Genomic DNA, 144,179 nt, shown 5'->3' with positions numbered 1-144,179 from the left:
CTTATATTTTTCAATGCACAATTTTAGATCGTTTATTGCAATGCAAAAACACATATGTCATCTCTTTAATGCACATAGGAATTAGTTAGTTCTGGTATGCAATTACAATATGTTATTTTTCAATGCACAAAGTTTGATTGTTTGTGCAATTGAAATGCAACAAACATATGTCATCTCTTTAATGCACACGGGAATGAGTTAGTTCTGGTATGCAATGCAATGCAATGCAATAAAATGCAATGCAATGCAATGCAATAAAATGCAATGCAATGCAATGCAATGCAATGCAATAAAATGCAATGCAATGCAATGCAATAAAATGCAATGCAATAAAATGCAATGCAATGCAATGCAATGCAATAAAATGCAATGCAATGCAATGCAATGCAATAAAATGCAATGCAATGCAATGCAATAAAATGCAATAAAATGCAATGCAATGCAATGCAATGCAATAAAATGCAATGCAATAAAATGCAATGCAATGCAATAAAATGCAATGCAATGCAATGCAATGCAATGCAATGAAATGCAATGCAATGCAATAAAATGCAATGCAATGCAATGCAATGCAATAAAATGCAATGCAATGCAATGCAATGCAATGCAATGCAATGCAATGCAATAAAATGCAATGCAATAAAATGCAATGCAATGCAATGCAATGCAATGCAATGCAATGCAATAAAATGCAATGCAATGCAATGCAATGCAATGCAATGCAATAAAATGCAATGCAATAAAATGCAATGCAATGCAATGCAATGCAATGCAATGCAATGCAATGCAATGCAATGCAATGCAATAAAATGCAATGCAATGCAATGCAATGCAATAAAATGCAATGCAATGCAATGCAATGCAATAAAATGCAATGCAATGCAATGCAATAAAATGCAATGCAATGCAATGAAATGCAAGTGCATAACTTATATTTTTCAATTCACAATTTTAGATCGTTTATTGCAATGCAAAAACACATATGTCATTTCTTTAATGCACATGGGAATGAGTTAGTTCTGGTATGCAATGCTATGCAATGCAATAAAATGCAATGCAATGCAATGCAATGCAATGCAATGCAATGCAATGCAATGCAATGCAATGAAATGCAAGTGCATAACTTATATTTTTCAATTCACAATTTTAGATCGTTTATTGCAATGCAAAAACACATATGTCATCTCTTTAATGCACATGGGAATGAGTTAGTTCTGGTATGCAATGCTATGCAATGCTATGCAATGCTATGCAATGCTATGCAATGCTATGCAATGCTATGCAATGCTATGCAATGCTATGCAATGCTATGCAATGCTATGCAATGCTATGCAATGCTATGCAATGCTATGCAATGCTATGCAATGCTATGCAATGCTATGCAATGCTATGCAATGCTATGCAATGCTATGCAATGCAATAAAATGCAATGCAATGCAATGCAATGCAATGCAATGCAATGCAATAAAATGCAATGCAATGCAATGCAATGCAATGCAATGCAATAAAATGCAATGCAATAAAATGCAATGCAATGCAATAAAATGCAATTCAATGCAATGCAATGCAATGCAATGCAATGCAATGCAATAAAATGCAATGCAATGCAATGCAATGCAATGCAATAAAATACAATGCAATGCAATGAAATGCAAGTGCATAACTTATATTTTTCAATTCACAATTTTAGATCGTTTATTGCAATGCAAAAACACATATGTCATATCTTTAATGCACATGGGAATGAGTTAGTTCTGGTATGCAATGCTATGCAATGCAATAAAATGCAATGCAATGCAATGCAATGCAATGCAATGCAATGCAATGCAATAAAATGCAATAAAATGCAATGCAATGCAATGCAATGCAATGCAATGAAATGCAAGTGCATAACTTATATTTTTCAATTCACAATTTTAGATCGTTTATTGCAATGCAAAAACACATATGTCATCTCTTTAATGCACATGGGAATGAGTTAGTTCTGGTATGCAATGCTATGCAATGCTATGCAATGCTATGCAATGCTTTGCAATGCTATGCAATGCTATGCAATGCTATGCAATGCTATGCATTGCTATGCAATGCTATGCAATGCTATGCAATGCTATGCAATGCTATGCAATGCTATGCAATGCTATGCAATGCAATGCAATGCAATGCAATGCAATGCAATAAAATGCAATAAAATGCAATGCAATGCAATGCAATAAAATGCAATGCAATGCAATGCAATGCAATGCAATGCAATGCAATGCAATGCAATGCAATAAAATGCAATGCAATGCAATGCAATGCAATAAAATGCAATAAAATGCAATGCAATGCAATGCAATGCAATGCAATAAAATGCAATGCAATGCAATGCAATGCAATGCAATGCAATGCAATGCAATGCAATGCAATGAAATGCAAGTGCATAACTTATATTTTTCAATTCACAATTTTAGATCGTTTATTGCAATGCAAAAACACATATGTCATCCCTCTTTAATGCACATGGGAATGAGTTAGTTCTGGTATGCAATGCTATGCAATGCTATGCAATGCTATGCAATGCTATGCAATGCTATGCAATGCTATGCAATGCTATGCAATGCTATGCAATGCTATGCAATGCTATGCAATGCTATGCAATGCTATGCAATGCTATGCAATGCTATGCAATGCTATGCAATGCTATGCAATGCTATGCAATGCTATGCAATGCAATGCAATGCAATAAAATGCAATGCAATGCAATGCAATGCAATGCAATGCAATGCAATAAAATGCAATAAAATGCAATGCAATGCAATGCAATGCAATAAAATGCAATGCAATAAAATGCAATGCAATGCAATGCAATGCAATAAAATGCAATGCAATGCAATGCAATGCAATGCAATAAAATGCAATGCAATGCAATGAAATGCAAGTGCATAACTTATATTTTTCAATTCACAATTTTAGATCGTTTATTGCAATGCAAAAACACATATGTCATCTCTTTAATGCACATGGGAATGAGTTAGTTCTGGTATGCAATGCTATGCAATGCAATAAAATGCAATACAATGCAATGCAATGCAATGCAATGCAATGCAATGCAATAAAATGCAATAAAATGCAATGCAATGCAATGCAATGCAATGCAATGCAATGAAATGCAAGTGCATAACTTATATTTTTCAATTCACAATTTTAGATCGTTTATTGCAATGCAAAAACACATTCGTCATCTCTTTAATGCACATGGGAATGAGTTCTGGTATGCAATGCTATGCAATGCTATGCAATGCTATGCAATGCTATGCAATGCTATGCAATGCTATGCAATGCTATGCAATGCTATGCAATGCTATGCAATGCTATGCAATGCTATGCAATGCAATGCTATGCAATGCAATGCAATGCAATGCAATAAAATGCAATGCAATGCAATGCAATGCAATGCAATGCAATGCAATGCAATAAAATGCAATGCAATGCAATGCAATGCAATGCAATGCAATAAAATGCAATGCAATAAAATGCAATGCAATGCAATAAAATGCAATGCAATGCAATGCAATGCAATGCAATGCAATAAAATGCAATAAAATGCAATGCAATGCAATGCAATGCAATGCAATGCAATGCAATGCAATGCAATAAAATGCAATGCAATGCAATGAAATGCAAGTGCATAACTTATATTTTTCAATTCACAATTTTAGATCGTTTATTGCAATGCAAAAACACATATGTCATCTCTTTAATGCACATGGGAATGAGTTAGTTCTGGTATGCAATGCTATGCAATGCAATAAAATGCAATGCAATGCAATGCAATGCAATGCAATGCAATGCAATGCAATGCAATGAAATGCAAGTGCATAACTTATATTTTTCAATTCACAATTTTAGATCGTTTATTGCAATGCAAAAACACATATGTCATCTCTTTAATGCACATGGGAATGAGTTAGTTCTGGTATGCAATGCTATGCAATGCTATGCAATGCTATGCAATGCTATGCAATGCTATGCAATGCTATGCAATGCTATGCAATGCTATGCAATGCTATGCTATGCTATGCTATGCTATGCAATGCTATGCAATGCTATGCAATGCTATGCAATGCAATGCAATGCAATAAAATGCAATGCAATGCAATGCAATGCAATGCAATAAAATGCAATAAAATGCAATGCAATGCAATGCAATGCAATAAAATGCAATGCAATAAAATGCAATGCAATGCAATGCAATAAAATGCAATGCAATGCAATCCAATGCAATAAAATGCAATGCAATGCAATGCAATGAAATGCAAGTGCATAACTTATATTTTTCAATTCACAATTTTAGATCGTTTATTGCAATGCAAAAACACATATGTCATCTCTTTAATGCACATGGGAATGAGTTAGTTCTGGTATGCAATGCTATGCAATGCAATAAAATGCAATGCAATGCAATGCAATGCAATGCAATGCAATGCAATAAAATGCAATAAAATGCAATAAAATGCAATAAAATGCAATGCAATGCAATGCAATGCAATGAAATGCAAGTGCATAACTTATATTTTTCAATTCACAATTTTAGATCGTTTATTGCAATGCAAAAACACATTCGTCATCTCTTTAATGCACATGGGAATGAGTTAGTTCTGGTATGCAATGCTATGCAATGCTATGCAATGCTATGCAATGCTATGCAATGCTATGCAATGCTATGCAATGCTATGCAATGCTATGCAATGCTATGCAATGCAATGCAATGCAATGCAATGCAATGCAATGCAATGCAATGCTATGCTATGCAATAAAATGCAATAAAATGCAATGCAATGCAATGCAATGCAATAAAATGCAATGCAATGCAATGCAATGCAATAAAATGAAATGCAATGCAATGCAATGCAATGCAATGCAATGCAATGCAATAAAATGCAATGCAATAAAATGCAATGCAATGCAAGTGCATAACTTATATTTTTCAATTCACAATTTTAGATCGTTTATTGCAATGCAAAAACACATATGTCATCTCTTTAATGCACATGGGAATGAGTTAGTTCTGGTATGCAATGCTATGCAATGCTATGCAATGCTATGCAATGCTATGCAATGCTATGCAATGCTATGCAATGCTATGCAATGCTATGCAATGCTATGCAATGCTATGCAATGCTATGCAATGCTATGCTATGCAATGCAATGCAATGCAATGCAATGCAATGCAATGCAATGCAATGCTATGCAATGCAATACAATGCAATGCAATGCAATGCAATGCAAGTGCATAGCTTATATTTTTCAATGCACAATTTTAGATCGTTTATTGCAATGCAAAAACACAAATGTAATCTCTTTAATGCACATGGGAATGAGTTAGTTCTGGTATGCAATGAAACAAGTGCATAGTTAATATGATATCTTTCAATACACAAAATTAGATCGTTTGTGCAATTGCAATGCAACAAACATATGTTATCCTTTAATGTACATGGGAATGAGTTAGTTCTCCTATGCAATGCAACAACATATGTTATCTCTTTAATGCACATGGGATTGAGTTAGTTCTGGTATGCAATGCAATGCAAGTGCATAGCTTATATTTTTAAATGCACAATTTTAGATCGTTTATTGCAATGCAAATGCAACAAACATATGTTATCCTTTAATGCACATGGGAACGAGTTAGTTCTGTTATGCAATGCAATGCAATGCAATGCAATGCAATGCAATAAAATGCAATGCAATGCAATGCAATGCAATGCAAGTGCATAGCTTATATTTTTCAATGCACAATTTTAGATCGTTTATTGCAATGCAAAAACACAAATGTCATCTCTTTAATGCACATGGGAATGAGTTAGTTCTGGTATGCAATGCAATGCAATGCAATAAAATGCAATGCAATGCAATGCAATGCAATGCAATGCAATGCAATGCAATGCAATGCAATACAATGCAAGAGCATAGCATATTTTTCAATGCACAATTTTAGATCATTTATTGCAATGCAAAAACACATATGTCATCTCTTTAATGCACATGGGAATGAGTTATTTCTGGTATGCAATGAAACAAGTGCATAGTTAATATGATATCTTTCAATACACAAAATTAGATCGTCTGTGCAATTGCAATGCAACAAACATATGTTATCTCTTTAATGCACATGGGAATGAGTTAGTTCTCCTATGCAATGAAACAAGTGCATAGCTTATATGTTATTTTTCAATGCACAAAGTTAGATCGTTTGTGCAATTGCAATTGCAATTGCAATTGCAATGCAACAAACATATGTTATCCTTTAATGCACATGGGAACGTGTTAGTTCTGGTATGCAATGCAACAACATATGTTATCTCTTTAATGCACATGGGAATAAGTTAGTTCTGGTATGCAATGAAACAAGTGCATAGCTTTATATGTTATTTTTCAATGCACAAAGTTAGATCGTTTGTGCAATTGAAATGCAACAAACATATGTTATCCTTTAATGCACATGGGAACGAGTTAGATCTGTGCAATGCAACAAAATATGTTATCTCTTTAATGCACATGGGAATGAGTTAGTTCTGGTATGCAATGCAATGCAATGCTATGCAAAACAATGCAATGCAATGCAATGCAATGCAATGCAATGCAATGCAATGCAATGCAATGCTATGCTATGCAATGCTATGCAATGCAATGCAATGCAATGCTATGCAATGCAATGCAATGCAATGCAATAAAATGCAATGATATGCAATGCAATGCAAGTGCATAGCTTACATTTTTCAATGCACAATTTTAGATCGTTTATTGCAATGCAAAAACACATATGTCATCTCTTTAATGCACATGGGAATGAGTTAGTTCTGATGCAATGCAATGCAATGCAATGCAATGCAATAAAATGCAATGCAATGCAAGTGCATAGCTTATATTTTTCAATGCACAATTTTAGATCGTTTATTGCAATGCAAAAACACAAATGTCATCTCTTTAATGCACATGGGAATGAGTTAGTTCTGGTATGCAATGCAATGCAATAAAATGCAATGCAATGCAATGCAATGCAATGCAATAAAATGCAATGCAATGCAATGCAATGCAATGCAATGCAATGCAATGCAATGAAATGCAAGTGCATAACTTATATTTTTCAATTCACAATTTTAGATCGTTTATTGCAATGCAATGCAATGCAATAAAATGCAATGCAATGCAATAAAATGCAATGCAATGCAATGCAATGCAATGCAATAAAATGCAATGCAATGCAATGCAATGCAATGCAATGCAATAAAATGCAATGCAATGCAATGCAATGCAATGCAATGCAATGCAATGCAATGCAATGAAATGCAAGTGCATAACTTATATTTTTCAATTCACAATTTTAGATCGTTTATTGCAATGCAAAAACACATATGTCATCTCTTTAATGCACATGGGAATGAGTTAGTTCTGGTATGCAATGCTATGCAATGCTATGCAATGCTATGCAATGCTATGCAATGCTATGCTATGCAATGCTATGCAATGCTATGCAATGCTATGCAATGCAATGCAATGCAATGCAATAAAATTCAATGCAATGCAATGCAATGCAATGCAATGCAATAAAATGCAATGCAATGCAATGCAATGCAATAAAATGCAATGCAATAAAATGCAATGCAATGCAATAAAATGCAATGCAATGCAATGCAATGCAATAAAATGCAATGCAATGCAATGCAATGCAATGCAATGCAATAAAATGCAATGCAATGCAATAAAATGCAATGCAATGCAATGAAATGCAAGTGCATAACTTATATTTTTCAATTCACAATTTTAGATCGTTTATTGCAATGCAAAAACACATATGTCATCTCTTTAATGCACATGGGAATGAGTTAGTTCTGGTATGCAATGCTATGCAATGCAATAAAATGCAATGCAATGCAATGCAATGCAATGCAATGCAATAAAATGCAATAAAATGCAATGCAATGCAATGCAATGCAATGCAATGAAATGCAAGTGCATAACTTATATTTTTCAATTCACAATTTTAGATCGTTTATTGCAATGCAAAAACACATGTCATCTCTTTAATGCACATGGGAATGAGTTAGTTCTGGTATGCAATGCTATGCAATGCAATAAAATGCAATGCAATGCAATGCAATGCAATGCAATGCAATGCAATAAAATGCAATAAAATGCAATAAAATGCAATAAAATGCAATGCAATGCAATGCAATGAAATGCAAGTGCATAACTTATATTTTTCAATTCACAATTTTAGATCGTTTATTGCAATGCAAAAACACATATGTCATCTCTTTAATGCACATGGGAATGAGTTAGTTCTGGTATGCAATGCTATGCAATGCTATGCAATGCAATGCAATGCTATGCAATGCAATGCAATGCAATAATATGCAATGCAATGCAATGCAATGCAATGCAATAAAATGCAATGCAATGCAAGTGCATAGCTTATATTTTTCAATGCACAATTTTAGATCGTTCATTGCAATGCAAAACACATATGTCATCTCTTTAATGCACATGGGAATGAGTTAGTTCTGGTATGCAATGCATTGCAATGCAAGTCCATAGCTTATATTTTTCAATGCACAATTTTAGATCGTTTATTGCAATGCAAAAACACATATGTCATCTATTTAATGCACATGGGAATGAGTTAGTTCTGGTAATCAATGCAATGCAATAAAATGCAATGCAATGCAATGCAATGCAAGTGCATAGCTTAAATTTTTCAATGCACAATTTTAGATCGTTTATTGCAATGCAAAAACACATATGTCATCTCTTTAATGCACATAGGAATTAGTTAGTTCTGGTATGCAATTACAATATGTTATTTTTCAATGCACAAAGTTTGATTGTTTGTGCAATTGAAATGCAACAAACATATGTCATCTCTTTAATGCACACGGGAATGAGTTAGTTCTGGTATGCAATGCAATGCAATGCAATAAAATGCAATGCAATAAAATGCAATGCAATGCAATGCAATAAAATGCAATGCAATGCAATGCAATGCAATGCAATGCAATGCAATAAAATGCAATGCAATGCAATAAATTGCAATGCAATGCAATGCAATGCAATGCAATGCAATGCAATGCAATGCAATAAAATGCAATGCAATGCAATGCAATGCAATGCAATGAAATGCAAGTGCATAACTTATATTTTTCAATTCACAATTTTAGATCGTTTATTGCAATGCAAAAACACATATGTCATCTCTTTAATGCACATGGGAATGAGTTAGTTCTGGTATGCAATGCTATGCAATGCAATAAAATGCAATGCTATGCAATGCAATGCAATGCAATGCAATGCAATGCAATGCAATGCAATGCAATGCAATGCAATGCAATAGCATAACTTATATTTTTCAATTCACAATTTTAGATCGTTTATTGCAATGCAAAAACACATATGTCATCTCTTTAATGCACATGGGAATGAGTTAGTTCTGGTAAGCAATCCTATGCAATGCTATGCAATGCAATGCAATGCTATGCAATGCTATGCAATGCAATGCAATGCAATGCAATGCAATGCAATGCAATGCAATGCTATGCAAAAAAATGCAATGCAATGCAATGCAATGCAATAAAATGCAATGCAATGCAATGCAATGCAATGCAATGCAATGCAATGCAATGCAATGCAATAAAATGCAATGCAATGCAATGCAATAAAATGCAATGCAATGCAATAAAATGCAATGCAATGCAAGTGCATAACTTATATTTTTCAATTCACAATTTTAGATCGTTTATTGCAATGCAAAAACACATATGTCATCTCTTTAATGCACATGGGAATGAGTTAGTTCTGGTATGCAATGCTATGCAATGCTATGCAATGCTATGCAATGCTATGCAATGCTATGCAATGCTATGCAATGCTATGCAATGCTATGCAATGCTATGCAATGCTATGCAATGCTATGCAATGCTATGCAATGCAATGCTATGCAATGCTATGCTATGCTATGCAATGCAATGCAATGCTATGCAATGCAATACAATGCAATGCAATGCAATGCAATGCAAGTGCATAGCTTATATTTTTCAATGCACAATTTTAGATCGTTTATTGCAATGCAAAAACACATATGTCATCTCTTTAATGCACATGGGAATGAGTTAGTTTTGATGCAATGCAATGCAATGCAATGCAATAAAATGCAATGCAATGCAAGTGCATAGCTTATATTTTTCAATGCACAATTTTAGATCGTTTATTGCAATGCAAAAACACAAATGTCATCTCTTTAATGCACATGGGAATGAGTTAGTTCTGGTATGCAATGCAATGCAATAAAATGCAATGCAATGCAATGCAATGCAATGCAATGCAATGCAATGCAATGCAATGCAATGCAATGCAATACAATGCAAGAGCATAGCATATTTTTCAATGCACAATTTTAGATCATTTATTGCAATGCAAAAACACATATGTCATCTCTTTAATGCACATGGGAATGAGTTATTTCTGGTATGCAATGAAACAAGTGCATAGTTAATATGATATCTTTCAATACACAAAATTAGATCGTTTATGCAATGCAACAAACATATGTTATCTCTTTAATGCACATGGGAATGAGTTAGTTCTCCTATGCAATGAAACAAGTGCATAGCTTATATGTTATTTTTCAATGCACAAAGTTAGATCGTTTGTGCAATTGCAATTGCAATTGCAATGCAACAAACATATGTTATCCTTTAATGCACAATGGGAACGTGTTAGTTCTGGTATGCAATGCAACAACATATGTTATCTCTTTAATGCACATGGGAATAAGTTAGTTCTGGTATTCAATGAAACAAGTGCATAGCTTTATATGTTATTTTTCAATGCACAAAGTAAGATCGTTTGTGCAATTGAAATGCAACAAACATATGTTATCCTTTAATGCACATGGGAACGAGTTAGATCTGTGCAATGCAACAAAATATGTTATCTCTTTAATGCACATGGGAATGAGTTAGTTCTGGTATGCAATGCAATGCAATGCTATGCAAAACAATGCAATGCAATGCAATGCAATGCAATGCAATGCTATGCAATGCAATGCTATGCAATGCTATGCAATGCTATGCAATGCTATGCAATGCTATGCAATGCAATGCTATGCTATGCTATGCTATGCAATGCAATGCAATGCAATAAAATGCAATGATATGCAATGCAATGCAAGTGCATAGCTTATATTTTTCAATGCACAATTTTAGATCGTTTATTGCAATGCAAAAACACATATGTCATCTCTTTAATGCACATGGGAATGAGTTAGTTCTGATGCAATGCAATGCAATGCAATGCAATGCAATAAAATGCAATGCAATGCAATGCATGTGCATAGCTTATATTTTTCAATGCACAATTTTAGATCGTTTATTGCAATGCAAAAACACAAATGTCATCCCTTTAATGCACATGGGAATGAGTTAGTTCTGGTATGCAATGCAATAAAATGCAATGCAATGCAATGCAATGCAATACAATGCAATGCAATGCAATGCAATGAAATGCAATGCAATGAAATGCAAATGCTTAACTTATATTTTTCAATTCACAATTTTAGATCGTTTATTGCAATGCAAAAACACATATGTCATCTCTTTAATGCACATGGGAATGAGTTAGTTCTGGTATGCAATGCTATGCAATGCTATGCAATGCTATGCAATGCTATGCAATGCTATGCAATGCTATGCAATGCTATGCAATGCTATGCAATGCTATGCAATGCTATGCAATGCTATGCAATGCTATGCAATGCTATGCAATGCTATGCTATGCAATGCTATGCAATGCAATGCAATGCAATGCAATGCAATAAAATTCAATGCAATGCAATGCAATGCAATGCAATAAAATGCAATGCAATAAAATGCAATGCAATGCAATGCAATGCAATAAAATGCAATGCAATGCAATGCAATGCAATGCAATAAAATGCAATGCAATGCAATGCAATGCAATAAAATGCAATGCAATGCAATGCAATGCAATGCAATGCAATAAAATGCAATGCAATGCAATGAAATGCAAGTGCATAACTTATATTTTTCAATTCACAATTTTAGATCGTTTATTGCAATGCAAAAACACATATGTCATCTCTTTAATGCACATGGGAATGAGTTAGTTCTGGTAGCAATGCTATGCAATGCAATAAAATGCAATGCAATGCAATGCAATGCAATGCAATGCAATGCAATAAAATGCAATAAAATGCAATGCAATGCAATGCAATGCAATGCAATGAAATGCAAGTGCATAACTTATATTTTTCAATTCACAATTTTAGATCGTTTATTGCAATGCAAAAACACATATGTCATCTCTTTAATGCACATGGGAATGAGTTAGTTCTGGTATGCAATGCTATGCAATGCTATGCAATGCTATGCAATGCTATGCAATGCTATGCAATGCTATGCAATGCTATGCAATGCTATGCAATGCTATGCAATGCTATGCAATGCTATGCAATGCTATGCAATGCAATGCAATGCAATGCTATGCAATAAAATGCAATGCAATGCAATGCAATGCAATGCAATGCAATGCAATAAAATGCAATGCAATGCAATACAATGCAATGCAATGCAATAAAATGCAATGCAATGCAATGCAATGCAATAAAATGCAATGCAATGCAATGCAATGCAATAAAATGCAATGCAATGCAAGTGCATAACTTATATTTTTCAATTCACAATTTTAGATCGTTTATTGCAATGCAAAAACACATATGTCATCTCTTTAATGCACATGGGAATGAGTTAGTTCTGGTATGCAATGCTATGCAATGCTATGCAATGCTATGCAATGCAATGCAATGCTATGCAATAATATGCAATGCAATGCAATGCAATGCAATGCAATGCAATGCAATGCAATGCAATAAAATGCAATGCAATGCAAGTGCATAGCTTATATTTTTCAATGCACAATTTTAGATCGTTCATTGCAATGCAAAAACACATATGTCATCTCTTTAATGCACATGGGAATGAGTTAGTTCTGGTATGCAATGCATTGCAATGCAAGTCCATAGCTTATATTTTTCAATGCACAATTTTAGATCGTTTATTGCAATGCAAAAACACATATGTCATCTCTTTAATGCACATGGGAATGAGTTAGTTCTGGTATGCAATGCTATGCAATGCTATGCAATGCTATGCAATGCTATGCAATGCTATGCAATGCTATGCAATGCTATGCAATGCTATGCAATGCTATGCAATGCTATGCAATGCTATGCAATGCTATGCAATGCAATGCAATGCTAAGCAATGCAATGCAATAATATGCAATGCAATGCAATGCAATGCAATGCAATGCAATAAAATGCAATGCAATGCAAGTGCATAGCTTATATTTTTCAATGCACAATTTTAGATCGTTCATTGCAATGTAAAAACACATATGTCATCTCTTTAATGCACATGGGAATGAGTTAGTTCTGGTATGCAATGCTATGCAATGCAATAAAATGCAATGCAATGCAATGCAATGCAATGCAATGCAATGCAATGCAATGCAATAAAATGCAATAAAATGCAATAAAATGCAATAAAATGCAATGCAATGCAATGCAATGAAATGCAAGTGCATAACTTATATTTTTCAATTCACAATTTTAGATCGTTTATTGCAATGCAAAAACACATATGTCATCTCTTTAATGCACATGGGAATGAGTTAGTTCTGGTATGCAATGCAATGCAATAAAATGCAATGCAATGCAATGCAATGCAAGTGCATAGCTTATATTTTTCAATGCACAATTTTAGATCGTTTATTGCAATGCAAAACACATATGTCATCTCTTTAATGCACATAGGAATTAGTTAGTTCTGGTATGCAATTACAATATGTTATTTTTCAATGCACAAAGTTTGATTGTTTGTGCAATTGAAATGCAACAAACATATGTCATCTCTTTAATGCACACGAGAATGAGTTAGTTCTGGTATGCAATGCAATGCAATGCAATAAAATGCAATGCAATAAAATGCAATGCAATGCAATGCAATGCAATGCAATGCAATGAAATGCAAGTGCATAACTTATATTTTTCAATTCACAATTTTAGATCGTTTATTGCAATGCAAAAACACATATGTCATCTCTTTAATGCACATGGGAATGAGTTAGTTCTGGTATGCAATGCTATGCAATGCAATAAAATGCAATGCTATGCAATGCAATGCAATGCAATGCAATGCAATGCAATGCAATAGCATAACTTATATTTTTCAATTCACAATTTTAGATCGTTTATTGCAATGCAAAAACACATATGTCATCTCTTTAATGCACATGGGAATGAGTTAGTTCTGGTATGCAATGCTATGCAATGCTATGCAATGCTATGCAATGCTATGCAATGCTATGCAATGCTATGCAATGCAATGCAATGCAATGCAATGCAATGCAATGCAATGCAATGCTATGCAATGCAATGCAATGCAATAAAATGCAATGCAATGCAATGCAATGCAATGCAATAAAATGCAATGCAATGCAATGCAATAAAATGCAATGCAATGCAAGTGCATAACTTATATTTTTCAATTCACAATTTTAGATCGTTTATTGCAATGCAAAAACACATATGTCATCTCTTTAATGCACATGGGAATGAGTTAATTCTGGTATGCAATGCTATGCAATGCTATGCAATGCAATGCTATGCAATGCTATGCAATGCTATGCAATGCTATGCAATGCTATGCAATGCTATGCAATGCTATGCTATGCAATGCTATGCAATGCTATGCAATGCTATGCAATGCAATGCTATGCAATGCTATGCAATGCTATGCTATGCAATGCAATGCTATGCAATGCTATGCTATGCAATGCAATGCAATGCAATGCTATGCAATGCAATACAATGCAATGCAATGCAATGCAATGCAATGCAATGCAAGTGCATAGCTTATATTTTTCAATGCACAATTTTAGATCGTTTATTACAATGCAAAAACACATATGTCATCTCTTTAATGCACATGGGAATGAGTTAGTTCTGATGCAATGCAATGCAATGCAATGCAATGCAATAAAATGCAATGCAATGCAAGTGCATAGCTTATATTTTTCAATGCACAATTTTAGATCGTTTATTGCAATGCAAAAACACAAATGTCATCTCTTTAATGCACATGGGAATGAGTTAGTTCTGGTATGCAATGCAATAAAATGCAATGCAATGCAATACAATGCAAGTGCATAGCATATTTTTCAATGCACAATTTTAGATCATTTATTGCAATGCAAAACCACATATGTCATCTCTTTAATGCACATGGGAATGAGTTAGTTCTGGTATGCAATGAAACAAGTGCATAGTTAATATGATATCTTTCAATACACAAAATTAGATCGTTTGTGCAATTGCAATGCAACAAACATATGTTATCCATTAATGTACATGGGAATGAGTTAGTTCTCCTATGCAATGCAACAACATATGTTATCTCTTTAATGCACATGGGATTGAGTTAGTTCTGGTATGCAATGCAATGCAAGTGCATAGCTTATATTTTTAAATGCACAATTTTAGATCGTTTATTGCAATGCAAATGCAACAAACATGTTATCCTTTAATGCACATGGGAACGAGTTAGTTCTGGTATGCAATGCAATGCAATGCAATGCAATAAAATGCAATGCAATGCAAGTGCATAGCTTATATTTTTCAATGCACAATTTTAGATCGTTTATTGCAATGCAAAAACACATGTCATCTCTTTAATGCACATGGGAATGAGTTAGTTCTGGTATGCAATGCAATGCAATAAAATGCAATGCAATGCAAGTCCACAGCTTATATTTTTCAATGCACAATTTTAGATCGTTAATTGCAATGCAAATACACATATGTCATCTCTTGAATGCACATGGGAATGAGTTAGTTCTGGTATGCAATGCAATGAAACAAGTGCATAACATATGTTATTTTTCAATGCACAAAGTTAGATCGTTTGTGCAATTGCAATGCAACAAACATATGTTATCCTTTAATGCACATGTGAATGAGTTAGTTCTGGTATGTAATGCAAAAAATGGATAGCTTGTATGTAATTTTTTAATGCACAAAGTTAGATCGTTTGTGCAATGCAATGCAACAACACATGTTATCTATTTAATGAACATGGGAATGAGTTAGTTCTGGTATGCAATGCAATTTAACAAGTTTATAGCGTATAAGTAATTTTTCAAGGCACAACGTTAGATCGTCTGTGAAATGCAATGCAACAGCGTACAGTTTATCTCCTCAGAGCACAACGCAATGAGTATGTTATCTCTTTAATGCACATGGGAATGAGTTAGTTTGGTATGCAAGGCAATGCAACAAGTGCAAAGCTTATACGTCAGCCATACAGATGTCCATATTTGACCCAAGGAAAATCTTTCTTGCCAAAGAGTCCTCGATAGACTCCTTTTAATGTTAAATCAGCCATGCAGAAGTCCATATTTGACCTACTGGACATATTGCTGGAAAAAGCCTCCTCAATCTTGAACCTTCTCTACATACTCATAGACTACTACTACTTATTTCTGGTCAAAGTTTCTACAAAAGTTCTTAAACTAAATAAACGAATAGACTCTTTCTGATGTTAAATCAGCTTTACAGAGCTTCCTTTATGAACTGCTGAAAATTTTGTTGACCAAAGTGTCTTTGAACTTTCTCCACAATATAACTTTCTATACATGTTGACTCCTTTTGATGTTCAATCTTGAACATTAGCCATACAATAGTCCATATTTGACCTACTGAACATATTTCTGACCAGAGACCTTGAACATTAACTTACTATGAATACTTCTCGTACTATAAAGACTTCTCGTGATGTTTTACCAGCCAGACAGTAGTCCATATTTGATCAATTGAACATATGTTTGGCCAAAGACTCCTCAAAATGTTTTTTACTATTGTCCATATTTGACATTCTGAATTTTTTTCTGGCCAAAGGTACTCGATCTTGGACTAATCTATACATACTCATAGACTCCTTCTGATGCTTCATAAGCCATTTAGATGTCAATATCTGAACTATTGAACTTATTTCTGCTCAAAGGGTTCTCAAAAGTTTATAAACTATATAAAGTTATAGACTCATTCTGATGATAAATCATCAGGTCCCCTTTTTGACCTAATGAACATCTGGCCAAAGAGTTCTTGAACATTATCTTGCTATACATACAGATTGACTTCTTGTTATGTTATATTAACCAGCCAGTAGTCCATATTTGACCCAAGGAAAATATTTCTGGTAAAACAGTCCTCAATCTTGGACTTTCTATACATATTCATAGACTCCTTCTGATGCTTCATAAGCCATATAGATGTCAATATCTGACCTATCGAATTTATTTCTGGTCAAAGGGTCCTCAAGAGGTTTTAAACTAAATAAACTTATAGACTCCTTCTGATGATAAATCAGCTATACAGTGGTCCCTTTTTGACATAATGAACATATTTCTGGCCAAAGAGTTCTTGAACATTATCTTACTATACATACAGATTGACTTTTTGCGATGTTATATTAACCATCCAGTAGTCCATTTTTGACCTACTCAACTTATTTCTGGCCCTAGAGTACTCAATTATTGAAATTTGTATACATTCTTGCAGACTCCTTTTGATGTTACATCCGCCATACAAAAGTAATTTTTTGACCAACTTAACATATTTCTTGCCAGAGTCCTTGAACATTATCTCACTATACATACAGACTGACTTCTCGTAATGTTATATCAGGCATAGAGTAGTCCCAAATTTGACCGATTGAAACATTTTTAGTCCAAAGAATTTTCTTTACTATTATAAACTTATCAACTCCTTCTAATGTTACATTTTTAACATTAACTTTCTATACTTATAGACTCCTTTTGACCTGCTGAACACATTTCTGGCCAAAGATTAACTTACCATAAATTCAGATCAGCCAGACGCCAGTCAAAATTTTAACTACTAAAAATATTTCTGGCCAAGGAGTACTCGAAACTTTAACTTTCTATACATACTTGTTGACTCCTGATGTAAAGCCATACTGAAGTTCATATTTGACCCAACAAACATTTTTCTGGCCAATGAATCCTCGATCTCAAACTTTCTATACAAGACCCCTTTTGATGCTTTATAAGCCATATAGATGTTCTTATTGAAGTCCATATCTGACTGATTAAACATATTTCTGGTCAAAGGGTCCTCAAATGCTTTTAAATTATATACGCTTTGAGACTCCTTCTGATGATAAATCAGGCAGACAGAATTCCATATTTGACCTACTGCAGATTTGACCTAATTTGATATTACTGAGATTTTTATTGTGTTTACAGGGGCAATGCACATTAATAAACATAAATGTAAATGTGCCAGAATTAGCCTAAAAGGCTATTTTACATCTGTAGACCCTTGACAGAATGTTAAGAAAAAGTCACCCTAAAAACAGAGACAAAACATCACACATATACACATCATATGACCATATATACATATACACATAAATACACACATATATACGCATATACATATATCAGCCTGAAAAATTTAATATTTGGCCTACTTAACATTTTTCTGGCCAAAGAATACTCGAAACTTGAAATTTCTATACATACTCATTGACTTCTTCTTATGTTATATCAGCCATACAGAAGTCCACTGTTGGCCCAAAGAACATATTTCTGGCCAGAGTTCTCAATCTTGAACTTTCTCAATCTGAACTTTCATAGACTCTTTCTGATTCGTCATAAGCCATATAGGTGTCCATATCTGGCGAATTGAAAATGTTTTTGGCAAAAAGGGTCCTCACAAGTTAGCTAACTGAATACTGATAGACTTATTCTGATGATAAATCACTTAAATCACTATGTGACCCTCTGAATGTATTTTTAGCCAAAGAACCATAGAACATTAACTTCATATACATATTGATTCAAGAGTCAAAATTTGACCTCTGTATGGCTGATTTATTATCAGAAGGAGTCTATGATTTTACATAGTTTAAAAACGTTTAAGGAACCTTTGACCAGAAATAATAATAGGCCATTTATGGACATATATATGGCTTATGAAAAATCAGAAGGAGACTATGAGTATGTATAGAAAGTTCAAGATTGAGGACACTTTGGCCAGAAAAATGTTCCTTGGGTCAATTATGGACTTCTGTATAGCTGACCTAACATCAGATGGAGTCACAGAGTATGTATAAAAAAGGTCAAGTTTCGAGTACTCTTTGGCAAGAAACATTTTCAGTAGGTCAAATATGAATATGTAGTAAGTTAATGTTCAAAAAATCTTAGGCCAGAAATATGTCCAGTAGTTCAAAAAGGGGCCTCTGTCTGGCTGATTTAACATCAGAAGGAGTCTATGAGTTTAAATAGTTTAAAACCATTTGAGGACCCATTGACCAGAAATGACTCTTTGGCCAGTAATATTGTCAGTAGGTCGATTCTGGTATGGAAAGGACAAGTTCATGGACTCTTGGACCAGAAATATGTTCAATAGTGAAATATGGACAATTGTCTGGCTGATGTACTACTAACTGAAAGAGTCTATAATCATTAATAGAGAGTTCAAGATCAATCACGCTTCAGTCAGAAATATGTTCAATATGTCAAATCTGAAATACTGCATAGCAATGTCAATGAGTATGTATAGAAAGTTCAAAATCGAGGACTGTTTTACCAGAAATATTTTCAGTTATGGACTCCTGTCTGGCTAATATAACATCGCAAGAAGTCAATCTGTATATATTATAGTAAGTTAAAGTTCAAGAACTCTTAGGTCTGAAATATGTTCATCAGTTCAAAAAGGGGCCTCTGTATAACCGATTTAACCTCAGAATGAGTCTATAAGTTTATCTCGCTTAAAACCTTTTGAGGAACCTTTGACCAGAAATAAATTCAATAGGTCAGATATGGACTTCTATATGCCTTATGGAGCATCAGGAGGAGTCTATATATAAAGTTCAAGATTGAGGACTCTTTGGCCAGAAATATATTCCTTGGGTCAAATATGGACTTCTTTATGGCTGACATAACCTTAAAAGGAGTCAACGAGTATGTATAGAAAGTTCAAGTTCAAGATCTCTTGGCCAATAATATTTTCAGTAGGTCGATTCTGGTATGGAAAGTTCAAGTTCATGGACTCTTGGACCAGAAATATATTCCTTGGGTCAAATATGGACTTCTTTATTAACCTCAAAAGGAGTCAACGAGTATGTATAGAAAGTTCAAGTTCATAGACTCTTAGGCCAGAAATATGTTCAGTAGTTCAAAAAGGGGCCTCTGTATTACTGATTTAACATCAGAATAAGTCTATGAGTTTATATCGCTTAAAACCTTTTGAGGACCCATTGACCAGAAATAAGTTCAATAGGTCAGATTTGGACTTTTAAAGGGCTTATGAAGCATCAGAAGGAGTCTATAAGTAGAAAGTTCAAGATCAAGGACTCTTTGGCCAGTAATATTTTCAGAAGGTCGATTCTGGTATGGAAAGTACAAGTTCATGGACTCTTGGACCAGAAATATGTTCAATAGTGAAATATGGACAATTGTCTGGCTGATGTACTACTACCTGAAAAAGTCTATAATCATTAATAGAGAGTTCAAGATCAATGACGCTTCAGTCAGAAATATGTTCAATAAGTCAAATCTGAAATACTGCATGGCTGAAGAAACATCAGATTCTAGAGTCTATGAGTGTGTTTTGATTGTTCAAGATCGAGGACTCTTTTGCCAGAAAAATTTTCAGTAGGTAATTTATGGGCTGCTGTGTGGCTGATGAATCATCATAAGGAGTCTATGAGCATGTATAAAAAGTTCAAAATCGAGAACTGTTTTACCAGAAATATTTTCAGCAGGTCAATTATAGCCTGTCTTGCTACTATAACATCGCAAGAAGTCAATCTGGATATATGGAAGTTAAAGTTCAAGAACTCTTAAGTCAGAAATATGTTCATCTGTTCAAAAAGGGACCTCTGTAGTACCGATTTAACATCAAATTGATCGCAAGTTTATATCGCTTAAAACCTTTTGAGGACCCTTTGACCAGAAATAAGTTCAATAGGTCAGATATGAACTTCTATACGGCTTATGGAGCATCAGGAGGAGTCTATATAGAAAGTTCAAGATTGAGGACTCTTTGGCCAGAAATATATTCCTTGGGTCAATTATGGACTTCTTTATGGGTGACATAACCTTAAAAGGAGTCAACGAGTATGTATAGAAAGTTCAAGTTCAAGATCTCTTTGGCCAATAATATTTTCAGTAGGTCGATTCTGGAATGGAAAGTTCAAGTTCATGGACTCTTGGACCAGAAATATATTCCTTGGGTCAAATATGAAGAGTTTCGTTGCAAAATGAGATATATCCATTTTGAGAAATGTTGGTTATTTGACATTATTATTTAAGACATCAACAGTCAAGTTCATTCACAATTTTTTGTACATTAAACTATTACTTGAGCTCAGTGAAGGCCAGGGACACAATATTCTTCAAATCCAGGATATTTTTTATTTAATTTTATGTCCATAAATAAGTCAAAAACCATGCCAAAATGCAACCTATTTATCTTAACATTGTCAAACATCTTAAATTGGTTAAAAAAACAATACATCATAAATATATGGAATAGTATATACAAAGATTGATTAATAATAATAAGATTCTGAGTTAGTTTTGGCCAGAACATAGGCTACACAACATAATTTTTTTTTTTTTTTTTTTTTTTTTTTTGCAAAACGCTATATATCCACCTTAGGCTATATTCTACTACTGTAATGCCATTAAGAAAAGCTAGTGAATCAATGTTTTGTGTGTGCGTGCGCGCGTGCGTGCGTGTGTGTGTCGCACGATGACCACAATTAATCTTTGGATGTTTTCCCTCCCCTGAATGCCTTGCCCGTTTGGTCTTCTCCCTTTGATGATTTTCTTTAAATTATGCCTTCCTCTTTCTCCCAACAGCAGCTGGAATGACCGGCTCCAATCGAAATCCATAACGTTAGCTTGACTCTGAAGCTTTGATTCTCTGACTGACAGGCAGCTGTTGATCAGTGACGTAGCCTACGTGACTGACAGCTCGCCTACAGTATAAACAATTAAATGGTAAACGTTTCTTAGTTAGCCTATTAAATCCTCTTTTTAAAAATATGTTTTTGTTTAGATATTATCGTTAAATCACTGAGCAAACTCGGAGCACTTCACCGGCGGTGACTCTCTCCTCGCGTGACAGCCTGAGGTCGCGCAGCAGCCTAACTGCCTATATCGCACTTTGTAAAGAAACTGGGCTGGCGGATATCGCGTTTTGTGAAAAAATAAATTTTGTAGTAGCCTTAAAATGTACATTTTTAAATCGTATTAATGGCAGCAATTCACACATAGGTTAAGGTACATCTGAACAGTGATTTCCAATAATAAAATCCAAATGTCAAAAAATGGCGTTTATCGCGTTTTGCAACCAAACTCTTCATATGGACTTCTTTATGGCTGACATAACCTCAAAAGGAGTCAACGAGTATGTATAGAAAGTTCAAGTTCATTGACTCTTATGCCAGAAATATGTTCAGTAGTTCAAAAAGGGGCCTCTGTATTACTGATTTAACATCAGAATAAGTCTATGAGTTTATATCGCTTAAAACATTTTGAGGACCCATTGACCACAAATAAGTTCAATAGGTCAGATTTGGACTTTTAAAGGGCTTATGAAGCATCAGAAGGAGTCTATAAGTAGAAAGTTCAAGATCGAGGACTCTTTGGCCTAAATATTTTCAGTAGGTCGATTCTGGTATGGAAAGTTCAAGTTCATGGACTCTTGGACCAGAAATATGTTCAATAGTGAAATATGGACAATTGTCTGGCTGATGTACTACTACCTGAAAGAGTCTATAATCATTAATAGAGAGTTCAAGATCAATCACGCTTCAGTCAGAAATATGTTCAATAAGTCAAATCTGAAATACTGCATGGCTGAAGAAACATCAGATTCTAGAGTCTATGAGTGTGTTTTGATTGTTCAAGATCGAGGACTCTTTTGCTAGAAAAATGTTCAGTAGATAATTTATGGGCTGCTGTGTGGCTGATGAATCATCATAAGGAGTCTATGAGCATGTATAAAAAGTTCAAAATCGAGGACTGTTTTACCAGAAATTTTTTCAGCGGGTAAATTATAGCTTGTCTGGCTACTATAACATCGCAAGAAGTCAATCTGTATATATGGAAGTTAAAGTTCAAGAACTCTTAAGTCAGAAATATGTTCATCTGTTCAAAAAGGGACCTCTGTATTACCGATTTAACATCAGAATGATCGCAAGCTTATATCAGTTAAAACCTTTTGAGGACCCTTTGATCAGAAATAAGTTCAATATGGACTTCTATACGGCTTATGGAGCATCAGGAGGAGTCTATATAGTAAAATCAAGATTGAGGACTCTTTGGCCAGAAATATATTCCTTTTGGTCAATTATGGACTTCTTTATGGCTAACAAAACCTCAAAAGGAGTCAACGAGTATGTATAGAAAGTTCAAGAACTCTTAGGCCAGAAATATGTTCAGTAGTTAGAAAAGGGGCCTCTGTATTACTGATTTAACATCAGAATAAGTCTATGAGTTTATATCGCTTAAAACCTTTTGAGGACCCATTGACCAGAAATAAGTTCAATGGGTCAGATTTGGAATTTTAAAGAGCTTATGAAGCATCAGAAGGAGTCTATAAGTAGAAAGTTCAAGATCAAGGACTCTTTGGCCAGTAATATTTTCATAAGGTCGATTCTGGTATGGAAAGTTCAAGTTCATGGACTCTTGGACCAGAAATATGTTCAATAGTGAAATATGGACAATTGTCTGGCTAATGTACTACTACCTGAAAAAGTCTATAATCATTAATAGAGAGTTCAAGATCAATCACACTTCAGTCAGAAATATGTTCAATAAGTCAAATCTGAAATACTGCATGGCTGAAGAAACATCGGATTCTAGAGTCTATGAGTGTGTTTTGATTGTTCAAGATCGAGGACTCTTTTTTCAGAAAAATGTTCAGTAGGTAATTTATGGGCTGCTGTGTGGCTGATGAATCATCATAGGAGTCTATGAGCATGTATAAAAAGTTCAAAATCGAGAACTGTTTTACCAGAAATATTTTCAGCGGGTCAATTATAGCCTGTCTGGCTACTATAACATCGCAAGAAGTCAATCTGTATATATGGAAGTTAAAGTTCAAGAACTCTTAAGTCAGAAATATGTTCATCTGTTCAAAAAGGGACCTCTGTAGTACCAATTTAACATCAGAATGATCGCAAGTTTATATCGCTTAAAACCTTTTGAGGACCCTTTGACCAGAAATAAGTTCAATATGGACTTCTATACAGCTTATGGAGCATCAGGAGGAGTCTATATAGAAAGTTCAAGATTGAGGACTCTTTGGCCAGAAATATATTCCTTGGGTCAAATATGGACTTCTTTATGGCTGACGTAACCTCAAAAGGAGTCAACGAGTATGTATAGAAAGTTCAAGTTCAAGAACTCTTAGGCCAGAAATATGTTCAGTAGTTTAAAAAGGGGCCTCTGTATTACTGATTTAACATCAGAATAAGTCTATGAGTTTATATCGCTTAAAACCTTTTGAGGACCCATTGACCAGATGTACTACTTCCTGAAAAAGTCTATAATCAATAATAGAGAGTTCAAGATCAATCACGCTTCTATAAGTTCAATAGGTCAGATTTGGACTTTTAAAGTGCTTTTGAAGCATCAGAAGGAGTCTATAAGTAGAAAGTTCAAGATCGAGGACTCTTTGGCCAGTAATATTTTCAGTAGGTCGATTCTGGTATGGAAAGTTCAAGTTCATGGACTCTTGGACCTGTCTTGCTACTATAACATCGCAAGAAGTCAATCTGGATATATGGAAGTTAAAGTTCAAGAACTCTTAAGTCAGAAATATGTTCATCTGTTCAAAAAGGGACCTCTGTAGTACCGATTTAACATCAAATTGATCGCAAGTTTATATCGCTTAAAACCTTTTGAGGACCCTTTGACCAGAAATAAGTTCAATAGGTCAGATATGAACTTCTATACGGCTTATGGAGCATCAGGAGGAGTCTATATAGAAAGTTCAAGATTGAGGACTCTTTGGCCAGAAATATATTCCTTGGGTCAATTATGGACTTCTTTATGGGTGACATAACCTTAAAAGGAGTCAACGAGTATGTATAGAAAGTTCAAGTTCAAGATCTCTTTGGCCAATAATATTTTCAGTAGGTCGATTCTGGTGTGGAAAGTTCAAGTTCATGGACTCTTGGACCAGAAATATATTGCTTGGGTCAAATATGGACTTCTTTATGGCTGACATAACCTCAAAAGGAGTCAACGAGTATGTATAGAAAGTTCAAGTTCATAGACTCTAATGCCAGAAATATGTTCAGTAGTTCAAAAAGGGGCCTCTGTATTACTGATTTAACATCAGAATAAGTCTATGAGTTTATATCGCTTAAAACCTTTTGAGGACCCATTGACCACAAATAAGTTCAATAGGTCAGATTTGGACTTTTAAAGGGCTTATGAAGCATCAGAAGGAGTCTATTAGTAGAAAGTTCAAGATCGAGGACTCTTTGGCCAGTAATATTTTCAGTAGGATGATTCTGGTATGGAAAGTTCAAGTTCATGGACTCTTGGACCAGAAATATGTTCAACAGTGAAATATGGACAATTGTCTGGCTGATGTACTACTACCTGAAAGAGTCGATAATCATTAATAGAGAGTTCAAGATCAATCACGCTTCAGTCAGAAATATGTTCAATAAGTCAAATCTGAAATACTGCATGGCTGAAGAAACATCAGAATCTAGAGTCTATGAGTGTGTTTTGATTGTTCAAGATCGAGGACTCTTTTGCCAGAAAAATGTTCAGTAGGTAATTTATGGGCTGCTGTGTGGCTGATGAATCATCATAAGGAGTCTATGAGCATGTATAAAAAGTTCAAAATCGAGAACTGTTTTACCAGAAATATTTTCAGCGGGTCAATTATAGCCTGTCTTGCTACTATAACATCGCAAGAAGTCAATCTGGATATATGGAAGTTAAAGTTCAAGAACTCTTAAGTCAGAAATATGTTCATCTGTTCAAAAAGGGACCTCTGTAGTACCGATTTAACATCAAATTGATCGCAAGTTTATATCGCTTAAAACCTTTTGAGGACCCTTTGACCAGAAATAAGTTCAATAGGTCAGATATGAACTTCTATACGGCTTATGGAGCATCAGGAGGAGTCTATATAGAAAGTTCAAGATTGAGGACTCTTTGGCCAGAAATATATTCCTTGGGTCAATTATGGACTTCTTTATGGGTGACATAACCTTAAAAGGAGTCAACGAGTATGTATAGAAAGTTCAAGTTCAAGATCTCTTTGGCCAATAATATTTTCAGTAGGTCGATTCTGGTATGGAAAGTTCAAGTTCATGGACTCTTGGACCAGAAATATATTCCTTGGGTCAAATATGAAGAGTTTCGTTGCAAAATGAGATATATCCATTTTGAGAAATGTTGGTTATTTGACATTATTATTTAAGACATCAACAGTCAAGTTCATTCACAATTTTTTGTACATTAAACTATTACTTGAGCTCAGTGAAGGCCAGGGACACAATATTCTTCAAATCCAGGATATTTTTTATTTAATTTTATGTCCATAAATAAGTCAAAAACCATGCCAAAATGCAACCTATTTATCTTAACATTGTCAAACATCTTAAATTGGTTAAAAAAACAATACATCATAAATATATGGAATAGTATATACAAAGATTGATTAATAATAATAAGATTCTGAGTTAGTTTTGGCCAGAACATAGGCTACACAACATAATTTTTTTTTTTTTTTTTTTTTTTTTTTTGCAAAACGCTATATATCCACCTTAGGCTATATTCTACTACTGTAATGCCATTAAGAAAAGCTAGTGAATCAATGTTTTGTGTGTGCGTGCGCGCGTGCGTGCGTGTGTGTGTCGCACGATGACCACAATTAATCTTTGGATGTTTTCCCTCCCCTGAATGCCTTGCCCGTTTGGTCTTCTCCCTTTGATGATTTTCTTTAAATTATGCCTTCCTCTTTCTCCCAACAGCAGCTGGAATGACCGGCTCCAATCGAAATCCATAACGTTAGCTTGACTCTGAAGCTTTGATTCTCTGACTGACAGGCAGCTGTTGATCAGTGACGTAGCCTACGTGACTGACAGCTCGCCTACAGTATAAACAATTAAATGGTAAACGTTTCTTAGTTAGCCTATTAAATCCTCTTTTTAAAAATATGTTTTTGTTTAGATATTATCGTTAAATCACTGAGCAAACTCGGAGCACTTCACCGGCGGTGACTCTCTCCTCGCGTGACAGCCTGAGGTCGCGCAGCAGCCTAACTGCCTATATCGCACTTTGTAAAGAAACTGGGCTGGCGGATATCGCGTTTTGTGAAAAAATAAATTTTGTAGTAGCCTTAAAATGTACATTTTTAAATCGTATTAATGGCAGCAATTCACACATAGGTTAAGGTACATCTGAACAGTGATTTCCAATAATAAAATCCAAATGTCAAAAAATGGCGTTTATCGCGTTTTGCAACCAAACTCTTCATATGGACTTCTTTATGGCTGACATAACCTCAAAAGGAGTCAACGAGTATGTATAGAAAGTTCAAGTTCATTGACTCTTATGCCAGAAATATGTTCAGTAGTTCAAAAAGGGGCCTCTGTATTACTGATTTAACATCAGAATAAGTCTATGAGTTTATATCGCTTAAAACATTTTGAGGACCCATTGACCACAAATAAGTTCAATAGGTCAGATTTGGACTTTTAAAGGGCTTATGAAGCATCAGAAGGAGTCTATAAGTAGAAAGTTCAAGATCGAGGACTCTTTGGCCTAAATATTTTCAGTAGGTCGATTCTGGTATGGAAAGTTCAAGTTCATGGACTCTTGGACCAGAAATATGTTCAATAGTGAAATATGGACAATTGTCTGGCTGATGTACTACTACCTGAAAGAGTCTATAATCATTAATAGAGAGTTCAAGATCAATCACGCTTCAGTCAGAAATATGTTCAATAAGTCAAATCTGAAATACTGCATGGCTGAAGAAACATCAGATTCTAGAGTCTATGAGTGTGTTTTGATTGTTCAAGATCGAGGACTCTTTTGCTAGAAAAATGTTCAGTAGATAATTTATGGGCTGCTGTGTGGCTGATGAATCATCATAAGGAGTCTATGAGCATGTATAAAAAGTTCAAAATCGAGGACTGTTTTACCAGAAATTTTTTCAGCGGGTAAATTATAGCTTGTCTGGCTACTATAACATCGCAAGAAGTCAATCTGTATATATGGAAGTTAAAGTTCAAGAACTCTTAAGTCAGAAATATGTTCATCTGTTCAAAAAGGGACCTCTGTATTACCGATTTAACATCAGAATGATCGCAAGCTTATATCAGTTAAAACCTTTTGAGGACCCTTTGACCAGAAATAAGTTCAATATGGACTTCTATACGGCTTATGGAGCATCAGGAGGAGTCTATATAGTAAAATCAAGATTGAGGACTCTTTGGCCAGAAATATATTCCTTGGGTCAATTATGGACTTCTTTATGGCTAACAAAACCTCAAAAGGAGTCAACGAGTATGTATAGAAAGTTCAAGAACTCTTAGGCCAGAAATATGTTCAGTAGTTAGAAAAGGGGCCTCTGTATTACTGATTTAACATCAGAATAAGTCTATGAGTTTATATCGCTTAAAACCTTTTGAGGACCCATTGACCAGAAATAAGTTCAATGGGTCAGATTTGGAATTTTAAAGAGCTTATGAAGCATCAGAAGGAGTCTATAAGTAGAAAGTTCAAGATCAAGGACTCTTTGGCCAGTAATATTTTCATAAGGTCGATTCTGGTATGGAAAGTTCAAGTTCATGGACTCTTGGACCAGAAATATGTTCAATAGTGAAATATGGACAATTGTCTGGCTAATGTACTACTACCTGAAAAAGTCTATAATCATTAATAGAGAGTTCAAGATCAATCACACTTCAGTCAGAAATATGTTCAATAAGTCAAATCTGAAATACTGCATGGCTGAAGAAACATCGGATTCTAGAGTCTATGAGTGTGTTTTGATTGTTCAAGATCGAGGACTCTTTTTTCAGAAAAATGTTCAGTAGGTAATTTATGGGCTGCTGTGTGGCTGATGAATCATCATAGGAGTCTATGAGCATGTATAAAAAGTTCAAAATCGAGAACTGTTTTACCAGAAATATTTTCAGCGGGTAAATTATAGCCTGTCTGGCTACTATAACATCGCAAGAAGTCAATCTGTATATATGGAAGTTAAAGTTCAAGAACTCTTAAGTCAGAAATATGTTCATCTGTTCAAAAAGGGACCTCTGTAGTACCAATTTAACATCAGAATGATCGCAAGTTTATATCGCTTAAAACCTTTTGAGGACCCTTTGACCAGAAATAAGTTCAATATGGACTTCTATACAGCTTATGGAGCATCAGGAGGAGTCTATATAGAAAGTTCAATATTGAGGACTCTTTGGCCAGAAATATATTCCTTGGGTCAAATATGGACTTCTTTATGGCTGACGTAACCTCAAAAGGAGTCAACGAGTATGTATAGAAAGTTCAAGTTCAAGAACTCTTAGGCCAGAAATATGTTCAGTAGTTTAAAAAGGGGCCTCTGTATTACTGATTTAACATCAGAATAAGTCTATGAGTTTATATCGCTTAAAACCTTTTGAGGACCCATTGACCAGATGTACTACTTCCTGAAAAAGTCTATAATCAATAATAGAGAGTTCAAGATCAATCACGCTTCTATAAGTTCAATAGGTCAGATTTGGACTTTTAAAGTGCTTTTGAAGCATCAGAAGGAGTCTATAAGTAGAAAGTTCAAGATCGAGGACTCTTTGGCCAGTAATATTTTCAGTAGGTCGATTCTGGTATGGAAAGTTCAAGTTCATGGACTCTTGGACCTGTCTTGCTACTATAACATCGCAAGAAGTCAATCTGGATATATGGAAGTTAAAGTTCAAGAACTCTTAAGTCAGAAATATGTTCATCTGTTCAAAAAGGGACCTCTGTAGTACCGATTTAACATCAAATTGATCGCAAGTTTATATCGCTTAAAACCTTTTGAGGACCCTTTGACCAGAAATAAGTTCAATAGGTCAGATATGAACTTCTATACGGCTTATGGAGCATCAGGAGGAGTCTATATAGAAAGTTCAAGATTGAGGACTCTTTGGCCAGAAATATATTCCTTGGGTCAATTATGGACTTCTTTATGGGTGACATAACCTTAAAAGGAGTCAACGAGTATGTATAGAAAGTTCAAGTTCAAGATCTCTTTGGCCAATAATATTTTCAGTAGGTCGATTCTGGTATGGAAAGTTCAAGTTCATGGACTCTTGGACCAGAAATATATTCCTTGGGTCAAATATGAAGAGTTTCGTTGCAAAATGAGATATATCCATTTTGAGAAATGTTGGTTATTTGACATTATTATTTAAGACATCAACAGTCAAGTTCATTCACAATTTTTTGTACATTAAACTATTACTTGAGCTCAGTGAAGGCCAGGGACACAATATTCTTCAAATCCAGGATATTTTTTATTTAATTTTATGTCCATAAATAAGTCAAAAACCATGCCAAAATGCAACCTATTTATCTTAACATTGTCAAACATCTTAAATTGGTTAAAAAAACAATACATCATAAATATATGGAATAGTATATACAAAGATTGATTAATAATAATAAGATTCTGAGTTAGTTTTGGCCAGAACATAGGCTACACAACATAATTTTTTTTTTTTTTTTTTTTTTTTTTTTGCAAAACGCTATATATCCACCTTAGGCTATATTCTACTACTGTAATGCCATTAAGAAAAGCTAGTGAATCAATGTTTTGTGTGTGCGTGCGCGCGTGCGTGCGTGTGTGTGTCGCACGATGACCACAATTAATCTTTGGATGTTTTCCCTCCCCTGAATGCCTTGCCCGTTTGGTCTTCTCCCTTTGATGATTTTCTTTAAATTATGCCTTCCTCTTTCTCCCAACAGCAGCTGGAATGACCGGCTCCAATCGAAATCCATAACGTTAGCTTGACTCTGAAGCTTTGATTCTCTGACTGACAGGCAGCTGTTGATCAGTGACGTAGCCTACGTGACTGACAGCTCGCCTACAGTATAAACAATTAAATGGTAAACGTTTCTTAGTTAGCCTATTAAATCCTCTTTTTAAAAATATGTTTTTGTTTAGATATTATCGTTAAATCACTGAGCAAACTCGGAGCACTTCACCGGCGGTGACTCTCTCCTCGCGTGACAGCCTGAGGTCGCGCAGCAGCCTAACTGCCTATATCGCACTTTGTAAAGAAACTGGGCTGGCGGATATCGCGTTTTGTGAAAAAATAAATTTTGTAGTAGCCTTAAAATGTACATTTTTAAATCGTATTAATGGCAGCAATTCACACATAGGTTAAGGTACATCTGAACAGTGATTTCCAATAATAAAATCCAAATGTCAAAAAATGGCGTTTATCGCGTTTTGCAACCAAACTCTTCATATGGACTTCTTTATGGCTGACATAACCTCAAAAGGAGTCAACGAGTATGTATAGAAAGTTCAAGTTCATTGACTCTTATGCCAGAAATATGTTCAGTAGTTCAAAAAGGGGCCTCTGTATTACTGATTTAACATCAGAATAAGTCTATGAGTTTATATCGCTTAAAACATTTTGAGGACCCATTGACCACAAATAAGTTCAATAGGTCAGATTTGGACTTTTAAAGGGCTTATGAAGCATCAGAAGGAGTCTATAAGTAGAAAGTTCAAGATCGAGGACTCTTTGGCCTAAATATTTTCAGTAGGTCGATTCTGGTATGGAAAGTTCAAGTTCATGGACTCTTGGACCAGAAATATGTTCAATAGTGAAATATGGACAATTGTCTGGCTGATGTACTACTACCTGAAAGAGTCTATAATCATTAATAGAGAGTTCAAGATCAATCACGCTTCAGTCAGAAATATGTTCAATAAGTCAAATCTGAAATACTGCATGGCTGAAGAAACATCAGATTCTAGAGTCTATGAGTGTGTTTTGATTGTTCAAGATCGAGGACTCTTTTGCTAGAAAAATGTTCAGTAGATAATTTATGGGCTGCTGTGTGGCTGATGAATCATCATAAGGAGTCTATGAGCATGTATAAAAAGTTAAAAATCGAGGACTGTTTTACCAGAAATTTTTTCAGCGGGTAAATTATAGCTTGTCTGGCTACTATAACATCGCAAGAAGTCAATCTGTATATATGGAAGTTAAAGTTCAAGAACTCTTAAGTCAGAAATATGTTCATCTGTTCAAAAAGGGACCTCTGTATTACCGATTTAACATCAGAATGATCGCAAGCTTATATCAGTTAAAACCTTTTGAGGACCCTTTGATCAGAAATAAGTTCAATATGGACTTCTATACGGCTTATGGAGCATCAGGAGGAGTCTATATAGTAAAATCAAGATTGAGGACTCTTTGGCCAGAAATATATTCCTTGGGTCAATTATGGACTTCTTTATGGCTAACAAAACCTCAAAAGGAGTCAACGAGTATGTATAGAAAGTTCAAGAACTCTTAGGCCAGAAATATGTTCAGTAGTTAGAAAAGGGGCCTCTGTATTACTGATTTAACATCAGAATAAGTCTATGAGTTTATATCGCTTAAAACCTTTTGAGGACCCATTGACCAGAAATAAGTTCAATGGGTCAGATTTGGAATTTTAAAGAGCTTATGAAGCATCAGAAGGAGTCTATAAGTAGAAAGTTCAAGATCAAGGACTCTTTGGCCAGTAATATTTTCATAAGGTCGATTCTGGTATGGAAAGTTCAAGTTCATGGACTCTTGGACCAGAAATATGTTCAATAGTGAAATATGGACAATTGTCTGGCTAATGTACTACTACCTGAAAAAGTCTATAATCATTAATAGAGAGTTCAAGATCAATCACACTTCAGTCAGAAATATGTTCAATAAGTCAAATCTGAAATACTGCATGGCTGAAGAAACATCGGATTCTAGAGTCTATGAGTGTGTTTTGATTGTTCAAGATCGAGGACTCTTTTTTCAGAAAAATGTTCAGTAGGTAATTTATGGGCTGCTGTGTGGCTGATGAATCATCATAGGAGTCTATGAGCATGTATAAAAAGTTCAAAATCGAGAACTGTTTTACCAGAAATATTTTCAGCGGGTCAATTATAGCCTGTCTGGCTACTATAACATCGCAAGAAGTCAATCTGTATATATGGAAGTTAAAGTTCAAGAACTCTTAAGTCAGAAATATGTTCATCTGTTCAAAAAGGGACCTCTGTAGTACCAATTTAACATCAGAATGATCGCAAGTTTATATCGCTTAAAACCTTTTGAGGACCCTTTGACCAGAAATAAGTTCAATATGGACTTCTATACAGCTTATGGAGCATCAGGAGGAGTCTATATAGAAAGTTCAATATTGAGGACTCTTTGGCCAGAAATATATTCCTTGGGTCAAATATGGACTTCTTTATGGCTGACGTAACCTCAAAAGGAGTCAACGAGTATGTATAGAAAGTTCAAGTTCAAGAACTCTTAGGCCAGAAATATGTTCAGTAGTTTAAAAAGGGGCCTCTGTATTACTGATTTAACATCAGAATAAGTCTATGAGTTTATATCGCTTAAAACCTTTTGAGGACCCATTGACCAGATGTACTACTTCCTGAAAAAGTCTATAATCAATAATAGAGAGTTCAAGATCAATCACGCTTCTATAAGTTCAATAGGTCAGATTTGGACTTTTAAAGTGCTTTTGAAGCATCAGAAGGAGTCTATAAGTAGAAAGTTCAAGATCGAGGACTCTTTGGCCAGTAATATTTTCAGTAGGTCGATTCTGGTATGGAAAGTTCAAGTTCATGGACTCTTGGACCTGTCTTGCTACTATAACATCGCAAGAAGTCAATCTGGATATATGGAAGTTAAAGTTCAAGAACTCTTAAGTCAGAAATATGTTCATCTGTTCAAAAAGGGACCTCTGTAGTACCGATTTAACATCAAATTGATCGCAAGTTTATATCGCTTAAAACCTTTTGAGGACCCTTTGACCAGAAATAAGTTCAATAGGTCAGATATGAACTTCTATACGGCTTATGGAGCATCAGGAGGAGTCTATTTAGAAAGTTCAAGATTGAGGACTCTTTGGCCAGAAATATATTCCTTGGGTCAATTATGGACTTCTTTATGGGTGACATAACCTTAAAAGGAGTCAACGAGTATGTATAGAAAGTTCAAGTTCAAGATCTCTTTGGCCAATAATATTTTCAGTAGGTCGATTCTGGTGTGGAAAGTTCAAGTTCATGGACTCTTGGACCAGAAATATATTCCTTGGGTCAAATATGGACTTCTTTATGGCTGACATAACCTCAAAAGGAGTCAACGAGTATGTATAGAAAGTTCAAGTTCATAGACTCTAATGCCAGAAATATGTTCAGTAGTTCAAAAAGGGGCCTCTGTATTTCTGATTTAACATCAGAATAAGTCTATGAGTTTATATCGCTTAAAACCTTTTGAGGACCCATTGACCACAAATAAGTTCAATAGGTCAGATTTGGACTTTTAAAGGGCTTATGAAGCATCAGAAGGAGTCTATTAGTAGAAAGTTCAAGATCGAGGACTCTTTGGCCAGTAATATTTTCAGTAGGATGATTCTGGTATGGAAAGTTCAAGTTCATGGACTCTTGGACCAGAAATATGTTCAACAGTGAAATATGGACAATTGTCTGGCTGATGTACTACTACCTGAAAGAGTCGATAATCATTAATAGAGAGTTCAAGATCAATGACGCTTCAGTCAGAAATATGTTCAATAAGTCAAATCTGAAATACTGCATGGCTGAAGAAACATCAGAATCTAGAGTCTATGAGTGTGTTTTGATTGTTCAAGATCGAGGACTCTTTTGCCAGAAAAATGTTCAGTAGGTAATTTATGGGCTGCTGTGTGGCTGATGAATCATCATAAGGAGTCTATGAGCATGTATAAAAAGTTCAAAATCGAGAACTGTTTTACCAGAAATATTTTCAGCGGGTCAATTATAGCCTGTCTTGCTACTATAACATCACAAGAAGTCAATCTGGATATATGGAAGTTAAAGTTCAAGAACTCTTAAGTCAGAAATATGTTCATCTGTTCAAAAAGGGACCTCTGTAGTACCGATTTAACATCAAATTGATCGCAAGTTCATATCGCTTAAAACCTTTTGAGGACCCTTTGACTAGAAATAAGTTCAATAGGTCAGATATGAACTTCTATACGGCTTATGGAGCATCAGGAGGAGTCTATATAGAAAGTTCAAGATTGAGGACTCTTTGGCCAGAAATATATTCCTTGGGTCAAATATGGACTTCTTTATGGCTGACGTAACCTCAAAAGGAGTCAACGAGTATGTATAGAAAGTTCAAGTTCAAGAACTCTTAGGCCAGAAATATGTTCAGTAGTTTAAAAAGGGGCCTCTGTATTACTGATTTAACATCAGAATAAGTCTATGAGTTTATATCGCTTAAAACCTTTTGAGGACCCATTGACCAGATGTACTACTACCTGAAAAAGTCTAATCATTAATAGAGAGATCAAGATCAATCACGCTTCTATAAGTTCAATAGGTCAGATTTGGACTTTTAAAGTGCTTATGAAGCATCAGAAGGAGTCTATAAGTAGAAAGTTCAAGATCGAGGACTCTTTGGCAAGTAATATTTTCAGTAGCTCGATTCTGGTATGGAAAGTTCAATATGGACTTCTATACGGCTTATGGAGCATCAGGAGGAGTCTATATAGAAAGTTCAAGATTGAGGACTCTTTGGCCAGAAATATATTCCTTGGGTCAATTATGGACTTCTTTATGGGTGACATAACCTTAAAAGGAGTCAACGAGTATGTATAGAAAGTTCAAGTTCAAGATCTCTTTGGCCAATAATATTTTCAGTAGGTCGATTCTGGTATGGAAAGTTAAAGTTCATGGACTCTTGGACCAGAAATATGTTCAATAGTGAAATATGGACAATTGTCTGGCTGATGTACTACTACCTGAAAGAGTCTATAATCATTAATAGAGAGTTCAAGATCAATCTTGTCTTTATTTCTTCTTTATTCTTTATTCTTATTTCTTCTTATTTCAATCTTTATTTCAGTCAGAAATATGTTCAGTATGTCAAATCTGAAATACTGCATGGCAATGTCAATGAGTATGTATAGAAAGTTCAAAATCGAGGACTGTTTTACCAGAAATATTTTCAGTTATGGACTCCTGTCTGGCTAATATAACATCGCAAGAAGTCAATCTGTATATATTATAGTAAGTTAAAGTTCAAGAACTCTTAGGCCAGAAATATGTTCAGTAGTTTAAAAAGGGGCCTCTGTATTACTGATTTAACATCAGAATAAGTCTATAAGTTTATATCGCTTAAAACCTTTTGAGGACCCATTGACCAGATGTACTACTTCCTGAAAAAGTCTATAATCAATAATAGAGAGTTCAAGATCAATCACGCTTCTATAAGTTCAATAGGTCAGATTTGGACTTTTAAAGTGCTTTTGAAGCATCAGAAGGAGTCTATAAGTAGAAAGTTCAAGATTGAGGACTCTTTGGCCAGAAATATATTCCTTGGGTCAAGTATGGCTTCAGTCAGAAATATGTTCAATAAGTCAAATCTGAAATACTGCATGGCTGAAGAAACATCAGAATCTAGAGTCTACAGATTTGGACTTTTAAAGTGCTTATGAAGCATCAGAAGGAGTCTATAAGTAGAAAGTTCAAGATCGAGGACTCTTTGGCAAGTAATATTTTCAGTAGCTCGATTCTGGTATGGAAAGTTCAATATGGACTTCTATACGGCTTATGGAGCATCAGGAGGAGTCTATATAGAAAGTTCAAGATTGAGGACTCTTTGGCCAGAAATATATTCCTTGGGTCAATTATGGACTTCTTTATGGGTGACATAACCTTAAAAGGAGTCAACGAGTATGTATAGAAAGTTCAAGTTCAAGATCTCTTTGGCCAATAATATTTTCAGTAGGTCGATTCTGGTATGGAAAGTTAAAGTTCATGGACTCTTGGACCAGAAATATGTTCAATAGTGAAATATGGACAATTGTCTGGCTGATGTACTACTACCTGAAAGAGTCTATAATCATTAATAGAGAGTTCAAGATCAATCTTGTCTTTATTTCTTCTTTATTCTTTATTCTTATTTCTTCTTATTTCAATCTTTATTTCAGTCAGAAATATGTTCAGTATGTCAAATCTGAAATACTGCATGGCAATGTCAATGAGTATGTATAGAAAGTTCAAAATCGAGGACTGTTTTACCAGAAATATTTTCAGTTATGTACTCCTGTCTGGCTAATATAACATCGCAAGAAGTCAATCTGTATATATTATAGTAAGTTAAAGTTCAAGAACTCTTAGGTCAGAAATATGTTCATCAGTTCAAAAAGGGGCCTCTGTATAACCGATTTAACATCAGAATGAGTCTATAAGTTTATCTCGCTTAAAACCTTTTGAGGACCCTTTGACCAGAAATAAGTTCAATAGGTCAGATATGACCTTCTATACGGCTTATGGAGCATCAGGAGGAGTCTATATAGAAAGTTCAAGATTGAGGACTCTTTGGCCATAAATATATTTCACTAGCAAGGACCACGCCACAACCACACAGATTTAGCTTTATGGAATGAAGAAGGGTCGAAAGGGATGGGGAAAGAATGTTATGGTTCTCCGTCTGGCTGATCAGGGAGTCTTGTCCAGGGAGACTCAGAGTGGGGGCTTCGTCTCGGTAGTAGTAAGCAGAGTTACTTAAAGACCCCCGGATGCAGCCTGTGGAAGTAAAATGGGGGATGTTAGAGATTGAGAGGGGGGAGGGGGGGAGATTGGGGTCGAGGGTAAGTGGGATGGATGGGATGGGATGAGTTGGAAGGGGAGGGGTGGGTGGGGTCGAGAAACTGAGACGAACGGTGTGGTGAAGGTGGGTTCGGTGTATATATACAGACGGGGAACGAGCTGATTAGTTGAGGCGTGGCCTTGCTCCCGAACTTCAGTTAACTTGTTAACTACATTCCTTGGGTCAATTTTGGACTTCGTTATTGCTGACATAACCTTAAAAGGAGTCAACGAGTATGTATAGAAAGTTCAAGTTCAAGAACTCTTAGGCCAGAAATATGTTCAGTAGTTTAAAAAGGGGCCTCTGTATTACTGATTTAACATCAGAATAAGTCTATGAGTTTATATCGCTTAAAACCTTTTGAGGACCCATTGACCAGATGTACTACTACCTGAAAAAGTCTATAATCATTAATAGAGAGTTCAAGATCAATCACGCTTCTATAAGTTCAATAGGTCAGATTTGGACTTTTAAAGGGCTTATGAAGCATCAGAAGGAGTCTATAAGTAGAAAGTTCAAGATCGAGGACTCTTTGGCCAGTAATATTTTCAGTAGGTCGATTCTGGTATGGAAAGTTCAAGTTCATGGACTCTTGGACCAGAAATATGTTCAATAGTGAAATATGGACAATTGTCTGGCTGATGTACTACTACCTGAAAAAGTCTATAATCATTAATAGAGAGTTCAAGATCAATCACGCTTCAGTCAGAAATATGTTCAATATGTCAAATCTGAAATACTGCATTGCACTGTCAATGAGTATGTATAGAAAGTTCAAGTTCATAGACTCTTAGGCCAGAAATTCAAGGTGTCTTGAAATATGTTCAAAATATAACATTTGAACTACTGTATGGCTGAAGATACATCGGAAGCAGTCAATGAGCATGTACAGAAAGTTCAAGATCATGGTCTCTTTGACCAGAATATGTTCAGTTGGTCAAATATGGACTTTTGTATGGCTAATGTATTATCAAGAGGAGTCCATATGCATTGAAAGTTAATGTTCAAAGACTCTTTGGACAAAAATATGTTGAGTAGTTCAGATATGGACTATGGACTTCTAAATGGCTTATGAAGCATCAGAAGGAGTCAGAACTCTTTTTCCAGTAATTAGTAGGTCAAAAATTTGTCAACTTTCTGCCTGATTTAATATTGAGAGAAGTCAGTTAGTAAGTTAATATTCAAGGTTTGTGGCCAGAAATATGTTCAGTTGGTAAAACATTTATGGCTGATATAACATCCGAACGAGTCAACAAGAATATTTAGAAAGTTCAAGTTCGAATACTCTTTGGCCAGAAATATGTTGAGTAGGTAAAAAATGGACCTCTGTATGCTTGATTTAACATCAGAAGTAGTCTGTGAGTGTATATATTTTAAAACCTTTTGAGGACCCATTGACCAGAAATATGTCAGATAAGGAATTCGAAATGGCTTATGAACCATCAGAAGGAGTCTATGAGTGTGTTTAGAAAGTTCAAGATCGAGAAATCTTTTTCCAGTAATATGTTCAGTAGTTGAAATATGGACTTCTCTGTGGCTGATTTAACATCAGAAGGAGTCTAAAAGTTTATAATAGTAAAAACATTTTGAGGACTGTTTGGCCAAAATAGTGTTCAATAGGTCAAATATGGACTGTATTTGAGTATATTTGAGTAAGTTAATATTCATGGTCTCTTGGCAGAAACATGTTTAGTAGGTCAAAAATTGAGTTTTGTATGGGTAATGTAACATCAGTATGATTCTATAGCCTATGTCCTTCTGAGGTTTAAAACCAGGGTCCTCTGTCCAAAGAACTCTTTGGACAGAAATATGTTCAGTAGGTCAAAGAGGGACCTCTGTATACCTGCTATGACACATATAACTATACAACAACAACTAACTTATTCATTTTTGCATTGACGGGAAATTGCATTAGCTTCTGCGTTACAAATAGCATACCTCATGTGCAAGGAAAAGATAACACGATCTAATAATGATGCGTTCAATAATAATGTATTGTTATATCTAACTATATAATTTAGATCTTTTATGCAATGGAATGTTACTCCAAAAATGGTATCTCTTCAATGCACAATCGGAACGAGTTAGTTACTGTATGTATGCAATGCACTCATAGCTTATATGTTAATCTCTTTAATGGACATGGGAATGTTTTTTGTCAATGCACAAAGTTAGATTGTTTGTGCAATGCAATTCAACAACATATGTTGTCTCTTTAATGCACATGGGAATGAGTTAGTTCTGGTATGCAATGAGTGGATTGTATTTTATTTTTCAATGCACAAAGTTAGATCGTTTGTGCAATGCAACAACAGATGTTAATTTCTTTAATTCAAGTGCATAGCTTATATTTTTCAATGCAGAATTTTAGATCGTATATTGCAACGCAAAGACACATATGTCATCTCCTTAATGCACATGGGAATGAGTTAGTTCTGGTATGCAATGAAACAAGTGCATAGCTTATATGTTATTTTTCAATGCGCAAAGTTAGATCGTTTGTACAATTGCAATGCAACAAACATATGTTATCCTTTAATGCACATGGGAATGAGTTAGTTCTGGTATGCAATGCAATGCAATGCAATGCAATGCAATGCAAGTGCATAGCTTATATTTTTCAATGCACAATTTTAGATCGTTCATTGCAATGCAAAAACACATATGTCATCTCTTTAATGCACATGGGAATGAGTTAGTTCTGGTATGCAATGCATTGCAATGCAAGTGCATAGCTTATATTTTTCAATGCACAATTTTAGATCGTTTATTGCAATGCAAAAACACATATGTCATCTCTTTAATGCACATAGGAATTAGTTAGTTCTGGTATGCAATTACAATATGTTATTTTTCAATGCACAAAGTTTGATTGTTTGTGCAATTGAAATGCAACAAACATATGTCATCTATTTAATGCACACGGGAATGAGTTAGTTCTGGTATGCAATGCAATGCAAGGCAAAAAAATGCAATGCAATGCAATGCAATGCAATGCAATGCAATGCAATGCAATGCAATGCAATAAAATGCAATGCAATGCAATAAAATGCAATGCAATGCAATAAAATGCAATGCAATGCAATAAAATGCAATGCAATAAAATGCAATGCAATGCAATGCAATAAAATGCAATGCAATGCAATGCAATGCAATAAAATGCAATGCAATGGAATGCAATAAAATGCAATGCAATAAAATGCAATGCAATGCAATAAAATGCAATGCAATGCAATGCAATGCAATGCAATGCAATGCAATAAAATGCAATGCAATGCAATGCAATGCAATGCAATGCAATGCAATAAAATGCAATGCAATGCAATGAAATGCAAGTGCATAACTTATATTTTTCAATTCACAATTTTAGATCGTTTATTGCAATGCAAAAACACATATGTCATCTCTTTAATGCACATGGGAATGAGTTAGTTCTGGTATGCAATGCTATGCAATGCAATAAAATGCAATGCAATGCAATGCAATGCAATGCAATGCAATGCAATGCAATAAAATGCAATAAAATGCAATAAAATGCAATGCAATGCAATGCAATGCAATGCAATGCAATGCAATGCTATGCTATGCAATGCTATGCAATGCTATGCAATGCTATGCAATGCTATGCAATGCTATGCAATGCTATGCAATGCTATGCAATGCTATGCAATGCTATGCAATGCTATGCAATGCTATGCAATGCTATGCAATGCTATGCAATGCTATGCAATGCTATGCAATGCAATGCAATGCAATAAAATGCAATGATATGCAATGCAATGCAAGTGCATAGCTTACATTTTTCAATGCACAATTTTAGATCGTTTATTGCAATGCAAAAACACATATGTCATCTCTTTAATGCACATGGGAATGAGTTAGTTCTGATGCAATGCAATGCAATGCAATAAAATGCAATGCAAGTGCATAGCTTATATTTTTCAATGCACAATTTTAGATCGTTTATTGCAATGCAAAAACACAAATGTCATCTCTTTAATGCACATGGGAATGAGTTAGTTCTGGTATGCAATGCAATGCAATAAAATGCAATGCAATGCAATACAATGCAAGTGCATAGCATATTTTTCAATGCACAATTTTAGATCATTTATTGCAATGCAAAACCATATATGTCATCTCTTTAATGCACATTGGAATGAGTTAGTTCTGGTATGCAATGAAACAAGTGCATAGTTAATATGATATCTTTCAATACACAAAATTAGATCGTTTGTGCAATTGCAATGCAACAAACATATGTTATCCATTAATGTACATGGGAATGAGTTAGTTCTCCTATGCAATGCAACAACATATGTTATCTCTTTAATGCACATGGGATTGAGTTAGTTCTGGTATGCAATGCAATGCAAGTGCATAGCTTATATTTTTAAATGCACAATTTTAGATCGTTTATTGCAATGCAAATGCAACAAACATGTTATCCTTTAATGCACATGGGAACGAGTTAGTTCTGGTATGCAATGCAATGCAATGCAATGCAATAAAATGCAATGCAATGCAATGCAATGCAATGCAATGCAATGCAAGTGCATAGCTTATATTTTTCAATGCACAATTTTAGATCGTTTATTGCAATGCAAAAACACATGTCATCTCTTTAATGCACATGGGAATGAGTTAGTTCTGGTATGCAATGCAATGCAATAAAATGCAATGCAATGCAAGTCCACAGCTTATATTTTTCAATGCACAATTTTAGATCGTTAATTGCAATGCAAATACACATATGTCATCTCTTGAATGCACATGGGAATGAGTTAGTTCTGGTATGCAATGAAACAAGTGCATAACATATGTTATTTTTCAATGCACAAAGTTAGATCGTTTGTGCAATTGCAATGCAACAAACATATGTTATCCTTTAATGCACATGTGAATGAGTTAGTTCTGGTATGTAATGCAAAAAATGGATAGCTTGTATGTAATTTTTTAATGCACAAAGTTAGATCGTTTGTGCAATGCAATGCAACAACACATGTTATCTATTTAATGAACATGGGAATGAGTTAGTTCTGGTATGCAATGCAATGCAACAAGTTTATAGCGTATAAGTAATTTTTCAAGGCACAACGTTAGATCGTCTGTGAAATGCAATGCAACAGCGTACAGTTTATCTCCTCAGAGCACAACGCAATGAGTATGTTATCTCTTTAATGCACATGGGAATGAGTTAGTTTGGTATGCAAGGCAATGCAACAAGTGCAAAGCTTATACGTCAGCCATACAGATGTCCATATTTGACCCAAGGAAAATCTTTCTTGCCAAAGAGTCCTCGATAGACTCCTTTTAATGTTAAATCAGCCATGCAGAAGTCCATATTTGACCTACTGGACATATTGCTGGAAAAAGCCTCCTCAATCTTGAACCTTCTCTACATACTCATAGACTACTACTACTTATTTCTGGTCAAAGTTTCTACAAAAGTTCTTAAACTAAATAAACGAATAGACTCTTTCTGATGTTAAATCAGCTTTACAGAGCTTCCTTTATGAACTGCTGAAAATTTTGTTGACCAAAGTGTCTTTGAACTTTCTCCATAATATAACTTTCTATACATGTTGACTCCTTTTGATGTTCAATCTTGAACATTAGCCATACAATAGTCCATATTTGACCTACTGAACATATTTCTGACCAGAGACCTTGAACATTAACTTACTATGAATACTTCTCGTACTATAAAGACTTCTCGTGATGTTTTACCAACCAGACAGTAGTCCATATTTGATCAATTGAACATATGTTTGGCCAAAGACTCCTCAAAATGTTTTTTTACTATTGTCCATATTTGACATTCTGAATTTTTTTCTGGCCAAAGGTACTCGATCTTGGACTATCTATACATACTCATAGACTCCTTCTGATGCTTCATAAGCCATTTAGATGTCAATATCTGAACTATTGAACTTATTTCTGCTCAAAGGGTTCTCAAAAGTTTATAAACTATATAAAGTTATAGACTCATTCTGATGATAAATCATCAGGTCCCCTTTTTGACCTAATGAACATCTGGCCAAAGAGTTCTTGAACATTATCTTGCTATACATACAGATTGACTTCTTGTTATGTTATATTAACCAGCCAGTAGTCCATATTTGACCCAAGGAAAATATTTCTGGTAAAACAGTCCTCAATCTTGGACTTTCTATACATATTCATAGACTCCTTCTGATGCTTCATAAGCCATATAGATGTCAATATCTGACCTATCGAATTTATTTCTGATCAAAGGGTCCTCAAGAGGTTTTAAAATAAATAAACTTATAGACTCCTTCTGATGATAAATCAGCTATACAGTGGTCCCTTTTTGACATAATGAACATATTTCTGGCCAAAGAGTTCTTGAACATTATCTTACTATACATACAGATTGACTTTTTGCGATGTTATATTAACCATCCAGTAGTCCATTTTTGACCTACTCAACTTATTTCTGGCCCTAGAGTACTCAATTATTGAAATTTGTATACATTCTTGCAGACTCCTTTTGATGTTACATCCGCCATACAAAAGTAATTTTTTGACCAACTTAACATATTTCTTGCCAGAGTCCTTGAACATTATCTCACTATACATACAAACTGACTTCTCGTAATGTTATATCAGGCAGAGAGTAGTCCCAAATTTGACCGATTGAAACATTTTTAGTCCAAAGAATTTTCTTTACTATTATAAACTTATCAACTCCTTCTAATGTTACATTTTTAACATTAACTTTCTATACTTATAGACTCCTTTTGACCTGCTGAACACATTTCTGGCCAAAGATTAACTTACCATAAATTCAGATCAGCCAGACGCCAGTCAAAATTTTAACTACTAAAAATATTTCTGGCCAAGGAGTACTCGAAACTTTAACTTTCTACACATACTTGTTGACTCCTGATGTAAAGCCATACTGAAGTTCATATTTGACCCAACGAACATTTTTCTGGCCAATGAATCCTCGATCTCAAACTTTCTATACAAGACCCCTTTTGATGCTTTATAAGCCATATAGATGTTCTTATTGAAGTCCATATCTGACTGATTAAACATATTTCTGGTCAAAGGGTCCTCAAATGCTTTTAAATTATATACGCTTTGAGACTCCTTCTGATGATAAATCAGGCAGACAGAATTCCATATTTGACCTACTGCAGATTTGACCTAATTTGATATTACTGAGATTTTTATTGTGTTTACAGGGGCAATGCACATTAATAAACATAAATGTAAATGTGCCAGAATTACCCTAAAAGGCTATTTTACATCTGTAGACCCTTGACAGAATGTTAAGAAAAAGTCACCCTAAAAACAGAGACAAAACATCACACATATACACATCATATGACCATATATACATATACACATAAATACACAAATATATACGCATATACATATATCAGCCTGAAAAATTTAATATTTGGCCTACTTAACATTTTTCTGGCCAAAGAATACTCGAAACTTGAAATTTCTATACATACTCATTGACTTCTTCTTATGTTATATCAGCCATACAGAAGTCCACTGTTGGCCCAAAGAACATATTTCTGGCCAGAGTTCTCAATCTTGAACTTTCTCAATCTGAACTTTCATAGACTCTTTCTGATTCGTCATAAGCCATATAGGTGTCCATATCTGGCGAATTGAAAATGTTTTTGGCAAAAAGGGTCCTCACAAGTTAGCTAACTGAATACTGATAGACTTATTCTGATGATAAATCACTTAAATCACTATGTGACCCTCTGAATGTATTTTTAGCCAAAGAACCATAGAACATTAACTTCATATACATATTGATTCAAGAGTCAAAATTTGACCTCTGTATGGCTGATTTATTATCAGAAGGAGTCTATGATTTTACATAGTTTAAAAACGTTTAAGGAACCTTTGACCAGAAATAATAATAGGCCATTTATGGACATATATATGGCTTATGAAAAATCAGAAGGAGACTATGAGTATGTATAGAAAGTTCAAGATTGAGGACACTTTGGCCAGAAAAATGTTCCTTGGGTCAATTATGGACTTCTGTATAGCTGACCTAACATCAGATGGAGTCACAGAGTATGTATAAAAAAGGTCAAGTTTCGAGTACTCTTTGGCAAGAAACATTTTCAGTAGGTCAAATATGAATATGTAGTAAGTTAATGTTCAAAAAATCTTAGGCCAGAAATATGTCCAGTAGTTCAAAAAGGGGCCTCTGTCTGGCTGATTTAACATCAGAAGGAGTCTATGAGTTTAAATAGTTTAAAACCATTTGAGGACCCATTGACCAGAAATGACTCTTTGGCCAGTAATATTGTCAGTAGGTCGATTCTGGTATGGAAAGGACAAGTTCATGGACTCTTGGACCAGAAATATGTTCAATAGTGAAATATGGACAATTGTCTGGCTGATGTACTACTAACTGAAAGAGTCTATAATCATTAATAGAGAGTTCAAGATCAATCACGCTTCAGTCAGAAATATGTTCAATATGTCAAATCTGAAATACTGCATAGCAATGTCAATGAGTATGTATAGAAAGTTCAAAATCGAGGACTGTTTTACCAGAAATATTTTCAGTTATGGACTCCTGTCTGGCTAATATAACATCGCAAGAAGTCAATCTGTATATATTATAGTAAGTTAAAGTTCAAGAACTCTTAGGTCTGAAATATGTTCATCAGTTCAAAAAGGGGCCTCTGTATAACCGATTTAACCTCAGAATGAGTCTATAAGTTTATCTCGCTTAAAACCTTTTGAGGAACCTTTGACCAGAAATAAATTCAATAGGTCAGATATGGACTTCTATATGCCTTATGGAGCATCAGGAGGAGTCTATATATAAAGTTCAAGATTGAGGACTCTTTGGCCAGAAATATATTCCTTGGGTCAAATATGGACTTCTTTATGGCTGACAGAACCTTAAAAGGAGTCAACGAGTATGTATAGAAAGTTCAAGTTCAAGATCTCTTGGCCAATAATATTTTCAGTAGGTCGATTCTGGTATGGAAAGTTCAAGTTCATGGACTCTTGGACCAGAAATATATTCCTTGGGTCAAATATGGACTTCTTTATTAACCTCAAAAGGAGTCAACGAGTATGTATAGAAAGTTCAAGTTCATAGACTCTTATGCCAGAAATATGTTCAGTAGTTCAAAAAGGGGCCTCTGTATTACTGATTTAACATCAGAATAAGTCTATGAGTTTATATCGCTTAAAACCTTTTGAGGACCCATTGACCACAAATAAGTTCAATAGGTCAGATTGGGACTTTTAAAGGGCTTATGAAGCATCAGAAGGAGTCTATAAGTAGAAAGTTCAAGATCGAGGACTCTTTGGCCTAAATATTTTCAGTAGGTCGATTCTGGTATGGAAAGTTCAAGTACATGGACTCTTGGACCAGAAATATGTTCAATAGTGAAATATGGACAATTGTCTGGCTGATGTACTACTACCTGAAAGAGTCTATAATCATTAATAGAGAGTTCAAGATCAATCACGCTTCAGTCAGAAATATGTTCAATAAGTCAAATCTGAAATACTGCATGGCTGAAGAAACATCAGATTCTAGAGTCTATGAGTGTGTTTTGATTGTTCAAGATCGAGGACTCTTTTGCTAGAAAAATGTTCAGTAGATAATTTATGGGCTGCTGTGTGGCTGATGAATCATCATAAGGAGTCTATGAGCATGTATAAAAAGTTCAAAATCGAGGACTGTTTTACCAGAAATTTTTTCAGCGGGTAAATTATAGCCTGTCTGGCTACTATAACATCGCAAGAAGTCAATCTGTATATATGGAAGTTAAAGTTCAAGAACTCTTAAGTCAGAAATATGTTCATCTGTTCAAAAAGGGACCTCTGTATTACCGATTTAACATTAGAATGATCGCAAGCTTATATCGCTTAAAACCTTTTGAGGACGCTTTGATCAGATGTACTACTACCTGAAAAAGTCTATAATCATTAATAGAGAGTTCAAGATCAATCACGCTTCTATAAGTTCAATAGGTCAGATTTGGAATTTTAAAGGGCTTATGAAGCATCAGAAGGAGTCTATAAGTAGAAAGTTCAAGATCGAGGACTCTTTGGCCAGTAATATTTTCAGTAGGTCGATTCTGGTATGGAAAGGTCAAGTTCATGGACTCTTGGACCAGAAATATGTTCAATAATGAAATATGGACAATTGTCTGGCTGATGTACTACTACCTGAAAGAGTCTATAATCATTAATAGAGAGTTCAAGATCAATCACGCTTCAGTCAGAAATATGTTCAATATGTCAAATCTGAAATATTGCATGGCAATGTCAATGAGTATGTATAGAAAGTTCAAAATCGAGGACTGTTTTACCAGAAATATTTTCAGTTATGGACTCCTCTCTGGCTAATATAACATCGCAAGAAGTCAATCAGTATATATTATAGTAAGTTAAAGTTCAAGAACTCTTAGGTCAGAAATATGTTCATCAGTTCAAAAAGGGGCCTCTGTATAACCGATTTAACATCAGAATTAGTCTATAAGTTTATTTCGCTTCAAACCTTTAGAGGACCCTTTGACCAGAAATATGTTCAATAGGTCAGATATGGACTTCTATATGGCTTATGGAACATCAGGAGGAGTCTATATATAAAGTTCAAGATTGAGGACTCTTTGGCCAGAAATATATCCCTTGGGTCAAATATGGACTTCTTTATGGCTGACATTACCTCACAAGGAGTCAACGAGAATGTATAGAAAGTTCAAGTTCAAGAACTATTAGGCCAGAAATATGTTCATCAGTTCAAAAAGGGGCCTCTGTATAACCGATTTAACATCAGAATGAGTCTATAAGTTTATCTCGCTTAAAACCTTTTGAGGACCCTTTGACCAGAAATAAGTTCAATAGGTCAGATATGAACTTCTATACGGCTTATGGAACATCAGGAGGAGTCTATATATAAAGTTCAAGATTGAGGACTCTTTGGCCAGAAATATATTCCTTGGGTCAAATATGGACTTCTTTATCTGACATAACCTCAAAAGGAGTCAAAGAGTATGTATAGAAAGTTCAAGTTCATAAACTCTTAGGCCAGAAATATGTTCAGTAGTTCAAAAAGGGGCCTCTGTATTACTGATTTAACATCAGAATAAGTCTATGAGTTTATATCGCTTAAAACCTTTTGAGGACCCTTTGACCAGAAATAAGTTCAATAGGTCAGATATGACCTTCTATACGGCTTATGGAGCATCAGGAGGAGTCTATATAGAAAGTTCAAGATTGAGGACTCTTTGGCCATAAATATATTCCTTGGGTCAATTTTGGACTTCGTTATTGCTGACATAACCTTAAAAGGAGTCAACGAGTATGTATAGAAAGTTCAAGTTCAAGAACTCTTAGGCCAGAAATATGTTCAGTAGTTTAAAAAGGGGCCTCTGTATTACTGATTTAACATCAGAATAAGTCTATGAGTTTATATCGCTTAAAACCTTTTGAGGACCCATTGACCAGATGTACTACTACCTGAAAAAGTCTATAATCATTAATAGAGAGTTCAAGATCAATCACGCTTCTATAAGTTCAATAGGTCAGATTTGGACTTTTAAAGGGCTTATGAAGCATCAGAAGGAGTCTATAAGTAGAAAGTTCAAGAACTAGGACTCTTTGGCCAGTAATATTTTCAGTAGGTCGATTCTGGTATGGAAAGTTCAAGTTCATGGACTCTTGGACCAGAAATATGTTCAATAGTGAAATATGGACAATTGTCTGGCTGATGTACTACTACCTGAAAAAGTCTATAATCATTAATAGAGAGTTCAAGATCAATCACGCTTCAGTCAGAAATATGTTCAATATGTCAAATCTGAAATACTGCATTGCACTGTCAATGAGTATGTATAGAAAGTTCAAGTTCATAGACTCTTAGGCCAGAAATTCAAGGTGTCTTGAAATATGTTCAAAATATAACATTTGAACTACTGTATGGCTGAAGATACATCGGAAGCAGTCAATGAGCATGTACAGAAAGTTCAAGATCATGGTCTCTTTGACCAGAATATGTTCAGTTGGTCAAATATGGACTTTTGTATGGCTAATGTATTATCAAGAGGAGTCCATATGCATTGAAAGTTAATGTTCAAAGACTCTTTGGACAAAAATATGTTGAGTAGTTCAGATATGGACTATGGACTTCTAAATGGCTTATGAAGCATCAGAAGGAGTCAGAACTCTTTTTCCAGTAATTAGTAGGTCAAAAATTTGTCAACTTTCTGCCTGATTTAATATTGAGAGAAGTCAGTTAGTAAGTTAATATTCAAGGTTTGTGGCCAGAAATATGTTCAGTTGGTAAAACATTTATGGCTGACATAACATCCGAACGAGTCAACAAGAATATTTAGAAAGTTCAAGTTCGAATACTCTTTGGATACTCTTTGGCCAGAAATATGTTGAGTAGGTAAAAAATGGACCTCTGTATGCTTGATTTAACATCAGAAGTAGTCTGTGAGTGTATATATTTTAAAACCTTTTGAGGACCCATTGACCAGAAATATGTCAGATAAGGAATTCGAAATGGCTTATGAACCATCAGAAGGAGTCTATGAGTGTGTTTAGAAAGTTCAAGATCGAGAAATCTTTTTCCAGTAATATGTTCAGTAGTTGAAATATGGACTTCTCTGTGGCTGATTTAACATCAGAAGGAGTCTAAAAGTTTATAATAGTAAAAACATTTTGAGGACTGTTTGGCCAAAATAGTGTTCAATAGGTCAAATATGGACTGTATTTGAGTATATTTGAGTAAGTTAATATTCATGGTTCTTGGCAGAAACATGTTTAGTAGGTCAAAAATTTAGTTTTGTATGGGTAATGTAACATCAGTAGGATTCTATAGCCTATGTCCTTCTGAGGTTTAAAACCAGGGTCCTCTGTCCAAAGAACTCTTTGGACAGAAATATGTTCAGTAGGTCAAAGAGGGACCTCTGTATACCTGCTATGACACATATAACTATACAACAACAACTAACTTATTCATTTTTGCATTGACGGGAAATTGCATTAGCTTCTGCGTTACAAATAACATACCTCATGTGCAAGGAAAAGATAACACGATCTAATAATGATGCGTTCAATAATAATGTATTGTTATATCTAACTATATAATTTAGATCTTTTATGCAATGGAATGTTACTCCAAAAATGGTATCTCTTCAATGCACAATCGGAACGAGTTAGTTACTGTATGTATGCAATGCACTCATAGCTTATATGTTAATCTCTTTAATGGACATGGGAATGTTTTTTGTCAATGCACAAAGTTAGATTGTTTGTGCAATGCAATTCAACAACATATGTTGTCTCTTTAATGCACATGGGAATGAGTTAGTTCTGGTATGCAATGAGTGGATTGTATTTTATTTTTCAATGCACAAAGTTAGATCGTTTGTGCAATGCAACAACAGATGTTAATTTCTTTAATTCAAGTGCATAGCTTATATTTTTCAATGCACAATTTTAGATCGTTTATTGCAACGCAAAGACACATATGTCATCTCCTTAATGCACATGGGAATGAGTTAGTTTTGGTATGCAATGAAACAAGTGCATAGCTCATATGTTATTTTTCAATGCATAAAGTTAGATCGTTTGTACAATTGCAATGCAACAAACATATGTTATCCTTTAATGCACATGGGAATGAGTTAGTTCTGGTATAAAATGCAATGCAATGCAATGCAATGCAATGCAATGCAATGCAAGTGCATAGCTTATATTTTTCAATGCACAATTTTAGATCGTTCATTGCAATGCAAAAACACATATGTCATCTCTTTAATGCACATGGAAATGAGTTAGTTCTGGTATGCAATGCATTGCAATGCAAGTGCATAGCTTATATTTTTCAATGCACAATTTTAGATCGTTTATTGCAATGCAAAAACACATATGTCATCTCTTTAATGCACATAGGAATTAGTTAGTTCTGGTATGCAATTACAATATGTTATTTTTCAATGCACAAAGTTTGATTGTTTGTGCAATTGAAATGCAACAAACATATGTCATCTCTTTAATGCACACGGGAATGAGTTAGTTCTGGTATGCAATGCAATGCAATGCAATAAAATGCAATGCAATGCAATGCAATGCAATGCAATGCAATAAAATGCAATGCAATGCAATGCAATGCAATGCAATGCAATGCAATGCAATGCAATGCAATAAAATGCAATGCAATAAAATGCAATGCAATGCAATGCAATGCAATGCAATAAAATGCAATGCAATGCAATGCAAAGCAATGCAATGCAATGCAATGCAATGCAATGCAATGCAATAAAATGCAATGCAATAAAATGCAATGCAATGCAATGCAATGCAATAAAATGCAATGCAATGCAATGCAATGAAATGCAAGTGCATAACTTATATTTTTCAATTCACAATTTTAGATCGTTTATTGCAATGCAAAAACACATATGTCATATGTCAATGCTATGCAATGCTATGCAATGCTATGCAATGCTATGCAATGCTATGCAATGCTATGCAATGCTATGCAATGCTATGCAATGCTATGCAATGCTATGCAATGCTATGCAATGCTATGCAATGCTATGCAATGCTATGCAATGCTATGCAATGCAATGCAATAAAATGCAATGCAATGCAATGAAATGCAAGTGCATAACTTATATTTTTCAATTCACAATTTTAGATCGTTTATTGCGATGCTAAAACACATATGTCATCTCTTTAATGCACATGGGAATGAGTTAGTTCTGGTATGCAATGCTATGCAATGCAATAAAATGCAATGCAATGCAATGCAATGCAATAAAATGCAATAAAATGCAATAAAATGCAATAAAATGCAATAAAATGCAATAAAATGCAATGCAATGCAATGCAATGCAATGAAATGCAAGTGCATAACTTATATTTTTCAATTCACAATTTTAGATCGTTTATTGCAATGCAAAAACACATATGTCATCTCTTTAATGCACATGGGAATGAGTTAGTTCTGGTATGCAATGCTATGCAATGCTATGCAATGCTATGCAATGCTATGCAATGCTATGCAATGCTATGCAATGCAATGCAATGCAATGCAATGCAATGCAATGCTATGCAATAAAATGCAATGCAATGCAATGCAATGCAATGCAATGCAATGCAATAAAATGCAATGCAATGCAATGCAATGCAATGCAATGCAATAAAATGCAATGCAATGCAATGCAATGCAATAAAATGCAATGCAATGCAATGCAATGCAATGCAATAAAATGCAATGCAATGCAATGCAATAAAATGCAAGTGCATAACTTATATTTTTCAATTCACAATTTTAGATCGTTTATTGCAATGCAAAAACACATATGTCATCTCTTTAATGCACATGGGAATGAGTTAGTTCTGGTATGCAATGCTATGCAATGCTATGCAATGCTATGCAATGCTATGCAATGCTATGCAATGCTATGCAATGCTATGCAATGCTATGCAATGCTATGCAATGCTATGCAATGCTATGCAATGCTATGCAATGCTATGCAATGCTATGCAATGCTATGCAATGCTATGCAATGCTATGCAATGCTATGCAATGCAATGCAATGCAATGCTAAGCAATGCAATGCAATAATATGCAATGCAATGCAATGCAATGCAATGCAATAAAATGCAATGCAATGCAAGTGCATAGCTTATATTTTTCAATGCACAATTTTAGATCGTTCATTGCAATGTAAAAACACATATGTCATCTCTTTAATGCACATGGGAATGAGTTAGTTCTGGTATGCAATGCATTGCAATGCAAGTCTATAGCTTATATTTTTCAATGCACAATTTTAGATCGTTTATTGCAACGCAAAGACACATATGTCATCTCCTTAATGCACATGGGAATGAGTTAGTTCTGGTATGCAATGAAACAAGTGCATAGCTTATATGTTATTTTTCAATGCGCAAAGTTAGATCGTTTGTACAATTGCAATGCAACAAACATATGTTATCCTTTAATGCACATGGGAATGAGTTAGTTCTGGTATGCAATGCAATGCAATGCAATGCAATGCAATGCAATGCAATGCAAGTGCATAGCTTATATTTTTCAATGCACAATTTTAGATCGTTCATTGCAATGCAAAAACACATATGTCATCTCTTTAATGCACATGGGAATGAGTTAGTTCTGGTATGCAATGCATTGCAATGCAAGTGCATAGCTTATATTTTTCAATGCACAATTTTAGATCGTTTATTGCAATGCAAAAACACATATGTCATCTCTTTAATGCACATAGGAATTAGTTAGTTCTGGTATGCAATTACAATATGTTATTTTTCAATGCACAAAGTTTGATTGTTTGTGCAATTGAAATGCAACAAACATGCAATAAAATGCAATAAAATGCAATAAAATGCAATAAAATGCAATAAAATGCAATGCAATGCAATGCAATGCAATGCAATGCAATGAAATGCAAGTGCATAACTTATATTTTTCAATGCACAATTTTAGATCGTTTATTGCAATGCAAAAACACAAATGTCATCTCTTTAATGCACATGGGAATGAGTTAGTTCTGGTATGCAATGCTATGCAATGCTATGCAATGCTATGCAATGCTATGCAATGCTATGCAATGCTATGCAATGCTATGCAATGCTATGCAATGCTATGCAATGCTATGCAATGCTATGCAATGCTATGCAATGCTATGCAATGCAATGCAATGCTAAGCAATGCAATGCAATGCAATGCAATGCAATGCAATGCAATAAAATGCAATGCAATGCAATGCAATGCAATAAAATGCAATGCAATGCAATGCAATGCAATGCAATGCAATGCAATGCAATAAAATGCAATGCAATGCAATGCAATGCAATGCAATGCAATAAAATGCAATGCAATGCAATGCAATGCAATGCAATGCAATGCAATAAAATGCAATGCAATGCAATAAAATGCAATGCAATGCAAGTGCATAACTTATATTTTTCAATTCACAATTTTAGATCGTTTATTGCAATGCAAAAACACATATGTCATCTCTTTAATGCACATGGGAATGAGTTAGTTCTGGTATGCAATGCTATGCAATGCTATGCAATGCTATGCAATGCTATGCAATGCTATGCAATGCTATGCAATGCTATGCAATGCTATGCAATGCTATGCAATGCTATGCAATGCTATGCAATGCTATGCAATGCTATGCAATGCTATGCAATGCTATGCAATGCTATGCAATGCTATGCAATGCTATGCAATGCTATGCAATGCTATGCAATGCAATGCAATGCTAAGCAATGCAATGCAATAATATGCAATGCAATGCAATGCAATGCAATGCAATGCAATAAAATGCAATGCAATGCAAGTGCATAGCTTATATTTTTCAATGCACAATTTTAGATCGTTCATTGCAATGTAAAAACACATATGTCATCTCTTTAATGCACATGGGAATGAGTTAGTTCTGGTATGCAATGCATTGCAATGCAAGTCTATAGCTTATATTTTTCAATGCACAATTTTAGATCGTTTATTGCAACGCAAAGACACATATGTCATCTCCTTAATGCACATGGGAATGAGTTAGTTCTGGTATGTATGCAATGAAACAAGTGCATAGCTTATATGTTATTTTTCAATGCGCAAAGTTAGATCGTTTGTACAATTGCAATGCAACAAACATATGTTATCCTTTAATGCACATGGGAATGAGTTAGTTCTGGTATGCAATGCAATGCAATGCAATGCAATGCAATGCAATGCAATGCAATGCAATGCAAGTGCATAGCTTATATTTTTCAATGCACAATTTTAGATCGTTCATTGCAATGCAAAAACACATATGTCATCTCTTTAATGCACATGGGAATGAGTTAGTTCTGGTATGCAATGCATTGCAATGCAAGTGCATAGCTTATATTTTTCAATGCACAATTTTAGATCGTTTATTGCAATGCAAAAACACATATGTCATCTCTTTAATGCACATAGGAATTAGTTAGTTCTGGTATGCAATTACAATATGTTATTTTTCAATGCACAAAGTTTGATTGTTTGTGCAATTGAAATGCAACAAACATGCAATAAAATGCAATAAAATGCAATAAAATGCAATGCAATGCAATGCAATGCAATGCAATGCAATGAAATGCAAGTGCATAACTTATATTTTTCAATTCACAATTTTAGATCGTTTATTGCAATGCAAAAACACATATGTCATCTCTTTAATGCACATGGGAATGAGTTAGTTCTGCTATGCAATGCTATGCAATGCTATGCAATGCTATGCAATGCTATGCAATGCTATGCAATGCTATGCAATGCTATGCAATGCTATGCAATGCAATGCAATGCAATGCAATGCAATGCAATGCAATGCTATGCAATAAAATGCAATGCAATGCAATGCAATGCAATGCAATGCAATAAAATGCAATGCAATGCAATGCAATGCAATGCAATGCAATGCAATGCAATGCAATAAAATGCAATGCAATGCAATGCAATAAAATGCAATGCAATGCAATGCAATGCAATGCAATGCAATGCAATGCAATGCAATAAAATGCAATGCAATGCAAGTGCATAACTTATATTTTTCAATTCACAATTTTAGATCGTTTATTGCAATGCAAAAACACATATGTCATCTCTTTAATGCACATGGGAATGAGTTAGTTCTGGTATGCAATGCTATGCAATGCTATGCAATGCAATGCAATGCTATGCAATGCTATGCAATGCAATGCTATGCTATGCAATGCAATGCAATGCAATAATATGCAATGCAATGCAATGCAATGCAATGCAATGCAATGCAATGCAATGCAATGCAATAAAATGCAATGCAATGCAAGTGCATAGCTTATATTTTTCAATGCACAATTTTAGATCGTTCATTGCAATGCAAAAACACATATGTCATCTCTTTAATGCACATGGGAATGAGTTAGTTCTGGTATGCAATGCATTGCAATGCAAGTCCATAGCTTATATTTTTCAATGCACAATTTTAGATCGTTTATTGCAATGCAAAAACACATATGTCATCTATTTAATGCACATGGGAATGAGTTAGTTCTGGTATGCAATGCAATGCAATAAAATGCAATGCAATGCAATGCAATTCAATGCAATGCAATGCAATGCAATAAAATGCAATGCAATGCAAGTGCATAGCTTATATTTTTCAATGCACAATTTTAGATCGTTCATTGCAATGCAAAAACACATATGTCATCTCTTTAATGCACATGGGAATGAGTTAGTTCTGGTATGCAATGCATTGCAATGCAAGTCCATAGCTTATATTTTTCAATGCACAATTTTAGATCGTTTATTGCAATGCAAAAACACATATGTCATCTATTTAATGCACATGGGAATGAGTTAGTTCTGGTATGCAATGCAATGCAATAAAATGCAATGCAATGCAATGCAATGCAAGTGCATAGCTTATATTTTTCAATGCACAATTTTAGATCGTTTATTGCAATGCAAAAACACATATGTCATCTCTTTAATGCACATAGGAATTAGTTAGTTCTGGTATGCAATTACAATATGTTATTTTTCAATGCACAAAGTTTGATTGTTTGTGCAATTGAAATGCAACAAACATATGTCATCTCTTTAATGCACACGGGAATGAGTTAGTTCTGGTATGCAATGCAATGCAATGCAATAAAATGCAATGCAATGCAATGCAATGCAATGCAATGCAATAAAATGCAATGCAATAAAATGCAATGCAATGCAATAAAATGCAATGCAATGCAATGCAATGCAATGCAATGCAATGCAATAAAATGCAATGCAATGCAATGCAATGCAATGCAATGAAATGCAAGTGCATAACTTATATTTTTCAATTCACAATTTTAGATCGTTTATTGCAATGCAAAAACACATATGTCATCTCTTTAATGCACATGGGAATGAGTTAGTTTTGGTATGCAATGCAATAAAATGCAATGCTATGCAATGCTATGCAATGCAATGCAATGCAATGCAATGCAATGCAATGCAATAAAATGCAATGCAATGCAATGCAATGCAATAAAATGCAATGCAATGCAATGCAATAAAATGCAAGTGCATAACTTATATTTTTCAATTCACAATTTTAGATCGTTTATTGCAATGCAAAAACACATATATCATCTCTTTAATGCACATGGGAATGAGTTAGTTCTGCTATGCAATGCTATGCAATGCTATGCAATGCTATGCAATGCTATGCAATGCTATGCAATGCTATGCAATGCTATGCAATGCTATGCAATGCTATGCAATGCTATGCAATGCTATGCAATGCTATGCAATGCTATGCTATGCTATGCTATGCAATGCAATGCAATGCAATGCAATGCAATGCAATGCAAAAAAATGCAAAAAAATGCAATGCAATGCAATGCAATGCAATAAAATGCAATGCAATGCAATGCAATGCAATGCAATGCAATGCAATAAAATGCAATGCAATGCAATGCAATGCAATGCAATGCAATGCAATACAATGCAATGCAATGCAATAAAATGCAATGCAATGCATGTGCATAACTTATATTTTTCAATTCACAATTTTAGATCGTTTATTGCAATGCAAAAACACATATGTCATCTCTTTAATGCACATGGGAATGAGTTAGTTCTGGTATGCAATGCTATGCAATGCTATGCAATGCTATGCAATGCTATGCAATGCTATGCAATGCTATGCAATGCTATGCAATGCTATGCAATGCAATGCAATGCAATGCAATGCAATGCAATGCTATGCAATGCAATACAATGCAATGCAATGCAATAAAATGCAATGCAATGCAATGCAATGCAATGCAATGCAATGCAAGTGCATAGCTTATATTTTTTCAATGCACAATTTTAGATCGTTTATTGCAATGCAAAAACACATATGTCATCTCTTTAATTCACATGGGAATGAGTAGTTCTGATGCAATGCAATGCAATAAAATGCAATGCAAGTGCATAGCTTATATTTTTCAATGCACAATTTTAGATCGTTTATTGCAATGCAAAATCACAAATGTCATCTCTTTAATGCACATGGGAATGAGTTAGTTCTGGTATGCAATGCAATGCAATAAAATGCAATGCAATGCAATACAATGCAAGTGCATAGCATATTTTTCAATGCACAATTTTAGATCATTTATTGCAATGCAAAACCACATATGTCATCTCTTTAATGCACAGGGGAATGAGTTAGTTCTGGTATGCAATGAAACAAGTGCATAGTTAATATGATATCTTTCAATACACAAAATTAGATCGTTTGTGCAATTGCAATGCAACAAACATATGTTATCCATTAATGTACATGGGAATGAGTTAGTTCTCTTATGCAATGCAACAACATATGTTATCTCTTTAATGCACATGGGATTGAGTTAGTTCTGGTATGCAATGCAACAACATATGTTATCTCTTTAATGCACATGGGAATGAGTTAGTTCTGGTATGCAATGAAACAAGTGCATACTTAATATGATATCTTTCAATACACAAAATTAGATCGTTTGTGCAATTGCAATGCAACAAACATATGTTATCCATTAATGTACATGGGAATGAGTTAGTTCTCCTATGCAATGCAACAACATATGTTATCTCTTTAATGCACATGGGATTGAGTTAGTTCTGGTATGCAATGCAATGCAAGTGCATAGCTTATATTTTTAAATGCACAATTTTAGATCGTTTATTGCAATGCAAATGCAACAAACATGTTATCCTTTAATGCACATGGGAACGAGTTAGTTCTGGTATGCAATGCAATGCAATGCAATGCAATAAAATGCAATGCAATGCAATGCAATGCAATGCAATGCAAGTGCATAGCTTATATTTTTCAATGCACAATTTTAGATCGTTTATTGCAATGCAAAAACACATGTCATCTCTTTAATGCACATGGGAATGAGTTAGTTCTGGTATGCAATGCAATGCAATAAAATGCAATGCAATGCAAGTCCACAGCTTATATTTTTCAATGCACAATTTTAGATCGGTAATTGCAATGCAAATACACATATGTCATCTCTTGAATGCACATGGGAATGAGTTAGTTCTGGTATGCAATGAAACAAGTGCATAACATATGTTATTTTTCAATGCACAAAGTTAGATCGTTTGTGCAATTGCAATGCAACAAACATTTGTTATCCTTTAATGCACATGTGAATGAGTTAGTTCTGGTATGTAATGCAAAAAATGGATAGCTTGTATGTAATTTTTTAATGCACAAAGTTAGATCGTTTGTGCAATGCAATGCAACAACACATGTTATCTATTTAATGAACATGGGAATGAGTTAGTTCTGGTATGCAATGCAATGCAACAAGTTTATAGCGTATAAGTAATTTTTCAAGGCACAACGTTAGATCGTCTGTGAAATGCAATGCAACAGCGTACAGTTTAGCTCCTCACAGCACAACGCAATGAGTATGTTATCTCTTTAATGCACATGGGAATGAGTTAGTTTGGTATGCAAGGCAATGCAACAAGTGCAAAGCTTATACGTCAGCCATACAGATGTCCATATTTGACCCAAGGAAAATCTTTCTTGCCAAAGAGTCCTCGATAGACTCCTTTTAATGTTAAATCAGCCATGCAGAAGTCCATATTTGACCTACTGGACATATTGCTGGAAAAAGCCTCCTCAATCTTGAACCTTCTCTACATACTCATAGACTACTACTACTTATTTCTGGTCAAAGTTTCTACAAAAGTTCTTAAACTAAATAAACGAATAGACTCTTTCTGATGTTAAATCAGCTTTACAGAGCTTCCTTTATGAACTGCTGAAAATTTTGTTGACCAAAGTGTCTTTGAACTTTCTCCACAATATAACTTTCTATACATGTTGACTCCTTTTGATGTTCAATCTTGAACATTAGCCATACAATAGTCCATATTTGACCTACTGAACATATTTCTGACCAGAGACCTTGAACATTAACTTACTATGAATACTTCTCGTACTATAAAGACTTCTCGTGATGTTTTACCAGCCAGACAGTAGTCCATATTTGATCAATTGAACATATGTTTGGCCAAAGACTCCTCAAAATGTTTTTTACTATTGTCCATATTTGACATTCTGAATTTTTTTCTGGCCAAAGGTACTCGATCTTGGACTAATCTATACATACTCATAGACTCCTTCTGATGCTTCATAAGCCATTTAGATGTCAATATCTGAACTATTGAACTTATTTCTGCTCAAAGGGTTCTCAAAAGTTTATAAACTATATAAAGTTATAGACTCATTCTGATGATAAATCATCAGGTCCCCTTTTTGACCTAATGAACATCTGGCCAAAGAGTTCTTGAACATTATCTTGCTATACATACAGATTGACTTCTTGTTATGTTATATTAACCAGCCAGTAGTCCATATTTGACCCAAGGAAAATATTTCTGGTAAAACAGTCCTCAATCTTGGACTTTCTATACATATTCATAGACTCCTTCTGATGCTTCATAAGCCATATAGATGTCAATATCTGACCTATCGAATTTATTTCTGGTCAAAGGGTCCTCAAGAGGTTTTAAACTAAATAAACTTATAGACTCCTTCTGATGATAAATCAGCTATACAGTGGTCCCTTTTTGACATAATGAACATATTTCTGGCCAAAGAGTTCTTGAACATTATCTTACTATACATACAGATTGACTTTTTGCGATGTTATATTAACCATCCAGTAGTCCATTTTTGACCTACTCAACTTATTTCTGGCCCTAGAGTACTCAATTATTGAAATTTGTATACATTCTTGCAGACTCCTTTTGATGTTACATCCGCCATACAAAAGTAATTTTTTGACCAACTTAACATATTTCTTGCCAGAGTCCTTGAACATTATCTCACTATACATACAGACTGACTTCTCGTAATGTTATATCAGGCAGAGAGTAGTCCCAAATTTGACCGATTGAAACATTTTTAGTCCAAAGAATTTTCTTTACTATTATAAACTTATCAACTCCTTCTAATGTTACATTTTTAACATTAACTTTCTATACTTATAGACTCCTTTTGACCTGCTGAACACATTTCTGGCCAAAGATTAACTTACCATAAAATCAGATCAGCCAGACGCCAGTCAAAATTTTAACTACTAAAAATATTTCTGGCCAAGGAGTACTCGAAACTTTAACTTTCTACACATACTTGTTGACTCCTGATGTAAAGCCATACTGAAGTTCATATTTGACCCAACGAACATTTTTCTGGCCAATGAATCCTCGATCTCAAACTTTCTATACAAGACCCCTTTTGATGCTTTATAAGCCATATAGATGTTCTTATTGAAGTCCATATCTGACTGATTAAACATATTTCTGGTCAAAGGGTCCTCAAATGCTTTTAAATTATATACGCTTTGAGACTCCTTCTGATGATAAATCAGGCAGACAGAATTCCATATTTGACCTACTGCAGATTTGACCTAATTTGATATTACTGAGATTTTTATTGTGTTTACAGGGGCAATGCACATTAATAAACATAAATGTAAATGTGCCAGAATTAGCCTAAAAGGCTATTTTACATCTGTAGACCCTTGACAGAATGTTAAGAAAAAGTCACCCTAAAAACAGAGACAAAACATCACACATATACACATCATATGACCATATATACATATACACATAAATACACACATATATACGCATATACATATATCAGCCTGAAAAATTTAATATTTGGCCTACTTAACATTTTTCTGGCCAAAGAATACTCGAAACTTGAAATTTCTATACATACTCATTGACTTCTTCTTATGTTATATCAGCCATACAGAAGTCCACTGTTGGCCCAAAGAACATATTTCTGGCCAGAGTTCTCAATCTTGAACTTTCTCAATCTGAACTTTCATAGACTCTTTCTGATTCGTCATAAGCCATATAGGTGTCCATATCTGGCGAATTGAAAATGTTTTTGGCAAAAAGGGTCCTCACAAGTTAGCTAACTGAATACTGATAGACTTATTCTGATGATAAATCACTTAAATCACTATGTGACCCTCTGAATGTATTTTTAGCCAAAGAACCATAGAACATTAACTTCATATACATATTGATTCAAGAGTCAAAATTTGACCTCTGTATGGCTGATTTATTATCAGAAGGAGTCTATGATTTTACATAGTTTAAAAACGTTTAAGGAACCTTTGACCAGAAATAATAATAGGCCATTTATGGACATATATATGGCTTATGAAAAATCAGAAGGAGACTATGAGTATGTATAGAAAGTTCAAGATTGAGGACACTTTGGCCAGAAAAATGTTCCTTGGGTCAATTATGGACTTCTGTATAGCTGACCTAACATCAGATGGAGTCACAGAGTATGTATAAAAAAGGTCAAGTTTCGAGTACTCTTTGGCAAGAAACATTTTCAGTAGGTCAAATATGAATATGTAGTAAGTTAATGTTCAAAAAATCTTAGGCCAGAAATATGTCCAGTAGTTCAAAAAGGGGCCTCTGTCTGGCTGATTTAACATCAGAAGGAGTCTATGAGTTAAAATAGTTTAAAACCATTTGAGGACCCATTGACCAGAAATTACTCTTTGGCCAGTAATATTGTCAGTAGGTCGATTCTGGTATGGAAAGGACAAGTTCATGGACTCTTGGACCAGAAATATGTTCAATAGTGAAATATGGACAATTGTCTGGCTGATGTACTACTAACTGAAAGAGTCTATAATCATTAATAGAGAGTTCAAGATCAATCACGCTTCAGTCAGAAATATGTTCAATATGTCAAATCTGAAATACTGCATAGCAATGTCAATGAGTATGTATAGAAAGTTCAAAATCGAGGACTGTTTTACCAGAAATATTTTCATTTATGGACTCCTGTCTGGCTAATATAACATCGCAAGAAGTCAATCTGTATATATTATAGTAAGTTAAAGTTCAAGAACTCTTAGGTCTGAAATATGTTCATCAGTTCAAAAAGGCGCCTCTGTATAACCGATTTAACCTCAGAATGAGTCTATAAGTTTATCTCGCTTTGACCAGAAATAAATTCAATAGGTCAGATATGGACTTCTATATGCCTTATGGAGCATCAGGAGGAGTCTATATATAAAGTTCAAGATTGAGGACTCTTTGGCCAGAAATATATTCCTTGGGTCAAATATGGACTTCTTTATGGCTGACATAACCTTAAAAGGAGTCAACGAGTATGTATAGAAAGTTCAAGTTCAAGATCTCTTGGCCAATAATATTTTCAGTAGGTCGATTCTGGTATGGAAAGTTCAAGTTCATGGACTCTTGGACCAGAAATATATTCCTTGGGTCAAATATGGACTTCTTTATTAACCTCAAAAGGAGTCAACGAGTATGTATAGAAAGTTCAAGTTCATAGACTCTTATGCCAGAAATATGTTCAGTCGTTCAAAAAGGGGCCTCTGTATTACTGATTTAACATCAGAATAAGTCTATGAGTTTATATCGCTTAAAACCTTTTGAGGACCCATTGACCACAAATAAGTTCAATAGGTCAGATTTGGACTTTTAAAGGGCTTATGAAGCATCAGAAGGAGTCTATAAGTAAAAAGTTCAAGATCGAGGACTCTTTGGCCAGTAATATTTTCAGTAGGTCGATTCTGGTATGGAAGGTTCAAGTTCATGGACTCATGGACAAGAAATATGTTCAATAGTGAAATATGGACAATTGTCTGGCTGATGTACTACTACCTGAAAGAGTCTATAATCATTAATAGAGAGTTCAAGATCAATCACGCTTCAGTCAGAAATATGTTCAATAAGTCAAATCTGAAATACTGCATGGCTGAAGAAACATCAGATTCTAGAGTCTATGAGTGTGTTTTGATTGTTCAAGATCGAGGACTCTTTTGCTAGAAAAATGTTCAGTAGATAATTTATGGGCTGCTGTGTGGCTGATGAATCATCATAAGGAGTCTATGAGCATGTATAAAAAGTTCAAAATCGAGGACTGTTTTACCAGAAATTTTTTCAGCGGGTAAATTATAGCCTGCCTGGCTACTATAACATCGCAAGAAGTCAATCTGTATATATGGAAGTTAAAGTTCAAGAACTCTTAAGTCAGAAATATGTTCATCTGTTCAAAAAGGGACCTCTGTATTACCGATTTAACATCAGAATGATCGCAAGCTTATATCGCTTAAAACCTTTTGAGGACCCTTTGATCAGAAATAAGTTCAATATGGACTTCTATACGGCTTATGGAGCATCAGGAGGAGTCTATATAGAAAAATCAAGATTGAGGACTCTTTGGCCAGAAATATATTCCTTGGGTCAATTATGGACTTCTTTATGGCTAACATAACCTCAAAAGGAGTCAACAAGTATGTATAGAAAGTTCAAGAACTCTTAGGCCAGAAATATGTTCAGTAGTTAGAAAAGGGGCCTCTTTATTACTGATTTCACATCAGAATAAGTCTATGAGTTTATATCGCTTAAAACCTTTTGAGGACCCATTGACCAGAAATAAGTTCAATAGGTCAGATTTGGAATTTTAAAGGGCTTATGAAGCATCAGAAGGAGTCTATAAGTAGAAAGTTCAAGATCGAGGACTCTTTGGCCAGTAATATTTTCAGTAGGTCGATTCTGGTATGGAAAGGTCAAGTTCATGGACTCTTGGACCAGAAATATGTTCAATAATGAAATATGGACAATTGTCTGGCTGATGTACTGCTACCTGAAAGAGTCTATAATCATTAATAGAGAGTTCAAGATCAATCACGCTTCAGTCAGAAATATGTTCAATATGTCAAATCTGAAATATTGCATGGCAATGTCAATGAGTATGTATAGAAAGTTCAAAATCGAGGACTGTTTTACCAGAAATATTTTCAGTTATGGACTCCTCTCTGGCTAATATAACATCGCAAGAAGTCAATCAGTATATATTATAGTAAGTTAAAGTTCAAGAACTCTTAGGTCAGAAATATGTTCATCAGTTCAAAAAGGGGCCTCTGTATAACCGATTTAACATCAGAATTAGTCTATAAGTTTATTTCGCTTCAAACCTTTAGAGGACCCTTTGACCAGAAATATGTTCAATAGGTCAGATATGGACTTCTATATGGCTTATGGAACATCAGGAGGAGTCTATATATAAAGTTCAAGATTGAGGACTCTTTGGCCAGAAATATATCCCTTGGGTCAAATATGGACTTCTTTATGGCTGACATTACCTCAAAAGGAGTCAACGAGAATGTATAGAAAGTTCAAGTTCAAGAACTATTAGGCCAGAAATATGTTCATCAGTTCAAAAAGGGGCCTCTGTATAACCGATTTAACATCAGAATGAGTCTATAAGTTTATCTCGCTTAAAACCTTTTGAGGACCCTTTGACCAGAAATAAGTTCAATAGGTCAGATATGAACTTCTATACGGCTTATGGAACATCAGGAGGAGTCTATATATAAAGTTCAAGATTGAGGACTCTTTGGCCAGAAATATATTCCTTGGGTCAAATATGGACTTCTTTATCTGACATAACCTCAAAAGGATTCAACGAGTATGTATAGAAAGTTCAAGTTCATTAACTCTTAGGCCAGAAATATGTTCAGTAGTTCAAAAAGGGGCCTCTGTATTACTGATTTAACATCAGAATAAGTCTATGAGTTTATATCGCTTAAAACCTTTTGAGGACACATTGACCAGAATTAAGTTCAATAGGTCAGATTTGGACTTTTAAAGGGATTATGAAGCATCAGAAGGAGACTATAAGTAGAAAGTTCAAGATCAAGGACTCTTTGGCCAGTAATATTTTCAGTAGGTCGATTCTGGTATGGAAAGTTAAAGTTCATGGACTCTTGGACCAGAAATATGTTCAATAGTGAAATATGGACAATTGTCTGGCTGATGTACTACTACCTGAAAGAGTCTATAATCATTAATAGAGAGTTCAAGATCAATCTTGTCTTTATTTCTTCTTTATTCTTTATTCTTATTTCTTCTTATTTCAGTCAGAAATATGTTCAGTATGTCAAATCTGAAATACTGCATGGCAATGTCAATGAGTATGTATAGAAAGTTTAAAATCGAGGACTGTTTTACCAGAAATATTTTCAGTTATGGACTCCTGTCTGGCTAATATAACATCGCAAGAAGTCAATCTGTATATATTATAGTAAGTTAAAGTTCAAGAACTCTTAGGTCAGAAATATGTTCATCAGTTCAAAAAGGGGCCTCTGTATAACCGATTTAACATCAGAATGAGTCTATAAGTTTATCTCGCTTAAAACCTTTTGAGGACCCTTTGACCAGAAATAAGTTCAATAGGTCAGATATGAACTTCTATACGGCTTATGGAGCATCAGGAGGAGTCTATATAGAAAGTTCAAGATTGAGGACTCTTTGGCCAGAAATATATTCCTTGGGTCAATTTTGGACTTCTTTATTGCTGACATAACCTTAAAAGGAGTCAATGAGTATGTATAGAAAGTTCAAGTTCAAGATCTCTTTGGCCAGTAATATTTTCAGTAGGTCGATTCTGGTATGGAAAGTTAAAGTTCATGGACTCTTGGACCAGAAATATGTTCAATAGTGAAATGTGGACAATTGTCTGGCTGATGTACTACTAGCTGAAAGAGTCTATAATCATTAATAGAGAGTTCAAGATCAATCACGCTTCAGTCAGAAATATATTCAGTATGTCAAATCTGAAATACTGCATGGCAATGTCAATGAGGATGTATAGAAAGTTCAAAATCAAGGACTGTTTTACCAGAAATATTTTCAGTTATGGACTCCTGTCTGGCTAATATAACATCGCAAGAAGTCAATCTGTATATATTATAGTAAGTTAAAGTTCATAAACTCTTAGGCCAGAAATATGTTCAGTAGTTCAAAAAGGGGCCTCTGTATTACTGATTTAACATCAGAATAAGTCTATGAGTTTATATCGCTTAAAACCTTTTGAGGACCCATTGACCAGAAATAAGTTCAATAGGTCAGATTTGGACTTTTATAGGGCTTATGAAGCATCAGAAGGAGTCTATAAGTAGAAAGTTCAAGATCAAGGACTCCTTTGGCCAGTAATATTTTCAGAAGGTCGATTCTGGTATGGAAAGTACAAGTTCATGGACTCTTGGACCAGAAATATGTTCAATAGTGAAATATGGACAATTGTCTGGCTAATGTACTACTACCTGAAAAAGTCTATAATCATTAATAGAGAGTTCAAGATCAATCACGCTTCAGTCAGAAATATGTTCAATAAGTCAAATCTGAAATACTGCATGGCTGAAGAAACATCAGATTCTAGATTCTATGAGTGTGTTTTGATTGTTCAAGATCGAGGACTCTTTTGCCAGAAAAATGTTCAGTAGGTAATTTATGGGCTGCTGTGTGGCTGATGAATCATCATAAGGAGTCTATGAGCATGTATAAAAAGTTCAAAATCGAGGACTGTTTTACCAGAAATATTTTCAGCGGGTCAATTATCGCCTGTCTGGCTACTATAACATCGCAAGAAGTCAATCTGTATATACAGAAGTTAAAGTTCAAGAACTCTTAAGTCAGAAATATGTTCATCTGTTCAAAAAGGGACCTCTGTAGTACCAATTTAACATCAGAATGATCGCAAGTTTATATCGCTTAAAACCTTTTGAGGACCCTTTGACCAGAAATAAGTTCAATATGGACTTCTATACGGCTTATGGAGCATCAGGAGGAGTCTATATAGAAAGTTCAAGATTGAGGACTCTTTGGCCAGAAATATATTCCTTGGGTCAATTATGGACTTCTTTATGGCTGACATAACCTTAAAAGGAGTCAACGAGTATGTATAGAAAGTTCAAGTTCAAGATCTCTTTGGCCAGTAATATTTTCAGTAGGTCGATTCTGGTATGGAAAGTTAAAGTTCATGGACTCTTGGACCAGAAATATGTTCAATAGTGAAATATTGACAATTGGCTGGCTGATGTACCACTACCTGAAAGAGTCTATAATCATTAATAGAGAGTTCAAGATCAATCACGCTTCAGTCAGAAATATGTTCAGTATGTCAAATCTGAAATACTGCATGGCAATGTCAATGAGTATGTATAGAAAGTTCAAAATCGACGACTGTTTTACCAGAAATATTTTCAGTTATGGACTCCTGTCTGGCTAATATAACATCGCAAGAAGTCAATCTGTATATATTATAGTAAGTTAAAGTTCAAGAACTCTTAGGTCAGAAATATGTTCATCAGTCCAAAAAAGGGCCTCTGTATAACCGATTTAACATCAGAATGAGTCTATAAGTTTATCTCGCTTAAAACCTTTTGAGGACCCTTTGACCAGAAATAAGTTCAATAGGTCAGATATGAACTTCTATACGGCTTATGGAACATCAGGAGTCTATATATAAAGTTCAAGATTGAGGAATCTTTGGCCAGAAATATATTCCTTGGGTCAAATATGGACTTCTTTATGGCTGACATAACCTCAAAAGGAGTCAACGAGTATGTATAGAAAGTTCAAGTTAATAAACTCTTAGGCCAGAAATATGTTCAGTAGTTCAAAAAGGGGCCTCTGTATTACTGATTTAACATCAGAATAAGTCTATGAGTTTATATCGCTTAAAACCTTTTGAGGACCCATTGACCAGAAATAAGTTCAATAGGTCAGATTTGGACTTTTAAAGGGCTTATGAAGCATCAGAAGGAGTCTATAAGTAGAAAGTTCAAGATCAAGGACTCTTTGGCCAGTAATATTTTCAGAAGGTCGATTCTGGTATGGAAAGTACAAGTTCATGGACTCTTGGACCAGAAATATGTTCAATAGTGAAATATGGACAATTGTCTGGCTGATGTACTACTACCTGAAAAAGTCTATAATCATTAATAGAGAGTTCAAGATCAATGACGCTTCAGTCAGAAATATGTTCAATAAGTCAAATCTGAAATACTGCATGGCTGAAGAAACATCAGATTCTAGAGTCTATGAGTGTGTTTTGATTGTTCAAGATCGAGGACTCTTTTGCCAGAAAAATTTTCAGTAGGTAATTTATGGGCTGCTGTGTGGCTGATGAATCATCATAAGGAGTCTATGAGGATGTATAAAAAGTTCAAAATCGAGGACTGTTTTACCAGAAATTTTTTCAGCGGGTAAATTATAGCCTGTCTGGCTACTATAACATCGCAAGAAGTCAATCTGTATATATGGAAGTTAAAGTTCAAGAACTCTTAAGTCAGAAATATGTTCATCTGTTCAAAAAGGGACCTCTGTAGTACCAATTTAACATAAGAATGATCGCAAGTTTATATCGCTTAAAACCTTTTGAGGACCCTTTGACCAGAAATAAGTTCAATATGGACTTCTATACGGCTTATGGAGCATCAGGAGGAGTCTATATAGAAAGTTCAATATTGAGGACTCTTTGGCCAGAAATATATTCCTAGGGTCAAATATGGACGTCTTTATGGCTGACGTAACCTCAAAAGGAGTCAACGAGTATGTATAGAAAGTTCAAGTTCAAGAACTCTTAGGCCAGAAATATGTTCAGTAGTTTAAAAAGGGGCCTCTGTATTACTGATTAAACATCAGAATAAGTCTATGAGTTTATATCGCTTAAAACCTTTTGAGGACCCATTGACCAGATGTACTACTACCTGAAAAAGTCTATAATCATTAATAGAGAGTTCAAGATCAATCACGCTTCTATAAGTTCAATAGGTCAGATTTGGACTTTTAAAGTGCTTATGAAGCATCAGAAGGAGTCTATAAGTAGAAAGTTCAAGATCGAGGACTCTTTGGCCAGTAATATTTTCAGTAGGTCGATTCTGGTATGGAAAGTTCAAGTTCATGGACTCTTGGACCAGAAATATGTTCAATAGTTAAATATGGACAATTGTCTGGCTGATGTACTACTACCTGAAAGAGTCGATAATCATTAATAGAGAGTTTAAGATCAATCACGATTCAGTCAGAAATATGTTCAATAAGTCAAATCTGAAATACTGCATGGCTGAAGAAACATCAGAATCTAGAGTCTATGAGTGTGTTTTGATTGTTCAAGATCAAGGACTCTTTTGCCAGAAAAATGTTCAGTAGGTAATTTATGGGCTGCTGTGTGGCTGATGAATCATCATAAGGAGTCTATGAGCATGTATAAAAAGTTCAAAATCGAGAACTGTTTTACCAGAAATATTTTCAGCAGGTCAATTATAGCCTGTCTTGCTACTATAACATCGCAAGAAGTCAATCTGGATATATGGAAGTTAAAGTTCAAGAACTCTTAAGTCAGAAATATGTTCATCTGTTCAAAAAGGGACCTCTGTAGTACCGATTTAACATCAAATTGATCGCAAGTTTATATCGCTTAAAACCTTTTGAGGACCCTTTGACCAGAAATAAGTTCAATAGGTCAGATATGAACTTCTATACGGCTTATGGAGCATCAGGAGGAGTCTATATAGAAAGTTCAAGATTGAGGACTCTTTGGCCAGAAATATATTCCTTTGGTCAATTATGGACTTCTTTATGGGTGACATAACCTTAAAAGGAGTCAACGAGTATGTATAGAAAGTTCAAGTTCAAGATCTCTTTGGCCAATAATATTTTCAGTAGGTCGATTCTGGTATGGAAAGTTCAAGTTCATGGACTCTTGGACCAGAAATATATTCCTTGGGTCAAATGGACTTCTTTATGGCTGACATAACCTCAAAAGGAGTCAACGAGTATGTATAGAAAGTTCAAGTTCATTGACTCTTATGCCAGAAATATGTTCAGTAGTTCAAAAAGGGGCCTCTGTATTACTGATTTAACATCAGAATAAGTCTATGAGTTTATATCGCTTAAAACCTTTTGAGGACCCATTGACCACAAATAAGTTCAATAGGTCAGATTTGGACTTTTAAAGGGCTTATGAAGCATCAGAAGGAGTCTATAAGTAGAAAGTTCAAGATCGAGGACTCTTTGGCCTAAATATTTTCAGTAGGTCGATTCTGGTATGGAAAGTTCAAGTTCATGGACTCTTGGACCAGAAATATGTTCAATAGTGAAATATGGACAATTGTCTGGCTGATGTACTACTACCTGAAAGAGTCTATAATCATTAATAGAGAGTTCAAGATCAATCACGCTTCAGTCAGAAATATGTTCAATAAGTCAAATCTGAAATACTGCATGGCTGAAGAAACATCAGATTCTAGAGTCTATGAGTGTGTTTTGATTGTTCAAGATCGAGGACTCTTTTGCTAGAAAAATGTTCAGTAGATAATTTATGGGCTGCTGTGTGGCTGATGAATCATCATAAGGAGTCTATGAGCATGTATAAAAAGTTCAAAATCGAGGACTGTTTTACCAGAAATTTTTTCAGCGGGTAAATTATAGCTTGTCTGGCTACTATAACATCGCAAGAAGTCAATCTGTATATATGGAAGTTAAAGTTCAAGAACTCTTAAGTCAGAAATATGTTCATCTGTTCAAAAAGGGACCTCTGTATTACCGATTTAACATCAGAATGATCGCAAGCTTATATCAGTTAAAACCTTTTGAGGACCCTTTGATCAGAAATAAGTTCAATATGGACTTCTATACGGCTTATGGAGCATCAGGAGGAGTCTATATAGAAAAATCAAGATTGAGGACTCTTTGGCCAGAAATATATTCCTTGGGTCAATTATGGACTTCTTTATGGCTAACAAAACCTCAAAAGGAGTCAACGAGTATGTATAGAAAGTTCAAGAACTCTTAGGCCAGAAATATGTTCAGTAGTTAGAAAAGGGGCCTCTGTATTACTGATTTAACATCAGAATAAGTCTATGAGTTTATATCGCTTAAAACCTTTTGAGGACCCATTGACCAGAAATAAGTTCAATGGGTCAGATTTGGAATTTTAAAGAGCTTATGAAGCATCAGAAGGAGTCTATAAGTAGAAAGTTCAAGATCAAGGACTCTTTGGCCAGTAATATTTTCATAAGGTCGATTCTGGTATGGAAAGTTCAAGTTCATGGACTCTTGGACCAGAAATATGTTCAATAGTGAAATATGGACAATTGTCTGGCTAATGTACTACTACCTGAAAAAGTCTATAATCATTAATAGAGAGTTCAAGATCAATCACACTTCAGTTAGAAATATGTTCAATAAGTCAAATCTGAAATACTGCATGGCTGAAGAAACATCAGATTCTAGAGTCTATGAGTGTGTTTTGATTGTTCAAGATCGAGGACTCTTTTTTCAGAAAAATGTTCAGTAGGTAGTTTATGGGCTGCTGTGTGGCTGATGAATCATCATAGGAGTCTATGAGCATGTATAAAAAGTTCAAAATCGAGAACTGTTTTACCAGAAATATTTTCAGCGGGTCAATTATAGCCTGTCTGGCTACTATAACATCGCAAGAAGTCAATCTGTATATATGGAAGTTAAAGTTCAAGAATTCTTAAGTCAGAAATATGTTCATCTGTTCAAAAAGGGACCTCTGTAGTACCAATTTAACATCAGAATGATCGCAAGTTTATATCGCTTAAAACCTTTTGAGGACCCTTTGACCAGAAATAAGTTCAATATGGACTTCTATACAGCTTATGGAGCATCAGGAGGAGTCTATATAGAAAGTTCAATATTGAGGACTCTTTGGCCAGAAATATATTCCTTGGGTCAAATATGGACTTCTTTATGGCTGACGTAACCTCAAAAGGAGTCAACGAGTATGTATAGAAAGTTCAAGTTCAAGAACTCTTAGGCCAGAAATATGTTCAGTAGTTTAAAAAGGGGCCTCTGTATTACTGATTTAACATCAGAATAAGTCTATGAGTTTATATCGCTTAAAACCTTTTGAGGACCCATTGACCAGATGTACTACTTCCTGAAAAAGTCTATAATCAATAATAGAGAGTTCAAGATCAAGAACTCTTAGGCCAGAAATATGTTCAGTAGTTTAAAAAGGGGCCTCTGTATTACTGATTTAACATCAGAATAAGTCTATGAGTTGATATCGCTTAAAACCTTTTGAGGACCCATTGACCAGATGTACTACTTCCTGAAAAAGTCTATAATCAATAATAGAGAGTTCAAGATCAATCACGCTTCTATAAGTTCAATAGGTCAGATTTGGACTTTTAAAGTGCTTTTGAAGCATCAGAAGGAGTCTATAAGTAGAAAGTTCAAGATCGAGGACTCTTTGGCCAGTAATATTTTCAGTAGGTCGATTCTGGTATGGAAAGTTCAAGTTCATGGACTCTTGGACCTGTCTTGCTACTATAACATCGCAAGAAGTCAATCTGGATATATGGAAGTTAAAGTTCAAGAACTCTTAAGTCAGAAATATGTTCATCTGTTCAAAAAGGGACCTCTGTAGTACCGATTTAACATCAAATTGATCGCAAGTTTATATCGCTTAAAACCTTTTGAGGACCCTTTGACCAGAAATAAGTTCAATAGGTCAGATATGAACTTCTATACGGCTTATGGAGCATCAGGAGGAGTCTATATAGAAAGTTCAAGATTGAGGACTCTTTGGCCAGAAATATATTCCTTGGGTCAATTATGGACTTCTTTATGGGTGACATAACCTTAAAAGGAGTCAACGAGTATGTATAGAAAGTTCAAGTTCAAGATCTCTTTGGCCAATAATATTTTCAGTAGGTCGATTCTGGTGTGGAAAGTTCAAGTTCATGGACTCTTGGACCAGAAATATATTCCTTGGGTCAAATATGGACTTCTTTATGGCTGACATAACCTCAAAAGGAGTCAACGAGTATGTATAGAAAGTTCAAGTTCATAGACTCTAATGCCAGAAATATGTTCAGTAGTTCAAAAAGGGGCCTCTGTATTACTGATTTAACATCAGAATAAGTCTATGAGTTTATATCGCTTAAAACCTTTTGAGGACCCATTGACCACAAATAAGTTCAATAGGTCAGATTTGGACTTTTAAAGGGCTTATGAAGCATCAGAAGGAGTCTATTAGTAGAAAGTTCAAGATCGAGGACTCTTTGGCCAGTAATATTTTCAGTAGGATGATTCTGGTATGGAAAGTTCAAGTTCATGGACTCTTGGACCAGAAATATGTTCAACAGTGAAATATGGACAATTGTCTGGCTGATGTACTACTACCTGAAAGAGTCGATAATCATTAATAGAGAGTTCAAGATCAATCACGCTTCAGTCAGAAATATGTTCAATAAGTCAAATCTGAAATACTGCATGGCTGAAGAAACATCAGAATCTAGAGTCTATGAGTGTGTTTTGATTGTTCAAGATCGAGGACTCTTTTGCCAGAAAAATGTTCAGTAGGTAATTTATGGGCTGCTGTGTGGCTGATGAATCATCATAAGGAGTCTATGAGCATGTATAAAAAGTTCAAAATCGAGAACTGTTTTACCAGAAATATTTTCAGCGGGTCAATTATAGCCTGTCTTGCTACTATAACATCGCAAGAAGTCAATCTGGATATATGGAAGTTAAAGTTCAAGAACTCTTAAGTCAGAAATATGTTCATCTGTTCAAAAAGGGACCTCTGTAGTACCGATTTAACATCAAATTGATCGCAAGTTTATATCGCTTAAAACCTTTTGAGGACCCTTTGACCAGAAATAAGTTCAATAGGTCAGATATGAACTTCTATACGGCTTATGGAGCATCAGGAGGAGTCTATATAGAAAGTTCAAGATTGAGGACTCTTTGGCCAGAAATATATTCCTTGGGTCAATTATGGACTTCTTTATGGGTGACATAACCTTAAAAGGAGTCAACGAGTATGTATAGAAAGTTCAAGTTCAAGATCTCTTTGGCCAATAATATTTTCAGTAGGTCGATTCTGGTATGGAAAGTTCAAGTTCATGGACTCTTGGACCAGAAATATATTCCTTGGGTCAAATATGAAGAGTTTCGTTGCAAAATGAGATATATCCATTTTGAGAAATGTTGGTTATTTGACATTATTATTTAAGACATCAACAGTCAAGTTCATTCACAATTTTTTGTACATTAAACTATTACTTGAGCTCAGTGAAGGCCAGGGACACAATATTCTTCAAATCCAGGATATTTTTTATTTAATTTTATGTCCATAAATAAGTCAAAAACCATGCCAAAATGCAACCTATTTATCTTAACATTGTCAAACATCTTAAATTGGTTAAAAAAACAATACATCATAAATATATGGAATAGTATATACAAAGATTGATTAATAATAATAAGATTCTGAGTTAGTTTTGGCCAGAACATAGGCTACACAACATAATTTTTTTTTTTTTTTTTTTTTTTTTTTGCAAAACACTATATATCCACCTTAGGCTATATTCTACTACTGTAATGCCATTAAGAAAAGCTAGTGAATCAATGTTTTGTGTGTGCGTGCGCGCGTGCGTGCGTGTGTGTGTCGCACGATGACCACAATTAATCTTTGGATGTTTTCCCTCCCCTGAATGCCTTGCCCGTTTGGTCTTCTCCCTTTGATGATTTTCTTTAAATTATGCCTTCCTCTTTCTCCCAACAGCAGCTGGAATGACCGGCTCCAATCGAAATCCATAACGTTAGCTTGACTCTGAAGCTTTGATTCTCTGACTGACAGGCAGCTGTTGATCAGTGACGTAGCCTACGTGACTGACAGCTCGCCTACAGTATAAACAATTAAATGGTAAACGTTTCTTAGTTAGCCTATTAAATCCTCTTTTTAAAAATATGTTTTTGTTTAGATATTATCGTTAAATCACTGAGCAAACTCGGAGCACTTCACCGGCGGTGACTCTCTCCTCGCGTGACAGCCTGAGGTCGCGCAGCAGCCTAACTGCCTATATCGCACTTTGTAAAGAAACTGGGCTGGCGGATATCGCGTTTTGTGAAAAAATAAATTTTGTAGTAGCCTTAAAATGTACATTTTTAAATCGTATTAATGGCAGCAATTCACACATAGGTTAAGGTACATCTGAACAGTGATTTCCAATAATAAAATCCAAATGTCAAAAAATGGCGTTTATCGCGTTTTGCAACCAAACTCTTCATATGGACTTCTTTATGGCTGACATAACCTCAAAAGGAGTCAACGAGTATGTATAGAAAGTTCAAGTTCATTGACTCTTATGCCAGAAATATGTTCAGTAGTTCAAAAAGGGGCCTCTGTATTACTGATTTAACATCAGAATAAGTCTATGAGTTTATATCGCTTAAAACATTTTGAGGACCCATTGACCACAAATAAGTTCAATAGGTCATATTTGGACTTTTAAAGGGCTTATGAAGCATCAGAAGGAGTCTATAAGTAGAAAGTTCAAGATCGAGGACTCTTTGGCCTAAATATTTTCAGTAGGTCGATTCTGGTATGGAAAGTTCAAGTTCATGGACTCTTGGACCAGAAATATGTTCAATAGTGAAATATGGACAATTGTCTGGCTGATGTACTACTACCTGAAAGAGTCTATAATCATTAATAGAGAGTTCAAGATCAATCACGCTTCAGTCAGAAATATGTTCAATAAGTCAAATCTGAAATACTGCATGGCTGAAGAAACATCAGATTCTAGAGTCTATGAGTGTGTTTTGATTGTTCAAGATCGAGGACTCTTTTGCTAGAAAAATGTTCAGTAGATAATTTATGGGCTGCTGTGTGGCTGATGAATCATCATAAGGAGTCTATGAGCATGTATAAAAAGTTCAAAATCGAGGACTGTTTTACCAGAAATTTTTTCAGCGGGTAAATTATAGCTTGTCTGGCTACTATAACATCGCAAGAAGTCAATCTGTATATATGGAAGTTAAAGTTCAAGAACTCTTAAGTCAGAAATATGTTCATCTGTTCAAAAAGGGACCTCTGTAGTACCAATTTAACATCAGAATGATCGCAAGTTTATATCGCTTAAAACCTTTTGAGGACCCTTTGACCAGAAATAAGTTCAATATGGACTTCTATACAGCTTATGGAGCATCAGGAGGAGTCTATATAGAAAGTTCAATATTGAGGACTCTTTGGCCAGAAATATATTCCTTGGGTCAAATATGGACTTCTTTATGGCTGACGTAACCTCAAAAGGAGTCAACAAGTATGTATAGAAAGTTCAAGTTCAAGAACTCTTAGGCCAGAAATATGTTCAGTAGTTTAAAAAGGGGCCTCTGTATTACTGATTTAACATCAGAATAAGTCTATGAGTTTATATCGCTTAAAACCTTTTGAGGACCCATTGACCAGATGTACTACTTCCTGAAAAAGTCTATAATCAATAATAGAGAGTTCAAGATCAATCACGCTTCTATAAGTTCAATAGGTCAGATTTGGACTTTTAAAGTGCTTTTGAAGCATCAGAAGGAGTCTATAAGTAGAAAGTTCAAGATCGAGGACTCTTTGGCCAGTAATATTTTCAGTAGGTCGATTCTGGTATGGAAAGTTCAAGTTCATGGACTCTTGGACCTGTCTTGCTACTATAACATCGCAAGAAGTCAATCTGGATATATGGAAGTTAAAGTTCAAGAACTCTTAAGTCAGAAATATGTTCATCTGTTTAAAAAGGGACCTCTGTAGTACCGATTTAACATCAAATTGATCGCAAGTTTATATCGCTTAAAACCTTTTGAGGACCCTTTGACCAGAAATAAGTTCAATAGGTCAGATATGAACTTCTATACGGCTTATGGAGCATCAGGAGGAGTCTATATAGAAAGTTCAAGATTGAGGACTCTTTGGCCAGAAATATATTCCTTGGGTCAATTATGGACTTCTTTATGGGTGACATAACCTTAAAAGGAGTCAACGAGTATGTATAGAAAGTTCAAGTTCAAGATCTCTTTGGCCAATAATATTTTCAGTAGGTCGATTCTGGTGTGGAAAGTTCAAGTTCATGGACTCTTGGACCAGAAATATATTCCTTGGGTCAAATATGGACTTCTTTATGGCTGACATAACCTCAAAAGGAGTCAACGAGTATGTATAGAAAGTTCAAGTTCATAGACTCTAATGCCAGAAATATGTTCAGTAGTTCAAAAAGGGGCCTCTGTATTACTGATTTAACATCAGAATAAGTCTATGAGTTTATATCGCTTAAAACCTTTTGAGGACCCATTGACCACAAATAAGTTCAATAGGTCAGATTTGGACTTTTAAAGGGCTTATGAAGCATCAGAAGGAGTCTATTAGTAGAAAGTTCAAGATCGAGGACTCTTTGGCCAGTAATATTTTCAGTAGGATGATTCTGGTATGGAAAGTTCAAGTTCATGGACTCTTGGACCAGAAATATGTTCAACAGTGAAATATGGACAATTGTCTGGCTGATGTACTACTACCTGAAAGAGTCGATAATCATTAATAGAGAGTTCAAGATCAATCACGCTTCAGTCAGAAATATGTTCAATAAGTCAAATCTGAAATACTGCATGGCTGAAGAAACATCAGAATCTAGAGTCTATGAGTGTGTTTTGATTGTTCAAGATCGAGGACTCTTTTGCCAGAAAAATGTTCAGTAGGTAATTTATGGGCTGCTGTGTGGCTGATGAATCATCATAAGGAGTCTATGAGCATGTATAAAAAGTTCAAAATCGAGAACTGTTTTACCAGAAATATTTTCAGCGGGTCAATTATAGCCTGTCTTGCTACTATAACATCGCAAGAAGTCAATCTGGATATATGGAAGTTAAAGTTCAAGAACTCTTAAGTCAGAAATATGTTCATCTGTTCAAAAAGGGACCTCTGTAGTACCGATTTAACATCAAATTGATCGCAAGTTTATATCGCTTAAAACCTTTTGAGGACCCTTTGACCAGAAATAAGTTCAATAGGTCAGATATGAACTTCTATACGGCTTATGGAGCATCAGGAGGAGTCTATATAGAAAGTTCAAGATTGAGGACTCTTTGGCCAGAAATATATTCCTTGGGTCAATTATGGACTTCTTTATGGGTGACATAACCTTAAAAGGAGTCAACGAGTATGTATAGAAAGTTCAAGTTCAAGATCTCTTTGGCCAATAATATTTTCAGTAGGTCGATTCTGGTATGGAAAGTTCAAGTTCATGGACTCTTGGACCAGAAATATATTCCTTGGGTCAAATATGAAGAGTTTCGTTGCAAAATGAGATATATCCATTTTGAGAAATGTTGGTTATTTGACATTATTATTTAAGACATCAACAGTCAAGTTCATTCACAATTTTTTGTACATTAAACTATTACTTGAGCTCAGTGAAGGCCAGGGACACAATATTCTTCAAATCCAGGATATTTTTTATTTAATTTTATGTCCATAAATAAGTCAAAAACCATGCCAAAATGCAACCTATTTATCTTAACATTGTCAAACATCTTAAATTGGTTAAAAAAACAATACATCATAAATATATGGAATAGTATATACAAAGATTGATTAATAATAATAAGATTCTGAGTTAGTTTTGGCCAGAACATAGGCTACACAACATAATTTTTTTTTTTTTTTTTTTTTTTTTTTGCAAAACACTATATATCCACCTTAGGCTATATTCTACTACTGTAATGCCATTAAGAAAAGCTAGTGAATCAATGTTTTGTGTGTGCGTGCGCGCGTGCGTGCGTGTGTGTGTCGCACGATGACCACAATTAATCTTTGGATGTTTTCCCTCCCCTGAATGCCTTGCCCGTTTGGTCTTCTCCCTTTGATGATTTTCTTTAAATTATGCCTTCCTCTTTCTCCCAACAGCAGCTGGAATGACCGGCTCCAATCGAAATCCATAACGTTAGCTTGACTCTGAAGCTTTGATTCTCTGACTGACAGGCAGCTGTTGATCAGTGACGTAGCCTACGTGACTGACAGCTCGCCTACAGTATAAACAATTAAATGGTAAACGTTTCTTAGTTAGCCTATTAAATCCTCTTTTTAAAAATATGTTTTTGTTTAGATATTATCGTTAAATCACTGAGCAAACTCGGAGCACTTCACCGGCGGTGACTCTCTCCTCGCGTGACAGCCTGAGGTCGCGCAGCAGCCTAACTGCCTATATCGCACTTTGTAAAGAAACTGGGCTGGCGGATATCGCGTTTTGTGAAAAAATAAATTTTGTAGTAGCCTTAAAATGTACATTTTTAAATCGTATAAATGGCAGCAATTCACACATAGGTTAAGGTACATCTGAACAGTGATTTCCAATAATAAAATCCAAATGTCAAAAAATGGCGTTTATCGCGTTTTGCAACCAAACTCTTCATATGGACTTCTTTATGGCTGACATAACCTCAAAAGGAGTCAACGAGTATGTATAGAAAGTTCAAGTTCATTGACTCTTATGCCAGAAATATGTTCAGTAGTTCAAAAAGGGGCCTCTGTATTACTGATTTAACATCAGAATAAGTCTATGAGTTTATATCGCTTAAAACATTTTGAGGACCCATTGACCACAAATAAGTTCAATAGGTCAGATTTGGACTTTTAAAGGGCTTATGAAGCATCAGAAGGAGTCTATAAGTAGAAAGTTCAAGATCGAGGACTCTTTGGCCTAAATATTTTCAGTAGGTCGATTCTGGTATGGAAAGTTCAAGTTCATGGACTCTTGGACCAGAAATATGTTCAATAGTGAAATACGGACAATTGTCTGGCTGATGTACTACTACCTGAAAGAGTCTATAATCATTAATAGAGAGTTCAAGATCAATCACGCTTCAGTCAGAAATATGTTCAATAAGTCAAATCTGAAATACTGCATGGCTGAAGAAACATCAGATTCTAGAGTCTATGAGTGTGTTTTGATTGTTCAAGATCGAGGACTCTTTTGCTAGAAAAATGTTCAGTAGATAATTTATGGGCTGCTGTGTGGCTGATGAATCATCATAAGGAGTCTATGAGCATGTATAAAAAGTTCAAAATCGAGGACTGTTTTACCAGAAATTTTTTCAGCGGGTAAATTATAGCTTGTCTGGCTACTATAACATCGCAAGAAGTCAATCTGTATATATGGAAGTTAAAGTTCAAGAACTCTTAAGTCAGAAATATGTTCATCTGTTCAAAAAGGGACCTCTGTAGTACCAATTTAACATCAGAATGATCGCAAGTTTATATCGCTTAAAACCTTTTGAGGACCCTTTGACCAGAAATAAGTTCAATATGGACTTCTATACAGCTTATGGAGCATCAGGAGGAGTCTATATAGAAAGTTCAATATTGAGGACTCTTTGGCCAGAAATATATTCCTTGGGTCAAATATGGACTTCTTTATGGCTGACGTAACCTCAAAAGGAGTCAACAAGTATGTATAGAAAGTTCAAGTTCAAGAACTCTTAGGCCAGAAATATGTTCAGTAGTTTAAAAAGGGGCCTCTGTATTACTGATTTAACATCAGAATAAGTCTATGAGTTTATATCGCTTAAAACCTTTTGAGGACCCATTGACCAGATGTACTACTTCCTGAAAAAGTCTATAATCAATAATAGAGAGTTCAAGATCAATCACGCTTCTATAAGTTCAATAGGTCAGATTTGGACTTTTAAAGTGCTTTTGAAGCATCAGAAGGAGTCTATAAGTAGAAAGTTCAAGATCGAGGACTCTTTGGCCAGTAATATTTTCAGTAGGTCGATTCTGGTATGGAAAGTTCAAGTTCATGGACTCTTGGACCTGTCTTGCTACTATAACATCGCAAGAAGTCAATCTGGATATATGGAAGTTAAAGTTCAAGAACTCTTAAGTCAGAAATATGTTCATCTGTTTAAAAAGGGACCTCTGTAGTACCGATTTAACATCAAATTGATCGCAAGTTTATATCGCTTAAAACCTTTTGAGGACCCTTTGACCAGAAATAAGTTCAATAGGTCAGATATGAACTTCTATACGGCTTATGGAGCATCAGGAGGAGTCTATATAGAAAGTTCAAGATTGAGGACTCTTTGGCCAGAAATATATTCCTTGGGTCAATTATGGACTTCTTTATGGGTGACATAACCTTAAAAGGAGTCAACGAGTATGTATAGAAAGTTCAAGTTCAAGATCTCTTTGGCCAATAATATTTTCAGTAGGTCGATTCTGGTGTGGAAAGTTCAAGTTCATGGACTCTTGGACCAGAAATATATTCCTTGGGTCAAATATGGACTTCTTTATGGCTGACATAACCTCAAAAGGAGTCAACGAGTATGTATAGAAAGTTCAAGTTCATAGACTCTAATGCCAGAAATATGTTCAGTAGTTCAAAAGGGGCCTCTGTATTACTGATTTAACATCAGAATAAGTCTATGAGTTTATATCGCTTAAAACCTTTTGAGGACCCATTGACCACAAATAAGTTCAATAGGTCAGATTTGGACTTTTAAAGGGCTTATGAAGCATCAGAAGGAGTCTATTAGTAGAAAGTTCAAGATCGAGGACTCTTTGGCCAGTAATATTTTCAGTAGGATGATTCTGGTATGGAAAGTTCAAGTTCATGGACTCTTGGACCAGAAATATGTTCAACAGTGAAATATGGACAATTGTCTGGCTGATGTACTACTACCTGAAAGAGTCGATAATCATTAATAGAGAGTTCAAGATCAATCACGCTTCAGTCAGAAATATGTTCAATAAGTCAAATCTGAAATACTGCATGGCTGAAGAAACATCAGAATCTAGAGTCTATGAGTGTGTTTTGATTGTTCAAGATCGAGGACTCTTTTGCCAGAAAAATGTTCAGTAGGTAATTTATGGGCTGCTGTGTGGCTGATGAATCATCATAAGGAGTCTATGAGCATGTATAAAAAGTTCAAAATCGAGAACTGTTTTACCAGAAATATTTTCAGCGGGTCAATTATAGCCTGTCTTGCTACTATAACATCGCAAGAAGTCAATCTGGATATATGGAAGTTAAAGTTCAAGAACTCTTAAGTCAGAAATATGTTCATCTGTTCAAAAAGGGACCTCTGTAGTACCGATTTAACATCAAATTGATCGCAAGTTTATATCGCTTAAAACCTTTTGAGGACCCTTTGACCAGAAATAAGTTCAATAGGTCAGATATGAACTTCTATACGGCTTATGGAGCATCAGGAGGAGTCTATATAGAAAGTTCAAGATTGAGGACTCTTTGGCCAGAAATATATTCCTTGGGTCAATTATGGACTTCTTTATGGGTGACATAACCTTAAAAGGAGTCAACGAGTATGTATAGAAAGTTCAAGTTCAAGATCTCTTTGGCCAATAATATTTTCAGTAGGTCGATTCTGGTATGGAAAGTTCAAGTTCATGGACTCTTGGACCAGAAATATATTCCTTGGGTCAAATATGAAGAGTTTCGTTGCAAAATGAGATATATCCATTTTGAGAAATGTTGGTTATTTGACATTATTATTTAAGACATCAACAGTCAAGTTCATTCACAATTTTTTGTACATTAAACTATTACTTGAGCTCAGTGAAGGCCAGGGACACAATATTCTTCAAATCCAGGATACTTTTTATTTAATTTTATGTCCATAAATAAGTCAAAAACCATGCCAAAATGCAACCTATTTATCTTAACATTGTCAAACATCTTAAATTGGTTAAAAAAACAATACATCATAAATATATGGAATAGTATATACAAAGATTGATTAATAATAATAAGATTCTGAGTTAGTTTTGGCCAGAACATAGGCTACACAACATAATTTTTTTTTTTTTTTTTTTTTGCAAAACGCTATATATCCACCTTAGGCTATATTCTACTACTGTAATGCCATTAAGAAAAGCTAGTGAATCAATGTTTTGTGTGTGCGTGCGCGCGTGCGTGCGTGTGTGTGTCGCACGATGACCACAATTAATCTTTGGATGTTTTCCCTCCCCTGAATGCCTTGCCCGTTTGGTCTTCTCCCTTTGATGATTTTCTTTAAATTATGCCTTCCTCTTTCTCCCAACAGCAGCTGGAATGACCGGCTCCAATCGAAATCCATAACGTTAGCTTGACTCTGAAGCTTTGATTCTCTGACTGACAGGCAGCTGTTGATCAGTGACGTAGCCTACGTGACTGACAGCTCGCCTACAGTATAAACAATTAAATGGTAAACGTTTCTTAGTTAGCCTATTAAATCCTCTTTTTAAAAATATGTTTTTGTTTAGATATTATCGTTAAATCACTGAGCAAACTCGGAGCACTTCACCGGCGGTGACTCTCTCCTCGCGTGACAGCCTGAGGTCGCGCAGCAGCCTAACTGCCTATATCGCACTTTGTAAAGAAACTGGGCTGGCGGATATCGCGTTTTGTGAAAAAATAAATTTTGTAGTAGCCTTAAAATGTACATTTTTAAATCGTATTAATGGCAGCAATTCACACATAGGTTAAGGTACATCTGAACAGTGATTTCCAATAATAAAATCCAAATGTCAAAAAATGGCGTTTATCGCGTTTTGCAACCAAACTCTTCATATGGACTTCTTTATGGCTGACATAACCTCAAAAGGAGTCAACGAGTATGTATAGAAAGTTCAAGTTCATAGACTCTAATGCCAGAAATATGTTCAGTAGTTCAAAAAGGGGCCTCTGTATTTCTGATTTAACATCAGAATAAGTCTATGAGTTTATATCGCTTAAAACCTTTTGAGGACCCATTGACCACAAATAAGTTCAATAGGTCAGATTTGGACTTTTAAAGGGCTTATGAAGCATCAGAAGGAGTCTATTAGTAGAAAGTTCAAGATCGAGGACTCTTTGGCCAGTAATATTTTCAGTAGGATGATTCTGGTATGGAAAGTTCAAGTTCATGGACTCTTGGACCAGAAATATGTTCAACAGTGAAATATGGACAATTGTCTGGCTGATGTACTACTACCTGAAAGAGTCGATAATCATTAATAGAGAGTTCAAGATCAATCACGCTTCAGTCAGAAATATGTTCAATAAGTCAAATCTGAAATACATGGCTGAAGAAACATCAGAATCTAGAGTCTATGAGTGTGTTTTGATTGTTCAAGATCGAGGACTCTTTTGCCAGAAAAATGTTCACTAGGTAATTTATGGGCTGCTGTGTGGCTGATGAATCATCATAAGGAGTCTATGAGCATGTATAAAAAGTTCAAAATCGAGAACTGTTTTACCAGAAATATTTTCAGCGGGTCAATTATAGCCTGTCTTGCTACTATAACATCACAAGAAGTCAATCTGGATATATGGAAGTTAAAGTTCAAGAACTCTTAAGTCAGAAATATGTTCATCTGTTCAAAAAGGGACCTCTGTAGTACCGATTTAACATCAGAATGATCGCAAGCTTATATCAGTTAAAACCTTTTGAGGACCCTTTGATCAGAAATAAGTTCAATATGGACTTCTATACGGCTTATGGAGCATCAGGAGGAGTCTATATAGAAAAATCAAGATTGAGGACTCTTTGGCCAGAAATATATTCCTTGGGTCAATTATGGACTTCTTTATGGCTAACAAAACCTCAAAAGGAGTCAACGAGTATGTATAGAAAGTTCAAGAACTCTTAGGCCAGAAATATGTTCAGTAGTTAGAAAAGGGGCCTCTGTATTACTGATTTAACATCAGAATAAGTCTATGAGTTTATATCGCTTAAAACCTTTTGAGGACCCATTGACCAGAAATAAGTTCAATGGGTCAGATTTGGAATTTTAAAGAGCTTATGAAGCATCAGAAGGAGTCTATAAGTAGAAAGTTCAAGATCAAGGACTCTTTGGCCAGTAATATTTTCAGTAGGTCGATTCTGGTATGGAAAGTTCAAGTTCATGGACTCTTGGACCAGAAATATGTTCAATAGTGAAATATGGACAATTGTCTGGCTAATGTACTACTACCTGAAAAAGTCTATAATCATTAATAGAGAGTTCAAGATCAATCACACTTCAGTCAGAAATATGTTCAATAAGTCAAATCTGAAATACTGCATGGCTGAAGAAACATCAGATTCTAGAGTCTATGAGTGTGTTTTGATTGTTCAAGATCGAGGACTCTTTTTTCAGAAAAATGTTCAGTAGGTAATTTATGGGCTGCTGTGTGGCTGATGAATCATCATAGGAGTCTATGAGCATGTATAAAAAGTTCAAAATCGAGAACTGTTTTACCAGAAATATTTTCAGCGGGTCAATTATAGCCTGTCTGGCTACTATAACATCGCAAGAAGTCAATCTGTATATATGGAAGTTAAAGTTCAAGAACTCTTAAGTCAGAAATATGTTCATCTGTTCAAAAAGGGACCTCTGTAGTACCAATTTAACATCAGAATGATCGCAAGTTTATATCGCTTAAAACCTTTTGAGGACCCTTTGACCAGAAATAAGTTCAATATGGACTTCTATACAGCTTATGGAGCATCAGGAGGAGTCTATATAGAAAGTTCAATATTGAGGACTCTTTGGCCAGAAATATATTCCTTGGGTCAAATATGGACTTCTTTATGGCTGACGTAACCTCAAAAGGAGTCAACGAGTATGTATAGAAAGTTCAAGTTCAAGAACTCTTAGGCCAGAAATATGTTCAGTAGTTTAAAAAGGGGCCTCTGTATTACTGATTTAACATCAGAATAAGTCTATGAGTTTATATCGCTTAAAACCTTTTGAGGACCCATTGACCAGATGTACTACTTCCTGAAAAAGTCTATAATCAATAATAGAGAGTTCAAGATCAATCACGCTTCTATAAGTTCAATAGGTCAGATTTGGACTTTTAAAGTGCTTTTGAAGCATCAGAAGGAGTCTATAAGTAGAAAGTTCAAGATCGAGGACTCTTTGGCCAGTAATATTTTCAGTAGGTCGATTCTGGTATGGAAAGTTCAAGTTCATGGACTCTTGGACCTGTCTTGCTACTATAACATCGCAAGAAGTCAATCTGGATATATGGAAGTTAAAGTTCAAGAACTCTTAAGTCAGAAATATGTTCATCTGTTCAAAAAGGGACCTCTGTAGTACCGATTTAACATCAAATTGATCGCAAGTTTATATCGCTTAAAACCTTTTGAGGACCCTTTGACCAGAAATAAGTTCAATAGGTCAGATATGAACTTCTATACGGCTTATGGAGCATCAGGAGGAGTCTATATAGAAAGTTCAAGATTGAGGACTCTTTGGCCAGAAATATATTCCTTGGGTCAATTATGGACTTCTTTATGGGTGACATAACCTTAAAAGGAGTCAACGAGTATGTATAGAAAGTTCAAGTTCAAGATCTCTTTGGCCAATAATATTTTCAGTAGGTCGATTCTGGTGTGGAAAGTTCAAGTTCATGGACTCTTGGACCAGAAATATATTCCTTGGGTCAAATATGGACTTCTTTATGGCTGACATAACATCAAAAGGAGTCAACGAGTATGTATAGAAAGTTCAAGTTCATAGACTCTAATGCCAGAAATATGTTCAGTAGTTCAAAAAGGGGCCTCTGTATTTCTGATTTAACATCAGAATAAGTCTATGAGTTTATATCGCTTAAAACCTTTTGAGGACCCATTGACCACAAATAAGTTCAATAGGTCAGATTTGGACTTTTAAAGGGCTTATGAAGCATCAGAAGGAGTCTATTAGTAGAAAGTTCAAGATCGAGGACTCTTTGGCCAGTAATATTTTCAGTAGGATGATTCTGGTATGGAAAGTTCAAGTTCATGGACTCTTGGACCAGAAATATGTTCAACAGTGAAATATGGACAATTGTCTGGCTGATGTACTACTACCTGAAAGAGTCGATAATCATTAATAGAGAGTTCAAGATCAATCACGCTTCAGTCAGAAATATGTTCAATAAGTCAAATCTGAAATACTGCATGGCTGAAGAAACATCAGAATCTAGAGTCTATGAGTGTGTTTTGATTGTTCAAGATCGAGGACTCTTTTGCCAGAAAAATGTTCAGTAGGTAATTTATGGGCTGCTGTGTGGCTGATGAATCATCATAAGGAGTCTATGAGCATGTATAAAAAGTTCAAAATCGAGAACTGTTTTACCAGAAATATTTTCAGCGGGTCAATTATAGCCTGTCTTGCTACTATAACATCACAAGAAGTCAATCTGGATATATGGAAGTTAAAGTTCAAGAACTCTTAAGTCAGAAATATGTTCATCTGTTCAAAAAGGGACCTCTGTAGTACCGATTTAACATCAAATTGATCGCAAGTTTATATCGCTTAAAACCTTTTGAGGACCCTTTGACTAGAAATAAGTTCAATAGGTCAGATATGAACTTCTATACGGCTTATGGAGCATCAGGAGGAGTCTATATAGAAAGTTCAAGATTGAGGACTCTTTGGCCAGAAATATATTCCTTGGGTCAAATATGGACTTCTTTATGGCTGACGTAACCTCAAAAGGAGTCAACGAGTATGTATAGAAAGTTCAAGTTCAAGAACTCTTAGGCCAGAAATATGTTCAGTAGTTTAAAAAGGGGCCTCTGTATTACTGATTTAACATCAGAATAAGTCTATGAGTTTATATCGCTTAAAACCTTTTGAGGACCCATTGACCAGATGTACTACTACCTGAAAAAGTCTAATCATTAATAGAGAGATCAAGATCAATCACGCTTCTATAAGTTCAATAGGTCAGATTTGGACTTTTAAAGTGCTTATGAAGCATCAGAAGGAGTCTATAAGTAGAAAGTTCAAGATCGAGGACTCTTTGGCAAGTAATATTTTCAGTAGCTTGATTCTGGTATGGAAAGTTCAATATGGACTTCTATACGGCTTATGGAGCATCAGGAGGAGTCTATATAGAAAGTTCAAGATTGAGGACTCTTTGGCCAGAAATATATTCCTTGGGTCAATTATGGACTTCTTTATGGGTGACATAACCTTAAAAGGAGTCAACGAGTATGTATAGAAAGTTCAAGTTCAAGATCTCTTTGGCCAATAATATTTTCAGTAGGTCGATTCTGGTATGGAAAGTTAAAGTTCATGGACTCTTGGACCAGAAATATGTTCAATAGTGAAATATGGACAATTGTCTGGCTGATGTACTACTACCTGAAAGAGTCTATAATCATTAATAGAGAGTTCAAGATCAATCTTGTCTTTATTTCTTCTTTATTCTTTATTCTTATTTCTTCTTATTTCAATCTTTATTTCAGTCAGAAATATGTTCAGTATGTCAAATCTGAAATACTGCATGGCAATGTCAATGAGTATGTATAGAAAGTTCAAAATCGAGGACTGTTTTACCAGAAATATTTTCAGTTATGGACTCCTGTCTGGCTAATATAACATCGCAAGAAGTCAATCTGTATATATTATAGTAAGTTAAAGTTCAAGAACTCTAAGGTCAGAAATATGTTCATCAGTTCAAAAAGGGGCCTCTGTATAACCGATTTAACATCAGAATGAGTCTATAAGTTTATCTCGCTTAAAACCTTTTGAGGACCCTTTGACCAGAAATAAGTTCAATAGGTCAGATATGACCTTCTATACGGCTTATGGAGCATCAGGAGGAGTCTATATAGAAAGTTCAAGATTGAGGACTCTTTGGCCATAAATATATTCCTTGGGTCAATTTTGGACTTCGTTATTGCTGACATAACCTTAAAAGGAGTCAACGAGTATGTATAGAAAGTTCAAGTTCAAGAACTCTTAGGCCAGAAATATGTTCAGTAGTTTAAAAAGGGGCCTCTGTATTACTGATTTAACATCAGAATAAGTCTATGAGTTTATATCGCTTAAAACCTTTTGAGGACCCATTGACCAGATGTACTACTACCTGAAAAAGTCTATAATCATTAATAGAGAGTTCAAGATCAATCACGCTTCTATAAGTTCAATAGGTCAGATTTGGACTTTTAAAGGGCTTATGAAGCATCAGAAGGAGTCTATAAGTAGAAAGTTCAAGATCGAGGACTCTTTGGCCAGTAATATTTTCAGTAGGTCGATTCTGGTATGGAAAGTTCAAGTTCATGGACTCTTGGACCAGAAATATGTTCAATAGTGAAATATGGACAATTGTCTGGCTGATGTACTACTACCTGAAAAAGTCTATAATCATTAATAGAGAGTTCAAGATCAATCACGCTTCAGTCAGAAATATGTTCAATATGTCAAATCTGAAATACTGCATTGCACTGTCAATGAGTATGTATAGAAAGTTCAAGTTCATAGACTCTTAGGCCAGAAATTCAAGGTGTCTTGAAATATGTTCAAAATATAACATTTGAACTACTGTATGGCTGAAGATACATCGGAAGCAGTCAATGAGCATGTACAGAAAGTTCAAGATCATGGTCTCTTTGACCAGAATATGTTCAGTTGGTCAAATATGGACTTTTGTATGGCTAATGTATTATCAAGAGGAGTCCATATGCATTGAAAGTTAATCTTCAAAGACTCTTCGGACAAAAATATGTTGAGTAGTTCAGATATGGACTATGGACTTCTAAATGGCTTATGAAGCATCAGAAGGAGTCAGAACTCTTTTTCCAGTAATTAGTAGGTCAAAAATTTGTCAACTTTCTGCCTGATTTAATATTGAGAGAAGTCAGTTAGTAAGTTAATATTCAAGGTTTGTGGCCAGAAATATGTTCAGTTGGTAAAACATTTATGGCTGACATAACATCCGAACGAGTCAACAAGAATATTTAGAAAGTTCAAGTTCGAATACTCTTTGGCCAGAAATATGTTGAGTAGGTAAAAAATGGACCTCTGTATGCTTGATTTAACATCAGAAGTAGTCTGTGAGTGTATATATTTTAAAACCTTTTGAGGACCCATTGACCAGAAATATGTCAGATAAGGAATTCGAAATGGCTTATGAACCATCAGAAGGAGTCTATGAGTGTGTTTAGAAAGTTCAAGATCGAGAAATCTTTTTCCAGTAATATGTTCAGTAGTTGAAATATGGACTTCTCTGTGGCTGATTTAACATCAGAAGGAGTCTAAAAGTTTATAATAGTAAAAACATTTTGAGGACTGTTTGGCCAAAATAGTGTTCAATAGGTCAAATATGGACTGTATTTGAGTATATTTGAGTAAGTTAATATTCATGGTCTCTTGGCAGAAACATGTTTAGTAGGTCAAAAATTGAGTTTTGTATGGGTAATGTAACATCAGTAGGATTCTATAGCCTATGTCCTTCTGAGGTTTAAAACCAGAACTCTTTGGACAGAAATATGTTCAGTAGGTCAAAGAGGGACCTCTGTATACCTGCTATGACACATATAACTATACAACAACAACTAACTTATTCATTTTTGCATTGACGGGAAATTGCATTAGCTTCTGCGTTACAAATAACATGCCTCATGTGCAAGGAAAAGATAACACGATCTAATAATGATGCGTTCAATAATAATGTATTGTTATATCTAACTATATAATTTAGATCTTTTATGCAATGGAATGTTACTCCAAAAATGGTATCTCTTCAATGCACAATCGGAACGAGTTAGTTACTGTATGTATGCAATGCACTCATAGCTTATATGTTAATCTCTTTAATGGACATGGGAATGTTTTTTGTCAATGCACAAAGTTAGATTGTTTGTGCAATGCAATTCAACAACATATGTTGTCTCTTTAATGCACATGGGAATGAGTTAGTTCTGGTATGCAATGAGTGGATTGTATTTTATTTTTCAATGCACAAAGTTAGATCGTTTGTGCAATGCAACAACAGATGTTAATTTCTTTAATTCAAGTGCATAGCTTATATTTTTCAATGCACAATTTTAGATCGTTTATTGCAACGCAAAGACACATATGTCATCTCCTTAATGCACATGGGAATGAGTTAGTTCTGGTATGCAATGAAACAAGTGCATAGCTTATATGTTATTTTTCAATGCGCAAAGTTAGATCGTTTGTACAATTGCAATGCAACAAACATATGTTATCCTTTAATGCACATGGGAATGAGTTAGTTCTGGTATGCAATGCAATGCAATGCAATGCAATGCAATGCAATGCAAGTGCATAGCTTATATTTTTCAATGCACAATTTTAGATCGTTCATTGCAATGCAAAAACACATATGTCATCTCTTTAATGCACATGGGAATGAGTTAGTTCTGGTATGCAATGCATTGCAATGCAAGTGCATAGCTTATATTTTTCAATGCACAATTTTAGATCGTTTATTGCAATGCAAAAACACATATGTCATCTCTTTAATGCACATAGGAATTAGTTAGTTCTGGTATGCAATTACAATATGTTATTTTTCAATGCACAAAGTTTGATTGTTTGTGCAATTGAAATGCAACAAACATATGTCATCTCTTTAATGCACACGGGAATGAGTTAGTTCTGGTATGCAATGCAATGCAAGGCAAAAAAATGCAATGCAATGCAATGCAATGCAATGCAATGCAATGCAATGCAATGCAATGCAATGCAATGCAATAAAATGCAATGCAATGCAATGCAATAAAATGCAATGCAATAAAATGCAATGCAATGCAATAAAATGCAATGCAATGCAATAAAATGCAATGCAATGCAATGCAATGCAATGCAATGCAATGCAATAAAATGCAATGCAATGCAATGCAATAAAATGCAATGCAATAAAATGCAATGCAATGCAATAAAATGCAATGCAATGCAATGCAATGCAATAAAATGCAATGCAATGCAATGCAATGCAATGCAATAAAATGCAATGCAATGCAATGAAATGCAAGTGCATAACTTATATTTTTCAATTCACAATTTTAGATCGTTTATTGCAATGCAAAAACACATATGTCATCTCTTTAATGCACATGGGAATGAGTTAGTTCTGGTATGCAATGCTATGCAATGCAATAAAATGCAATGCAATGCAATGCAATGCAATGCAATGCAATGCAATGCAATGCAATGCAATGCAATGCAATGCAATGCAATGCAATAAAATGCAATAAAATGCAATAAAATGCAATAAAATGCAATAAAATGCAATGCAATGCAATGCAATGCAATGCAATGCAATGAAATGCAAGTGCATAACTTATATTTTTCAATTCACAATTTTAGATCGTTTATTGCAATGCAAAAACACATATGTCATCTCTTTAATGCACATGGGAATGAGTTAGTTCTGGTATGCAATGCTATGCAATGCAATAAAATGCAATGCAATGCAATGCAATGCAATGCAATGCAATGCAATGCAATGCAATGCAATAAAATGCAATAAAATGCAATGCAATGCAATGCAATGCAATGCAATGCAATGCAACGCAATGAAATGCAAGTGCATAACTTATATTTTTCAATTCACAATTTTAGATCGTTTATTGCAATGCAAAAACACATATGTCATCTCTTTAATGCACATGGGAATGAGTTAGTTCTGCTATGCAATGCTATGCAATGCTATGCAATGCTATGCAATGCTATGCAATGCTATGCAATGCTATGCAATGCTATGCAATGCTATGCTATGCTATGCTATGCTATGCAATGCTATGCAATGCAATGCTATGCAATGCTATGCAATGCTATGCAATGCTATGCAATGCTATGCAATGCTATGCTATGCAATGCTATGCAATGCTATGCAATGCTATGCAATGCTATGCAATGCTATGCAATGCTATGCAATGCTATGCAATGCAATGCAATGCAATGCAATGCAATGCAATGCAATAAAATGCAATAAAATGCAATGCAATGCAATGCAATGCAATGCTATGCAATGCAATGCTATGCAATGCAATGCTATGCTATGCAATGCAATGCAATAATATGCAATGCAATGCAATGCAATGCAATGCAATAAAATGCAATGCAATGCAAGTGCATAGCTTATATTTTTCAATGCACAATTTTAGATCGTTCATTGCAATGCAAAAACACATATGTCATCTCTTTAATGCACATGGGAATGAGTTAGTTCTGGTATGCAATGCAATGCAATGAGTTAGTTCTGGTATGCAATGCATTGCAATGCAAGTCCATAGCTTATATTTTTCAATGCATAATTTTAGATCGTTTATTGCAATGCAAAAACACATATGTCATCTATTTAATGCACATGGGAATGAGTTAGTTCTGGTATGCAATGCAATGCAATAAAATGCAATGCAATGCAATGCAATGCAATGCAATGCAATGCAAGTGCATAGCTTATATTTTTCAATGCACAATTTTAGATCGTTTATTGCAATGCAAAAACACATATGTCATCTCTTTAATGCACATAGGAATTAGTTAGTTCTGGTATGCAATTACAATATGTTATTTTTCAATGCACAAAGTTTGATTGTTTGTGCAATTGAAATGCAACAAACATATGTCATCTCTTTAATGCACACGGGAATGAGTTAGTTCTGGTATGCAATGCAATGCAATGCAATGCAATGCAATGCAATGCAATGCAATGCAATAAAATGCAATGCAATGCAATGCAATGCAATAAAATGCAATGCAATGCAATGCAATAAAATGCAATGCAATGCAATAAAATGCAATGCAATGCAATGCAATGCAATGCAATAAAATGCAATGCAATGCAATGCAATGCAATGAAATGCAAGTGCATAACTTATATTTTTCAATTCACAATTTTAGATCGTTTATTGCAATGCAAAAACACATATGTCATCTCTTTAATGCACATGGGAATGAGTTAGTTCTGGTATGCAATGCTATGCAATGCAATAAAATGCAATGCTATGCAATGCAATAAAATGCAATGCAATGCAATGCAATGCAATGCAATGCAATAAAATGCAATGCAATGCAATGCAATAAAATGCAAGTGCATAACTTATATTTTTCAATTCACAATTTTAGATCGTTTATTGCAATGCAAAAACACATATGTCATCTCTTTAATGCACATGGGAATGAGTTAGTTCTGGTATGCAATGCTATGCAATGCTATGCAATGCTATGCAATGCTATGCAATGCTATGCAATGCTATGCAATGCTATGCAATGCTATGCAATGCTATGCAATGCTATGCAATGCTATGCAATGCTATGCAATGCTATGCAATGCTATGCAATGCAATGCAATGCAATAAAATGCAATGCAATGCAATGCAATGCAATGCAATGCAATGCAATGCAATGCAATGCAATAAAATGCAATGCAATGCAATGCAATGCAATGCAATAAAATGCAATGCAATGCAATGCAATGCAATGCAATGCAATGCAATAAAATGCAATGCAATGCAATGCAATAAAATGCAATGCAATGCAAGTGCATAACTTATATTTTTCAATTCACAATTTTAGATCGTTTATTGCAATGCAAAAACACATATGTCATCTCTTTAATGCACATGGGAATGAGTTAGTTCTGCTATGCAATGCTATGCAATGCTATGCAATGCTATGCAATGCTATGCAATGCTATGCAATGCTATGCAATGCTATGCAATGCTATGCAATGCTATGCAATGCTATGCTATGCTATGCAATGCTATGCAATGCAATGCAATGCAATGCAATGCAAGTGCATAGCTTATATTTTTCAATGCACAATTTTAGATCGTTTATTGCAATGCAAAAACACAAATGTAATCTCTTTAATGCACATGGGAATGAGTTAGTTCTGGTATGCAATGCAATGCAATAAAATGCAATGCAATGCAATACAATGCAAGTGCATAGCATATTTTTCAATGCACAATTTTAGATCATTTATTGCAATGCAAAACCACATATGTCATCTCTTTAATGCACATGGGAATGAGTTAGTTCTGGTATGCAATGAAACAAGTGCATAGTTAATATGATATCTTTCAATACACAAAATTAGATCGTTTGTGCAATTGCAATGCAACAAACATATGTTATCCTTTAATGTACATGGGAATGAGTTAGTTCTCCTATGCAATGCAACAACATATGTTATCTCTTTAATGCACATGGGATTGAGTTAGTTCTGGTATGCAATGCAATGCAAGTGCATAGCTTATATTTTTTAAATGCACGATTTTAGATCGTTTATTGCAATGCAAATGCAACAAACATATGTTATCCTTTAATGCACATGGGAACGAGTTAGTTCTGGTCTGCAATGCAATGCAATGCAATAAAATGCAATGCAATGCAATGCAAGTGCATAGCTTATATTTTTCAATGCACAATTTTAGATCGTTTATTGCAATGCAAAAACACAAATGTCATCTCTTTAATGCACATGGGAATGAGTTAGTTCTGGTATGCAATGCAATGCAATAAAATGCAATGCAATGCAATGCAATGCAATGCAATGCAATGCAATGCAATGCAATACAATGCAAGTGCATAGCATATTTTTCAATGCACAATTTTAGATCATTTATTGCAATGCAAAAACACATATGTCATCTCTGTAATGCACATGGGAATGAGTTATTTCTGGTATGCAATGAAACAAGTGCATAGTTAATATGATATCTTTCAATACACAAAATTAGATCGTTTGTGCAATTGCAATGCAACAAACATATGTTATCTCTTTAATGCACATGGGAATGAGTTAGTTCTGGTATGCAATGAAACAAGTGCATAGCTTTATATGTTATTTTTCAATGCACAAAGTTAGATCGTTTGTGCAATTGAAATGCAACAAACATATGTTATCCTTTAATGCACATGGGAACGAGTTAGATCTGTGCAATGCAACAAAATATGTTATCTCTTTAATGCACATGGGAATGAGTTAGTTCTGGTATGCAATGCAATGCAATGCTATGCAAAACAATGCTATGCAAAACAATGCAATGCAATGCAATGCAATGCAATGCAATGCAATGCAATGCAATGCTATGCTATGCAATGCTATGCAATGCTATGCAATGCTATGCAATGCTATGCAATGCTATGCAATGCTATGCAATGCTATGCAATGCTATGCAATGCAATGCAATAAAATGCAATGATATGCAATGCAATGCAAGTGCATAGCTTACATTTTTCAATGCACAATTTTAGATCGTTTATTGCAATGCAAAAACACATATGTCATCTCTTTAATGCACATGGGAATGAGTTAGTTCTGATGCAATGCAATGCAATGCAATAAAATGCAATGCAAGTGCATAGCTTATATTTTTCAATGCACAATTTTAGATCGTTTATTGCAATGCAAAAACACAAATGTCATCTCTTTAATGCACATGGGAATGAGTTAGTTCTGGTATGCAATGCAATGCAATAAAATGCAATGCAATGCAATACAATGCAAGTGCATAGCATATTTTTCAATGCACAATTTTAGATCATTTATTGCAATGCAAAACCATATATGTCATCTCTTTAATGCACATTGGAATGAGTTAGTTCTGGTATGCAATGAAACAAGTGCATAGTTAATATGATATCTTTCAATACACAAAATTAGATCGTTTGTGCAATTGCAATGCAACAAACATATGTTATCCATTAATGTACATGGGAATGAGTTAGTTCTCCTATGCAATTTAACAACATATGTTATCTCTTTAATGCACATGGGATTGAGTTAGTTCTGGTATGCAATGCAATGCAAGTGCATAGCTTATATTTTTAAATGCACAATTTTAGATCGTTTATTGCAATGCAAATGCAACAAACATGTTATCCTTTAATGCACATGGGAACGAGTTAGTTCTGGTATGCAATGCAATGCAATGCAATGCAATAAAATGCAATGCAATGCAATGCAATGCAATGCAATGCAATGCAAGTGCATAGCTTATATTTTTCAATGCACAATTTTAGATCGTTTATTGCAATGCAAAAACACATGTCATCTCTTTAATGCACATGGGATTGAGTTAGTTCTGGTATGCAATGCAATGCAATAAAATGCAATGCAATGCAAGTCCACAGCTTATATTTTTCAATGCACAATTTTAGATCGTTAATTGCAATGCAAATACACATATGTCATCTCTTGAATGCACATGGGAATGAGTTAGTTCTGGTATGCAATGAAACAAGTGCATAACATATGTTATTTTTCAATGCACAAAGTTAGATCGTTTGTGCAATTGCAATGCAACAAACATATGTTATCCTTTAATGCACATGTGAATGAGTTAGTTCTGGTATGTAATGCAAAAAATGGATAGCTTGTATGTAATTTTTTAATGCACAAAGTTAGATCGTTTGTGCAATGCAATGCAACAACACATGTTATCTATTTAATGAACATGGGAATGAGTTAGTTCTGGTATGCAATGCAATGCAACAAGTTTATAGCGTATAAGTAATTTTTCAAGGCACAACGTTAGATCGTCTGTGAAATGCAATGCAACAGCGTACAGTTTATCTCCTCAGAGCACAACGCAATGAGTATGTTATCTCTTTAATGCACATGGGAATGAGTTAGTTTGGTATGCAAGGCAATGCAACAAGTGCAAAGCTTATACGTCAGCCATACAGATGTCCATATTTGACCCAAGGAAAATCTTTCTTGCCAAAGAGTCCTCGATAGACTCCTTTTAATGTTAAATCAGCCATGCAGAAGTCCATATTTGACCTACTGGACATATTGCTGGAAAAAGCCTCCTCAATCTTGAACCTTCTCTACATACTCATAGACTACTACTACTTATTTCTGGTCAAAGTTTCTACAAAAGTTCTTAAACTAAATAAACGAATAGACTCTTTCTGATGTTAAATCAGCTTTACAGAGCTTCCTTTATGAACTGCTGAAAATTTTGTTGACCAAAGTGTCTTTGAACTTTCTCCACAATATAACTTTCTATACATGTTGACTCCTTTTGATGTTCAATCTTGAACATTAGCCATACAATAGTCCATATTTGACCTACTGAACATATTTCTGACCAGAGACCTTGAACATTAACTTACTATGAATACTTCTCGTACTATAAAGACTTCTCGTGATGTTTTACCAGCCAGACAGTATTCCATATTTGATCGATTGAACATATGTTTGGCCAAAGACTCCTCAAAATGTTTTTTACTATTGTCCATATTTGACATTCTGAATTTTTTTCTGGCCAAAGGTACTCGATCTTGGACTATCTATACATACTCATAGACTCCTTCTGATGCTTCATAAGCCATTTAGATGTCAATATCTGAACTATTGAACTTATTTCTGCTCAAAGGGTTCTCAAAAGTTTATAAACTATATAAAGTTATAGACTCATTCTGATGATAAATCATCAGGTCCCCTTTTTGACCTAATGAACATCTGGCCAAAGAGTTCTTGAACATTATCTTGCTATACATACAGATTGACTTCTTGTTATGTTATATTAACCAGCCAGTAGTCCATATTTGACCCAAGGAAAATATTTCTGGTAAAACAGTCCTCAATCTTGGACTTTCTATACATATTCATAGACTCCTTCTGATGCTTCATAAGCCATATAGATGTCAATATCTGACCTATCGAATTTATTTCTGGTCAAAGGGTCCTCAAGAGGTTTTAAACTAAATAAACTTATAGACTCCTTCTGATGATAAATCAGCTATACAGTGGTCCCTTTTTGACATAATGAACATATTTCTGGCCAAAGAGTTCTTGAACATTATCTTACTATACATACAGATTGACTTTTTGCGATGTTATATTAACCATCCAGTAGTCCATTTTTGACCTACTCAACTTATTTCTGGCCCTAGAGTAATCAATTATTGAAATTTGTATACATTCTTGCAGACTCCTTTTGATGTTACATCCGCCATACAAAAGTAATTTTTTGACCAACTTAACATATTTCTTGCCAGAGTCCTTGAACATTATCTCACTATACATACAAACTGACTTCTCGTAATGTTATATCAGGCAGAGAGTAGTCCCAAATTTGACCGATTGAAACATTTTTAGTCCAAAGAATTTTCTTTACTATTATAAACTTATCAACTCCTTCTAATCTTACATTTTTAACATTAACTTTCTATACTTATAGACTCCTTTTGACCTGCTGAACACATTTCTGGCCAAAGATTAACTTACCATAAATTCAGATCAGCCAGACGCCAGTCAAAATTTTAACTACTAAAAATATTTCTGGCCAAGGAGTACTCGAAACTTTAACTTTCTACACATACTTGTTGACTCCTGATGTAAAGCCATACTGAAGTTCATATTTGACCCAACGAACATTTTTCTGGCCAATGAATCCTCGATCTCAAACTTTCTATACAAGACCCCTTTTGATGCTTTATAAGCCATATAGATGTTCTTATTGAAGTCCATATCTGACTGATTAAACATATTTCTGGTCAAAGGGTCCTCAAATGCTTTTAAATTATATACGCTTTGAGACTCCTTCTGATGATAAATCAGGCAGACAGAATTCCATATTTGACCTACTGCAGATTTGACCTAATTTGATATTACTGAGATTTTTATTGTGTTTACAGGGGCAATGCACATTAATAAACATAAATGTAAATGTGCCAGAATTAGCCTAAAAGGCTATTTTACATCTGTAGACCCTTGACAGAATGTTAAGAAAAAGTCCCCCTAAAAACAGAGACAAAACATCACACATATACACATCATATGACCATATATACATATACACATAAATACACACATATATACGCATATACATATATCAGCCTGAAAAATTTAATATTTGGCCTACTTAACATTTTTCTGGCCAAAGAATACTCGAAACTTGAAATTTCTATACATACTCATTGACTTCTTCTTATGTTATATCAGCCATACAGAAGTCCACTGTTGGCCCAAAGAACATATTTCTGGCCAGAGTTCTCAATCTTGAACTTTCTCAATCTGAACTTTCATAGACTCTTTCTGATTCGTCATAAGCCATATAGGTGTCCATATCTGGCGAATTGAAAATGTTTTTGGCAAAAAGGGTCCTCACAAGTTAGCTAACTGAATACTGATAGACTTATTCTGATGATAAATCACTTAAATCACTATGTGACCCTCTGAATGTATTTTTAGCCAAAGAACCATAGAACATTAACTTCATATACATATTGATTCAAGAGTCAAAATTTGACCTCTGTATGGCTGATTTATTATCAGAAGGAGTCTATGATTTTACATAGTTTAAAAACGTTTAAGGAACCTTTGACCAGAAATAATAATAGGCCATTTATGGACATATATATGGCTTATGAAAAATCAGAAGGAGACTATGAGTATGTATAGAAAGTTCAAGATTGAGGACACTTTGGCCAGAAAAATGTTCCTTGGGTCAATTATGGACTTCTGTATAGCTGACCTAACATCAGATGGAGTCACAGAGTATGTATAAAAAAGGTCAAGTTTCGAGTACTCTTTGGCAAGAAACATTTTCAGTAGGTCAAATATGAATATGTAGTAAGTTAATGTTCAAAAAATCTTAGGCCAGAAATATGTCCAGTAGTTCAAAAAGGGGCCTCTGTCTGGCTGATTTAACATCAGAAGGAGTCTATGAGTTTAAATAGTTTAAAACCATTTGAGGACCCATTGACCAGAAATGACTCTTTGGCCAGTAATATTGTCAGTAGGTCGATTCTGGTATGGAAAGGACAAGTTCATGGACTCTTGGACCAGAAATATGTTCAATAGTGAAATATGGACAATTGTCTGGCTGATGTACTACTAACTGAAAGAGTCTATAATCATTAATAGAGAGTTCAAGATCAATCACGCTTCAGTCAGAAATATGTTCAATATGTCAAATCTGAAATACTGCATAGCAATGTCAATGAGTATGTATAGAAAGTTCAAAATCGAGGACTGTTTTACCAGAAATATTTTCAGTTATGGACTCCTGTCTGGCTAATATAACATCGCAAGAAGTCAATCTTTATATATTATAGTAAGTTAAAGTTCAAGAACTCTTAGGTCTGAAATATGTTCATCAGTTCAAAAAGGGGCCTCTGTATAACCGATTTAACCTCAGAATGAGTCTATAAGTTTATCTCGCTTAAAACCTTTTGAGGAACCTTTGACCAGAAATAAATTCAATAGGTCAGATATGGACTTCTATATGCCTTATGGAGCATCAGGAGGAGTCTATATATAAAGTTCAAGATTGAGGACTCTTTGGCCAGAAATATATTCCTTGGGTCAAATATGGACTTCTTTATGGCTGACATAACCTTAAAAGGAGTCAACGAGTATGTATAGAAAGTTCAAGTTCAAGATCTCTTGGCCAATAATATTTTCAGTAGGTCGATTCTGGTATGGAAAGTTCAAGTTCATGGACTCTTGGACCAGAAATATATTCCTTGGGTCAAATATGGACTTCTTTATTAACCTCAAAAGGAGTCAACGAGTATGTATAGAAAGTTCAAGTTCATAGACTCTTATGCCAGAAATATGTTCAGTAGTTCAAAAAGGGGCCTCTGTATTACTGATTTAACATCAGAATAAGTCTATGAGTTTATATCGCTTAAAACCTTTTGAGGACCCATTGACCACAAATAAGTTCAATAGGTCAGATTGGGACTTTTAAAGGGCTTATGAAGCATCAGAAGGAGTCTATAAGTAGAAAGTTCAAGATCGAGGACTCTTTGGCCTAAATATTTTCAGTAGGTCGATTCTGGTATGGAAAGTTCAAGTACATGGACTCTTGGACCAGAAATATGTTCAATAGTGAAATATGGACAATTGTCTGGCTGATGTACTACTACCTGAAAGAGTCTATAATCATTAATAGAGAGTTGAAGATCAATCACGCTTCAGTCAGAAATATGTTCAATAAGTGAAATCTGAAATACTGCATGGCTGAAACATCAGATTCTAGAGTCTATGAGTGTGTTTTGATTGTTCAAGATCGAGGACTCTTTTGCTAGAAAAATGTTCAGTAGATAATTTATGGGCTGCTGTGTGGCTGATGAATCATCATAAGGAGTCTATGAGCATGTATAAAAAGTTCAAAATCGAGGACTGTTTTACCAGAAATTTTTTCAGCGGGTAAATTATAGCCTGTCTGGCTACTATAACATCGCAAGAAGTCAATCTGTATATATGGAAGTTAAAGTTCAAGAACTCTTAAGTCAGAAATATGTTCATCTGTTCAAAAAGGGACCTCTGTATTACCGATTTAACATCAGAATGATCGCAAGCTTATATCGCTTAAAACCTTTTGAGGACGCTTTGATCAGATGTACTACTACCTGAAAAAGTCTATAATCATTAATAGAGAGTTCAAGATCAATCACGCTTCTATAAGTTCAATAGGTCAGATTTGGACTTTTAAAGTGCTTATGAAGCATCAGAAGGAGTCTATAAGTAGAAAGTTCAAGATCGAGGACTCTTTGGCCAGTAATATTTTCAGTAGGTCGATTCTGGTATGGAAAGTTCAAGTTCATGGACTCTTGGACCAGAAATATGTTCAATAGTTAAATATGGACAATTGTCTGGCTGATGTACTACTACCTGAAAGAGTCGATAATCATTAATAGAGAGTTTAAGATCAATCACGCTTCAGTCAGAAATATGTACAATAAGTCAAATCTGAAATACTGCATGGCTGAAGAAACATCAGAATCTAGAGTCTATGAGTGTGTTTTGATTTTTCAAGATCGAGGACTCTTTTGCCAAAAAAAATTTCAGTAGGTAATTTATGGGCTGCTGTGTGGCTGATGAATCATCATAAGGAGTCTATGAGCATGTATAAAAAGTTCAAAATCGAGAACTGTTTTACCAGAAATATTTTCAGCGGGTCAATTATAGCCTGTCTTGCTACTATAACATCGCAAGAAGTCAATCTGGATATATGGAAGTTAAAGTTCAAGAACTCTTAAGTCAGAAATATGTTCATCTGTTCAAAAAGGGACCTCTGTATTACCGATTTAACATCAGAATGATCGCAAGCTTATATCAGTTAAAACCTTTTGAGGACCCTTTGATCAGAAATAAGTTCAATATGGACTTCTATACGGCTTATGGAGCATCAGGAGGAGTCTATATAGAAAAATCAAGATTGAGGACTCTTTGGCCAGAAATATATTCCTTGGGTCAATTATGGACTTCTTTATGGCTAACAAAACCTCAAAAGGAGTCAACGAGTATGTATAGAAAGTTCAAGAACTCTTAGGCCAGAAATATGTTCAGTAGTTAGAAAAGGGGCCTCTGTATTACTGATTTAACATCAGAATAAGTCTATGAGTTTATATCGCTTAAAACCTTTTGAGGACCCATTGACCAGAAATAAGTTCAATGGGTCAGATTTGGAATTTTAAAGAGCTTATGAAGCATCAGAAGGAGTCTATAAGTAGAAAGTTCAAGATCAAGGACTCTTTGGCCAGTAATATTTTCATAAGGTCGATTCTGGTATGGAAAGTTCAAGTTCATGGACTCTTGGACCAGAAATATGTTCAATAGTGAAATATGGACAATTGTCTGGCTAATGTACTACTACCTGAAAAAGTCTATAATCATTAATAGAGAGTTCAAGATCAATCACGCTTCAGTCAGAAATATGTTCAATAAGTCAAATCTGAAATACTGCATGGCTGAAGAAACATCAGATTCTAGATTCTATGAGTGTGTTTTGATTGTTCAAGATCGAGGACTCTTTTGCCAGAAAAATGTTCAGTAGGTAATTTATGGGCTGCTGTGTGGCTGATGAATCATCATAAGGAGTCTATGAGCATGTATAAAAAGTTCAAAATCGAGGACTGTTTTACCAGAAATATTTTCAGCGGGTCAATTATCGCCTGTCTGGCTACTATAACATCGCAAGAAGTCAATCTGTATATACGGAAGTTAAAGTTCAAGAACTCTTAAGTCAGAAATATGTTCATCTGTTCAAAAAGGGACCTCTGTAGTACCAATTTAACATCAGAATGATCGCAAGCTTATATCAGTTAAAACCTTTTGAGGACCCTTTGATCAGAAATAAGTTCAATATGGACTTCTATACGGCTTATGGAGCATCAGGAGGAGTCTATATAGAAAAATCAAGATTGAGGACTCTTTGGCCAGAAATATATTCCTTGGGTCAATTATGGACTTCTTTATGGCTAACAAAACCTCAAAAGGAGTCAACGAGTATGTATAGAAAGTTCAAGAACTCTTAGGCCAGAAATATGTTCAGTAGTTAGAAAAGGGGCCTCTGTATTACTGATTTAACATCAGAATAAGTCTATGAGTTTATATCGCTTAAAACCTTTTGAGGACCCATTGACCACAAATAAGTTCAATAGGTCAGATTTGGAATTTTAAAGAGCTTATGAAGCATCAGAAGGAGTCTATAAGTAGAAAGTTCAAGATCAAGGACTCTTTGGCCAGTAATATTTTCATAAGGTCGATTCTGGTATGGAAAGTTCAAGTTCATGGACTCTTGGACCAGAAATATGTTCAATAGTGAAATATGGACAATTGTCTGGCTAATGTACTACTACCTGAAAAAGTCTATAATCATTAATAGAGAGTTCAAGATCAATCACGCTTCAGTCAGAAATATGTTCAATAAGTCAAATCTGAAATACTGCATGGCTGAAGAAACATCAGATTCTAGATTCTATGAGTGTGTTTTGATTGTTCAAGATCGAGGACTCTTTTGCCAGAAAAATGTTCAGTAGGTAATTTATGGGCTGCTGTGTGGCTGATGAATCATCATAAGGAGTCTATGAGCATGTATAAAAAGTTCAAAATCGAGGACTGTTTTACCAGAAATATTTTCAGCGGGTCAATTATCGCCTGTCTGGCTACTATAACATCGCAAGAAGTCAATCTGTATATACAGAAGTTAAAGTTCAAGAACTCTTAAGTCAGAAATATGTTCATCTGTTCAAAAAGGGACCTCTGTAGTACCAATTTAACATCAGAATGATCGCAAGTTTATATCGCTTAAAACCTTTTGAGGACCCTTTGACCAGAAATAAGTTCAATATGGACTTCTATACGGCTTATGGAGCATCAGGAGGAGTCTATATAGAAAGTTCAAGATTGAGGACTCTTTGGCCAGAAATATATTCCTTGGGTCAATTATGGACTTCTTTATGGCTGACATAACCTTAAAAGGAGTCAACGAGTATGTATAGAAAGTTCAAGTTCAAGATCTCTTTGGCCAGTAATATTTTCAGTAGGTCGATTCTGGTATGGAAAGTTAAAGTTCATGGACTCTTGGACCAGAAATATGTTCAATAGTGAAATATTGACAATTGGCTGGCTGATGTACTACTACCTGAAAGAGTCTATAATCATTAATAGAGAGTTCAAGATCAATCACGCTTCAGTCAGAAATATGTTCAGTATGTCAAATCTGAAATACTGCATGGCAATGTCAATGAGTATGTATAGAAAGTTCAAAATCGACGACTGTTTTACCAGAAATATTTTCAGTTATGGACTCCTGTCTGGCTAATATAACATCGCAAGAAGTCAATCTGTATATATTATAGTAAGTTAAAGTTCAAGAACTCTTAGGTCAGAAATATGTTCATCAGTCCAAAAAGGGGCCTCTGTATAACCGATTTAACATCAGAATGAGTCTATAAGTTTATCTCGCTTAAAACCTTTTGAGGACCCTTTGACCAGAAATAAGTTCAATAGGTCAGATATGAACTTCTATACGGCTTATGGAACATCAGGAGTCTATATATAAAGTTCAAGATTGAGGAATCTTTGGCCAGAAATATATTCCTTGGGTCAAATATGGACTTCTTTATGGCTGACATAACCTCAAAAGGAGTCAACGAGTATGTATAGAAAGTTCAAGTTAATAAACTCTTAGGCCAGAAATATGTTCAGTAGTTCAAAAAGGGGCCTCTGTATTACTGATTTAACATCAGAATAAGTCTATGAGTTTATATCGCTTAAAACCTTTTGAGGACCCATTGACCAGAAATAAGTTCAATAGGTCAGATTTGGACTTTTAAAGGGCTTATGAAGCATCAGAAGGAGTCTATAAGTAGAAAGTTCAAGATCAAGGACTCTTTGGCCAGTAATATTTTCAGAAGGTCGATTCTGGTATGGAAAGTACAAGTTCATGGACTCTTGGACCAGAAATATGTTCAATAGTGAAATATGGACAATTGTCTGGCTGATGTACTACTACCTGAAAAAGTCTATAATCATTAATAGAGAGTTCAAGATCAATGACGCTTCAGTCAGAAATATGTTCAATAAGTCAAATCTGAAATACTGCATGGCTGAAGAAACATCAGATTCTAGAGTCTATGAGTGTGTTTTGATTGTTCAAGATCGAGGACTCTTTTGCCAGAAAAATTTTCAGTAGGTAATTTATGGGCTGCTGTGTGGCTGATGAATCATCATAAGGAGTCTATGAGGATGTATAAAAAGTTCAAAATCGAGGACTGTTTTACCAGAAATTTTTTCAGCGGGTAAATTATAGCCTGTCTGGCTACTATAACATCGCAAGAAGTCAATCTGTATATATGGAAGTTAAAGTTCAAGAACTCTTAAGTCAGAAATATGTTCATCTGTTCAAAAAGGGACCTCTGTAGTACCAATTTAACATAAGAATGATCGCAAGTTTATATCGCTTAAAACCTTTTGAGGACCCTTTGACCAGAAATAAGTTCAATATGGACTTCTATACGGCTTATGGAGCATCAGGAGGAGTCTATATAGAAAGTTCAATATTGAGGACTCTTTGGCCAGAAATATATTCCTAGGGTCAAATATGGACGTCTTTATGGCTGACGTAACCTCAAAAGGAGTCAACGAGTATGTATAGAAAGTTCAAGTTCAAGAACTCTTAGGCCAGAAATATGTTCAGTAGTTTAAAAAGGGGCCTCTGTATTACTGATTAAACATCAGAATAAGTCTATGAGTTTATATCGCTTAAAACCTTTTGAGGACCCATTGACCAGATGTACTACTACCTGAAAAAGTCTATAATCATTAATAGAGAGTTCAAGATCAATCACGCTTCTATAAGTTCAATAGGTCAGATTTGGACTTTTAAAGTGCTTATGAAGCATCAGAAGGAGTCTATAAGTAGAAAGTTCAAGATCGAGGACTCTTTGGCCAGTAATATTTTCAGTAGGTCGATTCTGGTATGGAAAGTTCAAGTTCATGGACTCTTGGACCAGAAATATGTTCAATAGTTAAATATGGACAATTGTCTGGCTGATGTACTACTACCTGAAAGAGTCGATAATCATTAATAGAGAGTTTAAGATCAATCACGATTCAGTCAGAAATATGTTCAATAAGTCAAATCTGAAATACTGCATGGCTGAAGAAACATCAGAATCTAGAGTCTATGAGTGTGTTTTGATTGTTCAAGATCAAGGACTCTTTTGCCAGAAAAATGTTCAGTAGGTAATTTATGGGCTGCTGTGTGGCTGATGAATCATCATAAGGAGTCTATGAGCATGTATAAAAAGTTCAAAATCGAGAACTGTTTTACCAGAAATATTTTCAGCAGGTCAATTATAGCCTGTCTTGCTACTATAACATCGCAAGAAGTCAATCTGGATATATGGAAGTTAAAGTTCAAGAACTCTTAAGTCAGAAATATGTTCATCTGTTCAAAAAGGGACCTCTGTAGTACCGATTTAACATCAAATTGATCGCAAGTTTATATCGCTTAAAACCTTTTGAGGACCCTTTGACCAGAAATAAGTTCAATAGGTCAGATATGAACTTCTATACGGCTTATGGAGCATCAGGAGGAGTCTATATAGAAAGTTCAAGATTGAGGACTCTTTGGCCAGAAATATATTCCTTGGGTCAATTATGGACTTCTTTATGGGTGACATAACCTTAAAAGGAGTCAACGAGTATGTATAGAAAGTTCAAGTTCAAGATCTCTTTGGCCAATAATATTTTCAGTAGGTCGATTCTGGTATGGAAAGTTCAAGTTCATGGACTCTTGGACCAGAAATATATTCCTTGGGTCAAATGGACTTCTTTATGGCTGACATAACCTCAAAAGGAGTCAACGAGTATGTATAGAAAGTTCAAGTTCATTGACTCTTATGCCAGAAATATGTTCAGTAGTTCAAAAAGGGGCCTCTGTATTACTGATTTAACATCAGAATAAGTCTATGAGTTTATATCGCTTAAAACATTTTGAGGACCCATTGACCACAAATAAGTTCAATAGGTCAGATTTGGACTTTTAAAGGGCTTATGAAGCATCAGAAGGAGTCTATAAGTAGAAAGTTCAAGATCGAGGACTCTTTGGCCTAAATATTTTCAGTAGGTCGATTCTGGTATGGAAAGTTCAAGTTCATGGACTCTTGGACCAGAAATATGTTCAATAGTGAAATATGGACAATTGTCTGGCTGATGTACTACTACCTGAAAGAGTCTATAATCATTAATAGAGAGTTCAAGATCAATGACGCTTCAGTCAGAAATATGTTCAATAAGTCAAATCTGAAATACTGCATGGCTGAAGAAACATCAGATTCTAGAGTCTATGAGTGTGTTTTGATTGTTCAAGATCGAGGACTCTTTTGCTAGAAAAATGTTCAGTAGATAATTTATGGGCTGCTGTGTGGCTGATGAATCATCATAAGGAGTCTATGAGCATGTATAAAAAGTTCAAAATCGAGGACTGTTTTACCAGAAATTTTTTCAGCGGGTAAATTATAGCTTGTCTGGCTACTATAACATCGCAAGAAGTCAATCTGTATATATGGAAGTTAAAGTTCAAGAACTCTTAAGTCAGAAATATGTTCATCTGTTCAAAAAGGGACCTCTGTAGTACCAATTTAACATCAGAATGATCGCAAGTTTATATCGCTTAAAACCTTTTGAGGACCCTTTGACCAGAAATAAGTTCAATATGGACTTCTATACAGCTTATGGAGCATCAGGAGGAGTCTATATAGAAAGTTCAATATTGAGGACTCTTTGGCCAGAAATATATTCCTTGGGTCAAATATGGACTTCTTTATGGCTGACGTAACCTCAAAAGGAGTCAACAAGTATGTATAGAAAGTTCAAGTTCAAGAACTCTTAGGCCAGAAATATGTTCAGTAGTTTAAAAAGGGGCCTCTGTATTACTGATTTAACATCAGAATAAGTCTATGAGTTTATATCGCTTAAAACCTTTTGAGGACCCATTGACCAGATGTACTACTTCCTGAAAAAGTCTATAATCAATAATAGAGAGTTCAAGATCAATCACGCTTCTATAAGTTCAATAGGTCAGATTTGGACTTTTAAAGTGCTTTTGAAGCATCAGAAGGAGTCTATAAGTAGAAAGTTCAAGATCGAGGACTCTTTGGCCAGTAATATTTTCAGTAGGTCGATTCTGGTATGGAAAGTTCAAGTTCATGGACTCTTGGACCTGTCTTGCTACTATAACATCGCAAGAAGTCAATCTGGATATATGGAAGTTAAAGTTCAAGAACTCTTAAGTCAGAAATATGTTCATCTGTTCAAAAAGGGACCTCTGTAGTACTGATTTAACATCAAATTGATCGCAAGTTTATATCGCTTAAAACCTTTTGAGGACCCTTTGACCAGAAATAAGTTCAATAGGTCAGATATGAACTTCTATACGGCTTATGGAGCATCAGGAGGAGTCTATATAGAAAGTTCAAGATTGAGGACTCTTTGGCCAGAAATATATTCCTTGGGTCAATTATGGACTTCTTTATGGGTGACATAACCTTAAAAGGAGTCAACGAGTATGTATAGAAAGTTCAAGTTCAAGATCTCTTTGGCCAATAATATTTTCAGTAGGTCGATTCTGGTGTGGAAAGTTCAAGTTCATGGACTCTTGGACCAGAAATATATTCCTTGGGTCAAATATGGACTTCTTTATGGCTGACATAACCTCAAAAGGAGTCAACGAGTATGTATAGAAAGTTCAAGTTCATAGACTCTAATGCCAGAAATATGTTCAGTAGTTCAAAAAGGGGCCTCTGTATTACTGATTTAACATCAGAATAAGTCTATGAGTTTATATCGCTTAAAACCTTTTGAGGACCCATTGACCACAAATAAGTTCAATAGGTCAGATTTGGACTTTTAAAGGGCTTATGAAGCATCAGAAGGAGTCTATTAGTAGAAAGTTCAAGATCGAGGACTCTTTGGCCAGTAATATTTTCAGTAGGATGATTCTGGTATGGAAAGTTCAAGTTCATGGACTCTTGGACCAGAAATATGTTCAACAGTGAAATATGGACAATTGTCTGGCTGATGTACTACTACCTGAAAGAGTCGATAATCATTAATAGAGAGTTCAAGACCAATCACGCTTCAGTCAGAAATATGTTCAATAAGTCAAATCTGAAATACTGCATGGCTGAAGAAACATCAGAATCTAGAGTCTATGAGTGTGTTTTGATTGTTCAAGATCGAGGACTCTTTTGCCAGAAAAATGTTCAGTAGGTAATTTATGGGCTGCTGTGTGGCTGATGAATCATCATAAGGAGTCTATGAGCATGTATAAAAAGTTCAAAATCGAGAACTGTTTTACCAGAAATATTTTCAGCGGGTCAATTATAGCCTGTCTTGCTACTATAACATCACAAGAAGTCAATCTGGATATATGGAAGTTAAAGTTCAAGAACTCTTAAGTCAGAAATATGTTCATCTGTTCAAAAAGGGACCTCTGTAGTACCGATTTAACATCAGAATGATCGCAAGCTTATATCAGTTAAAACCTTTTGAGGACCCTTTGATCAGAAATAAGTTCAATATGGACTTCTATACGGCTTATGGAGCATCAGGAGGAGTCTATATAGAAAAATCAAGATTGAGGACTCTTTGGCCAGAAATATATTCCTTGGGTCAATTATGGACTTCTTTATGGCTAACAAAACCTCAAAAGGAGTCAACGAGCATGTATAGAAAGTTCAAGAACTCTTAGGCCAGAAATATGTTCAGTAGTTAGAAAAGGGGCCTCTGTATTACTGATTTAACATCAGAATAAGTCTATGAGTTTATATCGCTTAAAACCTTTTGAGGACCCATTGACCAGAAATAAGTTCAATGGGTCAGATTTGGAATTTTAAAGAGCTTATGAAGCATCAGAAGGAGTCTATAAGTAGAAAGTTCAAGATCAAGGACTCTTTGGCCAGTAATATTTTCACAAGGTCGATTCTGGTATGGAAAGTTCAAGTTCATGGACTCTTGGACCAGAAATATGTTCAATAGTGAAATATGGACAATTGTCTGGCTAATGTACTACTACCTGAAAAAGTCTATAATCATTAATAGAGAGTTCAAGATCAATCACACTTCAGTCAGAAATATGTTCAATAAGTCAAATCTGAAATACTGCATGGCTGAAGAAACATCAGATTCTAGAGTCTATGAGTGTGTTTTGATTGTTCAAGATCGAGGACTCTTTTTTCAGAAAAATGTTCAGTAGGTAATTTATGGGCTGCTGTGTGGCTGATGAATCATCATAGGAGTCTATGAGCATGTATAAAAAGTTCAAAATCGAGAACTGTTTTACCAGAAATATTTTCAGCGGGTCAATTATAGCCTGTCTGGCTACTATAACATCGCAAGAAGTCAATCTGTATATATGGAAGTTAAAGTTCAAGAACTCTTAAGTCAGAAATATGTTCATCTGTTCAAAAAGGGACCTCTGTAGTACCAATTTAACATCAGAATGATCGCAAGTTTATATCGCTTAAAACCTTTTGAGGACCCTTTGACCAGAAATAAGTTCAATATGGACTTCTATACAGCTTATGGAGCATCAGGAGGAGTCTATATAGAAAGTTCAATATTGAGGACTCTTTGGCCAGAAATATATTCCTTGGGTCAAATATGGACTTCTTTATGGCTGACGTAACCTCAAAAGGAGTCAACGAGTATGTATAGAAAGTTCAAGTTCAAGAACTCTTAGGCCAGAAATATGTTCAGTAGTTTAAAAAGGGGCCTCTGTATTACTGATTTAACATCAGAATAAGTCTATGAGTTTATATCGCTTAAAACCTTTTGAGGACCCATTGACCAGATGTACTACTTCCTGAAAAAGTCTATAATCAATAATAGAGAGTTCAAGATCAATCACGCTTCTATAAGTTCAATAGGTCAGATTTGGACATTTAAAGTGCTTTTGAAGCATCAGAAGGAGTCTATAAGTAGAAAGTTCAAGATCGAGGACTCTTTGGCCAGTAATATTTTCAGTAGGTCGATTCTGGTATGGAAAGTTCAAGTTCATGGACTCTTGGACCTGTCTTGCTACTATAACATCGCAAGAAGTCAATCTGGATATATGGAAGTTAAAGTTCAAGAACTCTTAAGTCAGAAATATGTTCATCTGTTCAAAAAGGGACCTCTGTAGTACCGATTTAACATCAAATTGATCGCAAGTTTATATCGCTTAAAACCTTTTGAGGACCCTTTGACCAGAAATAAGTTCAATAGGTCAGATATGAACTTCTATACGGCTTATGGAGCATCAGGAGGAGTCTATATAGAAAGTTCAAGATTGAGGACTCTTTGGCCAGAAATATATTCCTTGGGTCAATTATGGACTTCTTTATGGGTGACATAACCTTAAAAGGAGTCAACGAGTATGTATAGAAAGTTCAAGTTCAAGATCTCTTTGGCCAATAATATTTTCAGTAGGTCGATTCTGGTGTGGAAAGTTCAAGTTCATGGACTCTTGGACCAGAAATATATTCCTTGGGTCAAATATGGACTTCTTTATGGCTGACATAACCTCAAAAGGAGTCAACGAGTATGTATAGAAAGTTCAAGTTCATAGACTCTAATGCCAGAAATATGTTCAGTAGTTCAAAAAGGGGCCTCTGTATTACTGATTTAACATCAGAATAAGTCTATGAGTTTATATCGCTTAAAACCTTTTGAGGACCCATTGACCACAAATAAGTTCAATAGGTCAGATTTGGACTTTTAAAGGGCTTATGAAGCATCAGAAGGAGTCTATTAGTAGAAAGTTCAAGATCGAGGACTCTTTGGCCAGTAATATTTTCAGTAGGATGATTCTGGTATGGAAAGTTCAAGTTCATGGACTCTTGGACCAGAAATATGTTCAACAGTGAAATATGGACAATTGTCTGGCTGATGTACTACTACCTGAAAGAGTCGATAATCATTAATAGAGAGTTCAAGATCAATCACGCTTCAGTCAGAAATATGTTCAATAAGTCAAATCTGAAATACTGCATGGCTGAAGAAACATCAGAATCTAGAGTCTATGAGTGTGTTTTGATTGTTCAAGATCGAGGACTCTTTTGCCAGAAAAATGTTCAGTAGGTAATTTATGGGCTGCTGTGTGGCTGATGAATCATCATAAGGAGTCTATGAGCATGTATAAAAAGTTCAAAATCGAGAACTGTTTTACCAGAAATGTTTTCAGCGGGTCAATTATAGCCTGTCTTGCTACTATAACATCGCAAGAAGTCAATCTGGATATATGGAAGTTAAAGTTCAAGAACTCTTAAGTCAGAAATATGTTCATCTGTTCAAAAAGGGACCTCTGTAGTACCGATTTAACATCAAATTGATCGCAAGTTTATATCGCTTAAAACCTTTTGAGGACCCTTTGACCAGAAATAAGTTCAATAGGTCAGATATGAACTTCTATACGGCTTATGGAGCATCAGGAGGAGTCTATATAGAAAGTTCAAGATTGAGGACTCTTTGGCCAGAAATATATTCCTTGGGTCAATTATGGACTTCTTTATGGGTGACATAACCTTAAAAGGAGTCAACGAGTATGTATAGAAAGTTCAAGTTCAAGATCTCTTTGGCCAATAATATTTTCAGTAGGTCGATTCTGGTATGGAAAGTTCAAGTTCATGGACTCTTGGACCAGAAATATATTCCTTGGGTCAAATATGAAGAGTTTCGTTGCAAAATGAGATATATCCATTTTGAGAAATGTTGGTTATTTGACATTATTATTTAAGACATCAACAGTCAAGTTCATTCACAATTTTTTGTACATTAAACTATTACTTGAGCTCAGTGAAGGCCAGGGACACAATATTCTTCAAATCCAGGATATTTTTTATTTAATTTTATGTCCATAAATAAGTCAAAAACCATAACAAAATGCAACCTATTTATCTTAACATTGTCAAACATCTTAAATTGGTTAAAAAAACAATACATCATAAATATATGGAATAGTATATACAAAGATTGATTAATAATAATAAGATTCTGAGTTAGTTTTGGCCAGAACATAGGCTACACAACATAATTTTTTTTTTTTTTTTTTTTTTTTTTTTGCAAAACGCTATATATCCACCTTAGGCTATATTCTACTACTGTAATGCCATTAAGAAAAGCTAGTGAATCAATGTTTTGTGTGTGCGTGCGCGCGTGCGTGCGTGTGTGTGTCGCACGATGACCACAATTAATCTTTGGATGTTTTCCCTCCCCTGAATGCCTTGCCCGTTTGGTCTTCTCCCTTTGATGATTTTCTTTAAATTATGCCTTCCTCTTTCTCCCAACAGCAGCTGGAATGACCGGCTCCAATCGAAATCCATAACGTTAGCTTGACTCTGAAGCTTTGATTCTCTGACTGACAGGCAGCTGTTGATCAGTGACGTAGCCTACGTGACTGACAGCTCGCCTACAGTATAAACAATTAAATGGTAAACGTTTCTTAGTTAGCCTATTAAATCCTCTTTTTAAAAATATGTTTTTGTTTAGATATTATCGTTAAATCACTGAGCAAACTCGGAGCACTTCACCGGCGATGACTCTCTCCTCGCGTGACAGCCTGAGGTCGCGCAGCAGCCTAACTGCCTATATCGCACTTTGTAAAGAAACTGGGCTGGCGGATATCGCGTTTTGTGAAAAAATAAATTTTGTAGTAGCCTTAAAATGTACATTTTTAAATCGTATTAATGGCAGCAATTCACACATAGGTTAAGGTACATCTGAACAGTGATTTCCAATAATAAAATCCAAATGTCAAAAAATGGCGTTTATCGCGTTTTGCAACCAAACTCTTCATATGGACTTCTTTATGGCTAACAAAACCTCAAAAGGAGTCAACGAGTACGTATAGAAAGTTCAAGAACTCTTAGGCCAGAAATATGTTCAGTAGTTAGAAAAGGGGCCTCTGTATTACTGATTTAACATCAGAATAAGTCTATGAGTTTATATCGCTTAAAACCTTTTGAGGACCCATTGACCAGAAATAAGTTCAATGGGTCAGATTTGGAATTTTAAAGAGCTTATGAAGCATCAGAAGGAGTCTATAAGTAGAAAGTTCAAGATCAAGGACTCTTTGGCCAGTAATATTTTCATAAGGTCGATTCTGGTATGGAAAGTTCAAGTTCATGGACTCTTGGACCAGAAATATGTTCAATAGTGAAATATGGACAATTGTCTGGCTAATGTACTACTACCTGAAAAAGTCTATAATCATTAATAGAGAGTTCAAGATCAATCACACTTCAGTCAGAAATATGTTCAATAAGTCAAATCTGAAATACTGCATGGCTGAAGAAACATCAGATTCTAGAGTCTATGAGTGTGTTTTGATTGTTCAAGATCGAGGACTCTTTTTTCAGAAAAATGTTCAGTAGGTAATTTATGGGCTGCTGTGTGGCTGATGAATCATCATAGGAGTCTATGAGCATGTATAAAAAGTTCAAAATCGAGAACTGTTTTACCAGAAATATTTTCAGCGGGTCAATTATAGCCTGTCTGGCTACTATAACATCGCAAGAAGTCAATCTGTATATATGGAAGTTAAAGTTCAAGAACTCTTAAGTCAGAAATATGTTCATCTGTTCAAAAAGGGACCTCTGTAGTACCAATTTAACATCAGAATGATCGCAAGTTTATATCGCTTAAAACCTTTTGAGGACCCTTTGACCAGAAATAAGTTCAATATGGACTTCTATACAGCTTATGGAGCATCAGGAGGAGTCTATATAGAAAGTTCAATATTGAGGACTCTTTGGCCAGAAATATATTCCTTGGGTCAAATATGGACTTCTTTATGGCTGACGTAACCTCGAAAGGAGTCAACGAGTATGTATAGAAAGTTCAAGTTCAAGAACTCTTAGGCCAGAAATATGTTCAGTAGTTTAAAAAGGGGCCTCTGTATTACTGATTTAACATCAGAATAAGTCTATGAGTTTATATCGCTTAAAACCTTTTGAGGACCCATTGACCAGATGTACTACTTCCTGAAAAAGTCTATAATCAATAATAGAGAGTTCAAGATCAATCACGCTTCTATAAGTTCAATAGGTCAGATTTGGACTTTTAAAGTGCTTTTGAAGCATCAGAAGGAGTCTATAAGTAGAAAGTTCAAGATCGAGGACTCTTTGGCCAGTAATATTTTCAGTAGGTCGATTCTGGTATGGAAAGTTCAAGTTCATGGACTCTTGGACCTGTCTTGCTACTATAACATCGCAAGAAGTCAATCTGGATATATGGAAGTTAAAGTTCAAGAACTCTTAAGTCAGAAATATGTTCATCTGTTCAAAAAGGGACCTCTGTAGTACCGATTTAACATCAAATTGATCGCAAGTTTATATCGCTTAAAACCTTTTGAGGACCCTTTGACCAGAAATAAGTTCAATAGGTCAGATATGAACTTCTATACGGCTTATGGAGCATCAGGAGGAGTCTATATAGAAAGTTCAAGATTGAGGACTCTTTGGCCAGAAATATATTCCTTGGGTCAATTATGGACTTCTTTATGGGTGACATAACCTTAAAAGGAGTCAACGAGTATGAATAGAAAGTTCAAGTTCAAGATCTCTTTGGCCAATAATATTTTCAGTAGGTCGATTCTGGTGTGGAAAGTTCAAGTTCATGGACTCTTGGACCAGAAATATATTCCTTGGGTCAAATATGGACTTCTTTATGGCTGACATAACATCAAAAGGAGTCAACGAGTATGTATAGAAAGTTCAAGTTCATAGACTCTAATGCCAGAAATATGTTCAGTAGTTCAAAAAGGGGCCTCTGTATTTCTGATTTAACATCAGAATAAGTCTATGAGTTTATATCGCTTAAAACCTTTTGAGGACCCATTGACCACAAATAAGTTCAATAGGTCAGATTTGGACTTTTAAAGGGCTTATGAAGCATCAGAAGGAGTCTATTAGTAGAAAGTTCAAGATCGAGGACTCTTTGGCCAGTAATATTTTCAGTAGGATGATTCTGGTATGGAAAGTTCAAGTTCATGGACTCTTGGACCAGAAATATGTTCAACAGTGAAATATGGACAATTGTCTGGCTGATGTACTACTACCTGAAAGAGTCGATAATCATTAATAGAGAGTTCAAGATCAATCACGCTTCAGTCAGAAATATGTTCAATAAGTCAAATCTGAAATACTGCATGGCTGAAGAAACATCAGAATCTAGAGTCTATGAGTGTGTTTTGATTGTTCAAGATCGAGGACTCTTTTGCCAGAAAAATGTTCAGTAGGTAATTTATGGGCTGCTGTGTGGCTGATGAATCATCATAAGGAGTCTATGAGCATGTATAAAAAGTTCAAAATCGAGAACTGTTTTACCAGAAATATTTTCAGCGGGTCAATTATAGCCTGTCTTGCTACTATAACATCACAAGAAGTCAATCTGGATATATGGAAGTTAAAGTTCAAGAACTCTTAAGTCAGAAATATGTTCATCTGTTCAAAAAGGGACCTCTGTAGTACCGATTTAACATCAAATTGATCGCAAGTTTATATCGCTTAAAACCTTTTGAGGACCCTTTGACTAGAAATAAGTTCAATAGGTCAGATATGAACTTCTATACGGCTTATGGAGCATCAGGAGGAGTCTATATAGAAAGTTCAAGATTGAGGACTCTTTGGCCAGAAATATATTCCTTGGGTCAAATATGGACTTCTTTATGGCTGACGTAACCTCAAAAGGAGTCAACGAGTATGTATAGAAAGTTCAAGTTCAAGAACTCTTAGGCCAGAAATATGTTCAGTAGTTTAAAAAGGGGCCTCTGTATTACTGATTTAACATCAGAATAAGTCTATGAGTTTATATCGCTTAAAACCTTTTGAGGACCCATTGACCAGATGTACTACTACCTGAAAAAGTCTAATCATTAATAGAGAGATCAAGATCAATCACGCTTCTATAAGTTCAATAGGTCAGATTTGGACTTTTAAAGTGCTTATGAAGCATCAGAAGGAGTCTATAAGTAGAAAGTTCAAGATCGAGGACTCTTTGGCAAGTAATATTTTCAGTAGCTTGATTCTGGTATGGAAAGTTCAATATGGACTTCTATACGGCTTATGGAGCATCAGGAGGAGTCTATATAGAAAGTTCAAGATTGAGGACTCTTTGGCCAGAAATATATTCCTTGGGTCAATTATGGACTTCTTTATGGGTGACATAACCTTAAAAGGAGTCAACGAGTATGTATAGAAAGTTCAAGTTCAAGATCTCTTTGGCCAATAATATTTTCAGTAGGTCGATTCTGGTATGGAAAGTTAAAGTTCATGGACTCTTGGACCAGAAATATGTTCAATAGTGAAATATGGACAATTGTCTGGCTGATGTACTACTACCTGAAAGAGTCTATAATCATTAATAGAGAGTTCAAGATCAATCTTGTCTTTATTTCTTCTTTCTTCTTTATTCTTATTTCTTCTTATTTCAATCTTTATTTCAGTCAGAAATATGTTCAGTATGTCAAATCTGAAATACTGCATGGCAATGTCAATGAGTATGTATAGAAAGTTCAAAATCGAGGACTGTTTTACCAGAAATATTTTCAGTTATGGACTCCTGTCTGGCTAATATAACATCGCAAGAAGTCAATCTGTATATATTATAGTAAGTTAAAGTTCAAGAACTCTTAGGTCAGAAATATGTTCATCAGTTCAAAAAGGGGCCTCTGTATAACCGATTTAACATCAGAATGAGTCTATAAGTTTATCTCGCTTAAAACCTTTTGAGGACCCTTTGACCAGAAATAAGTTCAATAGGTCAGATATGACCTTCTATACGGCTTATGGAGCATCAGGAGGAGTCTATATAGAAAGTTCAAGATTGAGGACTCTTTGGCCATAAATATATTCCTTGGGTCAATTTTGGACTTCGTTATTGCTGACATAACCTTAAAAGGAGTCAACGAGTATGTATAGAAAGTTCAAGTTCAAGAACTCTTAGGCCAGAAATATGTTCAGTAGTTTAAAAAGGGGCCTCTGTATTACTGATTTAACATCAGAATAAGTCTATGAGTTTATATCGCTTAAAACCTTTTGAGGACCCATTGACCAGATGTACTACTACCTGAAAAAGTCTATAATCATTAATAGAGAGTTCAAGATCAATCACGCTTCTATAAGTTCAATAGGTCAGATTTGGACTTTTAAAGGGCTTATGAAGCATCAGAAGGAGTCTATAAGTAGAAAGTTCAAGATCGAGGACTCTTTGGCCAGTAATATTTTCAGTAGGTCGATTCTGGTATGGAAAGTTCAAGTTCATGGACTCTTGGACCAGAAATATGTTCAATAGTGAAATATGGACAATTGTCTGGCTGATGTACTACTACCTGAAAAAGTCTATAATCATTAATAGAGAGTTCAAGATCAATCACGCTTCAGTCAGAAATATGTTCAATATGTCAAATCTGAAATACTGCATTGCACTGTCAATGAGTATGTATAGAAAGTTCAAGTTCATAGACTCTTAGGCCAGAAATTCAAGGTGTCTTGAAATATGTTCAAAATATAACATTTGAACTACTGTATGGCTGAAGATACATCGGAAGCAGTCAATGAGCATGTACAGAAAGTTCAAGATCATGGTCTCTTTGACCAGAATATGTTCAGTTGGTCAAATATGGACTTTTGTATGGCTAATGTATTATCAAGAGGAGTCCATATGCATTGAAAGTTAATGTTCAAAGACTCTTTGGACAAAAATATGTTGAGTAGTTCAGATATGGACTATGGACTTCTAAATGGCTTATGAAGCATCAGAAGGAGTCAGAACTCTTTTTCCAGTAATTAGTAGGTCAAAAATTTGTCAACTTTCTGCCTGATTTAATATTGAGAGAAGTCAGTTAGTAAGTTAATATTCAAGGTTTGTGGCCAGAAATATGTTCAGTTGGTAAAACATTTATGGCTGACATAACATCCGAACGAGTCAACAAGAATATTTAGAAAGTTCAAGTTCGAATACTCTTTGGCCAGAAATATGTTGAGTAGGTAAAAAATGGACCTCTGTATGCTTGATTTAACATCAGAAGTAGTCTGTGAGTGTATATATTTTAAAACCTTTTGAGGACCCATTGACCAGAAATATGTCAGATAAGGAATTCGAAATGGCTTATGAACCATCAGAAGGAGTCTATGAGTGTGTTTAGAAAGTTCAAGATCGAGAAATCTTTTTCCAGTAATATGTTCAGTAGTTGAAATATGGACTTCTCTGTGGCTGATTTAACATCAGAAGGAGTCTAAAAGTTTATAATAGTAAAAACATTTTGAGGACTGTTTGGCCAAAATAGTGTTCAATAGGTCAAATATGGACTGTATTTGAGTATATTTGAGTAAGTTAATATTCATGGTTCTTGGCAGAAACATGTTTAGTAGGTCAAAAATTTAGTTTTGTATGGGTAATGTAACATCAGTAGGATTCTATAGCCTATGTCCTTCTGAGGTTTAAAACCAGGGTCCTCTGTCCAAAGAACTCTTTGGACAGAAATATGTTCAGTAGGTCAAAGAGGGACCTCTGTATACCTGCTATGACACATATAACTATACAACAACAACTAACTTATTCATTTTTGCATTGACGGGAAATTGCATTAGCTTCTGCGTTACAAATAACATACCTCATGTGCAAGGAAAAGATAACACGATCTAATAATGATGCGTTCAATAATAATGTATTGTTATATCTAACTATATAATTTAGATCTTTTATGCAATGGAATGTTACTCCAAAAATGGTATCTCTTCAATGCACAATCGGAACGAGTTAGTTACTGTATGTATGCAATGCACTCATAGCTTATATGTTAATCTCTTTAATGGACATGGGAATGTTTTTTGTCAATGCACAAAGTTAGATTGTTTGTGCAATGCAATTCAACAACATATGTTGTCTCTTTAATGCACATGGGAATGAGTTAGTTCTGGTATGCAATGAGTGGATTGTATTTTATTTTTCAATGCACAAAGTTAGATCGTTTGTGCAATGCAACAACAGATGTTAATTTCTTTAATTCAAGTGCATAGCTTATATTTTTCAATGCACAATTTTAGATCGTTTATTGCAACGCAAAGACACATATGTCATCTCCTTAATGCACATGGGAATGAGTTAGTTTTGGTATGCAATGAAACAAGTGCATAGCTCATATGTTATTTTTCAATGCATAAAGTTAGATCGTTTGTACAATTGCAATGCAACAAACATATGTTATCCTTTAATGCACATGGGAATGAGTTAGTTCTGGTATAAAATGCAATGCAATGCAATGCAATGCAATGCAATGCAATGCAAGTGCATAGCTTATATTTTTCAATGCACAATTTTAGATCGTTCATTGCAATGCAAAAACACATATGTCATCTCTTTAATGCACATGGAAATGAGTTAGTTCTGGTATGCAATGCATTGCAATGCAAGTGCATAGCTTATATTTTTCAATGCACAATTTTAGATCGTTTATTGCAATGCAAAAACACATATGTCATCTCTTTAATGCACATAGGAATTAGTTAGTTCTGGTATGCAATTACAATATGTTATTTTTCAATGCACAAAGTTTGATTGTTTGTGCAATTGAAATGCAACGAACATATGTCATCTCTTTAATGCACACGGGAATGAGTTAGTTCTGGTATGCAATGCAATGCAATGCAATAAAATGCAATGCAATGCAATGCAATGCAATGCAATGCAATAAAATGCAATGCAATGCAATGCAATGCAATGCAATGCAATGCAATAAAATGCAATGCAATAAAATGCAATGCAATGCAATGCAATGCAATAAAATGCAATGCAATGCAATGCAAAGCAATGCAATGCAATGCAATGCAATAAAATGCAATGCAATGCAATGCAATAAAATGCAATGCAATAAAATGCAATGCAATGCAATGCAATGCAATAAAATGCAATGCAATGCAATGCCAATGCAATGCAATGCAATGCAATGAAATGCAAGTGCATAACTTATATTTTTCAATTCACAATTTTAGATCGTTTATTGCAATGCAAAAACACATATGTCATCTCTTTAATGCACATGGGAATGAGTTAGTTCTGGTATGCAATGCTATGCAATGCAATAAAATGCAATGCAATGCAATGCAATGCAATGCAATGCAATGCAATGCAATGCAATGCAATAAAATGCAATAAAATGCAATGCAATGCAATGCAATGCAATGCAATGAAATGCAAGTGCATAACTTATATTTTTCAATTCACAATTTTAGATCGTTTATTGCAATGCAAAAACACATATGTCATCTCTTTAATGCACATGGGAATGAGTTAGTTCTGGTATGCAATGCTATGCAATGCTATGCAATGCTATGCAATGCTATGCAATGCTATGCAATGCTATGCAATGCTATGCAATGCTATGCAATGCTATGCAATGCTATGCAATGCTATGCAATGCTATGCAATGCTATGCAATGCTATGCAATGCAATGCAATGCAATGCAATAAAATGCAATGCAATGCAATGAAATGCAAGTGCATAACTTATATTTTTCAATTCACAATTTTAGATCGTTTATTGCAATGCTAAAACACATATGTCATCTCTTTAATGCACATGGGAATGAGTTAGTTCTGGTATGCAATGCTATGCAATGCAATAAAATGCAATGCAATGCAATGCAATGCAATAAAATGCAATAAAATGCAATAAAATGCAATAAAATGCAATGCAATGCAATGCAATGCAATGAAATGCAAGTGCATAACTTATATTTTTCAATTCACAATTTTAGATCGTTTATTGCAATGCAAAAACACATATGTCATCTCTTTAATGCACATGGGAATGAGTTAGTTCTGGTATGCAATGCTATGCAATGCTATGCAATGCTATGCAATGCTATGCAATGCTATGCAATGCTATGCAATGCTATGCAATGCAATGCAATGCAATGCAATGCAATGCTATGCAATAAAATGCAATGCAATGCAATGCAATGCAATGCAATGCAATGCAATGCAATGCAATGCAATGCAATAAAATGCAATGCAATGCAATGCAATGCAATGCAATGCAATGCAATGCAATAAAATGCAATGCAATGCAATGCAATGCAATGCAATAAAATGCAATGCAATGCAATGCAATGCAATGCAATAAAATGCAATGCAATGCAATGCAATAAAATGCAAGTGCATAACTTATATTTTTCAATTCACAATTTTAGATCGTTTATTGCAATGCAAAAACACATATGTCATCTCTTTAATGCACATGGGAATGAGTTAGTTCTGGTATGCAATGCTATGCAATGCTATGCAATGCTATGCAATGCTATGCAATGCTATGCAATGCTATGCAATGCTATGCAATGCTATGCAATGCTATGCAATGCTATGCAATGCTATGCAATGCTATGCAATGCTATGCAATGCAATGCAATGCAATGCTAAGCAATGCAATGCAATAATATGCAATGCAATGCAATGCAATGCAATGCAATGCAATGCAATAAAATGCAATGCAATGCAAGTGCATAGCTTATATTTTTCAATGCACAATTTTAGATCGTTCATTGCAATGTAAAAACACATATGTCATCTCTTTAATGCACATGGGAATGAGTTAGTTCTGGTATGCAATGCATTGCAATGCAAGTCTATAGCTTATATTTTTCAATGCACAATTTTAGATCGTTTATTGCAACGCAAAGACACATATGTCATCTCCTTAATGCACATGGGAATGAGTTAGTTCTGGTATGCAATGAAACAAGTGCATAGCTTATATGTTATTTTTCAATGCGCAAAGTTAGATCGTTTGTACAATTGCAATGCAACAAACATATGTTATCCTTTAATGCACATGGGAATGAGTTAGTTCTGGTATGCAATGCAATGCAATGCAATGCAATGCAATGCAATGCAATGCAATGCAAGTGCATAGCTTATATTTTTCAATGCACAATTTTAGATCGTTCATTGCAATGCAAAAACACATATGTCATCTCTTTAATGCACATGGGAATGAGTTAGTTCTGGTATGCAATGCATTGCAATGCAAGTGCATAGCTTATATTTTTCAATGCACAATTTTAGATCGTTTATTGCAATGCAAAAACACATATGTCATCTCTTTAATGCACATAGGAATTAGTTAGTTCTGGTATGCAATTACAATATGTTATTTTTCAATGCACAAAGTTTGATTGTTTGTGCAATTGAAATGCAACAAACATGCAATAAAATGCAATAAAATGCAATAAAATGCAATAAAATGCAATAAAATGCAATAAAATGCAATGCAATGCAATGCAATGCAATGCAATGAAATGCAAGTGCATAACTTATATTTTTCAATGCACAATTTTAGATCGTTTATTGCAATGCAAAAACACAAATGTCATCTCTTTAATGCACATGGGAATGAGTTAGTTCTGGTATGCAATGCTATGCAATGCTATGCAATGCTATGCAATGCTATGCAATGCTATGCAATGCTATGCAATGCTATGCAATGCTATGCAATGCTATGCAATGCTATGCAATGCAATGCAATGCAATGCTAAGCAATGCAATGCAATAATATGCAATGCAATGCAATGCAATGCAATGCAATGCAATGCAATAAAATGCAATGCAATGCAATGCAATGCAATAAAATGCAATGCAATGCAATGCAATGCAATGCAATGCAATAAAATGCAATGCAATAAAATGCAATGCAATGCAATAAAATGCAATGCAATGCAAGTGCATAACTTATATTTTTCAATTCACAATTTTAGATCGTTTATTGCAATGCAAAAACACATATGTCATCTCTTTAATGCACATGGGAATGAGTTAGTTCTGGTATGCAATGCATTGCAATGCAAGTCTATAGCTTATATTTTTCAATGCACAATTTTAGATCGTTTATTGCAACGCAAAGACACATATGTCATCTCCTTAATGCACATGGGAATGAGTTAGTTCTGGTATGCAATGAAACAAGTGCATAGCTTATATGTTATTTTTCAATGCGCAAAGTTAGATCGTTTGTACAATTGCAATGCAACAAACATATGTTATCCTTTAATGCACATGGGAATGAGTTAGTTCTGGTATGCAATGCAATGCAATGCAATGCAATGCAATGCAATGCAATGCAATGCAAGTGCATAGCTTATATTTTTCAATGCACAATTTTAGATCGTTCATTGCAATGCAAAAACACATATGTCATCTCTTTAATGCACATGGGAATGAGTTAGTTCTGGTATGCAATGCATTGCAATGCAAGTGCATAGCTTATATTTTTCAATGCACAATTTTAGATCGTTTATTGCAATGCAAAAACACATATGTCATCTCTTTAATGCACATAGGAATTAGTTAGTTCTGGTATGCAATTACAATATGTTATTTTTCAATGCACAAAGTTTGATTGTTTGTGCAATTGAAATGCAACAAACATGCAATAAAATGCAATAAAATGCAATAAAATGCAATGCAATGCAATGAAATGCAAGTGCATAACTTATATTTTTCAATTCACAATTTTAGATCGTTTATTGCAATGCAAAAACACATATGTCATCTCTTTAATGCACATGGGAATGAGTTAGTTCTGCTATGCAATGCTATGCAATGCTATGCAATGCTATGCAATGCTATGCAATGCTATGCAATGCTATGCAATGCTATGCAATGCTATGCAATGCAATGCAATGCAATGCAATGCTATGCAATAAAATGCAATGCAATGCAATGCAATGCAATAAAATGCAATGCAATGCAATGCAATGCAATGCAATGCAATGCAATGCAATAAAATGCAATGCAATGCAATGCAATAAAATGCAATGCAATGCAATGCAATGCAATGCAATGCAATGCAATGCAATGCAATAAAATGCAATGCAATGCAAGTGCATAACTTATATTTTTCAATTCACAATTTTAGATCGTTTATTGCAATGCAAAAACACATATGTCATCTCTTTAATGCACATGGGAATGAGTTAGTTCTGGTATGCAATGCTATGCAATGCTATGCAATGCAATGCAATGCAATGCTATGCAATGCTATGCAATGCAATGCTATGCTATGCAATGCAATGCAATGCAATAATATGCAATGCAATGCAATGCAATGCAATGCAATGCAATGCAATGCAATAAAATGCAATGCAATGCAAGTGCATAGCTTATATTTTTCAATGCACAATTTTAGATCGTTCATTGCAATGCAAAAACACATATGTCATCTCTTTAATGCACATGGGAATGAGTTAGTTCTGGTATGCAATGCATTGCAATGCAAGTCCATAGCTTATATTTTTCAATGCACAATTTTAGATCGTTTATTGCAATGCAAAAACACATATGTCATCTATTTAATGCACATGGGAATGAGTTAGTTCTGGTATGCAATGCAATGCAATAAAATGCAATGCAATGCAATGCAATGCAATGCAATGCAATGCAATGCAATGCAATGCAATAAAATGCAATGCAATGCAAGTGCATAGCTTATATTTTTCAATGCACAATTTTAGATCGTTCATTGCAATGCAAAAACACATATGTCATCTCTTTAATGCACATGGGAATGAGTTAGTTCTGGTATGCAATGCATTGCAATGCAAGTCCATAGCTTATATTTTTCAATGCACAATTTTAGATCGTTTATTGCAATGCAAAAACACATATGTCATCTATTTAATGCACATGGGAATGAGTTAGTTCTGGTATGCAATGCAATGCAATAAAATGCAATGCAATGCAATGCAATGCAAGTGCATAGCTTATATTTTTCAATGCACAATTTTAGATCGTTTATTGCAATGCAAAAACACATATGTCATCTCTTTAATGCACATAGGAATTAGTTAGTTCTGGTATGCAATTACAATATGTTATTTTTCAATGCACAAAGTTTGATTGTTTGTGCAATTGAAATGCAACAAACATATGTCATCTCTTTAATGCACACGGGAATGAGTTAGTTCTGGTATGCAATGCAATGCAATGCAATAAAATGCAATGCAATGCAATGCAATGCAATAAAATGCAATGCAATGCAATAAAATGCAATGCAATGCAATGCAATGCAATGCAATGCAATGCAATAAAATGCAATGCAATGCAATGCAATGCAATGCAATGCAATGCAATGAAATGCAAGTGCATAACTTATATTTTTCAATTCACAATTTTAGATCGTTTATTGCAATGCAAAAACACATATGTCATCTCTTTAATGCACATGGGAATGAGTTAGTTTTGGTATGCAATGCAATAAAATGCAATGCTATGCAATGCAATAAAATGCAATGCAATGCAATGCAATGCAATGCAATGCAATAAAATGCAATAAAATGCAATGCAATGCAATGCAATGCAATAAAATGCAATGCAATGCAATGCAATAAAATGCAAGTGCATAACTTATATTTTTCAATTCACAATTTTAGATCGTTTATTGCAATGCAAAAACACATATATCATCTCTTTAATGCACATGGGAATGAGTTAGTTCTGGTATGCAATGCTATGCAATGCTATGCAATGCTATGCAATGCTATGCAATGCTATGCAATGCTATGCAATGCTATGCAATGCTATGCAATGCTATGCAATGCTATGCTATGCTATGCAATGCAATGCAATGCAATGCAATGCAAAAAAATGCAAAAAAATGCAAAAAAATGCAATGCAATGCAATGCAATGCAATAAAATGCAATGCAATGCAATGCAATGCAATGCAATGCAATGCAATGCAATAAAATGCAATGCAATGCAATGCAATGCAATGCAATGCAATGCAATACAATGCAATGCAATGCAATAAAATGCAATGCAATGCATGTGCATAACTTATATTTTTCAATTCACAATTTTAGATCGTTTATTGCAATGCAAAAACACATATGTCATCTCTTTAATGCACATGGGAATGAGTTAGTTCTGGTATGCAATGCTATGCAATGCTATGCAATGCTATGCAATGCTATGCAATGCTATGCAATGCTATGCAATGCTATGCAATGCTATGCAATGCTATGCAATGCAATGCAATGCAATGCAATGCAATGCAATGCAATGCTATGCAATGCAATACAATGCAATGCAATGCAATAAAATGCAATGCAATGCAATGCAATGCAATGCAATGCAAGTGCATAGCTTATATTTTTTCAATGCACAATTTTAGATCGTTTATTGCAATGCAAAAACACATATGTCATCTCTTTAATTCACATGGGAATGAGTAGTTCTGATGCAATGCAATGCAATAAAATGCAATGCAAGTGCATAGCTTATATTTTTCAATGCACAATTTTAGATCGTTTATTGCAATGCAAAAACACAAATGTCATCTCTTTAATGCACATGGGAATGAGTTAGTTCTGGTATGCAATGCAAAGCAATAAAATGCAATGCAATGCAATACAATGCAAGTGCATAGCATATTTTTCAATGCACAATTTTAGATCATTTATTGCAATGCAAAACCACATATGTCATCTCTTTAATGCACAGGGGAATGAGTTAGTTCTGGTATGCAATGAAACAAGTGCATAGTTAATATGATATCTTTCAATACACAAAATTAGATCGTTTGTGCAATTGCAATGCAACAAACATATGTTATCCATTAATGTACATGGGAATGAGTTAGTTCTCTTATGCAATGCAACAACATATGTTATCTCTTTAATGCACATGGGATTGAGTTAGTTCTGGTATGCAATGCAACAACATATGTTATCTCTTTAATGCACGTGGGAATGAGTTAGTTCTGGTATGCAATGAAACAAGTGCATACTTAATATGATATCTTTCAATACACAAAATTAGATCGTTTGTGCAATTGCAATGCAACAAACATATGTTATCCATTAATGTACATGGGAATGAGTTAGTTCTCCTATGCAATGCAACAACATATGTTATCTCTTTAATGCACATGGGATTGAGTTAGTTCTGGTATGCAATGCAATGCAAGTGCATAGCTTATATTTTTAAATGCACAATTTTAGATCGTTTATTGCAATGCAAATGCAACAAACATGTTATCCTTTAATGCACATGGGAACGAGTTAGTTCTGGTATGCAATGCAATGCAATGCAATGCAATAAAATGCAATGCAATGCAATGCAATGCAATGCAATGCAATGCAATGCAAGTGCATAGCTTATATTTTTCAATGCACAATTTTAGATCGTTTATTGCAATGCAAAAACACATGTCATCTCTTTAATGCACATGGGAATGAGTTAGTTCTGGTATGCAATGCAATGCAATAAAATGCAATGCAATGCAAGTCCACAGCTTATATTTTTCAATGCACAATTTTAGATCGGTAATTGCAATGCAAATACACATATGTCATCTCTTGAATGCACATGGGAATGAGTTAGTTCTGGTATGCAATGAAACAAGTGCATAACATATGTTATTTTTCAATGCACAAAGTTAGATCGTTTGTGCAATTGCAATGCAACAAACATTTGTTATCCTTTAATGCACATGTGAATGAGTTAGTTCTGGTATGTAATGCAAAAAATGGATAGCTTGTATGTAATTTTTTAATGCACAAAGTTAGATCGTTTGTGCAATGCAATGCAACAACACATGTTATCTATTTAATGAACATGGGAATGAGTTAGTTCTGGTATGCAATGCAATGCAACAAGTTTATAGCGTATAAGTAATTTTTCAAGGCACAACGTTAGATCGTCTGTGAAATGCAATGCAACAGCGTACAGTTTATCTCCTCACAGCACAACGCAATGAGTATGTTATCTCTTTAATGCACATGGGAATGAGTTAGTTTGGTATGCAAGGCAATGCAACAAGTGCAAAGCTTATACGTCAGCCATACAGATGTCCATATTTGACCCAAGGAAAATCTTTCTTGCCAAAGAGTCCTCGATAGACTCCTTTTAATGTTAAATCAGCCATGCAGAAGTCCATATTTGACCTACTGGACATATTGCTGGAAAAAGCCTCCTCAATCTTGAACCTTCTCTACATACTCATAGACTACTACTACTTATTTCTGGTCAAAGTTTCTACAAAAGTTCTTAAACTAAATAAACGAATAGACTCTTTCTGATGTTAAATCAGCTTTACAGAGCTTCCTTTATGAACTGCTGAAAATTTTGTTGACCAAAGTGTCTTTGAACTTTCTCCACAATATAACTTTCTATACATGTTGACTCCTTTTGATGTTCAATCTTGAACATTAGCCATACAATAGTCCATATTTGACCTACTGAACATATTTCTGACCAGAGACCTTGAACATTAACTTACTATGAATACTTCTCGTACTATAAAGACTTCTCGTGATGTTTTACCAGCCAGACAGTAGTCCATATTTGATCAATTGAACATATGTTTGGCCAAAGACTCCTCAAAATGTTTTTTACTATTGTCCATATTTGACATTCTGAATTTTTTTCTGGCCAAAGGTACTCTATCTTGGACTAATCTATACATACTCATAGACTCCTTCTGATGCTTCATAAGCCATTTAGATGTCAATATCTGAACTATTGAACTTATTTCTGCTCAAAGGGTTCTCAAAAGTTTATAAACTATATAAAGTTATAGACTCATTCTGATGATAAATCATCAGGTCCCCTTTTTGACCTAATGAACATCTGGCCAAAGAGTTCTTGAACATTATCTTGCTATACATACAGATTGACTTCTTGTTATGTTATATTAACCAGCCAGTAGTCCATATTTGACCCAAGGAAAATATTTCTGGTAAAACAGTCCTCAATCTTGGACTTTCTATACATATTCATAGACTCCTTCTGATGCTTCATAAGCCATATAGATGTCAATATCTGACCTATCGAATTTATTTCTGGTCAAAGGGTCCTCAAGAGGTTTTAAACTAAATAAACTTATAGACTCCTTCTGATGATAAATCAGCTATACAGTGGTCCCTTTTTGACATAATGAACATATTTCTGGCCAAAGAGTTCTTGAACATTATCTTACTATACATACAGATTGACTTTTTGCGATGTTATATTAACCATCCAGTAGTCCATTTTTGACCTACTCAACTTATTTCTGGCCCTAGAGTACTCAATTATTGAAATTTGTATACATTCTTGCAGACTCCTTTTGATGTTACATCCGCCATACAAAAGTAATTTTTTGACCAACTTAACATATTTCTTGCCAGAGTCCTTGAACATTATCTCACTATACATACAGACTGACTTCTCGTAATGTTATATCAGGCAGAGAGTAGTCCCAAATTTGACCGATTGAAACATTTTTAGTCCAAAGAATTTTCTTTACTATTATAAACTTATCAACTCCTTCTAATGTTACATTTTTAACATTAACTTTCTATACTTATAGACTCCTTTTGACCTGCTGAACACATTTCTGGCCAAAGATTAACTTACCATAAAATCAGATCAGCCAGACGCCAGTCAAAATTTTAACTACTAAAAATATTTCTGGCCAAGGAGTACTCGAAACTTTAACTTTCTACACATACTTGTTGACTCCTGATGTAAAGCCATACTGAAGTTCATATTTGACCCAACGAACATTTTTCTGGCCAATGAATCCTCGATCTCAAACTTTCTATACAAGACCCCTTTTGATGCTTTATAAGCCATATAGATGTTCTTATTGAAGTCCATATCTGACTGATTAAACATATTTCTGGTCAAAGGGTCCTCAAATGCTTTTAAATTATATACGCTTTGAGACTCCTTCTGATGATAAATCAGGCAGACAGAATTCCATATTTGACCTACTGCAGATTTGACCTAATTTGATATTACTGAGATTTTTATTGTGTTTACAGGGGCAATGCACATTAATAAACATAAATGTAAATGTGCCAGAATTAGCCTAAAAGGCTATTTTACATCTGTAGACCCTTGACAGAATGTTAAGAAAAAGTCACCCTAAAAACAGAGACAAAACATCACACATATACACATCATATGACCATATATACATATACACATAAATACACACATATATACGCATATACATATATCAGCCTGAAAAATTTAATATTTGGCCTACTTAACATTTTTCTGGCCAAAGAATACTCGAAACTTGAAATTTCTATACATACTCATTGACTTCTTCTTATGTTATATCAGCCATACAGAAGTCCACTGTTGGCCCAAAGAACATATTTCTGGCCAGAGTTCTCAATCTTGAACTTTCTCAATCTGAACTTTCATAGACTCTTTCTGATTCGTCATAAGCCATATAGGTGTCCATATCTGGCGAATTGAAAATGTTTTTGGCAAAAAGGGTCCTCACAAGTTAGCTAACTGAATACTGATAGACTTATTCTGATGATAAATCACTTAAATCACTATGTGACCCTCTGAATGTATTTTTAGCCAAAGAACCATAGAACATTAACTTCATATACATATTGATTCAAGAGTCAAAATTTGACCTCTGTATGGCTGATTTATTATCAGAAGGAGTCTATGATTTTACATAGTTTAAAAACGTTTAAGGAACCTTTGACCAGAAATAATAATAGGCCATTTATGGACATATATATGGCTTATGAAAAATCAGAAGGAGACTATGAGTATGTATAGAAAGTTCAAGATTGAGGACACTTTGGCCAGAAAAATGTTCCTTGGGTCAATTATGGACTTCTGTATAGCTGACCTAACATCAGATGGAGTCACAGAGTATGTATAAAAAAGGTCAAGTTTCGAGTACTCTTTGGCAAGAAACATTTTCAGTAGGTCAAATATGAATATGTAGTAAGTTAATGTTCAAAAAATCTTAGGCCAGAAATATGTCCAGTAGTTCAAAAAGGGGCCTCTGTCTGGCTGATTTAACATCAGAAGGAGTCTATGAGTTAAAATAGTTTAAAACCATTTGAGGACCCATTGACCAGAAATTACTCTTTGGCCAGTAATATTGTCAGTAGGTCGATTCTGGTATGGAAAGGACAAGTTCATGGACTCTTGGACCAGAAATATGTTCAATAGTGAAATATGGACAATTGTCTGGCTGATGTACTACTAACTGAAAGAGTCTATAATCATTAATAGAGAGTTCAAGATCAATCACGCTTCAGTCAGAAATATGTTCAATATGTCAAATCTGAAATACTGCATAGCAATGTCAATGAGTATGTATAGAAAGTTCAAAATCGAGGACTGTTTTACCAGAAATATTTTCATTTATGGACTCCTGTCTGGCTAATATAACATCGCAAGAAGTCAATCTGTATATATTATAGTAAGTTAAAGTTCAAGAACTCTTAGGTCTGAAATATGTTCATCAGTTCAAAAAGGCGCCTCTGTATAACCGATTTAACCTCAGAATGAGTCTATAAGTTTATCTCGCTTTGACCAGAAATAAATTCAATAGGTCAGATATGGACTTCTATATGCCTTATGGAGCATCAGGAGGAGTCTATATATAAAGTTCAAGATTGAGGACTCTTTGGCCAGAAATATATTCCTTGGGTCAAATATGGACTTCTTTATGGCTGACATAACCTTAAAAGGAGTCAACGAGTATGTATAGAAAGTTCAAGTTCAAGATCTCTTGGCCAATAATATTTTCAGTAGGTCGATTCTGGTATGGAAAGTTCAAGTTCATGGACTCTTGGACCAGAAATATATTCCTTGGGTCAAATATGGACTTCTTTATTAACCTCAAAAGGAGTCAACGAGTATGTATAGAAAGTTCAAGTTCATAGACTCTTATGCCAGAAATATGTTCAGTCGTTCAAAAAGGGGCCTCTGTATTACTGATTTAACATCAGAATAAGTCTATGAGTTTATATCGCTTAAAACCTTTTGAGGACCCATTGACCACAAATAAGTTCAATAGGTCAGATTTGGACTTTTAAAGGGCTTATGAAGCATCAGAAGGAGTCTATAAGTAAAAAGTTCAAGATCGAGGACTCTTTGGCCAGTAATATTTTCAGTAGGTCGATTCTGGTATGGAAGGTTCAAGTTCATGGACTCATGGACAAGAAAAATGTTCAATAGTGAAATATGGACAATTGTCTGGCTGATGTACTACTACCTGAAAGAGTCTATAATCATTAATAGAGAGTTCAAGATCAATCACGCTTCAGTCAGAAATATGTTCAATAAGTCAAATCTGAAATACTGCATGGCTGAAGAAACATCAGATTCTAGAGTCTATGAGTGTGTTTTGATTGTTCAAGATCGAGGACTCTTTTGCTAGAAAAATGTTCAGTAGATAATTTATGGGCTGCTGTGTGGCTGATGAATCATCATAAGGAGTCTATGAGCATGTATAAAAAGTTCAAAATCGAGGACTGTTTTACCAGAAATTTTTTCAGCGGGTAAATTATAGCCTGCCTGGCTACTATAACATCGCAAGAAGTCAATCTGTATATATGGAAGTTAAAGTTCAAGAACTCTTAAGTCAGAAATATGTTCATCTGTTCAAAAAGGGACCTCTGTATTACCGATTTAACATCAGAATGATCGCAAGCTTATATCGCTTAAAACCTTTTGAGGACCCTTTGATCAGAAATAAGTTCAATATGGACTTCTATACGGCTTATGGAGCATCAGGAGGAGTCTATATAGAAAAATCAAGATTGAGGACTCTTTGGCCAGAAATATATTCCTTGGGTCAATTATGGACTTCTTTATGGCTAACATAACCTCAAAAGGAGTCAACAAGTATGTATAGAAAGTTCAAGAACTCTTAGGCCAGAAATATGTTCAGTAGTTAGAAAAGGGGCCTCTTTATTACTGATTTCACATCAGAATAAGTCTATGAGTTTATATCGCTTAAAACCTTTTGAGGACCCATTGACCAGAAATAAGTTCAATAGGTCAGATTTGGAATTTTAAAGGGCTTATGAAGCATCAGAAGGAGTCTATAAGTAGAAAGTTCAAGATCGAGGACTCTTTGGCCAGTAATATTTTCAGTAGGTCGATTCTGGTATGGAAAGGTCAAGTTCATGGACTCTTGGACCAGAAATATGTTCAATAATGAAATATGGACAATTGTCTGGCTGATGTACTACTACCTGAAAGAGTCTATAATCATTAATAGAGAGTTCAAGATCAATCACGCTTCAGTCAGAAATATGTTCAATATGTCAAATCTGAAATATTGCATGGCAATGTCAATGAGTATGTATAGAAAGTTCAAAATCGAGGACTGTTTTACCAGAAATATTTTCAGTTATGGACTCCTCTCTGGCTAATATAACATCGCAAGAAGTCAATCAGTATATATTATAGTAAGTTAAAGTTCAAGAACTCTTAGGTCAGAAATATGTTCATCAGTTCAAAAAGGGGCCTCTGTATAACCGATTTAACATCAGAATTAGTCTATAAGTTTATTTCGCTTCAAACCTTTAGAGGACCCTTTGACCAGAAATATGTTCAATAGGTCAGATATGGACTTCTATATGGCTTATGGAACATCAGGAGGAGTCTATATATAAAGTTCAAGATTGAGGACTCTTTGGCCAGAAATATATCCCTTGGGTCAAATATGGACTTCTTTATGGCTGACATTACCTCAAAAGGAGTCAACGAGAATGTATAGAAAGTTCAAGTTCAAGAACTATTAGGCCAGAAATATGTTCATCAGTTCAAAAAGGGGCCTCTGTATAACCGATTTAACATCAGAATGAGTCTATAAGTTTATCTCGCTTAAAACCTTTTGAGGACCCTTTGACCAGAAATAAGTTCAATGGGTCAGATATGAACTTCTATACGGCTTATGGAACATCAGGAGGAGTCTATATATAAAGTTCAAGATTGAGGACTCTTTGGCCAGAAATATATTCCTTGGGTCAAATATGGACTTCTTTATCTGACATAACCTCAAAAGGATTCAACGAGTATGTATAGAAAGTTCAAGTTCATTAACTCTTAGGCCAGAAATATGTTCAGTAGTTCAAAAAGGGGCCTCTGTATTACTGATTTAACATCAGAATAAGTCTATGAGTTTATATCGCTTAAAACCTTTTGAGGACACATTGACCAGAATTAAGTTCAATAGGTCAGATTTGGACTTTTAAAGGGATTATGAAGCATCAGAAGGAGACTATAAGTAGAAAGTTCAAGATCAAGGACTCTTTGGCCAGTAATATTTTCAGTAGGTCGATTCTGGTATGGAAAGTTAAAGTTCATGGACTCTTGGACCAGAAATATGTTCAATAGTGAAATATGGACAATTGTCTGGCTGATGTACTACTACCTGAAAGAGTCTATAATCATTAATAGAGAGTTCAAGATCAATCTTGTCTTTATTTCTTCTTTATTCTTTATTCTTATTTCTTCTTATTTCAGTCAGAAATATGTTCAGTATGTCAAATCTGAAATACTGCATGGCAATGTCAATGAGTATGTATAGAAAGTTTAAAATCGAGGACTGTTTTACCAGAAATATTTTCAGTTATGGACTCCTGTCTGGCTAATATAACATCGCAAGAAGTCAATCTGTATATATTATAGTAAGTTAAAGTTCAAGAACTCTTAGGTCAGAAATATGTTCATCAGTTCAAAAAGGGGCCTCTGTATAACCGATTTAACATCAGAATGAGTCTATAAGTTTATCTCGCTTAAAACCTTTTGAGGACCCTTTGACCAGAAATAAGTTCAATAGGTCAGATATGAACTTCTATACGGCTTATGGAGCATCAGGAGGAGTCTATATAGAAAGTTCAAGATTGAGGACTCTTTGGCCAGAAATATATTCCTTGGGTCAATTTTGGACTTCTTTATTGCTGACATAACCTTAAAAGGAGTCAATGAGTATGTATAGAAAGTTCAAGTTCAAGATCTCTTTGGCCAGTAATATTTTCAGTAGGTCGATTCTGGTATGGAAAGTTAAAGTTCATGGACTCTTGGACCAGAAATATGTTCAATAGTGAAATGTGGACAATTGTCTGGCTGATGTACTACTAGCTGAAAGAGTCTATAATCATTAATAGAGAGTTCAAGATCAATCACGCTTCAGTCAGAAATATATTCAGTATGTCAAATCTGAAATACTGCATGGCAATGTCAATGAGGATGTATAGAAAGTTCAAAATCAAGGACTGTTTTACCAGAAATATTTTCAGTTATGGACTCCTGTCTGGCTAATATAACATCGCAAGAAGTCAATCTGTATATATTATAGTAAGTTAAAGTTCATAAACTCTTAGGCCAGAAATATGTTCAGTAGTTCAAAAAGGGGCCTCTGTATTACTGATTTAACATCAGAATAAGTCTATGAGTTTATATCGCTTAAAACCTTTTGAGGACCCATTGACCAGAAATAAGTTCAATAGGTCAGATTTGGACTTTTATAGGGCTTATGAAGCATCAGAAGGAGTCTATAAGTAGAAAGTTCAAGATCAAGGACTCCTTTGGCCAGTAATATTTTCAGAAGGTCGATTCTGGTATGGAAAGTACAAGTTCATGGACTCTTGGACCAGAAATATGTTCAATAGTGAAATATGGACAATTGTCTGGCTAATGTACTACTACCTGAAAAAGTCTATAATCATTAATAGAGAGTTCAAGATCAATCACGCTTCAGTCAGAAATATGTTCAATAAGTCAAATCTGAAATACTGCATGGCTGAAGAAACATCAGATTCTAGATTCTATGAGTGTGTTTTGATTGTTCAAGATCGAGGACTCTTTTGCCAGAAAAATGTTCAGTAGGTAATTTATGGGCTGCTGTGTGGCTGATGAATCATCATAAGGAGTCTATGAGCATGTATAAAAAGTTCAAAATCGAGGACTGTTTTACCAGAAATATTTTCAGCGGGTCAATTATCGCCTGTCTGGCTACTATAACATCGCAAGAAGTCAATCTGTATATACAGAAGTTAAAGTTCAAGAACTCTTAAGTCAGAAATATGTTCATCTGTTCAAAAAGGGACCTCTGTAGTACCAATTTAACATCAGAATGATCGCAAGTTTATATCGCTTAAAACCTTTTGAGGACCCTTTGACCAGAAATAAGTTCAATATGGACTTCTATACGGCTTATGGAGCATCAGGAGGAGTCTATATAGAAAGTTCAAGATTGAGGACTCTTTGGCCAGAAATATATTCCTTGGGTCAATTATGGACTTCTTTATGGCTGACATAACCTTAAAAGGAGTCAACGAGTATGTATAGAAAGTTCAAGTTCAAGATCTCTTTGGCCAGTAATATTTTCAGTAGGTCGATTCTGGTATGGAAAGTTAAAGTTCATGGACTCTTGGACCAGAAATATGTTCAATAGTGAAATATTGACAATTGGCTGGCTGATGTACCACTACCTGAAAGAGTCTATAATCATTAATAGAGAGTTCAAGATCAATCACGCTTCAGTCAGAAATATGTTCAGTATGTCAAATCTGAAATACTGCATGGCAATGTCAATGAGTATGTATAGAAAGTTCAAAATCGACGACTGTTTTACCAGAAATATTTTCAGTTATGGACTCCTGTCTGGCTAATATAACATCGCAAGAAGTCAATCTGTATATATTATAGTAAGTTAAAGTTCAAGAACTCTTAGGTCAGAAATATGTTCATCAGTCCAAAAAAGGGCCTCTGTATAACCGATTTAACATCAGAATGAGTCTATAAGTTTATCTCGCTTAAAACCTTTTGAGGACCCTTTGACCAGAAATAAGTTCAATAGGTCAGATATGAACTTCTATACGGCTTATGGAACATCAGGAGTCTATATATAAAGTTCAAGATTGAGGAATCTTTGGCCAGAAATATATTCCTTGGGTCAAATATGGACTTCTTTATGGCTGACATAACCTCAAAAGGAGTCAACGAGTATGTATAGAAAGTTCAAGTTAATAAACTCTTAGGCCAGAAATATGTTCAGTAGTTCAAAAAGGGGCCTCTGTATTACTGATTTAACATCAGAATAAGTCTATGAGTTTATATCGCTTAAAACCTTTTGAGGACCCATTGACCAGAAATAAGTTCAATAGGTCAGATTTGGACTTTTAAAGGGCTTATGAAGCATCAGAAGGAGTCTATAAGTAGAAAGTTCAAGATCAAGGACTCTTTGGCCAGTAATATTTTCAGAAGGTCGATTCTGGTATGGAAAGTACAAGTTCATGGACTCTTGGACCAGAAATATGTTCAATAGTGAAATATGGACAATTGTCTGGCTGATGTACTACTACCTGAAAAAGTCTATAATCATTAATAGAGAGTTCAAGATCAATGACGCTTCAGTCAGAAATATGTTCAATAAGTCAAATCTGAAATACTGCATGGCTGAAGAAACATCAGATTCTAGAGTCTATGAGTGTGTTTTGATTGTTCAAGATCGAGGACTCTTTTGCCAGAAAAATTTTCAGTAGGTAATTTATGGGCTGCTGTGTGGCTGATGAATCATCATAAGGAGTCTATGAGGATGTATAAAAAGTTCAATATCGAGGACTGTTTTACCAGAAATTTTTTCAGCGGGTAAATTATAGCCTGTCTGGCTACTATAACATCGCAAGAAGTCAATCTGTATATATGGAAGTTAAAGTTCAAGAACTCTTAAGTCAGAAATATGTTCATCTGTTCAAAAAGGGACCTCTGTAGTACCAATTTAACATAAGAATGATCGCAAGTTTATATCGCTTAAAACCTTTTGAGGACCCTTTGACCAGAAATAAGTTCAATATGGACTTCTATACGGCTTATGGAGCATCAGGAGGAGTCTATATAGAAAGTTCAATATTGAGGACTCTTTGGCCAGAAATATATTCCTAGGGTCAAATATGGACGTCTTTATGGCTGACGTAACCTCAAAAGGAGTCAACGAGTATGTATAGAAAGTTCAAGTTCAAGAACTCTTAGGCCAGAAATATGTTCAGTAGTTTAAAAAGGGGCCTCTGTATTACTGATTAAACATCAGAATAAGTCTATGAGTTTATATCGCTTAAAACCTTTTGAGGACCCATTGACCAGATGTACTACTACCTGAAAAAGTCTATAATCATTAATAGAGAGTTCAAGATCAATCACGCTTCTATAAGTTCAATAGGTCAGATTTGGACTTTTAAAGTGCTTATGAAGCATCAGAAGGAGTCTGTAAGTAGAAAGTTCAAGATCGAGGACTCTTTGGCCAGTAATATTTTCAGTAGGTCGATTCTGGTATGGAAAGTTCAAGTTCATGGACTCTTGGACCAGAAATATGTCCAATAGTTAAATATGGACAATTGTCTGGCTGATGTACTACTACCTGAAAGAGTCGATAATCATTAATAGAGAGTTTAAGATCAATCACGATTCAGTCAGAAATATGTTCAATAAGTCAAATCTGAAATACTGCATGGCTGAAGAAACATCAGAATCTAGAGTCTATGAGTGTGTTTTGATTGTTCAAGATCAAGGACTCTTTTGCCAGAAAAATGTTCAGTAGGTAATTTATGGGCTGCTGTGTGGCTGATGAATCATCATAAGGAGTCTATGAGCATGTATAAAAAGTTCAAAATCGAGAACTGTTTTACCAGAAATATTTTCAGCAGGTCAATTATAGCCTGTCTTGCTACTATAACATCGCAAGAAGTCAATCTGGATATATGGAAGTTAAAGTTCAAGAACTCTTAAGTCAGAAATATGTTCATCTGTTCAAAAAGGGACCTCTGTAGTACCGATTTAACATCAAATTGATCGCAAGTTTATATCGCTTAAAACCTTTTGAGGACCCTTTGACCAGAAATAAGTTCAATAGGTCAGATATGAACTTCTATACGGCTTATGGAGCATCAGGAGGAGTCTATATAGAAAGTTCAAGATTGAGGACTCTTTGGCCAGAAATATATTCCTTGGGTCAATTATGGACTTCTTTATGGGTGACATAACCTTAAAAGGAGTCAACGAGTATGTATAGAAAGTTCAAGTTCAAGATCTCTTTGGCCAATAATATTTTCAGTAGGTCGATTCTGGTATGGAAAGTTCAAGTTCATGGACTCTTGGACCAGAAATATATTCCTTGGGTCAAATGGACTTCTTTATGGCTGACATAACCTCAAAAGGAGTCAACGAGTATGTATAGAAAGTTCAAGTTCATTGACTCTTATGCCAGAAATATGTTCAGTAGTTCAAAAAGGGGCCTCTGTATTACTGATTTAACATCAGAATAAGTCTATGAGTTTATATCGCTTAAAACCTTTTGAGGACCCATTGACCACAAATAAGTTCAATAGGTCAGATTTGGACTTTTAAAGGGCTTATGAAGCATCAGAAGGAGTCTATAAGTAGAAAGTTCAAGATCGAGGACTCTTTGGCCTAAATATTTTCAGTAGGTCGATTCTGGTATGGAAAGTTCAAGTTCATGGACTCTTGGACCAGAAATATGTTCAATAGTGAAATATGGACAATTGTCTGGCTGATGTACTACTACCTGAAAGAGTCTATAATCATTAATAGAGAGTTCAAGATCAATCACGCTTCAGTCAGAAATATGTTCAATAAGTCAAATCTGAAATACTGCATGGCTGAAGAAACATCAGATTCTAGAGTCTATGAGTGTGTTTTGATTGTTCAAGATCGAGGACTCTTTTGCTAGAAAAATGTTCAGTAGATAATTTATGGGCTGCTGTGTGGCTGATGAATCATCATAAGGAGTCTATGAGCATGTATAAAAAGTTCAAAATCGAGGACTGTTTTACCAGAAATTTTTTCAGCGGGTAAATTATAGCTTGTCTGGCTACTATAACATCGCAAGAAGTCAATCTGTATATATGGAAGTTAAAGTTCAAGAACTCTTAAGTCAGAAATATGTTCATCTGTTCAAAAAGGGACCTCTGTATTACCGATTTAACATCAGAATGATCGCAAGCTTATATCAGTTAAAACCTTTTGAGGACCCTTTGATCAGAAATAAGTTCAATATGGACTTCTATACGGCTTATGGAGCATCAGGAGGAGTCTATATAGAAAAATCAAGATTGAGGACTCTTTGGCCAGAAATATATTCCTTGGGTCAATTATGGACTTCTTTATGGCTAACAAAACCTCAAAAGGAGTCAACGAGTATGTATAGAAAGTTCAAGAACTCTTAGGCCAGAAATATGTTCAGTAGTTAGAAAAGGGGCCTCTGTATTACTGATTTAACATCAGAATAAGTCTATGAGTTTATATCGCTTAAAACCTTTTGAGGACCCATTGACCAGAAATAAGTTCAATGGGTCAGATTTGGAATTTTAAAGAGCTTATGAAGCATCAGAAGGAGTCTATAAGTAGAAAGTTCAAGATCAAGGACTCTTTGGCCAGTAATATTTTCATAAGGTCGATTCTGGTATGGAAAGTTCAAGTTCATGGACTCTTGGACCAGAAATATGTTCAATAGTGAAATATGGACAATTGTCTGGCTAATGTACTACTACCTGAAAAAGTCTATAATCATTAATAGAGAGTTCAAGATCAATCACACTTCAGTCAGAAATATGTTCAATAAGTCAAATCTGAAATACTGC

The sequence above is a fragment of the Phoxinus phoxinus genome, assembly GCF_949152265.1.
Source record: "Phoxinus phoxinus genome assembly, chromosome: 8".
NCBI classification, from domain to species: domain Eukaryota; kingdom Metazoa; phylum Chordata; class Actinopteri; order Cypriniformes; family Leuciscidae; genus Phoxinus; species Phoxinus phoxinus.
This window is presented reverse-complemented; position numbering follows the sequence as displayed.